This window comes from Vanacampus margaritifer, chromosome 12 (assembly GCF_051991255.1).
Source record: "Vanacampus margaritifer isolate UIUO_Vmar chromosome 12, RoL_Vmar_1.0, whole genome shotgun sequence".
Lineage (NCBI taxonomy): Eukaryota > Metazoa > Chordata > Actinopteri > Syngnathiformes > Syngnathidae > Vanacampus > Vanacampus margaritifer.
The window spans coordinates 9,878,011-9,991,997 of NC_135443.1; the positions used below are offsets into that span (position 1 = coordinate 9,878,011).

At 38.4% G+C, this 113,987-nt stretch overlaps 5 protein-coding genes and 2 long non-coding RNA genes across 9 annotated transcripts; 3 read left to right on the forward strand and 4 right to left on the reverse strand.

Annotated features, from left to right (window-relative positions):
* Window positions 1-4,066: 4,066 nt before the first annotated feature.
* On the reverse strand, window positions 4,067-6,689 carry mxtx1 (mix-type homeobox gene 1). Its single transcript, XM_077582457.1, has 3 exons — window positions 6,668-6,689; window positions 6,148-6,332; window positions 4,067-4,947 (listed from the first exon to the last, which is right to left on the reverse strand). Exons 1-3 carry the CDS (start codon window positions 6,687-6,689, stop codon window positions 4,240-4,242), a joined length of 915 nt encoding a protein of 304 aa, XP_077438583.1. The 3' UTR covers window positions 4,067-4,239.
* A 3,477-nt stretch (window positions 6,690-10,166) lies between these two features.
* On the forward strand, window positions 10,167-13,915 carry tmem254 (transmembrane protein 254). The gene is made up of 4 exons (XM_077582069.1): window positions 10,167-10,347; window positions 11,877-11,980; window positions 13,272-13,331; window positions 13,428-13,915. The coding sequence occupies exons 1-4, from the start codon at window positions 10,261-10,263 to the stop codon at window positions 13,543-13,545; spliced, it is 369 nt and encodes a 122-aa protein (XP_077438195.1). The 5' UTR covers window positions 10,167-10,260; the 3' UTR covers window positions 13,546-13,915.
* Window positions 13,916-14,521: 606 nt separating this feature from the next.
* On the reverse strand, window positions 14,522-39,175 carry LOC144061294 (L-threonine ammonia-lyase). 2 transcript variants are annotated; one of them, XM_077581619.1, is made up of 12 exons: window positions 39,034-39,175; window positions 36,108-36,280; window positions 25,520-25,850; window positions 24,637-24,753; window positions 24,193-24,434; window positions 22,198-22,363; window positions 21,488-21,587; window positions 21,305-21,380; window positions 19,452-19,577; window positions 17,752-17,919; window positions 16,423-16,480; window positions 14,522-15,634 (listed from the first exon to the last, which is right to left on the reverse strand). In XM_077581619.1, exons 3-12 carry the CDS (start codon window positions 25,661-25,663, stop codon window positions 15,536-15,538), a joined length of 1,296 nt encoding a protein of 431 aa, XP_077437745.1. In that variant the 5' UTR covers window positions 25,664-25,850; window positions 36,108-36,280; window positions 39,034-39,175; the 3' UTR covers window positions 14,522-15,535. The 2 variants fall into 2 exon arrangements, with proteins under 2 accessions (XP_077437745.1, XP_077437744.1); XM_077581618.1 differs by lacking the exons at window positions 36,108-36,280; window positions 39,034-39,175 and adding an exon at window positions 30,965-31,242.
* Window positions 34,399-41,136, forward strand: LOC144061296 (uncharacterized). Its single transcript, XR_013296152.1, has 3 exons — window positions 34,399-34,563; window positions 38,593-38,684; window positions 39,049-41,136. It is a non-coding gene; the product is annotated as an uncharacterized LOC144061296 (long non-coding RNA).
* Window positions 41,137-41,923: 787 nt separating this feature from the next.
* Window positions 41,924-94,234, reverse strand: stk32c (serine/threonine kinase 32C). 2 transcript variants are annotated; one of them, XM_077581622.1, is made up of 13 exons: window positions 93,799-94,234; window positions 76,794-76,849; window positions 63,504-63,655; window positions 57,479-57,652; window positions 55,214-55,251; window positions 54,145-54,234; window positions 53,077-53,180; window positions 52,646-52,762; window positions 51,052-51,177; window positions 50,657-50,785; window positions 49,350-49,417; window positions 46,995-47,196; window positions 41,924-46,924 (listed from the first exon to the last, which is right to left on the reverse strand). In XM_077581622.1, exons 1-12 carry the CDS (start codon window positions 93,878-93,880, stop codon window positions 47,013-47,015), a joined length of 1,320 nt encoding a protein of 439 aa, XP_077437748.1. In that variant the 5' UTR covers window positions 93,881-94,234; the 3' UTR covers window positions 41,924-46,924; window positions 46,995-47,012. The 2 variants fall into 2 exon arrangements, with proteins under 2 accessions (XP_077437748.1, XP_077437746.1); XM_077581620.1 differs by having other exon boundaries at window positions 41,924-47,196.
* Window positions 94,235-97,609: 3,375 nt separating this feature from the next.
* Window positions 97,610-101,374, reverse strand: LOC144061626 (uncharacterized). The gene is made up of 3 exons (XR_013296225.1): window positions 101,274-101,374; window positions 100,114-100,201; window positions 97,610-99,164 (listed from the first exon to the last, which is right to left on the reverse strand). It is a non-coding gene; the product is annotated as an uncharacterized LOC144061626 (long non-coding RNA).
* Window positions 101,375-102,779: 1,405 nt separating this feature from the next.
* On the forward strand, window positions 102,780-113,344 carry pwwp2b (PWWP domain containing 2B). Its single transcript, XM_077582574.1, has 3 exons — window positions 102,780-103,332; window positions 105,796-107,524; window positions 111,784-113,344. Exons 1-3 carry the CDS (start codon window positions 103,193-103,195, stop codon window positions 111,796-111,798), a joined length of 1,884 nt encoding a protein of 627 aa, XP_077438700.1. The 5' UTR covers window positions 102,780-103,192; the 3' UTR covers window positions 111,799-113,344.
* The last annotated feature ends 643 nt before the right edge of the window (window positions 113,345-113,987 follow it).

The window sequence follows — 113,987 nt, forward strand, 5'->3', positions numbered from 1 at the left end:
GTAATTACGGTTTTCCTCCCACATTCCTAAAATATACAAATAATCGAAAAAAAGGTCCATAGATGTGAATGGTTGTTTGTCATATGTGCTTTTGCAATTGCACATTGTCAGCTGAAATCCAGATCACTGATAAACTGTAGAAAACTGTTGGATGGATGAATGATTAACCAATACAGTAGCGTATCTCCTTGTTGCAACTCCAAACGTGTCCCTGAGTGTTCATATGTTGGATAAAATCCTGCTTGACAGTCCCTAGACTGCTGTGAACTGTCCTATCAGCTGTAGGGGGGGCGGGGCCAAGGATTCTCCTGCTATCATTACATTTGACAGCTGCTGCAGCAGGTCATGTGACCAAACATGAACAATTACCTCATACATGTAGTACTCCGGCTGAAGGTGTTGCATTGGACACGCTGCTCTCTCGGTGCTGATGTTGAGGCATCAAAGGAAGGCCGCCACCCAAGTCACCATTCTGGGATTGATGTGAAAAAAAATGGACCACTAACATCAGTTACTGCTTTATGACTGCAGTGGTTATTATTCCCTGAAGTTTCTGCAATTCATACACATTTGTGAATTTTAGCAAGGGATGTAGTGTTATTTTACATTTATAAAAATGTGCAGAATTTCACAAGTTACTTCATTTTAAAGATTAGATAGCTCTTAATATGATAAGAAAAATGCACTGAGCTGTCACCAACGTCTTACAAATGCAGTTATGCCATCTAGTGGCAGAAAAAATGACCTCAATACAAATCACATTAGTTTTTTACAGTACAGTACATCTTTTGAATTTTAACTCAATTTTATGAATTATTATGAAATTACTGTATCAATGAGAGTATGAAACTTAGAAAAAAAATCTCATTGTACATTTCATTGAAAATTTAGAAAAGATATAACATTTGTGATTAATCATGAGTTAAGAATTGAAGTCATGTGATTAATTACGATTTAAAAATGTAATCACTTGACACCCCTAGTTTTGTAAAGTCTTCTGTAAACAGTAGATTGTGATATTTATTGTTGATTCGGAACAATCCAAATGGTTGTAATTATGGCCAATGTTTGTTGTATGACTGATTTATTTTTCATCTTCTCCCAGCTTCAAATTTACTTCTTTTTTTTTTTTACACGTAGGCAACTCTCTTGTTTTTACAACAGTTACACCTTTAACTTGTACAACTATAGTTTTCACAGGCAAAACCCAATCTGAATCTGAGTTTGGACATTCAACACTATTCAGTGTTTGAATCAGAGGACTAGATCACACATGCGTAAACCGCCAGTACTTTTCTTAGGGTTAAAAAAAAAAAAGTTAGATTTTCTATTATAATAAGTGTCTAAGGTGGACCAGGACCCCAAAAGATTTTTGTTTGACCTTAGAAAGTCCACAGTAAATGTTTTATTTTGACACCAGCTGCACACATTCTATTCCCATCAAATTTTCACAGATATTTACTTAATGAAGTTACAATGTGTGCTACTGCTGTCATGAGTTGACAGCTACAATGTTGACTATCGATGCAGAGCAGGTGGTTTGTATAATGTACAGCAGCTTGGAACCGGCATGGACCTGCTGCCCGGGATCTCATTAGTAAGCTGCTGTTCTTCCCATTTTGCATTTGAATGACATTTAAATATCAACAATTTGTGTATGAGGATGAGGCTGTGGGTTTATTGGAGTAATCTCAGCAAATACTAAATATTTTCATATTACAGGCAGAACATGTACAGTACATAGCGTAGGTATCATTTTATAATTGCAATGAAATGATTTTGGTTTATTTTATCCACACTGCATGCATTGATCAAATAAAATACATAATTGACACTGATGAATAACATTAGTTTATGTGAGCTGTCTGCTCTGCAAGAGGTTTAGCTTTCTATTTTAGGAAAGGCAAACAAGTGTATTTCTCTCACTACCCCCCTATCCAGTTTCAGGTATTGCTGCACAGTATATATATATACATACATAGCCTGACAGACAGCATGAAATAAATAAATGTGGGGGCAGAGCGCTTTTATCTATTGATTGATATGTAATTATATTTTTATATTTATTTTTTGAAACTCCTTTATATATATATATATATATATATATATATATATGCTGTACCATATAAATGACATGCGGGCGGAACATGCATGCATGTTGACACAAACTTCCTTCCCGTCCGTGAGCAACATTAATCACAGTCTGGAGACAGACAGTAGATAAGCGAGAGTGGAGCAGTGCAATCACAAAGAACCCAGATGAGCTCTTAAATTAGAGCGTGCGGCCAGCGTCAACTCCCTGGGAGGGTTTGGTTAAATTACAGGCTTTATTTTTAGTGATCCTAACCTTCATTGCCTTGAACTGCAAACAGCTGAGGACCATCACTCATTATGCCCGTCTGACCCTTTTTCTCGTAAATAAAATGTCTAGGTGCATGTATTTGATGATCTTATAGTGACCATTAGACATTTTTTCTTGAGAGTTTGCTGCAATTTTGTTTCTTGTTTGTTGTCGTTTGATGCGGCCGGTCCAATTTTTTTGACTGTATTAAAAGACAAACACAAGCTAAATTTTGGTAATCAACTTTGGCAAATACTAAAACTTTTGAAAAACAATGAAACATTGCTTGAACGTTACGTAAAATCCAGATCAATTATTGTGTGGATGAAAGAATCTCTCTTAATTATAATAACTTAACAGCTAAATCTGAACATGGAACAGCAAACATAAATGAAAATGTAAAGCAATGCCAAAGCAATGTAATGTAATGTAATGATAATACCAAATAATCCCTCCCCTGGTTGATTGGCCTTATGCTAACTCACTATAAAGGGAGGGGCAAATTTATCGATGTGACCAGAGACAACTTTGTTAACATGTCACAATGACCGAAATAAAACAAAAATTGGGGGGGAGAACACATATGCACGGATGGAAAAAGGAGAAAGCAAAATGGGATAGAAAAGTCAAGTTATGCCTCGTTTTGGTTTGTCTCTCAAGGATTAAGGAAGATAGGTTATTTATTTATTTATTCATGTATTTGTTTACTTATTTATTTATTTGTTTACTTATTTTAACAAAAACTGATAGTTGGTTCATAAAATAGATGGATAAACGCTTTTTAATTGTCATACAAGTATACTGTTCATAGTTAATTAAAAATAATGGACTAAAACTACTTTGGAGAACTGGTTGTTGACCACTCGAGAAGGAGAACACCTGCCCGGCTGCGTTATTTCCTGTACTGAGCTATCTTTAGTTAGGAGCACGCTGAGGAGTCACGTTCCCATTGTGAGTGATTTTCTCGCTCAAGGAACCTACACAAGAGGCCAACAAAAGGACAACACTCCCTTCCGCTCATCATGTGGATGAAGGCATGAGGCCAACATCAAGGGGGGGGGGGGGGGGGGAGATCAAGCACACTCTCTAAAGTCTAAAGCTTCACATCCTAAGACGTTGGGATTCCTTTAAAGGTTTGAAAGAAATATGTACCATGTCAACAAAACACAGGCAAAAGAAATAAATCAAGTACTTTCATAGCTGTGAATTGCATACGTTCAATTATAAAATGACCTCCTTATGTGAATGGGCTAATGCTGCATTCGAGCATCTTGAACTCGGAAATCCCACTTGCGAAGTCGACGGTTTATAATGTGACGTCACTCTACAATGGCGACCCCTTTGGAAGCCCAGACCGTGAATGACACAAAAATGTCCCCACAATTTCAAGTTGGTCCCCTCAATGGTAGTTAAACCTGGAAAAACACGCGTGTATGGGCCTCACAATGTAGCAAAGACAAAAAAGCACACACACGCGCGATGAAAGAAAAATCAGCCATTGAAATGTGTGCCCTACTCACTGGCGCTATCTAGTGGTTGTTTATGGCCAACTTTTCATACTTTCATGAAAAGAGAACAAATCATTTGTTTTCTTTCTGTCATCGTCATTAACAGACGTACTGTGCTATATATCCATAAAAACATACAAACGTGACGTTATTTTAAATGATTTATTTATATAAAAGTGCAGAAAAACATAAATACAGGTAATAAATAGAGGCCAAATCAATAAATACATTAAAGAGTGTTACCATGCAGTGTGAAAATGGCTTTTGATCATGTTGAATGATCCCATTTGTAACACTTTTGCATTTGAGTTTTTTCGATGTTCACGCCTCTGAGAAAAATCAAAGGTTACATATGATTTCCGATTCTTTTAAAATGTCCGTAGAGACTCATCAGCACAGAGCCATTTTCTCGCGAGTGCCGTGGTTGTCCAGTCCTTCCCCACCGAGCCAGTCCTCATCCAGCTCCCCGAGGATCTCCTGCAGGGACAGCTCGGGCAAGGGGGCATGCTGGACCACCGACCCCCTGCAACCTTCCAGAACACTCCACGAATCATCCAGTTGTGAGTAGTGACTCTCCGTTGGGGGACTGTTGTTGCGACTGGCGTCCCAGTATCCCGAGTCGGGGGTGTCAGGGCTGGTGGCGTGCAAGCTGGCGCGGGCTGTGTACTTTTGATGCTCTGGGCACACGAAGGCGAGGGTGTTTGAGCTGTAACCGTGTCCCTCGGCGGGAGACCATAACGGGGTCATGGGTTCCGTTAGGGGGCTTGGCTGGGACCAGTAGCCTCTCAGGCGCGGGCTGGAGTTGTTGCCCAGCGGTGTGCTCTGATGAAGACCGTACATTGAGCCATAGTGTCGATATTCCTCAATAGCGGGGTACATTGGAGGACACGGTCCATAAAAGCAGGATTCCTCCATTTCTTCCTTCACACGGGTGGGGTAGGATGGCGGGGGCCCCTCCCCCCCCATAGAGACTTGAGGGCCTCTGGTCACAGTGTGATGCGGAGATGGAGCATTTTGAATTGGACTGTCAGCCTGCCACAGCGCTTTCTTGGCCCCTTTGCACTTTAGTGTTCGAGCTCTCCTGTTCTGAAACCACACCTGGACAAGAAGGAACCGAAAAACTGGAGGTTAGATCTGAAAATGCAACAGAGAACCTAAGGTATTCTGTTTCGTTAATCATTTTCTGGAACCAGAGAGGGACTGTCGTCTCGAACCTCAAACAAAATCCTGATAAAAAAAATGCCTGCGTCATCTTGAAAAAAATAAAGTGATAGCAGTATCAACTCGATGCCATTTAAAAACAGACCTTGCAATGATAAGGTTATACATTACAACCAGGTTTATTACAGTTTTGGAATTTCCATTGTAGTTAGTTTTTATTTTGTTTTGAGTTTTGTTAGTTTTGAGGGCAGGTATTTATTTATTTTAATTATTTTTAGTTATTTTAAAAATGCTTAGTTTTAGTTTAGTTTTAGTCAGTTTAAGTATTCGTTTACCGCCACCCCCCCCCCCCCCCAATGTATTACTTGTGTGCAAGATTTAGTAAATACCATGGTAAAATGAAAAAGTAACACACTTCTTACCTAGCGTTGCGTTTTGGCTGAATTAAATGAAAAAGCAGGCAAGGGAAGCCATTGTAGAAAAAACAATTTTGTTTTTGTTATCCGTACGCAAAATTGTCAGCTAAGAGTGACGTCATCTGAAGGTGCTTTTCTATTGGCTGGTGCTAGATGGCGTCACTTCCGTGAGACACACTTTGAAACGTCCTTATTCCGGTTAATATCAAAATAAATATATTTAATCACATTTAAAATCAACCCCAAAGGCTATTGTATTAAATTAATTACCAAAGACGAAATCTATGACATTTTCACTATAATAATAGTTAGTTTTGTAAATGTAAAACGTAGTTTCAGTTAGTTTTATTTCTTTAGAAAGCATTTTCGTTTTTATTTTATTTCATTAATGAAAATGTTGTTTGAATTATAGTTATTTAAAACATTGATTACAACATATGCTATACGTCATCTGTAGGCTACATTATATAAATCTGCCTTCCCAAACTTTGAATCGTGACACTTTTATGGTTTTTATGAGGTTGCTGATTGTCACAGTAAAAAGCTGGAAGCTACTCTATTTATCAACAAGCAGGCAACTGTGTAATGACAATGGTGCCTGCGGAGGAATCACAGTTGTCATTTGAAAATAAAACTTTAGAAAAACCTGCATTTCAGGGACAATCTGTAAATTCCTAATAAAAATGTTTATTGCCGAAAACAATGAGAGCTCATTCCCTACCTGGATGCGGGACTCAGGAAGGCCTGTGGTCTGCGACAGGCTCTCTCTGAGGCTGATGCCAGGGTACGGGTCGGTCTCGAAAGTGACCCGCAGGAGCTCCACGTGCTCTTTGGAGAAGCTGGTCCTCTTTCTGCGGCTGGCGCTGCGAGAGGAGGCGCCGCTGGAGGCCGTGGGTTTGGCATCATCTGAGCAGAGGGGGAGAGAAAAACATACCTTCATGTGTTTCACATTTATGGACCATTGCTAGTTAAAGAAAACAAAAAAAAACATACAGTATTGTAAAAAAAATTTTTTTTTTAATAAATCAAGTGGGGCAGACCAACAATTGTAAACACCCAAATATAAAAATTTAAGTGTATCACATATTGTCTACCTGCCCCACATCCTTATTGAACATCATCACCTGCACTGTAGTAAGACTAAAAGTCTAAAAGACTTGTTCTACACTGCGTGTGCAAACTGTTTGTAGATGAAGAAAAAGAAAAGGCTGAAAAACTAAGCACACTTTAAGTGTTCTTACCATTACTAGAGTCCTTCCACATGGCAGCACTGAAGTGGATGACGGTCTGAACGTGAATGGATTTCTACCGCAGGTCTGATGTGACAGAGGTCAGTGTGGTTGTGTGTGCCTTCACTGTGTGTCCACCGCTTGTGTCAGGATACCTTATATATTGATCAGCTCAGGACTTGGTAAAGCAGCAACACAGTGTTGGGGTGGGGTTTATTCTTTGATGAGAGTTGGTCAGCAGAAGAAGTGTGACCCACCAAATCCCCCTCAATCCCCCCCTCGTTATCACTACATCTTTATCAAAGTGTTTTCCAAGGTCAATAGCAAATGTGACATAAAAGAACTTTGAAGGATAGCCTCATCGATACCACTAAACAAAAAGCACTCATTGCAGCTGTTGGCTTGTTGTAGTGACTTTTTGATGCTCTGCATATATCAGAAAATCACTGCAAATTTAACCTAAGTTTGTGAATTATTACTAATAAATGATGAGTATTTTATTCCATTTCTTTTTCTGTAAACTTCACTCTAAAAAAGGTTGGGTCAAAAGTAACGCAATTATGGATCAAAAATTTTATGGGTCAATTTGACCCAGTTTTTTGGATTGTTTTATACAAAATGACCTAATTTTTTTGACCCAAGTAAAGGATGTGACCAATATTTATGAGTTGATTTACGCTGAAAAACCCATTTATTGACTCAACGTAGAGGATCGGTCCATTTTTGACCCATAGTTGGGTTATTTTTGACCCAACTGTTTTTAGAGTGTCGTCTACTCATTTAGCAAGCAAAGTTGTGTTTACTACACAGGAAAAAAATTAATGCAGCAAGCTGCAAATTGTCCCAGAAATTTATAATGGCATGTCAGGCTAGTAAAAAAAAAAAAAAAAAAAGTATTCAAATACATCAATATGTAAAATATGAATTATTATTATTATTATTATTATTATTATTATTATTATTATTATTATTATTATTATTGTTATTATTATTATTATTATTATTATTATTATTATTAGTAGTAGTAGTAGTAGTAGTAGTAGTAGTAGTAGAATTGTTTATCTCTCATTTGTTTATTCATGCGTGATAATTCACAATTTTACATTTGTTATATAGCTGCAATATAGTAAATCTTCCATATGTCATTCATTCATTCATATATCATTGCTTTAATCGTAACTGTGCTACTTCTCACTACTGATTTGAATATTATATTATGATAATTTTCGGTACAAGTAGTATCAGTGATAAATATTTTACCTTTATCCTATCATAAAATATATGATCTATTTTCAGCATATCAATTCATATAAAAGCATATTGCAACATCTTAGTTGTTCAGAGATGACGCAGCAAGAAAACCAATGTATGTGTGCATCAAAGCCGTCCCCTAATTCCCAATATGGCTACTGACAGTCATGTGACAAACATTGGAAGATTTGCACACTGCTGCACGTTAATCAGCCACAATAGTTTTCAAGAAAAACATAGCAAAACGTGCATTGTGATGTGAAGCCTATCAGTGGCTACTCTTTTCTTTTCATATGCAAAGCAGCTGTTTGCTATCACGAGAGGAAAGACAAAGGTGGCCCATTATTCAATGATTAACTGGATGCTCGCCTGGCCCTCCGCGCAGCCTCATTACACTGAAGAGCCACATCCCATTGAGTGGCAAGCTTGTCAAGTGGTTTAACATGTCCAGGCCTTAGCCAGGTTGTGTGCAAATGCTTTGACCTTTGACCCCCCCATGTTTGAATGCGCTGAGCGGCCAGAAAGTGATTAGACTCATTCAGATTTGATGTTTCATGCGTTATGTTGTCAACATATTATTGAGCCGGAAGAATGAAGAAGAGCATTGCAACTTGAAGGGCATACATTGGAACACACTGAAAAAGCCACACAATGATAAAGGTCAAAGTTGTATTTGCACATGTATTAGAAAACAGTGCAGTGTGAAGGTGACCCAACAACACCTAAACAAACCAAGACAATCTTTAATCTTTATCTGGGTAACCAGCGGAATCAATATCTCCAAGTGGAGATGGCTCCTCAAAGTCCCACCGACTCGCTGCAGAGTCCATCCAAATCCTATCAGAGATCACAAGCCACATTTTGCTCCGTTTAGTGTCTTCACAAGACACTTAAAAAGGAACTGCTGTTTCGTGACATGTCCTCATATTGTCATCTTTCTGAAATAATGGCCTGAATCATTTTAGACAAAATTATTATTTTTTCCTGATTCCTGGGACCTTTGCTAAAATGGCCAAAAGACCCCCTCTTGAACAGATCATGCAATTCTACCCTTGGAATAAAATTATTAATAGATAGAATCATTAAACACAGGATATGATGGTAAATATCCTGTGTTTAATGGGATATTTACCATCATATCTTGTGTTAAATTATTCTATCTATTAATGCATATTCGGTATTTTGTTCCGTTGTTTTGTCCCCCCAAAAAAATAAAATAAAATATATATATATAGTAAGACGGGGTGAGAAGGGGGGACATGGCCCATTATTTTAAGAAGGTTATTGCCATGATTTTCAGATTGTTTTCATGATTGTTGTCTAATGAGCATCGGAAAGAGACTTAGCAAAGATTAAATACTTGCAATGGCTAATTTTACATACAATGATCAAGTTATTAAATATAATGCGACACCCTCCAAGCATTTAAGAAATGCTAAATGACAGTTGTTGTTTTTTTTAAATGTTATATAGCACGTTTAAGCCATACTTTTGTTTTTGCAAAGAGCATTTTTTCATTATATTTGGACATTTGCACCCATGTAACAAGAAACATGCGACAAATAATATCACACACATGTATCACCATTGATATTTCAGCCATGTTTTTTATCTAAAACCTCAAGAGCCTCTTATTTTAAGTCCACTGATTCTGTATCCATTTTAATCAAATTTTATTTATGTGCTAAAACATAATAGAACCTGATTTTAGTTAGGAAAACGACATGAAAAGTAGCTTTGCAGGAAAGCTTTATATTGCATGTAACATTATTGTAACTCAACCCTGTATTCACATGGCCTTATGTTAACTTTTCGAGACAAAAACAAAACAAAACAAAATCCAAGTACAAAATAGTGTCCACATAAATTAAATTAACATACTGGACATGTAGCCTTAATGTCATTCTGTTTAAGAAGCTACAAAAAATGTGAGCATGCCGTAGCTCATGGTAAATTCCAAATGAAATGAATTATTCAATTAGAGATTTATCAAACATTAAACAATTCATTATTTTGTAACGTTCGAAATGTACGTCTTGTAAACCTAGGACCACTGTATCAGTGCATGTGATATTTTCACAACCACGAGCGGGCACTATTATAGTGGATGACTTTTATACAACTTCCTGCTCGATAAAACTAATATTATGCAATAAGAAAACAAAATACTTTTAAGTAAGCAGTTAAATGAATCGATGTTACAGTTCTAATCGTATATTCCACGGTATGCGTATGCATAGTAATTATAAGCGTGTCCAAATAAATGCATCCAGCCAGAAGTTTCAGTGTCGTGGACAGACGGTAAACACGGACACATTTGACGGCTGGACCAGGAATCAACAGCAGCAGCAGAAATGGCTAAAAGTGATGGACGTGATTATTTTAAAAGAACCAGCCTCTTTTGGATCGTCTCCATTATATTTGGGTTGGGGTATTTTGCTGTAAGTAAAACTAGTAAAATGTATTCAAATTTGAAATGAGTATGAAAACGTGTTTGCTGTTTTTGCGAACTACATGCCGACTTCGTCTTTTTGTGTTGCGTTAACTGTAACCAGGATACCATACTACTCCATTTAAAGCCACTTACATTATTAAAATTGGAGAGGCTTTTGTTTCTCGTATATATTCTCTCGAATGTCCATTTACTGCTTCTTATTTTGTGACAGTTTTAAGTCTGCATAAAAGTGGCTTCCGAGGCCATTGTCATTGTTTGTTTGTCGTTAGCTTGCTTTATCTTATCGGATTCACTGTGGCGTCCAAAAGAAAAGGGATTTTGAGTTTTGCGCAAGGTCCAAACTGCAAGTGAACACGTCTTGACGAACTGCAGTTTACAAGTCAGCCAGGAGCCTTTCGTTTACATTTGGACACACTTGTTTGAGAACTTTACACATTTTAAATATTGACCGGTTGGCTCTTATGCGTACTCGTTGAAAATATGACGCGAGTCTTTAATCCGAACGCTCAATGCCGCGCGGTACACTTTTGTCCCCTTGTTGCCACGTTGCACTTTGGTTGCGTTGAAGTATGTGCTTGCACTGAATCAACTGTTTTTTTTTTTTTTTGGGGGGGGGGGGTGATCTTGGCAAATCTTCACTGCCATTTAGCTGAAAAAAAAGAGAGATTACATTTTAGATGAGTGTTTAAATAGAAACGAGATGTGGATAAATAACAGTTGTGGGCACAGGAGTCGTAAATCACAAATGTTCTGGATTTAAATTGCAGCTGCTATTGTCCACTGCCCCATTCACATCTTGTCGTCATTCATGGAGGTTTAAAAACAGTTACAAGCCTATTTTGACAAAATAGAGGAGAAAGTACAGGTGTCCGATCTCAGAAAGTAGTCAATCGAATAATCAGGCATTTTGGAATAAAGTATGGAAATTAAAGCATGTTTTTAAAAATGTGAATAATTGACGTAATTGCTATATTTTGCTACAAACATTTCATGTCCAAATGTGTATCTGAAAACACGTTTATCATTATGCTCTTTAAAAATAGTCTCTTAGAATGGTGTAGATAGTTCAAATTTCAAAATTCCCAGGATTCTTTAGTTATATTAGCATCTCAACAACCTCTTTTAGTCATTTCCAGCATAACTAAATGCGTAGTTTACAGCCTGTCATGAGTTGATTTCCCTCCCAAAGTGCATCAAATTCCATTTTCAGTGGCTTCTCTCAAACAAAGTTGAAACTTTGTTCTCCATTCAATCGGAAGCCGTCATGCTCTTCATCGCATACCGAATCACAACAAACAAGACTAGTGTGCTTGGCCGTAACCTTTAGATTGAAGAAAAAAAAAATGGTGGTCATATGTTCTGTGGGTTTTCCAGTTCTTAAAAAAAGAACATGACTTATGTTGAGCAGACAAGTGTGTCTGTCCACAAATTTGGCAGTTAGTCACGTAGGAATGATTTTATGTTATCATTTGCTGAGTGAAAAAACAACAACTAACTTTTTTTTTGTTGTTGCAGTGCATTGTGTTTGCGCCTCAATTAATACCATACCATCTGCTGGGCCCGTTTGGTACCTTCTGCCGATATCTGGTGGACAACCATGCTAGCGGCTTGTACAAAGGGTAAGAGCTAATCTCACATTTGGCGCCATTGGAAAGATTTCTCTAGTGTAGGCAAATAAGCATCGCGTGATGATGCATCGTCAATGAGCAAACACCTTGCGAATGTATTAGCCCCCCTTGAACTTTTGACCTTTCCGCACATTTCAGACTTCAACCCTAAAAGATAGGCAATTTGATTTTTTTTTAGAACAGAATTTATATCATATCTTCAATTTAAAAGAAAAGTAGGGTGTGTAAATAGTAAAATTATTCACCTCCTTTTCTCTCAGTGCAGCTCACTGACTCCAGAACTTATTTTTTTGGAAATGTGGCAAAAGGTCAAAGGTTAAATATATGTGATAATACCTTTAGTTGGTATTGTAAATGTATGACGCTTCTTCTGTTTCAAAAGATAATCTTCCATAATCATATACTGTTTGATCAATGATGCCGGGTCGTTATGACCGCGCCCACGGGCACAATATGTTGTCACGTGATCACAGAGTGTGGCAATCATCACAACAATGGATTTGTTGGGGGATTATAGTTTCATGTTGGCTCAATCACATGATTTACAAGATGGCAGTTTTTGCCAGGTAAATTGTCCTCACGTGACTCCTGATGCAGCTTTTCACACCACACCTCCTTGTCAATGGATAGTGTAAATACAGTGAGATGATGGTGTATCTGTAAACAGATTTGAAAGTCTACACACCCCTGTTTGAATTTATTGTGATTTAAAAAAAAAAAAAAAAAAAAACGAGACAAAGAAAAATACATTTTAAACTATTTCCAGTTCCACCATTGTTACCTATAGTATGCAAAGGAGAAGACAACTCAGATAATGTAGTTGCACAATTGTGCACACCCTCTTTCCTGCAGCGGCACGTTTGTTCAGAAATTACCATCCACATTCAAACTCGTGTCAAACGGAGTCGACTCGCACCCGCCACCTTTTAAAAGTGCTTCTTAATCGCCCCCAAATAAATTTCAGCTGTTCAGTCGCATCATCATCATTATTTAGTTAGGACACAGGTAGAAACATAAACATACATATATATCATTATTTACTTTTATTTATTTATATTATAAATATTTATTTTTTATAATTTTTTATTTTATTATTTATTTTATTGTTTTAAATTTTTTTGTAATGAATTTTTTAAATTATATAACGGTGTATAAATGTATAAATATATATTCATTGACACAAAATAAAACATTAACTCTTAAATATTAGAAAATATAGCTCATGTTTTTACAAATTAAGTATATTCTGCTTTTCTGAATTTGATCCGACATGTTTTTGCAGATGGTGGGCCACCTGCGCGATCCATGTTGTTGAGGCCTTGGTCACCTTGAAAGTCTGTGGGTAAGAAAGAGAAGACTGTCCACTAGATGGTGCTGTTGTGTAAAAAGTGTCAACGTTAAATGAACTTGTTAACGTTGTGTGTATTTCCTGCTTCAGCGACAAAGGCATCACCGCACCCACCAGCTACTTGTGGTGCTTGCAGAGCTTCGTGTTTGGCTTCGCCTCTCTCGGCCTGCTCATCAGATACAAGCCTCAGCGGCCCAAAAAGCACTGATGTGTCGTCAGAAAGCGAGCCGAGAACATTTTGTAACCTAGGAACGTGACACTAGTGCCTTTTCTTCTTGAAGTGTTCTTTCTGTGAAATGGATCACCGAATCTTTTTAACTTGAATTCTGCATTACTGTGATGATTACTTTTTTCTTCTTCTGAACAAATAGTCATTAATACAGAAAAAGTATTTTGGGAGATAAATAGGAAGCTGGAAATGTGATGCAATTTCTCGAGACATTTTCATGAATTCATGATGTTTACATTCCAGAGATAATGATAATTTTCCAGCTGCTGTGTTCTACTTAAAAAATGTTGCACTTGGCGTTCTTAATGCTAACAATTGAAATAAAATTCCTCTAAACGGCATCAAATTGTTTCTGTCTACAAATACTCTTCCTCTTATATGCAAGTTTTTAAGCAAAAGCACACAGGAACTTCAATGTTTATTTTGTGGTCAGACTTCTTTGCTAGCTGCTGCTAAATACAAATGTGTTTATTCTGAACATTATTCAAACAAATAGCACTGGTTCTGATGTGTTTTTGTTTTGTTTGTAAGCTGGTGAGTTGTATTTTGTATTGTATTTTTACCTAAAATTCTTCAAAGTTTGCAAAAGAACTACACACAACTGCTAGCATGGATGCTCCTGCTAACAGAACACAAGACGTGTACAGTACTCCAATATCGGCCCACCACATTGGTAAAACTCGCAAATCAGTCATTTTAACGTTCGGAGAAGCACTTTCTGTATATAAGTGTTCTTCCTGAAGTACGCTGAAATGCCACAAGGTGGCGCCAAAACCCTAACAATGGAAAAGTCGTGTTTTGTTGCCGACGTGTGGAATCTTGGTTCCAAGGCAAGAAACTGTTGAGGTGAAGGAATGAGCCAAGTTTAGCCTTTACATTTGAACCCTTTTTGTGTGTGCAAGGTTTCAAGGTTATAAACTCCGTGCTAGTTTGTGTAGGCGGCAAGACAACACCATCAGGTTGGGTATACCTTTATTATATATTTTTGAGAACGTTCCTGCTTCGAGTGACTATACCACCTAGTACAACAATATAAATAATACTGAAACATATTTACAACAGTTCAAAAATAATAATTCCAAAAAGAGGCATCATCTTAATATAGTTATGTATTAATAAACTCATGAATATACTTTATATATACACAAATGCAAACCCTCACCAGACACTCATTGGTTGCACTCGCACAATCCAACAAAATCCAAGAGCCGCATCATTAACTCCATCCTTAATTCATTCACTGCCATTGACGGTTATAGACGTAAAAAAAATCATTTGAACTATTTCTATTAGTTAAAAAAAAATAATCTACTTTTGTTAACAAGAGTATGAAAACCTAGATTTTTTTGTTGTACATTTAGAATATATATCAAATTTGTGACTAATCGTGAGTTAACTATATAAGTCATGCGCTTAATTACGAGTAATAATTGTAATCGCCTGACGCCCCGAATTTTTTAAATAATTATCTCGTCAGGCAATAATTTTTTGGAATTAGTCCCTGACTTCACTAGTTAACTCACAATTAATCACACATTTTCTAAATGTTACATTTTCATACTCTTTTTAACAAAAGTGAGGAAAAAAAATGTTAAACTAATAGAAATAGTTCAAATGAATTTTTGACGTTTATAGCCATCAATGGCAGTGAATGAGTTAATAACGACTTGTATGGAAATCCAGTGGATTGTGGCTAATATTATGCACAAAATGCTTCCATGCGCGTCTATTGGCGAGCTTACACCAGCACTGCATCAGTCGTGCTCCTCAATAAAGAGGAAACTACACAACCCTCCAATGTATGAATCAACAATAATGCAGTAGATAACATTTTCTCTATAAATGTGTTGTTTTTTGGAACACACACAGATCGCCTGAGTGCGATTTGAGTCCTCTGCCCTCCCACATTTGTCACACACGTGTCATGTCATCATCAGATTTCACGTTATTTCGAGGGCTTTTGTGGCGATCATCGCTCCAGCCAGCAGAGAGACGGATAGCGCTCGCTCAGCGTCTTCCGCAGCTGAGCGCTTTGTGTCTTGTCCCTCGTTTCCACCACACACTCCACCTGGCAACACAAATGGCACGTCTTATATGAATACATAAATGAATTAAAAGTGAAAATAGAAATGGATATAAAAAAAATATAACTCAAAAATTAAATACAAAAAAATAAATTTAAACGGAAATAAAAACAACCTAATATATATACATATCCCAAAATAAAAAAATAAAAGTAAAAATGGATACAAAAATAAAGGACGAGATTCAAAAAATTAATGTCGAAATAAATATAAAAATAAATATATAAATAGAATTAAATATCAACCAATAAATATAAACACCCTACTCTCACATTTATTTACTTCATGCTGCAAACACTCTCTCAAGTGTTTTGTTATTCAAATGAGGGGGCGGTCCCAAGCGTGTCGTAGGTTGCAGCCTGACAGACAGCATGAAATAAATAAATGTGAGAGCAGAGTGTTTTTATCTATTGATTGATATTTAATTCTATTTATAAATATTTTTTTTGTATTTATTTTGACATTTATTTTTATTTTTTGAAACTAATTTTTAAATTTTATTTAGGGATATATATATATATATATATATATATATATATATATGTGTGTTTTATCAATTTCCATTGCACTAGCCTTTATGTTTAAACCAATGGCACCATCTAGAGGAGTAAAAAAAATATTGCAAGTGCTTCATGAAGCTTCATTTTCCCCATCACTACTTTCCAGTTTCATGTCATTTTTTGAGATTTTTTTTCTTCTTCTTACAAATGCTATCTTCTTCCATAGTGGTGAAAACCAAGATGCATATTGTAGCAATGGTTTGACAACTCACCTTTGCCCTGAAGAGGTCCGACCTGTCACTATGCCTCCGATGGCTGACGTCCAACAACCTGAGGAAGGACACCATGACATGAATTGTTTATGATTGTTATTTTGTTTTCTCGTATTGCTCTAATATGGCCACCCTCAACTCTCTAAGATCGCTCTCAACTCTATTATTATTATTATTATTTCAAGGCCTTTCTCTAGATGCTCCTGCATTAAAAGTGTAGCCAACTACTCCAACACCATTACAGCTGATGCTAATGTAATTAGCATGGTAATATATTAATAGCGATGTTGAAAATGAACCGACATCCTTACTGCTTATAACCACAGCAATATTATGGCTGATACAGTAATTGTTTTTTTGATCCCTCTCCATCCTGTCTTCTTGCTCTCTTTCTCTTACGTTATTTATACACTATTAGATTGTTTTATAATCACAAATAAAAATCTTGTCTCTACAGGACCCACACTTAGCAAATAGCATTAGGCACTGATATATATTATACATTAAAATACTTTTTAATATAATAATTACGGATGTTCAATACAATTTTTCCCCCCAATACTGACCGATACCGCGAGTACTTTTGATACATAAAACTTGATTAAACACAATGACAAAGAATTATGAATATGATTATGAATACTGCAAAGGAGGACTTACTCAATGTCCGATTATGTTTTTTTTCGACTTAAATATCTGTGGCTGGTACCGGCAGCCTCCACGAGTATGCGATACCTTAAAATAAGACCCATAGCGACACCTTGTATCGGTTCCTGCCCATCAATAATAATAATAATAATAATAATGATAATAATAATGATAATAATAATAATAATAATAATAATGATAATAATGATGATGATGATAATAATAATAATAATAATAATAATAATAATAATAACAATAATAATAATAATAATAATCCCTTGGAGCTAGAATGCTTCAGTTATCCAACTTTAAATTCACCCGAAAATGTCAACTCCATTTAGATTACTTATGCGAAACATCAATTAGAAATACAAAAAAAGTGAAGACAGAATAGCCCAGCAACTGATTTACAATGCACATGGATCAAAAATGTTCTTTACCCAAAAAAAGACTTTTACTTTGACCATAATTCATCCACCCATTTTCTTTAGTGCTTGTCCTCAATAGACTAATCAGCAACCTAATTAAATTGGATGATTGACACCAAACGTATGTTTGTTCAAAGCGGCACAGTTTATCACACTAAAAAGAGCTAAACGTGCCCCGTGTGAAATTCATTGGCGGGATTTTTACTCTCTCCGAATCTTCTGATCTGAATGGAGAAGGTTGCAGTTGACTGACCTGACGTCCTCTCTGGACAGGACATCCAGCAACTTGGCCATGTCTCCCGGCCATTCTCCCAGCTGCACCGAGAACTTGCTGACGCGATCTTCCAGCACCAGGGCTCGGTCCACGCACTGCCTCACCAAATCCAGATCCATGTTTGCGCTGCTCACCACCACCGCCACCCTACAGAGACGCATTAAGATGTAGGACAAAGCAGACAAGAAGCCGTACCAGAAAACCTTTGTGAACTGCACAGAGACTAAAATAGCTGTTAGTGACATCAACAACAACAACCACCAGAGTACAGGGGTCAAGGGTCAAGGGTCAGCATTCTGTTGTCTCAACAAGATTGTACAAACGTATTGAGGCCAGGGGCGTTTCCGTCATCTCTCATTCAACTTCTCCTCTCCATCGTGTCCAAAAAAAACACAAAAAACCAAAGTGAAAGGTTAGGACCCAAACCTACGACAGCGTATAAGGGCCACGTATTATTTTTTATTAAATTTTTTATTTATTTTATTTTAGGGGGGGGGGGGGGTAATATCCGAGAAAAAAACTCACAAGTTTACCAGAAAAAAAAAGTGAATATTTGTGACATAAAGAGAAATAAATTAGCAGATGTGCCAGAAAAAAAACCTCACAAATTTATGAGACAAACTCGCAGATTTGTGACACTAGAAAGCAGCAAATTTGCGAGAAAAAAAACCCCGCACAAATTTACGAGAAATAAATATGCAGATTTGTGATATGATAAAGTGGCAAGAAAAAAAACTTCTGATTTCAGCCCGTCAAATTTGATTACTTCTATCTTTTTTCCTCTACAAAAAATTATCTTTGTTTTTTAAGGAAATCAATGCATTCATGGACATTGACATAGAACAACATTTTCTTGACATCATTCATGTGAAACACTCACCCAGCCATTCCTCATAAAGAGCTGAAATATGAAATCTCTCAGTTTCAGTTTAGGTGAACGGTATGGGATTTTTAATAGGTTTTAAGTTTGAGTACACACTCACGCACACATACATACACACGCACATACTCACGCACATACAAAATAAAAAATAAAAAAACAAAACAAAAGAGAGCAATGATGATGACATGTCGAATCGGTAAAATTACCGAATGAACAATACTGAGCTCTCAATAAAAAAATAAAGAAATATGAAATCTCTGAAGTACCCTGACTTGAACCCTGTTAAACACTAACAACGAAGATGATGGCAAATACTGCCACAGTCACTCTCCAGACACTTGTAGAACCTCTTACGAGACATAAAAAACATATTTTCTTCCATTTTCAATGTGTCATCCGAGTCATCACATCACTTGGAAAACTCAGCATTATTAACATGCATTTTGGAGGACACGTTCACAAACCCAAATGGCCAAATAACTCAAATGATGCTCCCAGACTTTCAAAGCAACGGCAGGTTAGCACAATCCAATCTGTGAGGACTGCGAGTCAGAAGAGTTTGTTGTTTACAATTCATCATGCAGCCTGACAGAATAATAGCGGTTGAAGCCATCTGATCATTTGAGAAGCTGCTCCTGGGAAAGTGTGGCAGCGCTACACAATATTGCTAAACTATGATTGTGTCTGCATGCAAATGAGGACTATACCTCGTCTAACAGCGAGGGAAGCAGCTGGCAGAAACACTCCAGCAGTCCCCATGCGATCAAATCTGAATGTCAGAACAAATCAAACGTACCTTTTGCCTTTCAGCTCCGTCAGTTGTCCGGCCAAGATGGCAGCCAACCCCATGGCTCCCTCCGTGTCCACAGTGGAACGCTCAAACTCTTGAAACCTCAACATTGCCACCAAAGAATCCTCCTCACTGCGAGGGGTCAAAACAACAATTATTAGTAGTTCAGAGTTAAATAATAATTGAATCAATAAATCAATAAATAAAATACATAAAAGTTCATATTTAACTCATTCACTGCCATTGACGGCTATAGACGTAAAAAATTCATTTGAACTATTTCTATTAGTTTAACCTTTTTTCCCCATTTTTCTTAACAAGAGTATGAAACCCTAGAAAATATTTTTTTTACTGTACATTTAGAACAGATATAAAATTTAAACTAGTGAAGTCAAGCGATTAATTATAATTAAAAAATGTAATCGCCTGACGTCCCAAATTTTTAATAATCTTTTCTTTTTTGCTTTTAAAAAAAATACAAATAAAAGAAATCTAGTGAAATCATGCGATTAACTACGAAAAAAAATTACGGCCATAATTTTTAATAATCTTTTCTTTAAAAAAAAAAACAAAACTTAAGATTATTTAAAAATATATATATATTTTCTTTAATAAAAAAAAAAAGCAAAGAAAAATTAGGGGCATCATTTCCCCACCGTAATTAATCGCATGATTTCACTAGTTAACTAAAAATTAATCACAAATTTTATATATCTGTTCTAAATGTACAATATTTTTTTCTAGGTTTTCATACTCTTGTTAACAAAAGTGGGAAAAAATGCTAAACTAATAGAAATAATTCAAATGAATTTTTGACATCCATAGCCGTCAATGGCAGTGAATGAGTTAATAGATTTTAACCAGTTTCAAAAGACTGTTAAAAAAAAGGGATATTAACATGAAAAAAACACTTGCAAAACGTAATGGTTCAAAATTCCTCTAGAGTGTGCTGTGTGGTATTAGTTTAAGTAAACAGCGTGTGTATTGTGCCTTAGATAATCATATTTTAGGATGAAGAAATCCTGGTAATTCTAAAGGGTTCACACAATGCTGTTAATGCTTGGGTGAAATTTATTTACAGTTAATGACTGTGGGCACCACCAAATTGTGAATTTCCTCTCAAGAGATTCTTCGTCAGGCCTTGACTGTAGCCACTTTCCAAGTCTGCATTACATCACTATTTTATTTTAATCCATTGTGATGGTGTTTAACATTTTCACTGAAGCAACCCCCTTTGCTCCCGGCTGTTTTACTGTATTTTGACTGACCTTGTAAGGCCCACAAAATATTGTGTTCTATTGCTATAAAAACATGGAACATACCAAAAAGAAAGATTAGAGTCTCTTCTTTCATCAAAAAGTACATTTGTATCTGTTTTCGTTTGGCAGGAATCAGCATGGGAAAATAACTAGGTTTCATCATTATTCACAAACCTGTTGAAAACACTGGGGAAATCAGCTTGTTTTCAACATGTCCCTGGTTGATCTCTTATACTCTGCTGCCACCTGCTGGCCGTTTTTTAGTAATAACTGCCATTGCTTTGTCCCTGGTTGATCTCTTATACTCTGCTGCCACCTGCTGGCCGTTTTTAGTAATAACTGCCATTGCTTTAAGTGACCGTTACAGGTAGGAGGCTGCTTCAAATCCTTCTGTGTGCTCTAGCATAAAAAAACAAAACTTATAAAAAAATAGAATGTTTTTATGCATTTTGTGGCGCAAATGAGTTGAAGACCAAATCATTAGAAGAAGAAAAAAAAAACACTATCACGATCAAAATACCTTTGCTTGAATACATACATTACATTTACATTTACTAATAAATGACGAACTCCCAACTTTGCGTTTGTTGTGTGGACTACCTGACAGCGATGACTTTATCTACGAGTTTCTTTGCCAGCTGGAAGGTGTTGATACCGAGTGAGCACCCCATGAGATCTGACAACAGACAGAGGACCAAACAGGAAAGGTGAATGTTTATCCAACCTGGCTCTGATAGAGTTCAACTACGCATCTAATTAATGTCTTCAACATGGCGTGTTTACCTCCATAGAGTTTGCTATTCGGGTTGCAGTGCATGTCTTTGGTCGGGCCATCTGTCTTCAGAGATTGCAGCAGCAAAGGGAAACCTTCAGGTTCTATTCCCTGTTGAAGAGAGTCCACGCGCAGAATTATGATGTGCACTGCAGCACTTTTTGGACCGCACAAACGCATCAAATAAATATAAATATGAAATATTCTTTCAGCCCGCCCTCATACGCACACGGCCCCCTCACAGACGCTGAGCGGGGTACTACAATGTGCTGCACAAAGATTTATTCGTGCGTCTTTAATTCTTTGATCACAGTCAATTAGCAAGAGCATCCATGCATGTTCACCTCCACCAGCCTCCATGCATTATAATGCAAGGCACTTAGTGAAGCCAGAAGACCGTATTATGCATTTGAGACGAAAAATAAGAAGCTCATCCTTTCCCTCCAGTGTAAACAGACCTAAAGCTGTCAGACAGATAATGGCAGCAAGCAAAACAGGGAGTCACATCAAATACATTTATCTTGTTAAGAAAAGCCAGGCTGAGTGAAAAACATCCTTGGATCCGCACCAGAGCAATGTAGGAGGAGAGCAACAACTTGTCTTTGCGATAGGAAGCAACGGCTTTATGAGGAACGGCGTGACCTGATTTTCAGGCGCACGATCGAAGCTGTGAATGAAGTCATTCATCACAATTTGGGAGGATTCTCCAGCATCAACTTACTATGACCAGAATGTGCGAGTTGAGATGCTTGATGGCCGCCGCCGTGCCCGCCAGGAGGCCGTACTGTCCGGCTGCAGGCACCACCACTGCATCAAGCTTGGGCACTTGTTCGTAGATCTCCATGCCCACTGTGCCCAGTCCTGCCAGGTAGGTCGCACTTTCATCTCTGAACACAACCATAATGTTGTCTTAATACAAACCCCAAGGTCAATAAAGTTGATCATTTGTGTAAAATGTAAATAAAAACAGAATACAATGATGTGATAATGTTTTTTTTTTAAACCTATATTCAAATGAATACACTACAAAGAAAAGATATTTAATGCTAAACTGATAAATGTTATTGTTTTGTGTGTGTGTGTGCAAATATTATTTCAATTTGAACTTGATGCCAGCTAAGGTAGCGGCAACAATCCAATCCACTTTATTTCAATAGCGCATTTTATAAACAAGCAAGTGCTGCACATTGAGATAAACACACTATCATACAAATAAAATCTAGTAAAACAAACTATTTAAAAAAAAAGGTCAAAAAATGCAATAAGAAATGGATACATTAAAAATTAACTAATAAATAAATATAAAAAGAACACACACAAAAAGATACAGAAAACCACACAATTAATGCTGAACTATAAAAGCCAGGGAATAAAAGACTGGAAAAGGTCAAGGAATGCACAAAAAAAAAATCACCTGTTTAGTCACTACATCTACAAGTTAAAACTCTATCATACAAAGTGAAAGCCAGCATTCAGAAATGCCGCCAGATTGCCCAAGCTCATGTAGGAAGGACGGACACAATGTAAAAGTGTGCTGTGGTCTGACGAGTACACATTTTAAATTGTTTTTGAAAATCGAGGATATAGTGTCCTCCGGGCCACGACAAAAAGGAACAGAATATTATCAGTGCAAAGTTCAAAAGCCAGCATCTTTGATGTCATGGGTGGGGGAGTGCGGCGTTTTGTGGGCAATCTGAATTTTTGTGAATCCCAAAGACGGGATTTATATGTTTTTTTATGCTGGAGCATACATAAGGCTTTGATGCAGCCTCTCAACTGCAAAGAATGGTTGAACAAATGGTAGTTATTACACAAACGGCCAGCAGGTGGCAGCAGAGGAAAAGAGATCAACCAGGGCCATGTTGAAAAAAGCTAATTTACCCACAATTCTAAATAGTTTTGTGGATAATGATGAAATGTAGCTATATTCTAATGCTAATTGCTGCGAAACAGAAACAGATACAAATATACTTTTTTTTCCTGATGAAAGAAGAGACTTTAATCTTTCTTCGTGTTTCTATAGCAATAGAACACATTATTCTGTGGGCCTTGCAAAATCGGTTAAACAGCCGGGAATGAAGGGAATTGCTTCAGAGAAAATGGCTGGGAGTGAATGAGTTAATGCTGAAAGGTACATTCCGATTTTGGAGCTCCTTCTTCTCCTGTTTATTCTGGCAACACAATGCCAAGCCACATTCTGCATGTGTTACAGCAGCATGGCTTCGGGGTAAAAGAGTGCAAGTACTAGACTGGCCTGCCAGCAGTCCAGGCCTGTCCCCCATTGAAAAAGTGGGGCACATTATGAAGCGCAAAATACAACAGTGTAAATTCCGGACTATTGAGCAACTTAATACTCAACCCAGTAAAGTTTGAAAATTAAATATCTTGTCTTTGTAGTGTATTCAGTTGAATAAGTTTTGAAAATGGTTGTATTCTGTTTTTATTGATAGTTTATACAATAGCCCAACTTGATTGGAATTAGGTTGTACATACATGTACTATACTCCTAGAAAATGGTTCACTCCAAAAACATACACAATGGCACTGCCCATCTATGAACCACCTAGTAGCCTGCTAGCTAACAAACAAAATACCTCCAAAAATAATAAAATACATTATTGGCATGTTTCTATATCACTCAGATTCAAATCCTCACACTTATGAAATTCTAAACACTAAAATGTTATGTGAGGTAAAATCAGGAAAAATGACTCACTCTTCCAGGTAGAGGTATCCATTGTCATTGGCCAGTTGGCGGGCGTGTTTCTGAGAGTCGTGACCGGTGCTGCCATAGGAGATGACCATGGCGCCGTAGTCTCTGTAGATCCTGAGTCGAGGCGAGGAACAACATGACGGCATGATGGCAAACACGGGAATCTTCAGCTCCACTGCATGGTGAGCCACAGCCATGGAGAAGTTACAATCCGTGGCAACGATCACTCCCTTCCTCTGCTGCTCCTGAAAACATGGACGCGAAGTGGTCAAGATGTTGGGGGCCGGTGCCGGGTCTGGTCGGCTTAGATGTTTTGGCTCTTATTTTAGCAGGCTTCGTCAGTCCAACTATACATCACACTCAACTAGTTTCCCACCACAACAGACTGACAAGGCCGATTCTTACGTCACAGAAAAACTCAGACAGGAAGGGATGATCCTGTCTTACCTGTGCGAGGGAGGAGAGCAGGTACAACACTCCTCTCTCCTTCACTGAGCCCGTGTAGTGCAGGTGCTCCTTCTTCAGATAAATATCCATGCCATACTGTTTGGACAGCCGCGAGTACTGAGAAACACAAGACGACTTGTAGCATTTTATTCATCACAAAGGAAAATTCCTACTAAAATGTTGTAGTACGGTTATCAGATCTTGTCTTAAGGTTCAAACTTCAATTTTTAATCGCAAGACTTCAATAGTTAACTCACAATTATTAGCAAATTTTATATCTGTTCTAAATGTACAATGAAATCTACAATAAAAAAAATCTCAATGTTTTCATACTCTTGTTAATAAAAAGTGGAAAAAAATGTTTAACTAATAGAAATATGGCTGCATCTTTTAGTCATTGATACAGTAATTTCATAATAATTCATTAAATTGAGCTAAAATTCAAAAGATTTACTGTACTGTAAAAAAACGAGTAAGATATTGATTTGTGTTGGTCATGTTTCTGCCACTAGATGGCATAATTGCACATTTTTAAGACGGGAAAGGCTCAGTGCATTTTCTTTTCATATTAAGAGCTATCTAATCTTTAACAGTAAGTAACTTGTGAAATTGTGCACATTTAAAAAAAATTGTAGAATACAACTTGACAATCTCCACAAATATATGCATTATTATTAAATTTATCACTGCTAAATTTTGACTTGGACGTGTCAGCTGCGTTGCGACTGGAATTCCCTAAATACAGGCTTTCCAAGTAAGGTAGCGGTCATTAATAGTGCGCTAAAAAAAAATTGTGGGGTTAAAGGAACTTTAAATTAACTAAAAATGAACACACTCATTTTGACACCCCTAGTTTAAAATTTTTGTGATTGTGTTTGTTTACTGTGCAGGGCGTCTTCTGTATCTCCGATTGGATAGTGAAGGCGGCGGCGCTGATGTCCTCAAAGCGGAGGAATTGAACAGCCGGCCTCGGGACGATCCTGAACTCGCTGAGTCGTCTGGTTTTTGGCGGCTCCTTTAGTGTCATTACAGGTGCTTCGACCACCACTCTGGTGTCACGGACCTTCACGTCCCCGTTGAGGAGTTCCTCCTCACCAAAGTCCTTCAGCCTCTCCGGTTCGATGAGGGTCGGTCTGCGGCCCACAGCGCCATTACTGAGATGCAGTACTTTGGACGAGTCATCTGGTTCCGCAGGGCCCAGACGCAGCTCCTCTCTAGAATGTAGAAGTCCTTAAATCTTTAGAAAAGTGCACACTTTTTTTCTGGAATATGATATGAAGATGAATGACTATAAAATAACATATTGGCCCACTTGATGGGGATGTGTGAGTTAAAAAAAAAGAAGTGAGAATTCATTAAAAAATCTTCATAAATGAATTTTCATTTCATTATGACTAAAAGATGATAATCTGGATGTTCCTTTTCGTGGCTGCATCCATAATTTTCAAAAACTGTTTGAAAGGTGGACTCGTCAGACCACATCACACTTTTCCACTTTGTGTCAGGGCTACAAGAAGAAAAATCATGTCTTGTCACATACAGTGTCATTGACATCTGGACACCACATGTATGAACACATTTTCATGTCAAAATTTCATAATGTATTACTGTCAAACAGATGTATAAGAAGTCTTTGTTTTTGTCCTTGATATGCTGGGACAGTGTAAATGACTGCATTTTTAAAGATAATGCTAATTTTCAGAAACTTTAGACGTCAGTGACCTAACGAGTCATATAAAACTCGAGACACTGTAATTACGACATAAAACCACAGCCAATTAAATGTTTGAAGGTGAATGTCAGCATGTTCTTGAACTAGCAGTTTTAGAAAGTTACCATTTTAAAAGTTTTAAACTTACTTAATTGAAATATGACCCATTTCCTGACAACTATAAGAAAAAGAACATCATCTTCTTCTAAGAGGAATGGATTCACCTTTCATGTCATCAGTTTCCATTCACTGTGACAGATTGCATCTATAAGCTAACTTATGATTCATTAGTTGATCACTTTTTTCTTTTCATGGCTCACACGGACGATTAAAGTGGCAATTACAGGCCAAAGGCAGAGTAGTTTGATTTATAGCAGCTTGTTAAATTGGGTTCACATTAAATGAAATGGTCCTTAAGCAGTCAAGTTTCATTTCATATTATTTGACTATAATGTAAAAAACTTTCCGAACAAAACATCAAACTGGTGGAACTTCTTCAGCCACCACTTGGTTAGTTAGGAGACCTTTCACACAGTATAAACATAATAATAGGCTTATAGCCTTTGGAGATTAACCCCGGCACCTAGACGCTAAACAAGATCACATTTGGTTAATGGCAAGGTTTGAAACTCTTGGTTAGTGTGTGCAGTGGACTGTTAATTAGATCTACACTGCAGCAAAGGGTGTGGGTTGTCAGGAAGTGTGATAAGTATGAATTAATATAAAATCATTTCTGAACTATAAGCCATGACTTTTTCCACTTGCATTCGACCCTGCGGCTAATACAAAGGTGCGGCTTATCCATCAGATCACAATGGGGCGCACTACAAAGGACGCGCAAGAGCATCAGGCAGAGCAAAACAAACCAAGTGAGCCCAAATACAGTAAGAGAGACAGGCCGAGAGCGAGACAATTTGTGCCCTCATTATGGAAAAGAAAGTAGCGGGAACCCGGTGCGGTAACATTAAAACACCTGCGGGTTATAGTCGAGTGCGGCTTATACAGTATGTGTAACCAACTTGAGTATTCCCCAAATTTAGCTAGCGTAGCTTATAGTCAGGTGTGCCTTGTAGTCCAGAAATTACTGCACACTTGAGCTTTGCTGTGCTTTTGCTGTGTCATTAATGTCATTTATGTTAAGGACGACATGGGAGTGTCAGTTTTTCAAATAGCCTGAATGCATCTCATTCAGCGCTGCTTCTATTTTAACCACAACTCTTTGACCTTTCACTCTTGTCATTTGGCTCCATTATTGCCCTGTGCCTCACTTATCTGAGGCTCGCAGTCCATTATTCAGCCACACAGTGTACTCATAAACAACACCGTGAATGGAAAAGCCCAAGGCTGCAGCTCTGTTTACACAGTGTTCTCAGCTAACATGTGTGTTTATGTTTTAAATTTCTAGCGGCGTGCCCTCCCTCAAAAGTTACAATGAAGCGGCTATGGTGAATGGCAGCGGCAAATATATGGATTAATGGTACATTTTTACAAATTCAAATAATATTACTGTACGTGAAAAAGTGCAAGGTGAGGCAGACAGTGCTCAGCCTCGCCTCAAGGAATGGAGTACAAGAACACACAAGTTCAAGTTCCAACCCTTCTTTTACACTGAGACGTAGTTAGCTGCAGCTGCAGTCCCTTTAGAATAAAACATTGCTCCAAATGAAAGCCAGAAATGGAAGATATATCAAACCTTTTACGTTTCTAAAAACTAGATTACCAATCTAAACAGTATGCAATTATGGCTCATAATTTTGTCAATCTGATTGTAATGACAGTCCGTCACGAGCCATGAGCCACACCGTATGTCACTGCTAATAAAAACAATTTAATAGTAGGAAGTCGAGAGAGGGCATATGCTATGTTTTCCCTAATTACAACAGTATTAAAACCCTAAACAAAAAGAACTGCATTCACGCAAATACTGTACAATTGTAAGGTGCAATTTTTCCTCTTTATTTTATTTCTTAAACACAGAGGGTCCTATTTTTGTGCCCAGCCAAGTCTAGTAAATTGGTGGAATTTTCTTTCTTTTGGTCTTTTGCTAGACTAGTGCAGAGAGAAAAGGGTATTTGTGCCGTCGTGGTAGGGAACCCAGCCAACTCATGGCCAAATGAAGCGGCTCCCAGTTCAATCCTTTCAAATTCAGTGAATCCCCTGTAAAAGGAAGTGCAAGATCTACACTTGCGGATAATTTGAAGTTGGCCGCTGTGGATGGGCACTAGAGGCTGACATTTTTTGGGGAATCCTGCGGGTCACGGGATTCTCGCGGGATCCCCACAGGATGGGAGTGGATTTTACCTTTAATCACGGGATTGGGACGGGACAGGATAAAAAAGCAGACGTGAGCGGAATTTAATCAACATCCGTTCGTGACAGATACATACTTGCGCAGCCATTTGGAGGAGAAAGGGGGCAATAAACTACTCAATAAATGAGTAAAATGCAACTTAAATTGTTGTTGTTTTATTATTAAATGATGCAGTTGAACTCACTAATGGGAGTGGTGCGGCAGTGGGAGTAATTCTGAATGGGAGTCATTTTTACCAGGAGTGGGACTGGACAGGATTTTTTTTTTTTTAATAATAATAATATTACTATTGTCCAGGACCCGGATGGGATTATTGCTGTGGGAGTGGGATGGGACGGAAAATCCAATCCCGTGTCACCGTCTGATGGGCACTTGGAGACCACCTTCTACCCCTGATCATGCAGCCATGTGTGGTGTACCCTAATAGTTGTGCCAAACAGTCAGGGCAGTCCTATTGATTAAACATTTTTAAGATAATACTGATTATAAATCATTCAATTCATTAATTTCTACAATAATTTACCCTTGTCAAATTTATGAATAAAATACGATGACACGTCCACGGAAGTCTGCCTGCGCCTCGATCAAACCCACCAAAATGTACAGTTACACCACCTGTGCCACAAGTTAGACCTGCTTTTAGCTAGTCTATAATCTACTCTACATTCGGTCACCAAATTGCCAGATGTGCCGAGAGTGTGCAATGGAATACGCTGGGGGCTACCAAATTCACAAACACGCTAAACTAGACCTGCCCCGGCATAAAAATGAAGATTGATAGATATTGTAACATTTTTAATACTTCATTTTATTTTATTAACCATTGTTACACATTATTAACATTTTAATTCTTTATATTAACCTTGTCGAAATGTTTTGTGTCCTGTGCAGAGCAGATGGTGTTGACTTCGTATAGGCTGACCTTAAGCTGGGACATACTATTTAGTCTAAAAAAGTTCCTTCTCAGAGCTTTGTGCGAAAACACATTTGGTCCTTGAGAACAGAATCTGTTTTGAACACCCACACTTGACTCTGTTTTCGCCATCGCTCACGGAAAAGTACCAGAGAGTATGTTTTGTCTACAAATGAAAGAGAGGAGGTCTTTTTAACTATAAGAAACCGTTGTGAACGCGGAAGAGCTACATTTGACGCTCTGAATCCCACGATGTTTAAGTGATGATTAGAGGCAGTTATTTGTCCAGAGATTCTCTGTTTTTTATTAAATCATTTTTGCAAAGGTGTATTTTTCTTACATTAAATCTATCTTCATTTTTGTAACACGCAAAGAGGACAAAATTCTAGATTCCTCTTCAAGATGCACCCATTTTTAGCCAGAGTGCAGTCTAATTTCAGTCTCGAAGCTATCAGGTGCATCGAAGATGTGCCCATTTTTACGCCAAGCGTACGGGCTTCTGTTTACCAAAATAGGGCCCTGGACACACTTAAGGAAAAAAACATGTCTGCAATAACGAATAGATAAATGAAGTTATTGTTCAGTCATATAATGTTACCTTGTTTGGGTTAATATAATTTTGATTTCCATAACAACCAACACTAGCTTCAATGTAGGACAAAAGCACATGTACAGATATGTAGTGCAACACACATGCACCAGGCATGAAGCCTACCTGGCGACAAAGAGAAGAACAACATAAAGTACCAAACGAAGGAGAATCTCTACTAGGGCATCCAGGGAAGGAAGCAATTTCTCTTGATGTGAAGGCTTAGACGATAGGCAGACACAAGAGGTTGGCAGGGACTTGGATGAATCGGGACAAGATTTGGGGATAGACTTCTGTGGAGGAAGAGACTTGCTGGAAGGAAGCTTGGATTTTGTTAATTTGGAGATCACAGCAGTCAAATCGTGATTTGGAAGAGCAGTTGACTGTTTAGTCAATTCTCTTTTGGCATGAGGGGTATCTGTTAGCGAGAGTGGAGTACAACCAGGAGCAGCGACTGAGGCAGGAACTGAGTTTACACTTGAAGTCTTGTCTTTGTTTAGGACTGGAGGTTCAGTTTTGTCACAAAGACTTGACATTACTACTGGATTGATGAGGGTTGAGGAGAGCTCTGAAGGGCCTGGGTCAAACAAGACTTGTTTGGTATGAAGGGGATTTGTTAGAGGACGCTGAAAAAATGGAGTACAAACAGGAAGAAGGACTGAGGTAGGAACTGCGCTTAGACCGGAAGTCTTGTCTTTGCTCTGAGCTGGAGGTTGTTTTTTGCCACAAAGACAGCGCATCACTACTGGATTTATCTGGGTAGAGGAAAGTTCTGTTGGGTCTGGGTGACTACGTGTTTCCCACCTGTGCCAAAAGGGGTCATTTTCCTCGACGCCTTTAAGTGCAGGCTTTGGTGAAAACAATCGTTCCAGTCGCTCACTCAAGTAGCTTGAATAGAATAACTGGGCAGCAAAGTTCATCCTGGTTGAAGCAGAGTCCTCTTAGAATCCAAACAGTTCTGTATCTGTGTGTGAATCGTCCTCAGCTGTTCAGGTGTGGGTTACTGCCCAGTACAGCTCCCACAGTCTAAGCCGTTAGAGTTCCCAAACTCTTACCCTGCTCAGAAGCGGTTTAAGAAGGGATTATCTAGGGACACATGCACAGTGACTTGGGAGCGACTCTCTCCGGTGACTTGGCCCCTCCCAACATTCTATTCTTGGCCCAGACCAGGATTACGCTCCCTTTCTGTGACGTAGACCAAATCAGACGGTCTAAGGGGATAGATGGAGACTTAGGGTTTATCTAAGGAGCGGTGATCCAGAGGCTCAACCACACAAGGGGAGACGACTGGGAGTAGGGGTGAATCAGAAAGGAATAACTGCACCTCCATTTTTCAAGCCAAGAATGAAGATATCTGCAAGTTGCTTTTAGGATACCCGTGGACAACTTCAGATCCATGATTTGAAATTTTGGTTCTGGTTGGCTTGGTTAAAAATCTGGTGCTGCTTCTCTGTACACAGTGTAGCAGCTAGGCTCAGTGGTAAAGTGGTCATCAGCGCTAGTTAATTCATTCACTCCCAACCATTTTCACTGAAGCAACCCCCTTCGCTCCCGGCTGTTTTACTGGATTTCGACGGATTTTGCGAGGCCCACAGAATATTGTGTTCTATTGTTATAAAAACATGGAACCTACCAAAAGAAAGATTTGAGTCTCTTCTTTTAGCTGTTTCCATTTTGCAGCAATTAGCATTAGAATATAGCTAAGTTTCATTATTATTCACATTCCTGTTGAAAACAGTGTGAAAAAGAGCTTGTTGCACCATGGCCCTGGCTGATCTCTTATACTCTGCTGCCACCTGCTGGCGTTTTTGTGTGTGTGATAACTACCATTGCTTTAAGCAACATCTTCATGTCCGAAGTCTTCTGTAAACATAAAAAAAAAGTTTTTGGGCATGAAGGACAAAGCTTTAAAAAACGTATTTACACGTTTTTGGGTTTGCATTAGATAAGTAGTAGTCCAGTCCAGTACCATATTTCAGCCTGGATGTATTCCAGCTTCTCAGTCACCCTGAACAGACTTAACAATAGAGAAAATGGATGGATGGTTGTGGTTCTGACACTTTTTATTTTGGCCTACCCAACATTTGAAGGAGTGGAATGCTTAGATAACATGGTTTTACTGTGACGGTCTATTCTTACGTGGTAGATCCCCAAAGACAACCAACCAAGTGGGAACTGAACCCAAGTTGCCTACATGGAAGTCAGGCTGTGAATCAATTTAGTGTCAATGACACAGATTTGAGAGCACAAAGTTTGAAAACAACAGCTTACAGAAAGCAGACTGACATTCTCACAGTCCTCATGCTGGGTTACGTTATCCTTCCTTAAACCCTAACTTAACTTGAACCAACCTCTAGTATGACCTACACTTCCAGGTAATCCTTCTCTTAATCTTCCCCCCAAACTGTCTGTAACACTATGTCCTTTCCAGTGGTTGAGATATTTTGCCATGATGACCGAGGAGGCAAAGTGGAAAAGTGCACAGAAATAGACGGAGGTGACCCCGCCTCTAGAAGTTTGTCACATGACACATGAGCGCAACAAGGTGCCGTCACCTTCTCGCTCTCCATTGGTGGTCACCTGTCACTTCCACTAATGGACACGGACATCACAGCCTGTCTTATGTCTTCCCTCTCACTTTTCCTCCATTTCTGCTGCTTAACCTGTCGATCTGCTTAAGAGGGCAGACAAAGTGAGCAAGAACATGAGGCCGAAGACAGTCTGGCTTAAAGAAGATAACCATGCTTACTACAACCAGGATGTGTGCGCTTGCACGTGTGTGTGACTCAAGACGGATGAAAGACAATTCAGAGAGACTAAAAGGAAGCAATCAATACAACTACAGAAGACATTCTTTGCTGCCGAATTGATTTGATTTCACGGATCTCCTGCTGGAAAGAGAGAACTTCTCAGAAAAAAGAGCAGCAGGGTAAAGCCTTTTTTTCTCTAAAAATGAAACAAAAAGGAGTCGAGTAAATCTCAATTTGTTTTAAGATGCTTTTTTTCCCCCTACAGAAAGCAAAGCAAAACAGACAGTGTGAACAAAAACATTGCTACAGTGTCAATAAAAACTAAGTACTCTGCTTCGTCTGTCCTTCCTTCCTTTCCTCAGTCTCTCCTTTGGTCTCTTGAGGTCTCCCTGATTTGTTGGAATTTAGATGTCTCTGGGGTTGGTGAAGGACTCTGGTTGGTGGTGTCTGGTCGGTGCTGGATTTCACTTTCCTTTCTTTTCTTTGGTCCTTCCTCGGGTCTCCTGACGGCCTCACGACTCTGGCTGGAAGTGTTCGGTTTAGGTGAACGGTATGGGATTTTTTTTAATAGGTTTTAGGTGAACTAATGAATACACACACACACACACACACACACACACACACACACACACACACACACACACACACACACACACACACACACACACACACACACACATAATCACCCACATACAAAAAGGTTACAAATAGGTTACTATTCCTCGCTCATACCTGTTAGGACCCAGGGAGCGTGCTAGAATATTAGTGAGTTTAATTATATATATATTTTTTATAAATAAATAAATAAATAAAATAGAAAAATAAACATCTCATCGATGTTTTAAAATGACCATTAGCCTATCTACTGTATAGCATTTCCAGTTGTGTGTTAGCATTAAGATAGCTGACCCATTTTAGGCTAGCGCTAATGTGATGCAGAATACATACAAACATGACAATTTCTTCTTCTTTTTTTTTTTACAGTAAATACAAGTACAGTACCGTGCTTCTTTTTTTTCTTTTCTTTTTTTTTTCTGGAGAGCTCAGTATTGTTCATTCGGTAATTTTACCGATTTGACATGTCATCATCATTGCTCTTTTTTTTTCTTCTTCTTTTTTAAATAAATGAAATAAAATAAAAAATAAAATAAAAAAGAAAGCAATGATGATGACATGTCAAATCGGTAAAATTACCGAATGAACATACTGAGCTCTCCAGAAAAAAAAGAAAAACTAAGTACTTTATATTCAGCATTCTCAATAAAATGTATAACACAGTTGGCACACGGTAACCACAAATGCACATAAGCAACTCTGCAAGATGGATAAACTAAAAGTTGAGTTGGCGTTTAATCTTTTGAAGTTTATTCATGTTTAGTTAAGCTGAGATGGATGTCAGTCCCCTCCCCAGTACAAACTTCCCACCCCCTTCCCAGATACCGAGCTTTCTGCTCTGCATTCCATGTTTTCATTAGGAAACTGGGCGCAACCACCCCCGGAGGAAACATTGTAGAGTGGGAAACGTTGCTTCAAGGAAGTATTGCACTCCAAAAGTCATTGTTTACGCTCCTCTTTTTTTTAAACACACCATGATCTGCCCCTCTTCCCCCACAATTGGACTCATCATCCTCTTGATTGGCTGCACCGCGGCAGGTAAGAAAAGGAGCTGGGCAGACGGGAGGTGCGAGATTTCTTTAGGCAGTATTAGTGTGATAGTTGTGACGAAAAGGGATTTTTACAGTCGTGCGTGTGGTCTGTATGTGTTGAGGCACATATGGTTGTAATTCATTGCAGCTGCTTCGTTGAATCAAATTTACTGTGAGCAGAAAAACGAAATCTCTTGTATTTCACGTCTTAGGTTCTTCATAGATTTAGTTTTCGTCAAGCACAATGGGAAAGCACTGCATGTGATTAGAGTGTGCATTACGATGACTTCATACCGCAAGAATGGTCGGCTGTAAGCCAGCATGCAGCGTGTATTCTGCTTCGCTGGGCAGAAAGTGAGTAGCGGAAGGTTCATAAACAGGAAGACAGTTTAATTGGCCTCCTTTATTATGACCACTTGATGCTATCCAATATAAGTGCCATTGCAAAGGCAGTAATACTCAGTTTAAAAGCTTCCTGGCTATTGTTGAGGTGCCTATGAGCATGGCACCACTACCACTCCCCCCCAGCTAAAAAGGTGCATGTTTGCATACCCTTTTCACATCTCATATCTCTCCATGCATGTGTGTTGTGTGCAGCAGAGTGTAAACTGACATTTTCCTTGATAAATTCTTAGTATATTTATTAATATTAGGATGACAATTTTTTTTCTCTCCAGACCTATAACCGTATGAGTACTCAACTCTTGCGTAGTCACAGATACCACTAGTACTTTTAATTAATAAAATAAAAATTAAAAAAAACTCAACAAAAATATTTATTGTTTCTTCTTATTATTATTATTATTATTTACAATTGCATTATTTTTTAAAATTTAGGACATACATCTACAATGGTCACACCAGATGATGGTTGGTCGCACCACATATTATTTTCAACTTAAAGTTATGAGGCTAACAATTAGCTATCAAAACAAAACAAAATAGCTAGCCACACAAATAAAATTATAATGAAAATATATTTGTTGGGGGAATTATTTTTTATTTTTTCCACCTTTCACCTTTTTAGGCTGGGTATCGGTGCTTTCTCATTCCTAATAAAAGCGTAATATAATAATAATCATTACAATAATAATTTAATATTTACTGGCTAACTGGCTTAGTCTTTTCATATAAATACCTGCAGGACAAAGATATAGTGATATTGGATAATATTCATTTGCTATGATTGATTTTTGTGCTTTCTTAAATAGATCTAAATACTAACTCACCAAAATATAAGTCAACTATATAAAAATGTGTTTTGAATGAAATCAAAGTTTTAAGTTTCTAAATGTGTGATTTTTGCTATTCTAAGCATAAAATCTGAATGTGATCTGGTGACTACATTGACTACAGGGAGAGAACTTATTTCTAATTTGTGTCCTGAGCTTTTATTAATGAGTCAAGAAGTAAGCCAATCTGCAGTCTTTCAGCCCCCCCCCCCACCCCCGCACAAATTGCTTTTTTTTTTTTTTTTGTTGTTGCAGCGACTTCTCAATTTTGCAGTTGACTGCAGGGAGGAACGTGACATACACACTCAAGCTCATTCACCTTTGTCCCCTGGCGCAGTCGCTACGTTACATCACCGGTTGCTTTTCCTGTCGCTTGTTTCCTCTGACAGTGTGTGTGTGGGTATCTTGGAACCGTCACTGTCAGATGCGGTGGGAGCAGTCTTCATTCAGGTGAACAAGATCAACAAATCCCACAGCATCAAGGTCACGTAGCTGGAGAGAGAACACGTTTACTTTTCTCTGCCTGCTTGATAGCACTGTAAACTTTTTAAGCGTTTGTAAATTGTTTATAGATTGATGCTGGTTTGCTTGTGTGAATTCGCACTAGGAAAAGTATAAACAGAAATTTAGTTGTAGTGAATAGCCTCTAGCGGCATACTGGCGGGTGGTTCCAAGGTTGGGGGTTCCAATCCGGGCTCTAGCCTTCCTGTGGCGCTTGCAAGATGAGATCAGAGTTGAAAATAATGACCCAGAAAATAATAAATGTTCGGCTTGTGTTTCAGAAAAGGCTTGTTTTTACTCTTGCAATTGGAAAGCGATCTCAACATGTTGGCCTCTTTTCTCTCGCTCCATTGCCAGTTGGATGTTATGAGGAAGTCAATTTTCAACGTCTCAGTCCATTTTTCCAGGAGAGAACAGCCTCGTCTGGTGGTCCACAGCAGGCAAGCTGCCCGGTATGAGCGAAATGATGGAGGCGAAAAGTAATTCGCAGTGTCTCAGCGTTCAATAAAAAGAAAAAGGCGGTTCAGTGGCAGCGGGGCATTTAAGTTTCATCTTCAACAGCATCCAATGAGACAAAATGAATAAGAAACTGCTATTTTCAACGTGATTGTTGTCACTAGGAGAGGCTTCTTGTTATTTATTCTATTGAGAAACAGCAAATGAGACCTGTTCTCTTTTTCTCCATGTTGCTTTTCCATCTGTTTAATATTCATAATAAAAATGTTATTGCTTGATCTCGTACCTTTTTTAGTATATTTTATGTGAGTATATTGTGACTGTTTCCAGCAAAATTAGGATGACTATTATGTCATTAGGAATAATTTTGTTAGGTTTGACAATTTCAAGGTAAAATGCCATTTTATGTCTGTAACAAATGCAATCCCTTAACAAAAACGGATGAATGGCTTCACCAGACGAAAATGAAGGTTTTGGAGTGGCCCAGCCAGAGCCCACATTTAAACAAGGAACATCTTTGCATCCTATCTGACAGATTTGGAGCATTTTTTTGCAAGGAAGAACTTGGGCAAATATTGTCAAGAAAATGTCATGCTGAGAGACAACTACCTAAAACGCGTGCTAGGTTCTGATATTGATTTGGGGCTTTTCCAAGGTACATGGAATGTTTTTCATACCGGCCCAAAAAATATCCTCATTAAATTGGTCCTTTTCTCAAATTCTTGTTTTTTTTCCTGCATGTTTTCTATTTCTTCATTCTTTATTATATTTTGCATTCTCCCCACTTAAATGTTTAAATTAATCAAACAAATCTAAGCATCAAAGGATAACCAAAGTAAACATGAAATTGTTGTAAAATTATTTTATTTATTCTGAAAAATAAAACTATTCAAAGCTACCTGGCCCTGTATGAAAAAGTAAAGTCGCCACCCTATAAGCACTTTTTTTTTTTGTAAAGCAGCTGTTATATTATTCACAGACCATACTAAAGAAATCAGTCAAAAATCACCTGACAAAATTTTTTTCCCCCAAAAAGCTGCACCAGAATCTCACATAGGAAAGACATTCAAGAAAAGATGGTAATGTTTATATAATTCCAAGGCGAGTGCCATGCTGACCAAAAAGAACATTAAGACTCATCTTACTTTTGCAAAAAAAATAAATGGTTCTGGTGCTGCGTTGCTTCTTCAGGACCTGCATGACTTGTTACGACTGATAGAACCATGAATTCTGTTATTTAGAGAAAATCCTGAACATTCTATCTGGCCATCAGTTTGAGACCTCATGCTGAAGCACGCTTGGGTTCTGCAGCAGGACAACGACCGAAAATACAGCACCAAGTCGACATCTAATGGCTTGTTTTGGAGTGGCCTTGTCCTAAAGCCTGGACTTGGACTTGAATCCATTTGAAATGCAATGGCATGACCTTAAAAATAGTGTTCATGCTCAACCCCCACGTGTCACTGAATTAAAGCAATTCTGTAAGGAAGAGTGAACCAAAATAGCTCCGATGAGACTCATTGCCATAGAAACGCTCAATTTCAGTTGTAAATATTTTTCTTTAATAAATAAAATCGCCACTTAATTACTGAATATTATGTTTACTTTGGTTATGTTTCTCTGACATTTACATTTTTTTTTTACTGTTAATTAGGAAGTCATCAAATTTCAGGGTAAAAGAATGACATTTAGGCTGTTTTTATTGCTGTTGAATGTCAAAATAGGTAAAAATTCCACAAAGCAGTATGAAGGGGTGCATTCATTTTCTTTATCCACTGTAGACATTAGAGAGGATTGTGTCTGATTCACAGTCTACATTCACTCACGTGTGCTGATTGCACTTTCAGAGGTGGATACTGAGCGGTCGACTCGAGCCGTGCTTTCAAGTGCATGTCAAGAACACACAAGTTTTCATAACCGCTTGGATGTAGTGGAGAAGGTGAGTTTAAAAAAAAAAATTTTTTTTTTAAATCCCTTCCCAAATAGTCATATTCAATAGTGATTTGAAAAGAACAGGATAGAGGATGTTATGTTTACCCTCTCTGTGGCAAAACAGCCTCCGCAACTTCCAGTTTCTAATTCTTAAGTCATTTATTGCTGACATTGTAAGTCTCATAAAACTCATCAAGAACTCTTATACTTCATCTGACCTTCCCTCACTAACTGCTTTGGGCAACTGGATTATTCATATGAATCAAGGCGGTTGTATAATTCATGACTGATGATTCCATTATTCATACTATAGCTTATTAAAATGTATTATTGAGTCTCCAAGCACACAAACATACCTTTGTATTTTGCAGAAAGTGGAGGACACCGTTGGAAAGTTGGAAGTTGAGCTGGCGGCTCTTCTGGAGGCCATTGAAGACCCAAAGTGGCGCCCTCAATTGGACAATGCAGGAACACCTGTGGACATCTTGGAGGACCCGGTGAACATTCAATCCTGAATCAGATATCCATGGAGGGATCTTAGAAGATTTAGAATTTTAAAACTGAAACTAAAAAGGAGTCTTGCATTATTTCAAGTTTTTATACTATTAAAGGCAGGACACACCACTACTACCATTTACTCACCTAGACAGACCTAAAAACAGTTGGGTCAAAAATAACCCAATTTGGGTCAAAATGAGACCGACCCGCTACTTGGGTCAATTGGACTCAACTGTCTGGGTCATATTGTACAAAACAACCCCCCCAAAATTGGGTCATTTCGTTTAAAGCAAACCAGAAAGTTGGTTCAAATTGACCCAAATAGCCGAATTAAAAATCCAAAAAGCTGGGTCGGTCCCCTTTTGACCCATACTGGGTTATTTTAGACCCAACTGTTAGAGTGTAGACTCTGATCAATTTGACCCAACTTTCTGGGTCGTTATGTACAAAACAACCCCCCGAAAATTGGGTCATTTTGTAGAAAGCAAACCAGAAAGTCGAGTCAAATTGACCCAAGTAGGTTAGTCTCATTATCACCCCCCAAAAATAACAACATTTTTTAGTGCGGAATGAAAAATCCAAAGAGTTGGGTCGGCCCCTTTTTAATCCATGCTGGGTTATTTTAGACCCAACTGTTTTCATAGTGTAGACTCTGATAAATTTGACCCAACTTTTGGGTCGTAATGTACAAAGTAACTCAGACTGTTGGGTCAAATTGATCCAAATAGTGGGTCGGTCCCGTTAAGAAACAACAAAATAAAAAATGTTCATGCTAAATGAAAAACCCCAAAACTTTTGTCGGTCACTTTTTGACCCAACTTGTTTTTTTACCCAATTTTTTTTTAAGAGTGTACACAGTAGATGGGTGAATTTGACCCAACTCTCTGGGTCATTTTGTACCCCCCCCCCCAAACAAAAACAACAACAACAGGCATTTCACCCACCCCAAAAGGGTAATTTTGTACAAAGTAACCCAGAAAGTTGGGTCAAATTGATCCAAATAGTGGGTCGGTCCCGTTAAGAAACAACAAAATAAAAAATGTTCATGCTAAATGAAAAACCCAAAAACTTGTGTCTGTCACTTTTTGACCCAACTTGTTTGTTGTTTTTTTACCCAATTTTTTTTTTAAGAGTGTACACAGTAGATGGGTGAATTTGACCCAACTTTCTGGGTCATTTTGTACCCCCCCCCCCCCAAACAAAAACAACAACAACAGGCATTTCACCCACCCCAAAAGGGTAATTTTGTACAAAGTAACCCAGAAAGTTGGGTCAAATCGACCCAAGTGTTGGGTCGGTCTCATTATGACCCAAATTGGGCAAGTTTTTACCAATTGACTTTTTTTTTTTTTTTTTGAGCCGGCACTTCAACTAGGCTGTATGGATGGACATTGTGGGCCAGACGTAAGCACAAATTTATCAGCTAACAAGGACTGAGAAATCACTTTTACATGTTTCGGGACAGATTTTAAAATAAAAGTATTAGTCAAAGTTTTGTAGTGTTATATCAATTTGTCTTTTAATACAGTCCAGAAACACAAGAAGTATGTTTACAGCATCACTATGATTATGACAATGATTTATCCATTATAAATCCATCTTTGTTCATCAATTTATGCCAGTGATGGATACTGACACATTGACATGCTGAAGGGAAAAAAAGCGCTTCCATTCAATAGCAGAAGGTACAATAAGCTTGTATATCCACCTGATGCCATATATACAACACGAGAAGTCATGGCTTCCTGCTTAGTGTTCGATTAAACAGGTCTACATATTACACCAAGTACATTTATTAGTCAATTGAGGCAAGATCATCATCTGTATTTCATACGGTTTGGTGGTTTGTCGTAAGAATTTTCTGATGTAAATTGGATGCCGTGGCTCAATAAAGGTTGAGAAACTTCTCTAATCACTACTGTTCCACAGAAAAGCTCAAGTTAAATATGTCTTATATGATGCACATTGACTGAAATGTTTCATATTCCATTTTCAACAGGGTGGATGCTTTACTAATCAATTATGAGTGCCAGCCTATTATTATGCACTGATGATAATCATACATGAATGAGCTTAACTCATGCATAAACGTCATTCTAAAAACCTCTTTATTTTTATGTAAACCGGGGCCCTCACAATGCATTTCAGACTTTAGCAAACAGGGGAACGTTCTGCTGGAGCTAACGGCACCCTCAGTCTGCAATCTCCCCACTTTACTTTGTAATATTTAATGAGTCAGGTGAGGTTGTCAAGAGAGGCATGTGGGAATTGATGTGCATTTAAAATGACTTCTAGGTCTTATGATGTTTTATATACAGTATATAGATGCACTGTGATGTGTAAGATGGTTGTGTAAAGAAAACAAAACAAAACAAAACAGATATTGAATATTGTTGAAACTTGAAATTGCACTTTGTTGAGAAAGATTTGCAACAAAATCATCGATAAAGTGAAAATTCTCAAAATTTATGTCAGATGAATTTGTATTTATTTGCACCCCAAATTTTTTATTTTTTTATTTTTTTTAATTGATGTGCTTATTAGGCTACGGATCCAATTTGAGACTAAACTGGGGCGTAGTATCCAATTATTGATTTTTTTCAGAGGGTGGGGGGTTGAGGGGAGGGGCTTAAGAATAAATTCAAAGGGGCCCTTGAAATAAGCCTCACGACGGCACTGACTGACCTGTAGTCATCTCTTTTACCGAGGTTTCATTCCTTCACAAGACAAACACACCTAAGCGACACCTTCCGGGAAGGAGTTTTATTTATTTATGAAAGCATTTGAAGCAGCATGTTTTGAACACAAAAGCAGTTTCAGTAAGTTTACAGTACAAGGCTTTTTTTTTTTTTTTTACCAAATCCCTCATTAAAATCCCATTGCACAAAATGATGCACTGTAGGATCACATGGAAGAAAGGAGAAACATAAATTGCATCGTCTTAATTTCATGGTAACAGGGCACCAACTTTCAAACTGTAATCGACAGGGTTAAAACCTCTACAGTTTTGCATACCTTGAGGGGCATCGAATGGACCACGGCTGATTAGGAGACATGCTTTCAAATACGAGCACAGAGCGCTTTGAAAACACCAAAGAGCATCCAAACACTTAAAAGGAACATGTCTGGAGGGTAAGCAAGCAATACCCATCTGGGAATGATCGTTGCTATTACAAAAAAAAAAAGAAAAAAAAATTTGCATTGAAAGCTACACCTAATCGTCAAAATGTGTTATCCATTTACAAATAATTGGCAATCAGCATAATGCGCACAGGCTTGTATTGAATGATATTTAGATGTGTGTAGATTGTTTTAATAATTTCCCCCAACTATTAATGTTTTTTTTAACGTGTGAAAGCAAGTGAAAGGAACCCCTCATTCCACTCATCCAGCAAGCGTATGAGCCTTGATACTGGATTATGAAAGCAAAAATACAGGCATGTAGTAATTGAACACTAGAATAACAGCTTTTGATGGTAAATTTGATCAGACTATTGTCTCAATAATCGCCATGGCAACGTCTGCTCACCATTAGAGCTCTACGATATTAGTGGACTAGAGCTAGACAAGTGACATCTTATGCTATTAGCATTAGCATGTTGTTAAACGTGAACATGAGCGGCAAAGTTAATCCTACTGTTTGGCGTTGTGTGTACAAGTTTAGGCTGCAGGGTTATACAGATTTTTCCATTGCGATAAATACTGTACAGTATTGAAAACATGAAAATACTGACTAAAACTCTGGAGAACCCAAGGGGACAAATTTGGCCCCTATAAATTCTGCTACTCAAATAACAAAGACCTTCTTTTTTTTTTATTTACAAATTTAACTTCAAAAGTCCAGAGTGCCACTTCTGACCCCTGCATGGGGCCATCTAGTGGATGAATATTGCACTTACATGAGCCAGAGTGGTGGTGACAAGATGGCTGGCAACATGCTGTTTTGTTGAGCTGGAAATCAATCCAAACAAAACCATCTTCTCAGCAAACCATCAGATGGTAAAATTGTGTTTTTTTTTGTTAATCTATTTCATATCATGTTGCAGAATGCCTAGGAGTATGTTTTTTATATATATTTTTGATAAATTAGCAACTCTGAGCTAGTTCAAAAAACAAGGGTTAAAATTGAAAAAACATATTTTGGTGTTCAGTGAACTTATAGCAGTCATTTAATGTATAATTCATAATTTTCCAAAGAAGGGGTTCTGGGTTCTCCAGGGGGTTCCTGGGTTCTCCAGGGTTAAAATGCAATCAAACATCAATATGTACTGCATTTCAAATAAAGAAGCAATATCCCTGGATTTTCACTGTATTTGGCTGCTGGTAACATGAACTCATTCTCGAATAAAATACTTTTTAGCACTTTCTGAGCCTAAGCACCGGAGAAAGATCCTGAGCATTCATCAGAAGATAAAACTACTGGACAGGGTTCATAAAGGACAAAATTACTTAGCGGTTGTATTGAGAACTCAAGGTTCAGTAGTGAATCTCAACGTAACTGGTTATGGAACTCCATTCCTCAGGCCAGACTAGTGTCCAAACTTTGGCCCGGGGGGCATTTGTGGCCCGGCATCCCTTTTGAAGCAGCCTGCGGCGTATACTAAAAATTAGTTCTACAACGAATACATTTCTTTAAAAAAATAAAAATTCAGAGGTTGAGGTTGACATGAGGAGAGATGTGTGTGTGAATTCTGGTGACGATTCATAGCATGTTTGTGTCAATAAGTGAGGTTTAGCTTTTTGTACATTTGCAGTTGTGTTCATTCTTCGATTTTCTGTATGTGGCCCTAAGAGGACATCCCTGCTTTAGGCATTACTGCCAGCAAGGCATATTAACAGCACTTTTTAATACTGTACAGTATTTTCCATACTATTGATGATTTGTGTTCAAACCCATTTATAATGTGTTTTATATATGTATATTAATAAATTTAAATTTGTTGAAAGCGTGTGGCAGTGGTAAAACATTTTTATATGATCTTACTATAAATCAGAGATTTTGACTTATTGCAGGTAGGTCTTGTTAAGCACATGGCGTGGTTTCTTTAATTTTAGACAGCTTTGGAACAAATGCTGCTGTAAAACTCTAAGTCACAAGTAATGAAGCGTAGGGGGGCAGAGAAAAAAAATATCTCACTGCTATATGAAAATGACAAATATCAAGACAACAGGATCCCAGAAGGTAATTCATACCAAACAACAATACCATGCCGTCTATATAACACCAGATTTAAGCGCCTCAGTACAATTAAACATCCAGAAACAGTTACACAGGCCAGTTGCACTCAGAGTCAACAATGGTGTGAGCATTGAGGTATGCTGTCATCACTAGCTTATGCATGCACAAATCAGCCATTAAAGCTCAAGCTCCAGGCTTTGGCAAAATCAGGCTTATACTGTACTGTACATGCAACAAAAAGAAAGAAACAAAATAAACATACAGTATGACAGAAAGTTTTGGATGATGCTACGTTTTATGTCTCATAAATTAATTTTGATAATCCAGTCACTTTAATTAAACATTAAGGGAAACACGTTCACTATTTTAAAGAGACAAATACCACAGTGGAACCTCGATATTCAAACACCCCAAAGGTGTACCTTTTTGAAATGACAACATAGGACAAGCTCTGATCCTAGGTTGGCGTAACCTTTGACCCAGGAAAATATTTTTGACAACGTACATACACCGAATCCTATTCATCGACTGTGCTGATAACGGACATGTGCCAAATCTTATCCGGTGGATGGTGGCCAACATCCAGCAATTAGTATTTGTCATCCGTCGATATTTTTCGAGCGGGAGAGAGTTTTGGGGGACGTTCAGGTAATTCCCTTTGTTACGGTAAATATTTGTTTGAAAACAATCCGAGGCCATAAAATAACCAAAGAAAAAAACTACAGCTCTAACTGACCATCTCGATCTTACGCAACACAAATGACTTCATTGTGCGCATTTACCGTAAATATTTACTCGAGAAAAGCTGCTATCCTACAGATAAAAAATAAATAAAATCGCAACAAAAACAGTAAGTGCGGTAGTTACTGAGCTGTGCTGCATGACAACGTATTGTTATGCCACATGCCGTTTATTCATCGACGACATGAATTTATTGAATTTTTTTTTTTTTTAAATTACAACTAACTTATTTTCACACTTGTATGGCTGATAAGAATGAATTTACTTACAAAATCCAAAACGAGGTTGTCCGACACTGTGATGAATTGTTTTCAATCTTAGAGGTTCCACTGTAAGATATCCTGTAAAATGAACATTGATTAGCCTATTTTAGCAGAGCCATGAGAATTTGGAAAGCCTTCTTTTTGTTCAAACTAATAAATGCACCAGCCTACTTCTACTGTTAGAAATAGTGAAGAGTCTTAAATTATGACCTTAATATAAACCAATTCTAATGTCTTACGTCAACCTTGTGACACAAGTGCCTGCGGATGACGTATAAAAGCAAAAGTCGGGTTTGACAGCTGATGGCAAGCTTTTGGGTCATTTCTTTACTCAAACTAAGCAAACCAACCTCATAGGCCAGAAGATTCTTTCAACTCTTTTGCATGTTATTTAATTCCCTTATTACCTGAATTCTGACAGTTTCTACATATTGGCAATATGAATGTACACTGGACTGTTAAATCCACGTTATACAGAAAGAAGAAAGACACAAACATTCACATACTTCCTTAGAAATGGTTATGCAAATGGTAGAAAAGCTTTGGCCTATGTTGCCTACAAGATGTGCCTGCACACTTGGAGCGACGAGCAGAATGAAGCAATGCGGAGGGTTGACCCCGCAAGCTTCTTCCTTTAGTTGGCGTTAAATGTCGAGTTTGCAGGCCCACATAAAACTGTGGTGAAGTTATTTACCTACAAATGTATGCTATTTACATGTTTTTTCGTTTCACGACGGGCTTTAAGGTGGATCATTGCTACACGTTCCCACGTTTAAACAGAAAATAACGGCCCCACCTTAAATATTTCACTATGGCATTACTGGGCTTGATCGTGAAAACAATTTGAAATACTGACAACTAGTCAGTTTAATCCCCAGGATGAGCACTGCAGGAAGCTGATCTTCACTGTCTACAACCAGAGTGTGCACTTACAGAGGAAAAACAGAATGATTTGAGAAGCAAACACCATTTTTAACATTTCCTCCCAAAAGCGACATAACCTTAAGTCAGAGCATATACAACATCTGAGCATCTTTTCAATTCATGGTTTAAATATGAATAATGCTAATCATATTTCGTTTGCCACTGTGGCAAGGTGTGGCAAAAGAAGTACGCCAGGACATAAAAACAAAACAATTGCTCTGAATTAGGGCATTCGTGACATAAGAGAGGCTGAGGGGAGGAGTGAAGCAGAGACAAGCTAAAACTGTAAAACTGCCTGTGCATGTTGAATTATTCAGTCGTCCTAGGCTCATTTTGAAGAGGAGAAGCAACTCTGCTAAAACCACCAAAGCCACCAAAATATCATGAACGGCTATTGGCTCAGGATGTCATCATCTTTGCCGTGCATTCTGCTTCACCTCCCAGTGTGTGATACTGTTTGTCATGCTGTGAATGAAGTGTAACATTGCATAGAAGTTGGAGCATTGTGAAGGGCGGACACAGAGGTGGAGAATCTGCTTCATTCTTGCCTTACCGGGGAAGGGAGAGCTACAGAAAAAACTAATTGGGTCCTGCAGTGCGTCAGTCCCCCCCCCTGCTGTGTGTTTCCTCCCCTCCTGGCTACTGCAAAGGAGAGAGGAGAGAATATATCGATGGGCATGGCACTGAGAGACCTTCATCCTGTATTGTGCACCGTGAGTTGATGTGGCAACTAGCAGCTGCCAGGGGAGGAGCACACGGAGCCACACATGCTCAGTTTGGAAGGCGGCTCGGGTTCCGCTTCCGGTTCAGGCTCGGCCGCGTCGTCGTCAGTGCCGGCAGCCTCCGCGTCGGCGTCTCCGCTGGCGTCGTCTCCCGCAGCTTCACTATGACCCTCTTCTTGACGCTTTTTCAACCTTAGAGCAGGAAAAAAAAAAAGTCAGTCCACAAAGTTAAAATAATCAATTTGCATTCATATTTATCATATACAGTAATATTTTTAGGTCCCAGAAAGTAATGGATTTTGTATTATGCTAAAAATTTTATGAGATCACTTCTGCTGCGATATTATGCACCACACTATAAATAGAACTCATCAATAATCACCGAATTAGGACAAAATGAGTTATTACTAATAAAGAAGGATTTCAGTAATGCTGCGGTGTCAGAACTGGGTTGCTAATAAATCAGGCAATAATTTAAAGAACCAAAAGCGGAGGAGACAGCCAATAATTTATGGAACTGTATTAACTATGATTTACCACAGTATATTGTACAGATATGAATATAATTTTTAAAAGAGTTTAATATCATGTTATACTATGACGGGTCAACTAAAAAATTGTTTTTTTCTTGCTTTTTTTCAAACTGTTTAATTCACTGTAAATGCAACTTACATCTTAAGATGAATTATTCTTTTATCCTAAGGCAAAATGTGATTGTCTAGTTTGTCCCCATTTTACAAGTAGTAGCTTTTATTTATTTATTTTAGGAGTGTGAGGCGATTAATTTTTTTAAATCATAATTAATCGCATGAGTTCTATAGTTAACTCACGATAAATAGCAAATTATATATACTTTCTAAATGTACAACAAAAGGTACAATAAAAATGTTTTCCTAAGTTTTCATACTCTTGTTAAAATAAAAGTGCAAACAAAAATAAACTAATAGAAATATGCCTGCATCTTTTAGTCATTGATACAGTAATTTCATAATATTTCATAAAATTGAGTTCAAATTAAAGATATACAGTACTGTAAAAAACGAGTGTGATATTGATTTGTGTTGGTCATTTTTCTGCTACTAGATGGCATAATTGCATTTTTAAGACAATGACAGCTCAGTGCATTTTTGCTTTTCATATTAAGAGCTCTCTAATCTTTAACATGAAGTAACTTTTACTTTTAACATTTTTAAAATTTGTAAAATACAACTTGACCACAGTCTCCACAAATACATGCGTTATTATTACATTTATTACTGCTAAACTTTGATGTGGACGTGTCTGCTGCGTTGCGACTGGAATCTCCCCAGTGCAGGCTTTCCAAGGGGCGGTCAATCACGCCTAAAAAAAAATAGTACTTTAAATAACTCAAAATTAACGCACTCATTTTGATTCCCCTAATTTGCTTATTTTTTTTAATTTGCTGAATGCAACAGCACAACACAACTTGCATGGCTAAAGAATCATTTGGACTACTCGGGCAGCAGCCTAAATTACAATTGTCTTAACAATTCTGTCACTCAGTAGAGTGAAGACTTTGGTGTGAAGGAAAAACTGCTAACAACTGGTTCATAATGGATGATGAACAGACGGGTGGCGCCCATTACAATTCTGGGGCGCACGCTTGCATTGCTACAGTGACTCAAATGGTGAGAATAAATGACTCTTCTCACGCCTTTATCCAGTTACTCATCCACTTAATGGGTTCACTTAACCCTAACGTGCGTGCGGAACAATGCGCTACCTCCAACCGCTGCGAAGCAGAAGAGCTAATTATATTTTAGTGCCAATATCCAATGTGCAGTACTTTCCATTGACCCGTATCACTGTGTTGACATACAGTATGAAACAACCTGCAATAACAAATTCCCCAAATGTGCGCAAACAACTACACAAGTAACAAAATAGAAATAATACATACCGTTAAATTGGCTTGGCTGCCCTTAAATGGAAAAAGTAACCTTGACTTTTCTACACTGGCTGCAGTTTGCTATCTTTTTTGTTTGTTTCATTTGTTTTATTTGTCTGTGCTTTTTGATTTAACACGTGGGAGGAGGGGGGTTTAGTTGCATGTCGTTTTGTCATTTTGTGCATGTACCCAGTAGATCTGATCTATATGCAGTCACATCGGCAGATATACTGCACATATTGACACATAGATTGTATCCACATTTGAAAGAGGCTGATTGCAATCTGAGGCTGATTTCAAGTGTTTCTTTTTTCCTTTTTAAGCATCCATGACCTATATCCAAATTGTGCCACTTGGCAGCAAATCAGAATTCTGTCACTTGCACCACATAGTGTCAAGCCAGCCTCAGTTTGTTGTTTGTGCGGCTTTGCCTTACTTCTCTCGGTTGAAAATCATGAACTCTTGCTGCACCGCTTCAAGGCACTCCTGTAGATAGTCGTTCTCCTGCACAAAAACAGTCCAACATATCAAGTGCATCCATCTTCATCATCTCACGCATCAACACCTTCGTCCTCATTAGAGATGTCAATGTCAATTTGTATCAGATGTCGTAACCTCTGAGATCAGGTTAGTTTTCAGTATCCCCGCCCCACGACATATCATGAATCGTCTTCCACAAATTGGATGTTTTGCCCACGACAAAAATAGAAGCTCGAATTTCTGAAAGCTCTCGAGGCCATGACAACAGCTCTGAAGGCTACATAATTTAATAACCTTGGTAATAACCCAGCATGAGAAAACACAGGCTATAACCCATACACATGACCAAGTTTCACAACTCTGCTTGCTGCGTGTACACTTGCTGAGGATGTTAGAGAGTACATAAAGAGGGGAAATCTGTGATGAATTATAGGTTGACAAAATGCAAAAAGAGCTAAAAAGATTAAGTAGATCAAGGAAAAATAAAGAATTGCCCTGGTTTGATACTGTATTCATTCCATCATTTTAAATGCGCTAATTAATGTATAAATTATGTATGGAGATGAAAATGATATGTAAGGATAAAGGAAGGAGCATAAAGTGAATAAAAAATATAGTCATGAATATAGCGATTAGATAGAATGGAGGCACTTCTGTGCTGACTTTATACATCCTGATATAGCTTTTAGACATAGAGTTCATTGAATCTCATTAGATTTTTGCCAATGGGTGTATGGGTGTTTGTTTTTTTGCTAGAGGAGGAAGTCGGAGTAGCCAGAGAGAACCCACGCATGTAAACAAAGGCCACATACTCGAGGCCACTCTCTCTCACCAACTCTCAAGAAATATTTAAAGTCGAACATGTTGCTTCATTAAAAAGCTCAAATAACGGAATAACCTAAAACACAATATGAGGCACTGCAATGCTAGAAAAATGAGGGCTTCATTTGCACAGGATCATTGTAAAGTAGTTGCATAAGACTTTGTGATTCCAGAGGAAGCTGTGTGAGACCTTATAAATAATCCAAAACTCTATAAGGGTAAAAAGTATAGTTTATGGCAGACTTAAAAAAAGACAAAAAAAAACTCAACCTCTTGAAACTAAACTGAACTGAAATCAGTTTATTCCCCTCCCCACGATTTACTTTAATATACCTATAGACTCTGAGAAATTGAATTTACACAAAGTTTTGCTGTTTTTTTAAAGTTTTTTTTTTTTTTGGTATTCAATAAGTTGACATTAAACATAATGGTGGTACTCACAGACTGCGAATCTTTGCTGTTGTCCCTAGACCGGTTCTTTGCCAGTCTTTTCTTCTTCTTGTGAAGAGGACGCGATTCCAAGATCATCTCCTCCAGCTCAAAGGTGGGGTCGCAGTGGAGGCGACCTTTCTGCATCACCGGAGGAGCAATCCAAAAGAGAGAGAAATCAAAGTGATTTTGAGCTCCACAGGACCTAAACTTAATATAACGTGAAAACACAATATTAACAAATAGGAAGCGACAATCCATCAGTTTTGATTTTCATTATTAAGTAGCTGCACTTGCAAAGTATTGTATGAAATATTGTAAGTAAGTATTGTGTGTGTGTGTGTGTGTGTGTGTGTGTGTGTGTGTGTGTGTGTGTGTGTGTGTGTGTGTGTGTGCATGTTACTAACATTTGGAACAAATCCAGCGTCCATCTTCTTTTCGTAAATGGCGTCCCAGTTGATGTGAGCGAGGTAGGGAGAAGTCTGCATGTCAGACAGGCTGGAGAAACGATGCTCAGGGTTCACTGTAAGTAGCTGATGGAAACATATAGACCATTTTTGCTACATCCACAGGAGTTTCAAAGTAATCAGCTCATATTGTCATTTCAACAGTGTAGACTATACTTCATGATTGAACTGCCTCCCTCCATTTTTAAAAACAGTCCATATACAAAATAAATTAATTACAAGTGACGTTTAGCAAACGTGGAGGCAAGAACCAAAAGGGGGCAGTGTTAATCTAATCTGTCATTCGTTTATACCTGAAATTGTAGCTTCAATTCTTAACTACACTGGACAACATCTTTGAGAGAGGAAAAATTAGCTGATCGTGTTCACGGTGTTTCATTTTATAGAAAATATTTGGGGGGGAGGGGAAGAATTGGTCTGTGGCTTTGGCTATCACAATAACACTCTTGTGCTTTTTCGCCCCTTGTTTATTTCAGTATTGTGCAGTTTTTTCCTGCAGGGCAAGATAGATCTGTCTCACTGGAGACCAGACAGAGTAATCGATTAGCAGCAGAGTGGAAATGACCAACACTCCATCCAGAACATTCACCCAGACACAGTGCATGTGCACTCTAGTAGTGCCAAAAATAATATCCATCTCTTGACCTCACTAAAAAAAAATACAAATAACTCTTTCCGAAGAAAAAGAAAAACGCAAAACAAGTACTTTGGATTCAGTATGCATTGAATAGACTAAATTCAATTTGAGGCGGAGGGAATATGGCAGATGTTAACTTCTATGTGCATTTGCAGCGTCATTAAGAAGTAAAAAGGTTGTTTTTGATACTGCAATGCACAAAGTTCAGTATCTCTGCCTTCATATCAGATTTCCAGCCTACCGTCTCCCCTCGCTACTCCTGAGGGTCTCCACTCATCCTTCCTCTTGCTGTTGCCTACCCTTTTCCTATCGACCTCCCACCCGACCACAACACGACCTCTGATGTAACCCTTTTATCAGCCTGTTTTGCTCTCCTCTTCCGTTTAGCCTTCCCTTGAATTGATTTTGATTTCATTATGCTTCGATTCTACAAAGCTTAATGCCTTACATTTACCTCATTTATGACAGTATGCACAGAACAAATGCATGTCTGTACAAAATAAATCAAACATAAAATGCATATTGAATAAAAAAGGAGAGCAAGCCAGATAAAACACTCGAAATATTGTTTGTAGGTGCAGTATGATTGTGATTTTCAAATGAGTATTTATACATATATCCGCTGGGGGATGACTTGATGTGAGGTGCTGCAATTCTGCATACAAAGTACTGTACATGGAATAAAAATCAGTCATGCAGTAAAGACTGGTAGAACAAAATAACACAAAATAATTAAATAAATATAAGTAGGTAAATAAATAAGAAAACAAAATGAATACTAAATTAATAACACAAGAAGACCACTTCTACACTGTCAGGACTTAAATGTCGCAAAATTATGTGCGCAAGTCAATCTCCATAATAACTCACAGAGAACATCTGACATCGCCCACTCACCTTCCTCAAGAGAGAGACGAGGTCTTTGGGCCAGGCCGGGCTGTACTGGACACTGACTGTGCTGAAGAGCTGGATTAGAGACTCCAGTGAGTTACTCGCATGGATGTCATAGGGCCTCTGGAAGGATATCACAATGGAAAGAAGGAAATGTGAAAGAAGCAAGCATAACGAGGACATAGTAGGGAATTGCATTTTTAATGTCTTGTATACAAAATAGTTGGGTCTCTGGAGAGACTACTCATCAATTAAGTGTGAAATTTAACAATCCAATAAATCTTGTTTATGCCAGTATTCTTGATCATTGAGATATTTTGGCACAAGCATGTCATAGTCATTTAATTAAAACACACGGGAGCCGTTTTAAATAGTGAACAATTGATGTATGTCTCCTTCAAGGAGGACAAGTTGAGAGTTAGAATTTTTCACCTTACCCATCCCCGTAGAACTTCGAAGACTGTCACCCCTAATGACCACCAGTCTACATCAAAGGCATAGCCCATCCCTCCATTCATAAAGGACTGAAAGATCTCTGGAGCTGAGAGGGAACACAGTGTATACAGACAGTTTAGCCTTTCACAAATACACACAAGACACATACTGGAAGTGTTTCTGAAGGGATGATGAAATCAGCAGACATCCGATTTTGGCACCTTTTGCTGCAGCCTCAGACTGACTGACTACAGTATCTTTGTCACTCATGGAATTCTGCTTATATTTGAGTGTAGTGTTTTATGTTGGGAATCCAATAGTTTGTATTCTGCCAATCAGAATGCTTGCATTGTCAGAAGATCTCCATAATAACTTACATTGATGTTTCTGCATTTGGCAATTTATTATTATATTATATTATTAGTATGGGATTTTTTTTTAATGGGCTTTAGGTGAACTGATGAATACAAACACGCTCGCACGCACGCACGCACGCACATACACATACTCACCCACATACAAAATATATATATATATATATATATATATATATATGTGTGTATATGTATATATATATATATATATATATATATATATATATATATATATATATATATATATATATATATATATATATATATATATATATATATATATAAAAAATAAACATTTATTAAATTTTTTTAATTTATTTGTTTTTTAAAAAAAAGGAGAGCAATGATGATGTCAAATCGAATGAACAATACTGAGCTCTCCTGGAAAAGAAAAAAAAAAGAAAAGAAAAAAAGAAGATCTCCATAATGAAGAATATCTAAGGTCTGATGTCAGAGCTCTTAAGTGCTTCCACGACCATATCAAACCATGTATTATGGACCTTTTGTAAAAACAACAACAATGATGCAAGAACAGAAAATGAGCCTCCCCTCAACTGTCTCATTGAGTTGAAAGTGCAGAAGTGTCCAACATGTATTTGAAAGCTGAACAATAAACCCAAACCCAAATCCTGATCACTGTTGACGTTTCTCAAGACATAAAAATATGCAGATTATATAATACAGCTGGACTGTTACCCATGTACGGCTTGGTTCCAGCTAAAGCCGTTGCTCGCTCTCCATCCTTTATTATTGTCGCAATGTTGAAATCTGTCAGATGAGCATGACCTGAGAGGAGACAATCCGACAATACTTGTTAATTTAGAATATTTAATGATTTATTTTGATATGCAAACTAACCAAATGAGAACAAACAAACACAAAATATGCATACAATGACTTCCTTTTATACTGGAATTTGGATTTGCGGATATATGATGTTAATATGGATGTATACACCTTGTATGTTTTTTTTAAATTTAATTTTATATTACCTGATAAAGAATTAAGAGTGTTTTGTTTGGCCATAGATGGGAAGAATTAAGGTTTTACTTAACTGTACACGGTAAAAAAATAAAATAAAGATATTGTTTTAAAAAAACGTCCTTTTTAGTCCCATATATATCGCAATATAACATTTTTCCTTAAAATCATATAAAATAAATGGCAATTTTTTCCCATTTGTTGGCAAAACACACATTTTGTATAGAGCACACAATAACATGTATTTAAAACCCAATACAGTCAACCCATTGAGTCGGACTAGCTATAAACACCACCAGGGCTAACTACGTTTGCGAAATTGGCCTTTGGGTATCCGTAGCAGGAATATGACGGCCAAACATGTCTGTTTCCTGGAAGGACCTATGTAATATAAATAATGATTACTAGACCTATGATTATATAAAAAATGTAGAACGTATTTTTTGTGTGCATATTATGGAAATCAATAGTAGGTTTTTAAACTGAATTATTATTTCACCACTAGATGGTACTAAAGATGACACACTGTCCCTTTACAAAATATCGTGTAAAGTTTCCTTTAATTCTTGACGTTGGGCTTTTTATGAAATTGTGGGGCGAAAAAAATATAATATCCCTCCTTTAAATGATGGTAACATCCACATTACTTCACTTGCTGCCAAAAGCAATTACCGGTATTTTACTTGTTTAATGATTAACATAAATCTAATGTAGCGTAATGCATGTAGACCACAAATCAGGTAATCAAGCTAACTTGCTTTACAAAACCAGATGACATCCTTACCTTGCTCATCCAAAAGAATGTTGTCTGGTTTGACATCTCTAAAGGAAAACCAACACAAATACAACACAATAACTTTATTCAGTACATAAAGTCAATGCTATACTTGAAATGTATACAGTAATACAGTTATCAATCCGGTCTGGTAAGTAGGAAACACTGAGTTTTCATGTGTATAGAAATTACTGTATATGTTGTATATGTGAAAACCTGTGGGAGGTGTTTGAAAGCCGATCGTAAGTGTCAGCTACATGTTGTTGCAACACGTTAAGTGTGTGTGTGTGTGTGTGTGTGTGTAATGAGCATGACCATGAGACGATAACGGGGAGGAAATTCTCATTTCTAATTGAAACTCTCCCAGAATGCATCAGAAGACTCCACAGAGGCTCGTGCTGGATTGTCAGCACATGCTCAATATTAGTCAGCCAGGTTATTGACACATCATATTTTAGCAGTTCCCAGCACACCCTAGCCTGCCACATGATTAACACGGTGTGGGATGCCAAATTAATGATACTACACACACTAGTATGCAGAACATAAGCATTTGTGGACCCATTACTCCCAATGTTCTAAGAACCAAAATGCTAAAATTGTGTGCCAAAGGGGGTGGGGGGTAAGAGTGTGGGGGGGGGGGGGCGTTATAGTGTAGCAGGCTGAAGGAGCATACATGCATATTCATAGGAGGACTTCTAAAGAAAAGCTACACTAATAACGCGCTTTATTTAATGAATAAAATTCCCTTAACAGTTATGGTATTTTGTAGCAAGTGGGAAACCACTGGATTTCTTCTTTGTTAACCATGAATACCCTGAGTGAGGAAATCAAATGAGACAAGATGTTGGTGCACTAAAATCCTGATGGAGACTACACGGGAGGGACTCATCCCTTTTCCTCTCTGACTAAAAGAACCAATTTTGCCTCCTTGGGCATAGCAGCAGCAGCAGCTGACTGTTGCTAGGAGACCGGAGACTTTCTTCCTTCAGCTGGTGCAACAAAATAATTGTACGGTGGTATTCTCCTGTCAAAAACTTGCAGGGTGGAACAAAACTGAGGAGCTTGGGGTGGCCATGGTTTGGATTATGGCTGTGAGAGAACACTGTGACAAAAACAGAAAAGTGGATGCCAACGGAAGGGATGAAATAAAGTAAAATGACTTTTCATATACTGTTTCGACTGGCACGGCGTACAGAGTTTACGCTAAAGAGCTGCCTGTCATGTAGCAAAAGAAAAAAATCACAACAGTAAATATAAACGTCTATCAGGGATAATGTATAGTCAATACTTTCCTTGCAGATACTCATACTGTAGACGGTAGGTACGCTGTAGCCCAAATGAGGGTTTTGAATAAGGTTCAAACTCTTTTTCTGCCTCCCATGGTTCTAAATCTGGGTCTGCGGGGAACTTGCTCTTTCACTGGCTTACAATTAATGATGTGCTCAGCACATTTGAACAATGGCTGCAGACTGAATGCCCACCATGGCTGCAGATGACAAATTGTTAGCTGCTAATCTAACACATATGAAACCTTTTAATGAGAATATTGAAAAATGAAGGATATAATTGTACACAGTGCTTGGAAGTTATTAGTGAATAGTAACCGTCTTTCAGTTTGTACGGTTCATAATTAGACAGACGTCATTCCCACCAAAAACTGTTGATTTGTCTTATAATTACTGGTAAACATGATTTTAAGAAAAGACAAACATAAAAGCATAACAATGATTCCGTATTGACAAGGTCAGGTGTGAAGAACTGAGTTTTATTTTTTAATATGTATATTTCATACCGTCTCATACAGATAATGATAGGGAGTGTACACAAAAAAACTATTTGTGCGGCTGTCGTTACGTTATCACTTGACAGTTCCCATAGAAAAATCCCCGGCTCAGGTTACTGAGATAGCACACGTTCACCTCTATTGGTCGCTTAAAGCTGGGATTAGTTTAACTCCACGCCTGCCCACCTCAGTTTGCCAGCAGTTATTTTGAGTGTTATCGCTCTTTTCATTCCACTGACACTCCTGTCAACACATTGTTCCTGGCTGCCATCTGTGAGGCTGCAGATTTAGCTTAAAGCTAGCAAAATCAACAAAGGAAGCGATGATTACAGTGAATATCAATCTTATAGCATGTTCTGATCTCAGAAAGGTCAAACATCTGGCTCTTGCAAACGTAGTTAAAATAAAACTTAATTTATGTTCACACTATGTGGTGCAGAAAATGCACGATGACAAGTACATGAAAATAAAATAGATTAACGCTGTACCTGTGGATGATGTGCTGGCTTTGTAGGTAGTCGAGTGCAAGTGTCATCTCACAGAGGTAAAGTTTAACAGCATCCTCGCCGAACGGCACACTCTGCTGCAGGTGGTAACGAAGATCCCCTCCAAGCAGGAGATCCACCACCATGAACATGTCCTCCTCATCCTGGAATGAGTACCTGACGTGGGATATGTGGTTGTTAAGTGAGAAGGACACAGCACTAAGTCCCCGCTGGATTTTTAAAAGAAACACAAGCTGCACAAACAAAAAAGACGCACACCATGCAATTACATTACAACAAAGCATGCATCACTTGTGCAAAGCTTAAACTGGATTTGTTTAAAAAGCCATATTACATTTTTAAAAACCCAACATGACAAAATGAGAGATGTGCATTGAAATGTGAGTGTATGTTGGTTTTTGTGGACGAAATGCACCTTAGGTTGCAGGCAGTTTGAGTGAGATAAATTAACAAGTGCCACTTTTTTGGGTTAAATTTAAGCTCGAATGCAGCCCATCTTTGCTTGATGTGACTTAATTGAAAGCTGCTTTTGCTCCACAGTTGACACGTTAGTTCATCAGGCTTACCTAACCATGCACATCAAATTAAAACACAGGCTCTCAGTGAGAGGGTGGGGATTTGAAATGCTTCACACCATGATTTCTGCTCCATAAACTGACCAATCCTTTAAGCACGTGGGTGAACAAACTATACACAGCAAAATTCAATATATCATCTTTGAAAAGAAAGCAGATTCATTTTTTCTTGATTTGCAGACAAGTGGGTATTACAGTATATATTTTTAATGTGTCCATTTGCTTTGCTTTTCAACCCTCATGGTAAATTGCATTCCTGTTGTAACCCTCAGCATATGTCTGGTATTCACATTCTGATCATACCTCTTCAGATGCAATGCCTTGCATCTATAAACTGAGAAATGTGCGCTGTTTTTTTCTTAAGAGTGAAAATTAATACAAGGACAAACACAAACCTTCTTCAAAGGGAAAAAAAAACATTTGAAGCACAGTTTGGTGCCTCTTCTGAAAGCCTTTGACTTGTCCCTGACATTCATGTGATAGGACAGATAATGGGAGGTTCTGCTTTGTATTGCTATTAAATAATTCAAAATTACATTTCCCCCTGCATACAAATGGATGGCCAGTCTTTGTATGATACATGAAGGATAGCAGGAGCAAAGATGCAAAAATCATCTTCACTGTACCAGAGGCTCAGCAGATGGCTGGCCGCAGGATGCAGCATTCCTCACTGTCACCTTTTTATCACCTCATGGGCACTATCTGACTCACAGGAGACACTTGACAAGACAGCTTCTTCTGCCGTGGCACTCATAATCTCATTGCCCCATATTGAATTGAAATTGTGCTTCCACATCTAGCACATAGAATTTGTTAGGAATTAGGAATTGCATAGAAAGTGAGCTGTTACAACGAACCTGTGTCACCTAATCACTACTGTAATTCTGTGTGCACGGTTGCATGTGGTTTAAAATGAGCATCATTTATGCAATGATGCATAATCCAAAACTGGGACCAGTTAAAATCTTAGTGAAGAAGTGAATGCCAAGCAGCAATATGAGGTTTACGGAGATTTGTACAAAAGTAAGGAAAAAAAAGGGGGGGGGGGGCACTTACAAAGGTCAGAACAGGATTGGCCTGCTACAGTCGCAGCGACGAAAAAAGGAAGGTTATTTGGCTGGAAGGAGAACAAGGAAAGGGTTGAAATAATCAGGCCACAGTGACAAATGAGCACGGGAAAGCAGGGAAGAGGGAGCTAGAAGATGAGAGCAAGAGAAGGAAAGGAAAAACAAAAATTTCTGATCCTGTTGGCTGTGTTTGGTCTGCACAGTTACAGTGGCCTAGATGGAAGTGACTGCTTCACTCCATCACAAGAGACCTGCAGGTAGTCCAGAGGATTTCTCCAATGGTGTGACCGAGCACTGTCCCTGCGCTCAGTGCCTGAAAACATAGCACCAACTGTACACCTTCAGGTGTCCTGCTTTGACAAATGACTCACCCACTTGTATCATGTCCCCAAAAGTAGCTGCACCGTGTCATGTAAAACAAGTCATGTAAGTAATAACAGTATGTGGGGCGCGCCAATTTGAAGGCAAATGATTTCGATTGAAATGTCAGCTTGTTTCGAATTCTGACTGAGGGTATATAAAGGGTTACTTTGCTCCACAATTGCCAAAAGGCCTTGTTACACCCAAGCCTGAAATCAATATTCCTAATGGCGTCTAAGCAGGACGCAGCACATCTATCCTCTCCACTCCTCTTGCTCAATTGGATTCTGATGAGGGGATGAATAAACAGGAGGAAAAACACCATCCTGACATATCTAACAACCTTCACGTTACCAGCTTCAGTAAAAAAAAAGGTATGTGTATATATATATATATATATATATATATATATATATATATATATATATATATATATATATATATATATGGGCACGTGTTACCCTTGCTGCCCTATCAATAGTTCAACAAAGCAAAGGCAACATCCTTGGCCGATGATTCTGTGGGGGAAACTAATAATGCTGACTGAGGGATTTGCTGTTGTGCTTAAGGCAACATTTCTCATACCGAACAAAACTCTTCAACCACAGAATGGTGAAAGGTGACCTCTAAACTGTAGGTTTGAAACACGTGAGTGAAAAAGTCAGTCTTCCCATGTCCCAATCCTCTGAAAGATTTGACACGTGTAATACATAATACCCAATCCTTAACCCTCCAAGGTAATCCATTCAACATTACCTCGACTCCTACACATACTTATGGAGTGAGGGACCGGGCCGCAGCAATTACAGTGGGTTGTAAAGTCAACATCAGCTCTGCTTAAGGCAGCCTTTACCCAACTCATGTGATTCACAAGCTAGCCGCTTAATGATTTTGCTCTGCAACAGCAGATAGGAGAACAAAAGCCCAACAGATTTCAGGATATCTCAGTGAAAGTCAGAGTTAACTGTGTGCGCGTGTGTTAAGGATGGAGGAAACCCTTACAAATCCTTTTTCAGTCCCAATATATCCCACATCCAAAATACTACCCCAGCACTAGTTTCAACAACTCTCCTGTTTGCGTTCATCACTACAGTACTAGAGAAATCATTATTTCCTGTGACAGCTGTTTGGTGTGTTCCTGCCTTCCTAGTGACTACAGATGTGTATGTGGCTCCTTCCTGGCATGGCCTCAAGAAAAGCGCTTCTAAAACGATATCAAAACTGGTGTTTCTCACATGTTTGCTTGAGAATAGACATCCCCAATTCCCCAGCGGCTCTACTGCACACTCCTTAACAATTACTGGCTTGCCCAATTGCTAAGCAACTGAAATCGCAACACGAAAGGGGTAAGCCCATGAACATCTGAATCGGTTAGATGTGCTGTATAGGGTTTTCACGTTCACACTTGGTGAATTCATTTATATTTCTACCGGTTATAAAATAAAGGAGCAAGATGAAGCAGAGGATTCCTTAGTCTTGTCTCATTACCTGTCCAGCAGAGAGGCTGTCAAAGCAGCAACTAACTCAAGCAGATTCAATGCAACGCAGACTAAACGTCATACGTTGAACATCTTAAAAAGTTCTTTATTAAAACTGGGCAGAAATAAATTAAATTGCTGAGCTCTGAGTGAAGTGAGTTTTTTGTGACTTCTGCTTGTTTTTGGGCATGTAATTTTGTTCATAATTTAAAATGATTACTAGGCATCCTAATACTCATGTTAACATTTTAAAGCACATTTCTTGCCAAGGTGTAAATGGCTTGTTTTAGGGGCAGATCTGTGTCGGGTCTGCTGTCTCAACACCTTGAGTCCCACTATGTATGTGTGTGCGTGATAGTATGTGTGTTTCACGTGTGCTGGAGTTGCTCAACAGGTGTTTCCCATCTCATTGAGCTGCCTTTCTTAAAACAGACTTGGACACCACCACACCACCAGATCGTGAACACTCGACAAGTCTACGATGAGTTTGCATATTCAGCCACTCATTTTTTGGCTGAGACATTTTGGAATACCATTCCTGACTTGTGGTGTTTCTTATTCCCACCCTTGCTACCTCGCCAACACTCTCGAAACCTTCTCGCTTCCGACGCCGTTTACCCAAACTCAGCTCTTGGCTCTCTTTCGCCAACCAGCAACTGCCCACCTATGGTGAGCAACTCTACCGCCATCTTTGGTGAAATAAATATTACATCATCTCAATCTGCTTATTCCCTCACATTTCTGCACTTGGGTCCCCCCCGGCACCGGAATCCTGACAGCCTGTCTAATGCAGTGTGCCAGACTGCCAGCACCTCATCCTGCTCCACAAACTGCTGGGCAAATGGCTAGTCCATCTTTGGTGTGAGAATTGTAACCAGTGGGCTGGATCTCGCCAAAAACTTCTTGTCAAAGTATGGCCGTCTCACTCAGTGGCCGAATTCTTGATTCTACTAGATGAAAAAGAACCCAATGTGTGAAAAACAAGCCACGAGTCCCCAGACATTGAACACCTTTTTTGTAGCGCATTGATGCATCACTAAACGCAAATAAGCTCAATCAGGTAGGTATCATTTAGAAGAAGCTAACGCCGTTGCCCACATCATTCTACCTCGGGCCTAGTGAAACCAGCATTTCATCAACAAGCCATCCAAATAAACTTTTACATCAATTTATGTAGCGGTGTGGCACCTGACATAGCTAAGTCAAACACTACCCCTTTTCCATGTAGACAACTTAGTCAAACGTGAACATAACATTAATACGAGAAGCTAATGCTGGTTACACTGTTAGCGAACACTAATCTGTGCGAGCACTGCAGCTCTGCTTACCTTATGGCTTTGACATGAAAGTATTTCAACTGCTACGTCAGAGGGTATTTCACTTTGGAACTTTGGCTAGCATAGCCATTGGTGGAGAAACTCAGTATAAAGGTGGCTATGTTAATGAAGTGCAAAGCAGGTAATTAGTAACTCAATACAATCACTAAGATGTCAATTTTCCCTAATATGTCCCGTTTATAGACCGTATAACATCCTGACTATATTACATCCTGACAATATTGCTCAAACATTGGCAGTGATGGATGGACTTTGTACATGCTTGCAAATCCCAGTCACCTGGGCAATCTGACGAGTCCTGACATACCAAAGGCTGGGGAATTCCAAATTACGGAAAAATTAGGAAGTGTTTGTTTCTAATTTGTGAGTTGCTAAATATATTCTGTAGGTATTCAAACTAATTCTGTATAAACAGCAGTAAGCAGAGCACCACGGCGCATGGGAAACTAGATCACGGACGACTTTGGCAGAGAAACGCTCGAGATGGGAATTGAACTATAAAAAAATATACAAGCTCAGTACTGTACACTGGTTAAAATACCCTCAGTTTGATCTAGTGCTGTGGGTTCTCAAGATGGCTAGCTACAACCTCTCACAATTAGACTAAATGCTTTGTGAACACACTTCTAGTTACTAACTGCATATTATGAGACCATCATGTATGATGTGTGAGAGACAAAATATTTTTCCTGTGAGTGTCTGGAGAAGATGGATGCACGCAATATCATGCTACCAATTACAGGAGAGTTAAGTGCTTTGTGCAATATGCCATGAATGGCGTGCCAGGTCCCCAATTACATTTAGAAATGTGTCCCACTCTGAGATGAGCGTTGAATAATGAAAGCAGCCGCCACTCACTGATTTATCCAACTCGAGGGAGAACTGAGGTCAACTCAAAGCATAATAATTGCCAAATGTGTATGCGCACTCCCTGAATGCAAAATATATTGTGCAAATTATCAAAGCTAATACTTCTCCGTAAATCATTTGTAAAAGTTTTCTTCCTCTCTGTGCCAAATCATGTGTTTGCAATACCAGGTGCATTATATCCACAAAGAATGTACTGTCTCTATTTCAGTTTTCAACTAAACATGCATCCCTTGCGAGTTTCTTTTGGCTGTGCATACATGCTGACAACAGACAAAGCATTGCATTCCACATTGAAAGTGTAAAAAACATAAGATAGTCACCAGAGATTTACTAAAAAAACATGTTCAATTTCCTGTAGAATCTCAAGCTCTCTAAAGACGTTTCGGACCTCATCTCTTTCTATACATTGTTGTTTGTTCATGTACTTCATGGCATACATCTTCTCCGTGTCCCGCTTTTGCACGATGCATACCTGTAATGTAAGTGATAGAATGCAGTGATGGAAGAGAGAATGGAAAGAAAAATGGAGAAGAATTGGTCAGTAATATATTTAGAGCACAATAACACAACGTACAGTATCTGATCCAAAAGAGGAAAGCATTAGCTTCATGCCTGCTGAGATATTAAAGACTAATTTTAATGCTCACAAGAACAGGCTGAACAGCAACGTCAGAGACACCACAATCAGACTTACAAAATTAATGTTGAATTCTAGATTGAGGGGAAGGAGGTAAGTTCCCATTTTGAGTTCTCAAGTCAAAAGTTTAATTAAAAAAAAACTCAACCTTGATAACCTCAATATGGGTTTCATTTAGCAATTTATGAACATAATATTTCCATGTAAAACAGTTTGTGAAAAATGGTGATATCTACCATAAGCAGTAAATACAGACAATCTTACAGTGAACCCAAATTTATCACAGACCTACACACAATACTGAAGGTTTAAAAAATAAATACAAATAAATATAATAATAAAAGACCTCAACTCATCTACGGTTTCACTGAACTTTTTATGTCGCTTTTTTTCCTGCCAAAAACCCCCCACAAACTCTTGCCATTGCCTCCTCTTCACTTCCATATTTGTTTACTCTGAAATCACATTTCATCTCAAGAACTGCTGTGGGACTTTCCGTCTGACAGTTAGTACAAAATGCTGCAGTTAAGACTTCTGACAAGGACGAGAAAGTTCAACCATATTAACCCCAATACACGGTACGATACGGTCAACTTAAAACCTTCGTTCACACCACGCTGGTCTTTTGGTGAAAAACTGACGAACTAAGCATTGCCGGAAGGGTGTTTTCGTCGGTCAATGTAATTTTCATTACGTGAATAAATATAACAACCTGTCGATGACGGATGTCCCATTTTGCTGACGGATTGGCAAATGACGGATGCCCATTTCGCCGAATGACAGACGCTCAAACTTCATTGAGGTCCCCACCTCCGCAAATTTTGAAATTAAGTTCAGTTCATAGATCATATTTGAACTAAGTTCATCGGTCCAAAAATGAACTAGTTCATAGTACTTGGTTTTATCTTATTTTCATAAGTCTTTGGATTTGGCTAACCTGGTACCTCAGTGATTGTATTTTGTGCCATGTCATGTGTTAGTACTACAATAAACATACCTTGAAAAAATGCAACTTTAAGTATATCTTAAAATTACATTGATAAATAAAATTGTGTGAAGAAAAGTGAGAAGAATGTAAATGTAAACGTTGCTTACTCGTATTTAAAAATCAAACAATCGCCACTGGACTTGGAAACCTCTTAATCAGTTTATTGGCATCTGTCGTTTTCTTTCGAGTTGAGTCACTTGACAACCCTCAGCATTACAACACACAGCTCCAGGCCATCCCTTATAGCAAAATGATCATTGCACTCCTCGCAGACCCAGTTTCACTTTGCTCTAAGCAAGGCCATCTGCACTGCACCGTGCTGGATGGGAGTCTAAATGACAAACAAAATACTCAAGGTCCTTCCTCCTTTCTGGTTACAAAAAAAAATACAACCTCTTACCAAGACACACACAATAACCCGTTACTGTAAAAATAAAAAAATAAAAATCATGCTAGTGCCAAAAGTGTCATGTACTTGGTTGAACAGCATACCATTTTTTAGAGGCACTCTGGCATTTTTAACTGGCTCAGGACCTATTTTAGACATCTTCGTCATAGCACTGTGAGCTAAAGCCTAGCATTCAAGTCAAGGATTATGTAAATATTGTGACAGCTACCCCTTACCTTCACTCAGAGTACATGCAATATGAACAGCACATTTATTTCACAATACAGGTACAGATGATAAATTCCACATATTCTGACCCACTAGCACAAACCAAATCGCTTGGGTCAATCTTAAGAAATGACATACATACATTTTCTGAAAGGACATCAAAATGCTTTCCAATTATGGCTAGATTAGAGAAGTTGGGTAAAATTTGGTGAATATATTGTATGTCAATTTAAAGATCACAAATTATGTCGCTAATCTTTTTTTACAGAAAAATGAGAAAACCACGATCAAAGCTGTTGAAATGTACTCCTTAGGAACACATTCTAGCACTGACATGGGCAAACCCCGGCCCGCGGGCCAAATACGGCCCGTTATGCGTTTCAATCCGGCCCGCCGAATTTATCCAATAAGGCTAGAAAAAAATTCTATTTATTTTTATTTTTATTCTATTATTTTTTATTTATTTATTTTTTTGTTGTTGTTCAGCTCAGTGGACGAGTGGTTAGAGTGTCCACCCTGAGACTGGGAGGTCGTGGGTTCAATTCCCGGCCGGGTCATACCAAAGACTATAAAAATGGGACCGATTGCCACTCTGCTTGACACTCAGCATTAAGGGTTGGAATTGGGAGGTTAGATCACCACATGATTCCCGAGCGCGGCGCTGTTGCTGCTCACCGCTCCCTCAGGGGATGGGTCAAATGCGGAGAACAAATTTCGCCCCACTTAGATGGGTGTGACAATCAGTGGATCTTATCTTATTAATTTTATTTTGTCCCTGCAATGCCCGAGTTTCAACAATAGGTGGCGCCTTTTTATTGTGGGTGGGCCTGAGGAAAAATGGGTGGGCCAGAGAAAATATGCAAAAAAAAAAATTCCCTTCACGTCCCTAATAGTGCTTTACCGCGGGTACCAAGGACAGCGATTAAGTTGCCGCTCTTAACACACACTTTTTATGGCGTTATTTCGCTTCTTTAATAACGAGGCCGCAGAAAATAAAATCGCTGGCGCGGTCTCACATAAAGGGAAGGACTGCTGTGAGTGACGGGTGCAGCTGGAGAACCCGCTCTCCAGCTGCAGCAGTACGAGCAGTGGATGACTGGTGTTGGGATCCACTTCCCTCAGACTCCTGTGCAGATTATGTTTTACACCAGAGTCACTGCTGTGTAACTTCTACACACCCGGAAAATATGATCACTGGGTCGGGGTCTCACTGATAAGCTCGTTTACGCACAGAAAGGGGACAGAAAGATACGCAGGGCACATTCATAACAACGTTTGCAATTTATTAAAATAAACGGGAGAATGGCAGTAAGCTTAACTCAAGGTAACTGATTCATAAAATACAATTCTTCCTGGATTTGGACATTTACAGCAGAAGACAGCAGGGTTTTGTGTTGAACACAGCAATAATGTCCTGATAGTCCAGAGAATCGTCAATTCTTTTTTGAAAAAAAGCAGGGACAAAGAGTTCAGTCTATCAGTCAACATTGTGTCACTGTTGCGTGTTTTGATCCTTTTGACAGCTGAAGATAGTCTTTCTACATGTTATCATGGGTGAGGTGAGGAGCGCGCATGCAGGAGACTGTTGATATTGGTGAATACATCCCCGGGGCGTGCGTCGAGCACTTCTATGAGCGTTTCCTCGTTGGCTTTTGGCTTCTTTTTGAGCTGCTGCACAAACACCGTGTGCTATGCGTCCCCCACGGAGATGGAAAAGTGGTCAGAGACGGATTGGATGTACGCGCTTTGTCCTCAGCGCGTGACAGGCAGCAGCGGCTATCATGCAGCCGCATGTGTCACACGTACTGTGGGCCCGGGTTAAAAACGGGTGGGCCAATGGAAAAAAATTCTTTAACTTTACGCCTTGAATTGAAATCTATTAATAATAGATGCAGTCGCCAGGTTTGACAGATCACAGTGTATGTGCTATTATAATCTATTTACATTTCTCCTCCCACTTTGCCAAATAGTGTGTAAATGCCGCATCTTGCATATTCATTGAGGCAAACGTACTACCTGGATTAGGGCTATTTTATAATAATCATAATAATAATAATAATAATACATTTCATTTAAAAACAGCACCTTTCAGAACACCCAAGGTCACTTTACAAAGCATAAAAACACAGCAAAAGTTGAGCTAAAACAATAAAAATGAAGCTATTGGAAAAGCTGTTTTAAATATGTGGCTTTTGCACATTTGAAAAACGCAGTCCTAAGTGCACACTATAAGTAAATTGGGTTGTACATTTATCTGTTTGTTTTTACTGTGCTATGAGGTCCAAATGCTCCTGGTCCGGCCCATCTGTCAAAATTTCAAACCCATTGTGGCCCGCAAGTCAAAAAGTTTGCCCACCCCTGTTCTAGCACTTACCAAATGTAAATTAAATTAACACCACATATTCCACATAACATGACATTTACAATCCCAAATGATCATACAGATAGTCCAACAGAAAATTCATTTGTGGAATTAAATAAATAAATAAATAAATAGATAAATCATTGGTCTGTCTGTCTGTGTTGTGGCCCAGTACCAAATGGCTCACGGACCAGCACTGGGCCATGGACCAGGTTGGTGATCATTGGTTGGGAACTGTCGCACTTGTTAACATAAAAGTGGATAAATACTTTATGTAAATATTGTTGTATCTTTTAATTAATTAATAAAATAATTCATTAAGTTATTGGAAGCTTAAAATATATTAGTATTCTACTTAGATTGTAAAACATTGAGCCATTGATTTGATGCTCTTTTTCATAGTTTTTTTTTTTGTCTGCAGCATTTAGTATTACATGTAAATTTAATTCTGCCATTAGGTGGCATTATTCTTTCATGTTGGGCATTGATGTTCAAGTAAAATTGCCACCCCGATCATGTCTTGTGTGTCATATGTATGGCTGACCATGTTCTCCGTATCTTGTTAGACCTGTCTTATTAAACATGATAATACGGTCAAGGGTTGTGTATTATGTAAGCCCAACCGTCACTGTCAAACATGTAGTGATAGCTCTTTCTTGCCAGGAATCCTTAAGATCTCTGGTCAGCCCAGCGAAATTATAAAAGTTCAAAAGGATTTATTCATATATTCATAGAAACTATCAGCAATCCAGTGCATTAAACTAGCTTAGTCTGGAGAAGGAGAAACCAATATTTTAGGGTCCACAAATGTGAGGCAGATTTTTTCCAGTGTTTTCAAAGCTATTTGCATATAAATTGAGACATTTCACCTAAATTGGAAACAGTACAGAGTAAAGATTGAAGCAAATCTCTGTGAAGTGTTGGTTTGGGACAGAGACAACAAGAGAGACCACCGCTCCTATTCATTCAGGAATAGCATACCCTCAAGTTAACACAAGCCAAACAAGCCATTATACTTAAAAATAAATAAATAAAAATAAAAATAAAAATAAAAATAAAAATAAAAATAAAAATAAAAATAAAAATAAAAATAAAAATAAAAATATATTTTTATTTATTTATTTATTTTTTTGGAGAAGATGCATTTTAGGCAGGTTATCCAGGCAGATCTATTTGGCAGAGCTCAAGGTTGTGCTGTCTTTGAGGGGGGGTACAGGTCGTTTTAAACCCATTGGCTACATGCTGCCACCTGCTCCAAAAACCAGGCCATACATTTGTGAACCTGAAATTAAAGTTTAATTTATCCCAATGGAACATGATAAGGATGTGCTTTTTAGATATTTTCAACAAGCACGTACATTAACAACAAATACGTGTTGTTATTGCACTGGTCAACAACGGTTAGTTAAACTGCTGTTTATTTGTTTTTCACCTTCATTTACGTAGGGAAGGGGACATGGTGGAGGGGGGGGGGGGGCGCTGAAAATCTGTTTTGAGCAGCTGTGTTTGCATATTGCATCTTATTACTGGGAGTTACGGTCCAGGTGACAAAATATTCAGTACCGCTGCTGATGCATGCTGCATGAGGCGCAGTGAAAAGAAAATTTGTTTCTGTCAAGGACAAAGTACAATTGAAGTTAAAACAAATATATATGTATGCTTTATGGGCTACGGCAAAGGTCCCTGATGTGTGTTGAGCACAGTGCTGGCTTGGAGTGAGATGCTGTCACAATGTTGGCTGTAATCTTTGACCACCAGCTGCGCATAGCACCTGTTTAGCTCTCCCAAATAGCTTTTCAGAGGTGGTGAGACAGGCATGTGCGCACACACAAAAACAAATTGATTTCTCTCCAGACGGAAGAGTGGTGTCTATCTCATCAGTATCCTCAAAGACAGCTGCCCAAATATATTACATTTTACACCACAATAGCTTCATTGCTCACTTTTAATGCTTTTGATCTCTGAGGCATGTCTGTAACTTTTTCTTTGTCTCAATACATTCATTATTGAATCAGCATGAAGGGGAATAATACTAAGAACTCGACGTGCAGTTTCTGTAGAAATTGTGTGTGAATGCATGCGGAATGCTTATGAAGGATACTGAAAGATAAATTAAGTGAAAATGACAAATGATAAATTTTTAGATGAATGATAAATAAAACACAACTCTAACTGCAAGCAGTCTAAGATGGAATTTGAACACTTCTCTTCTGTTTACTGGTTAAATGCTCAACCTGAGCCACAGTGAATTTGGTGTCAACCTTGAAAAGTGAAATGGTGGTGAAGGATGTCCTGCTAAATGCCATAGTGAATGTGTCATTGACAATGACTGATCTTAATTTCATTTTGTCATTGAAAATATGGAGGGATGTAGAAAAAAATAATGTGAAATCACAAATATAATGGGTGTTAAATAATTAGACAATGATTATTATATGAAATAATCTATGAACTGAGACTAAAATGTGCTCCAAGCGGGATTTGAACACAGATCTTCCAGGCAGTAGTCATGTGCTTACCACAGCACTATTGTAGATTTGGAAGTGTCTCTGACATTGCAGTGCAATACTGAAAGCTGCCATTGCATTTTTTTCTAAACTGATCAACTCATTTAATCCCAGCTATTTTCAATGGCGTAACCCCTTCAATAACAGCCGTTTTACTGGATTTTGACTGATCTTGCAAGGCCCACAGAATATCGTGTTCTATTGCTATAGAAACATGGAACCTACTAAAAGAAAGATTAGACTCTCTTCCTTTGTTTATATGCAGTAGCGAACGACGCTTGTATGTCCAAATTGACATGAAAACATATGATCCTTCGGATTACGTCATCACGTCAAATTCGCCCCAAAAAAAATAAAACGGAAATATCTAATGAACTTTTAAAAATTATTTCATATAAAATAATTTCAATTACTTAATTTTTCAAATATAACTTTTCTAGAAAAGTTGTTAAAGCTTTGTTTGCCACGTTAACTTTGACGTCTATAAATGGACGTCAAAGTTAGGATTGGTAGCACATTTACATAATAGTCATCATAAATCGCTTCTGACAGATTTATCTGCAATAACATTCAATTCAATACCATGAAGTAAAATATACGTATAGGAAGGATTGTGAAATAGCAAAAACATTTTGCATTACCCGTCAGCAGGTCTGTATATCTAGAGAGCATCAATAACTGTTGTTGTTTTTTTAATCCACAGATAGTGAATTGACACTATGAAACCTTCATGCGGGTGCAGTACATTCAGTAAAGCAGCCAAACCTTATCACAACTGTGTGCATAGCTGCATAACTGTATGCAAGATATTACATAATTCCATTATTTTGCCTATCTACTGACAGTAACAGACATTTTCAATATCTTCACAAAATAGCTTGAGTCAACGTGGCACATAATACATCTTGAATTCGTTATGAAAGATAAAGGCCTAATAAGTGAGTTTTATAATAGGAGTTATAAATAAATCAATGGCGGTAAACATATTAACAATATTCATCCATTCCAGCCATTCATTTAGCAAGCAGGTGATAGGTCACCTAGTTCAAGGAAAAAAACAATGACAGAAAAGTTACTTTGTTGTGCAAAATATCAGGAGCTCATGACTCTAAAGCACTAGTATAAATTCTACTTTTTAGCTTTAAATATTTAACCACCTAGGTCTGAGTCATAAAGTACTACTTTTGTGTCTTCTGTATATAGTAAGAATGGAGAAATGATTTAAGGGCTTCTCTCTAAGGCATGACCGGCATTGTTTGTTTAGTGTTTCTTCTTATTGCTTACCCAATTCTCTACGCTACAACACAGTGTGAAATATACTGCGCCATGACAGATGACATCCATCATTCTACAATTAAGTTTGAGATTGATGTTGGGACAATTGGTTTAACACACATTGCCAGTGAGCAGTAATTGGCAAAGAATCGTGTAGGCAGAGGTTGGCTTGTTGAAACGTAATTGTGCAAGCTTACACACACACACACACACGCACACACACACACACACACACACACACACACACACGCAATCAAAATGATGTCGAATTTGGGAGGACTCAGAGAGACAGGCAAGGCAAACAGACTTTCAAGGTCTGACGAATATGTCATCCAGAGAGTGGAGGGAATAATTTGCTCTCATAAGCGAAGGCTGATTCATGACATTACAAAATGCCACCCATGTCATGAATCAGACTTCTGAGTCATTCAAAAGGATTTTAGATCTGGGGGGGAGATGTGTTTAAAAAAATGATGTTTTTTTTAGAGAACTAATAAAAGGCGTTAAAACATTATTTAATGCCTCACACTATTTAATTAAAGAATCCCGATTAAAAGCAACGATAGCGCGTGGCACAAGTACTGTCCATTCATCCATTTCCGCTAATCCTCACAAGGGTAGCGGCTGAGCTGGAGCATATCCCAGCTAACTTTGTGCAAGAGACTATATATTATATATATTATATAGTACTCTAGTGTTGGTGTCTAAAATAGAGCTGTAATTAGCTGTGTGTGACTGTTCTGTTTTTACACCGCATAACACACAAAGCACATATCAAATAATTATCTCCATGTAATACAAAATCTTCCAACATATATATTTTTTTAGCATTTGAAAGGGGTTTTACAAAAGTAAGAATAACAATTAATTAAGGCTGCATCCCTCATAAATGGTGTTTTGCATGTAACAAAGAATAGAGCCATAAATCCAATAACCCTTTGGGAAAAATACAAATAGCAGAAAACTGCTTTCAAAGCAATTGTAACTAATTTGCCTCGTGACTGTGCTCAACTCTAATTTGAGCGAAGTGGTACTTTGAAGTAACTATGTAAGTAAGGCAGGAGGGAACATATAAAGAGGATATAATGGGATTACATCAATGGCAGAGTGTAAGAGGCACGAGATGTGGAAACGAAACAAAAAAAAACAGAAGGCTTATCATGGATATTTGTTCAAGATTTCTCAAAGGTGCTTAGCAAATTTACTGGCCATACATTCCCAGATAAACCCAGTGAATCAAATCAAATTTGGTTATTAAAAGGTGGAATTCTGTGCAAAACTAATCATTCCACATTGAACATTGAAAGCTCATATATTGACTCGCTCCCGTCATCTGCTGCCTAAGGTGAAAAAAGCCTGTTGTAACTAAAGGTTGGTGAGAGTATAAACTGCCACACTCTTCAAAATACCTTTTTTTTTTTTCATAATATTCGTAAAAAAAAATATGCTTGCATTTATGACTTTTTTTTGTGTTTCCTTTTTAAAGGCATAAACTGGCGAAGACCTGCCTGGAGCTCTGGAGAGCAAAAAGGGAGGGGGAAAAAAAACCAACAAACGCTTAATCATCTTCTGACCTTTCCAAAGGAGCTGGTGTCTTCCGGCATGACGAGGTGTTACAGCCATCCTCTCTGTCCTTTGCTCACCAGGATCTCATCTCCTCTTTCCTCCACCCACACATATTATACATCTACTGTATTTCACACTGGGTCCTAATGAGCACTTACTACTACTGGGAAGCAATTGTGTGTACGGTTGAAATCTCCACGAGCTGAGCTCCTGCGCTACTTCTGACCTTCCTTAACATTGTCCCTCAACCTCCCTCTGTGTTTATTTTTTCATCTGACTCTTGGTATCAAAGAGCTGTCACTAAACTCCTGTCAGTGTCAATGACTGTCATATCTCTGACTTTTTACTGTCCTTGAGCTCGCCATCTGAAGGCCTTAATGAGCCCTGTGGAGGAGAAAGCTGTCTCCTTCACCTCCAAGAATCCAAGTACTGAGGGGGCTGACACACAGGGAAAGGTAAGATGGTGGGGGCAGGTAATTATCTTTTCCGGGGCACTGCATGGCCGTCGAGCCCTATAGAAGGCGTGTTATAAATGAGCTGCCATATACCCTCCACTGCTGTGGATATAATTACACCAACCTAACCATCATTTCTTGCCCAACTGAATAAAGAAAGGATGATCCAAAACAGAGGGAGGATAGGAAGGTTGAGATTTCAAACTAACAATCTCAACTCAACTTTGTCAACTTTGCACATTAGTACCCATAAAGAACACTTAAAAAGAAAATATTAGTCTTACATATGAAATAAATGTAGGAATGACTCGTCATAAGACTGGACTTGGGATATATCAATCAATGTAAAAAACAAAACATTACACTACTTGTGAAAACGTTCCATAAGAACATAATGGCATCAATACAATTGTAGAACAATTGTAGTTTTTGGTTTGTGTAAAACTAGGGCTGGGCAATATGACTGAAAAGTATATCGCATTATAAGTATTTCATTTCATCAGTTGATAACGATTATTATAGAATTTTTATTTTTTATTTTTTTTAAATTAACTTTTAAAAAAAAAAAGACCTGGAGAAAAAGGTGGTGAATTTAGGCAAATGTAAAGAGGTGAATTTAACCAAATATATTTTAACATGTAATATTTAATCTTTAATAAGAGGTCAATGCAACTACGAAAAAGTCGTCTGGTCATTTATTTCAACGACGTTAAGCCGCACTTTCTTCGGATGACAGTAAACCAGACTCAAGAACAGTTCTTTGTGCTCAAAACACAAAGTGTGCTCAAAATGTCCTCTTACGTGCTTGTAATTGTAGCACAAATCTCACGCCACACTGTAGCCTCTGCCTACAACACGCATAATGCCAGGGTCAGAATTTCCTTCCTGATTTTTTTCTAATGACCATTTTATTGAACACATTTTGCATTGGTATTGATCATGTGTCTATTGCTATATGTACTGACATTGAATTATCGCCCAGTGATACCACCAACTTTTTTGTCATACCATGAGTATTCCATGAGCAGAAGGTAACATACAGTAACTGATTATAAAATGAAAATCATTTTATTTCGTGTCCTTAATTCGAACGTCACTTGACGAGAACAATATTCACACCCACTGTAGCAGTTTTACTTTCTTTTCATCAGTCATCTGAGCTTGAATGAGATACTTGAGTTGACACGCGGCTGTTGTGATTCTGGCGCAGCTGTGTGATCCTGGAAATAAATTATTAAATGTTTCCAAGTACCCCCTGCAATGTGCTATTGCTAACGTACCCCTAGGGGTAAGCGTACCCCTGATTGGGGAAACGCTGGTGTAGAACATAGGTGTAAAACTCCGGTCCTGGAGGGCCGAAGTCCTGCAGGTTTTGTATGTTTCCGTTCTCCAGCACAGCTGATATATGATCAGCTCATCAGCAAGCTCTGCATAAGCCTGATAACGATCCTGCTGACTGGAATCAGCTTGTGTTGGAAGAGGAAAAACCTCCAAAACCTGCAGGACCGCAGCCCTCGAGGATCGGAGTTTGACACCTATGGTGTAGAGTCAGATTTTAGTTTGCTATTATGCCACCGTTATGTCAAGCAATACTTAAGGGCTGGCGCTTTTATTACTACAAATGAAGTAAGCTGACAAAGGTCAAAGAGGATCTGAAATAAATAAATTTTAAAAACATGAAAGATCTAATCCCCCCCCCCCCTCACACACACACACACACAAAAAAAAGTCTAGGTCATTAAGTGTAACAGAAGCCTAAGGACAAATTGCATAATATAGTTTCACAAACTATCAAATTAAAAGAAGATTCTGGGAGCTGTATAGCCTGCAGAGGCTTTTGGTAAGTGGACGTTAAGCTGAATCGTGACAATAAAGAGATTGGAAGAAAGAGTTGGGTGTAAAAAGGAGGGGCCTAAAAGGCAAGACTAAAACAGGGGTGAAGAACAGAGAAAATAGAATGTCAGCAATGCATGAGCATGGCTTTGGAAGAGGACAGATCTCCTCTCAGCTCTAACAGAATACAACACAATGGGCATTCATTCAACTATTAAGTAGAAAAGTTTTTAAGCAAAGTCACTACAGATGTCCCCAAAATGTTCATGACTTTCTTAATCTTTATTCTATTATCAAAAGGTTCGTATTAGTGGTGCTCCGATTGATCGCAATCGACCGATTTCCATGGACTGATCACTAGTCAATCACAATGATATCCATCCAACCTCACATTCACACTAACGGTTCTTTCAAGAGTCTTCACTTAACCAAACCAATTGATTTTAGACTCTGGGAGGAGCACGCTTATCTTCTGCTGGTGATGCAGCATTTAACTAAACCACTGGACCACCATAACACGCGAGTCATATATCATGTTTTATACATGTTTGGAAGACCCCACTTGGGTCTTGGTCCGCACACAGCATATTCCCTTCAGTGTCAGAAAAGTGACAGCAGTTTGGTGGAACAAAGGAATACATCACATTAACATAATTTTGCATGGTAATGTATTCAGCATTGGGAACGACTTTCCACAACAGAGAGACATATTTGTTGGGGGGGGGTTGTGTTAAGAGGAGCAAAATGGAATGAATTTGCAAAAACATGCAGAGACGAAAGGCTTAACAAATATTTGCCACCATATTTAGGATTCAAAATGAAGATAAACTACTATAATCTCTTGAGCCCAATTGTGTTGACACACACAGCAGCACATCTCACCCCGGTGTTACTTCTTAACTCTAATTTAAAAAAGAAAAAGAAAAATACATACATTCATCCTAAAAGATCTGTTCATCACCAATCTGATATGAGACCAGCAAAATAGACGGCGTTTAAAAGTACTGCTGTCATTTGTTTTTTACATTGTAGTTCTCACACACACACACGGGAAACAAGTTGCTTTATTCAGCACAACCAGACTCCGCTCTGTAATTAAACGTAGATATGGGTCAAAACTCCCAGCAGGTTTGCTGGCATGGGCTGAAAAGCAAATCGACTATTCTCTAAGTGACTTTTATTAATTAGTCTTTCGAAGTCAGAAAATAATATATCTTGTAAGCTTTAAGCTTAATGTAATGGGAAGTTCTCTCACTCCTTGGCAGAGATTTGGACTGTGCTCGCCAAATGATGGGTACACAACAAACAGCTATTGTAAATCAAGGGTGTACAATATCCAAAGTACTACTAAAAAGCTTGAGGATACATTACCTTTCCAAAGCTGCCCTTCCCAATAGCCCGCAATATCTGAAAGTGGTCAAAGTTCACTGCAAAGAAAAAGAAAAAAACATTTCATTATTATAAAAACTGTCACAATATAGGACAATAAACATAGATTACCAATAATGTCAAAGTCCCAGTTAAAGTTGTTAGTTTTAGTTGAGTGACTAGCTTACATCTTACCTACCATATAAGGGTTTGGTTTGGTTTGATTTCATTTTCATGTAGTTTTGAGGGACCCTTTTATAGCACAAATTCCTAAATCGAAAACTGTTGGAGATGATAGTGTGTAGTCCTCTAAAGCCAAAATAAGTAATGTTTATTGAAAAAGAATGACAAAAAAAGAAAATATGGTCTCTGGCCGCAGATTATTGTAATCATCTTGGACTTCTTTAGAGTCAGTAGTCAAGAAAAACATTTCTTAAATGTTACCTGCTGGTAGCAATGTTGAAAGGGAAAACAAGCTAGTTGAATCTTTTGTTGGATCTCAATAAGAATGAGTATGGTGCTTCCTTAGGATTGCTTATGAAACAAGGGGATCCTATGTTTACCAAAACAGTAGGAATTCAGAGAAACGTCATTATTTTTCCGAGGTTTTAGTGGACGCTTTATATGACAAGACAAAGCAGCATGCAGCATAATAGGATATCATCTATCAAAAAGAAGGTGAAGGAACAACATCTTCCCCTGTTGGGTTACGAAGCTGCTGACACACCAGGATGATATGCTGAGTGGGCTCCGCTGTCATCCGCAGTGGGAGATTGGCTCCTGTGGAGGAGCTTCTACTGGCAAGAAGCCCATGTCATGGCAAACGTGCGGTTCTGAAATGGTTAGGGTGGACCTTTAAGTACTTGAAAAAAAAAAAGTCTAAATTAAAGAGTCCGTATCACGCTATTTTAAGCTCTCACATAATTAACTATAGGCATATGTATACGTTTTAATGATAGCTTACATTTGGCATAACGGCGATGTCATTTCAGATGAAATAAATAAAATAAATAAATAAATTGAGTGGGTATTTTTCTAACCCGGAAGAAAGACGCCTGGTTCACTAAAACTAGTGTTGTTCCGATACCGGTTTTTGACCCCTGATACCGTACCGATACCAAGTTTTTTTTCCAACATGAAAAGGCTGCCCTGCCATTGGTTCAGACCATTCAAGGGCCAATAGGATATCTTGGCTAATTTTTAACTGATAGTTGTCTGCAATCTCGAGTTTTTTGAAAATAACAGTTTTCATTGCATCAGTTAGTGGATATTGTATGCGCATTGGCTGAACAATCCACATTACAATGTTGTAGAAGGCAATTTCCAAATCACGAAGGCTAACTGCACACCTGGATATAAGCAATAGTTAAGGCAGTGGAACAAAAGGTAGGGACATGTATGATGTGAAGAGATACAGAAAAAGACCCAAATAGAGGTAATTCTAGTCTTTTACGGGTTTATGTTCATCTTAATAGGATGTGTCTTTGTATATTCTGACAAAGCAAGCTTTGGTTTGCTTTGAGAACATGGCATTTAGAAAGCAGAAGTACCGGTGCACATTTTGTAAATTTAATTTCTACCCACAACATCACATTGTCCATTATGTGGTCTCCAGTTTCACCCTAAGGGGGCTAGTGGTAAAAGAGAATCCCTAACATGATCAATAAACCGAACGAGGTATACTGTTCCCGTCAGCTGGAATTGATGCACCGAGTCGAACTCCAATGCAACCAAGAAATGTGAAGAAGGCAAATTGCCATCTAATGGGGGCAACCTGATATCTTTGATGTCATTATGTGTCAGCAATCCCATTTTTAGGATTAAGAGTACCATTGTACCACCTCCTATTCACTTCTGTGTATTAGAGAGCCAATTTAAGTACAATATAATGAGTGTTTCTGCAAGTGCTGTTTTATTTATTACCGTATTTCCTTGAGTAACACATCAAACGTGGTTTGCACATCTGCCACACTGTCAAAGGTTCTGGGTGTTATTTCGGCTCAGACCTTTCTGTGTGGAGTTTGCTCATGTCGAGTGGATATAAAAAGTCTTCAGTGGACCCCCACAAATAGGGACCAGGTATAACCGGTGTAAATACCAATTGATAAGCACTGGAATTTTGTGTACATGGGAAAAAAAAAAGTTGGCCAGTATAATAAAGGAATAGTAGTCAGGTTCTACCCAAATTTGACATTTGACACTTGAGGCTCACAATCCGCATTCCCTTTGTATTGATGGATGGAATTTTCTCTTGTCGCTCTGATGTTGTCAAGCATTTAATTATCTGAAAGCGGGATTCCATCTCGGCTGCGTCCAAGCACGCATTTTCATGGCAATAAGCCCCTTCAGTGGGTCCTCTCTTAAAGGGACAGGCGAATAAATCTTATCTTGGCTGTTGTGTCTCCGATGTGCCAATTTGCCAGGAATGCCTCGTAAAAGCATTCTTAAGTCAGCTCTCTAGTAGATTGTGAGCCAGCCGTTATACTTGTATTGTATGACTGGAATGCAAACTGTATAGATAAATCCTGTGGATTATGAACAAAGCCCCTCCTGTAATCAATACCTTCCTGCTGTGCTTTTTGAGAATGTGCCTTTTAAACAAATGCAATGCACTACCTTACCAGCTCACGCATGAGAGACATGCATTGCATACACTGACTGCATAAAACCGATGCAGAAACGCATGGCCTTGTAAGAATGAAGCCACATTACAGAGGGAAGTTTTCAAGGCATTAGTTTCATTTTTTTTTTTAGCAGACACCCACACTGGAATGTGTGTGTCATGAGTATCAACAAGGATCATAACACCAACAAGACAAAGCAAAGTTGCAGCCATTTCCTGTGTGCGATCACTTAATATTTTATTGCGCCGCCATTTAATAGGCTGCTGTACTCAATCCACACCTCAGACCTCAGGTCTGAGATGGATGTACTACTAACTATATGACAAAAATGTTTACCTTTTTTTGTAGGGATTTTCCTGCCACTTTATAGATGCCATTAAAGGGCTAAAAATAAATGAGCACTGTGACCTTCCACTGATCTTTGATCTTCAGTGCATCCTGAATCCCCGGAATAATTAGCGGCACATGCTCTGGATGCTAATGAAGGATATAGTGGCTTGAAATATTTTACATTACGAGCAGCCTTCATTGATAGGCAAATCCCGCTCCGTTTCTGAATTGCTTCTTATACAAGGCAGAATTTTAACAGAGGGGAGATCTTAACATGCTGGAAAATCTTAACACACTCAGTGGCACTATGGGTTCATTAAAGATGATAGTGTTGTCCTCATAGACCAAAGACATTCTTACATCTAAGATTTTCTCTACCAAAAACAACCCCATCAATTCAAGTAAAAAAGTGCCTGTGCAGATGTTGAAAGCAACCTTTGATTATTATGTTGACTTAAATCAATATAATCACTGAGCAGCAATCTTTTTTTTTTCTTCTTTGAACACTACTCTAGCGTAGGCTCTCTAAACAGCGCTAATAAATATTCATCAGCACTACATAGCTTATTATCATTGGGGTGCGACAGTTTCTGCAATGGATTGCAAGTGATAATTGGACAAAAATGGCATAGATCCACATGAGGGGTCTGTCAGAGTAACACTTCCCAAATCTTCAAGGGTGAGTCAAACTCAGAGTAGAGTGTCACAAGTGGCATTTTATGATCATTGTGTATGCATTTATAATCCCTTTTTATGTTTCATACCTTTTACTGGACAGATGTTATGATGAAACACACACACACACATCACATCACATGATCTGAAGTTAACCAGCTGTTTCATATCACAACAGTTTTGAAGCCTATGTAACCAGAACATACATTCCTGATGACTTTTGCATATAATATTTCCCTGCCATGTGCATTTATTTCTGAACAACAAACTTACAGTGGACTCCAGTGGATTTCCATTCAAGGGAATAAGGACCGAGACCATCAAAAGGCTACAGAGATGCCAGATAAAAGCTAAATAAATGCTTGCTCAACATGTCAAGACATAGGTGTTTCTCACACATTGGAAATCTACTTGGGTGGGTGGACTCGGGCGAGGAGGGGTGGGGGTTTGGTTCTCAGTCGTGTTAGTTGCGTCTCCTCTAGCCTCAAGATCAACGTTACATGCGGTGTATCTGGTTGATTTATTTATTTTTAACTTCTTGGGTGGTGGCCGGTTTACTTGGGTGACCCGCCCAAGTATTAACATGTTGTGGGAAACACTGACTTGAACTCGCACACATGTACACAGAACAGCTGGGAATGTTGATATTGTTTGAGACTATAATATAACCACTCACTGAACATGAACAGTTTTCATTTTGCAATGACAGATACACTAGTGCTCATTTTAAAGGTACATTGTGGAGTTTGTCACATTTTTACTCATGACTGCTATCTCTGGCCAAAAGCATAACTGCAGCTTGTCAAGCATGTCAAGGTCGTTACATGGTGCGTGTGTGAGTACGTGTGGGTACGTGCGCTCAAATAAATTTTTCATTTTTTCAGTTTTCTAGCAGTCTGAGCTGGAGTTTGGGGCTGTGCTCAAAGCTGGCCTCTTCTTGCTTTTTTTCAGTTTCCATCCCAATTGTGCCGTACGCTTGCAAACACAACACTATAAGCCTGCGGGGTCAAGCATAACGTCTCCCTCTACCACTCCAGGCCTCCCCAGCCCCAACAAACTGTCACGCCACACTGAAGGGAAGATACAAGCTGATAGGCGCAGTCACAGTTAAAAACTCAGGGCTCTTTGTACTCATCTGGGCATTGACGGACCATGCATGATGTAGAAAAAGCTTTAATATTAACATTTTGAACTCCACATTCACCTTTAAATAACATACAGATTGTAAGTGTCACTATGTGTTGAGGAACGGCAAACGTGTGACCAAAGCAGTTGCTGTGGCTTTAGCCGCCTTCTGATAGGCCAAATTAAACTTGATCAGCAGCAAATGAGTTTTCCCATGATGAACATCATGTTTTTGTTACAAAGCAGTGTGTGTCAAATCGGTAAAATTACCGAAAGAACAATACTGAGCTCTCCAGAAAAAAAAAGAAGAAAAAAAAACCAGTGTGTGGCAACTTCTTTTTCCCTGTATTAGGGAAGATACTTGTCACAATCTCAAAGTCCAAAGCCATAACCATTATTGCTTCATCTTCGTTTTTTTTTTCAAAAATCACCAGGGTCCATTTATTACTAAAACAGGTATTGATCCATTGTTAAAATGCCATAATCTAAAGTCTGTTTACAGATGGATACATTAAGGATCTATTTAGAGAGTGGTGGGAGGTGGTGGGAGGAAATGCAGCACAATAGGATGACGAGGAGGAGCAGCCACAGGGATTCTCAAAGAGGAAAGCAAAAGACTGTTACTGTAATAATACAGTGAGATAATGCCAACATGAGTTATGCTTCATTAAGGATGAGAGGTTCTGAATTTGGAGGAAGAGCCGCGATAAAAAAAAATTAAGACTTTACTTTTGAAAAGTTAAATACTTCCAGCATAGTTCAAGATGAACTGAGTGTAGATACCCGATTACTTATTGCCGGTCTCCATCAATTTTCATGTACCCAGAATTGGTCGCAGGGAAACTGTCCACACGCTCAAATTTGCATTTTCACCAAACAGAAACTGAACCTACCCTACCTGCACCAAAGTAAGGTGAATGTACCAAGCAGACATTGGTTAATGGAGTCCTTACCGGAGGGAACCAATGTATCAGAATAAACACAGGTGTACATGTGTAAATTATTTACAAACTATTATAGCAAGTACAGCTGCACCAGGCTACAGGATGGTGAAACTGAGCTATGTATGACTGCAACCAGGGGGATAGTTCTGTCCTCACAAAGTCTCTCTGTAACAAAGCAGATGTGTGCTAGGCTGCTAGCCCAGATACATGTAAATTGTGTTTGACTCGCAGGTATTGAGTATGAGCATCAGAAAGAATCCCAAACTCTCAATTAGGAGGAAGCTTAAATTCCAAAATTCTCATGGTTTGTGCAATGCTTGGTTTAAGTCTAAGGGTGCAATGGGTAGCTCAAAGGACTGATATTCCAATTATTACATCAGGTTCTAGCAGCGTGTGCGAGCCTGATTTACTGGAGAGGAAGTGAGGCTGTGTACTTGAAATGGTAGAGGAAAAAAAAAAAAAGAGAGCAATGATGATGACATATCAAATCGTTAAAATTACCGAATGAACAATACTGAGCTCTCCAGAATTTTTTTTTTAAAAAATGAAATGGTAGAGGGAGCCCCGCGAACGAAGGAAAAAGAAGCAGATCAACGTGAAGAGGACGTTAGACTTGAGCTTTTCATAGGCAACATCGTCAAATAAAAGATTATTCGTTGTGCTTGTGCATCCCTGCCTCTAAAATAATCAGATTTGAAGCCTGGGGTTAGCAAAATATGGTTAGAGTGGGAGGCAAATGTGATTACTGACTTTGAGCATGTAAACATGGGTCTTGCAGCAACCTAGTTATTGAATTTTGTGTAGAGGTGCACGCTAATTGACTTTCTTAACCTGATATTATTAAATCATCTTTTCTTTTTTCTTTTTCCCCACACATGACTTTTTGTTTTGGACAAAAACAAACCCCTGGCTGTAGGTGTTTCTTGTCCTCGATCACTGATGTGAAGACCTCAGTCACATTCTCCAACACTTCTCATTTCAAACGAACAGCCACTATAAAAAAATCAGCAATGCTTCTATTTAAGTGAAACAATACCCATAATTCCATAATGCCTAATTCTCACTAATTTTTTTTACATTAAAATGTAATTCCCTCAAAAAGATTCAAACTAAATGCTAAGTTGAAGTATTGTAATGTTTTATGCCCCAATGTACTGGAAGCAAACTACTTTGGCATTCCTGAACTACTGTACTGAAAAATGTTAACTGAAAGCATTATCTAATACTTAACTATGGGGTGTGTGTGTTAGAAGCAAACACATGAGTTCCTCCTTTATCGCTGTCAAAAACTCCGGCCCACTTGGGACAAATCAGGTTGGCTTCTTATGTAATTTTCTGTGCCAGTCTTCTAAATTCAGCTTCCAAGTCTGCAACAAAGCCTGAACAAGTAAAATGAACACACTGTGTGACCAACAAACTGCACATTACATCAGGTACAATATGCAAGTACTTAATATTTGGTGGAGAGGGTAGATTTGTCTTTTGAAAATTAATTGTAAAGATGGGTACGACATGGCTTAGCAAGTAAGTTTGCTGTCTTGCAAATATAGCAAGGCTCGAAATAAGCGGCCTCGCATCGCAGCTTTTGCGCCAAAATGTGGGTTTTGCGAGCCAAATGGACAAACTGACTAGCAAAACTCACGATTTTTTTTTACACAAGAACCACAATAGCTGATTAACAGAGCAAATTCAAGAGTGTAGCCACTTCAGTGACAATATATCACCCCCAACAATAAGCTGGAACACCAACGGGAACGCTGTGTTGCCATCTTTAACACTTTTTGAAAACAACATTAATTGAGATGAAAGAAGACTTTTAATGTGGGTACTGTATTTGCATGTTTGTCGCATAATCGTTATATATTTACGTCGCAGGATATTTAAAAAAAAATGTAATGACTACTTTTCACATGATTCTAAGTTGCCATTCGAGAAAAAATAAATAAAAAGACAATAGGGCATACAAGTGGTTTTCTTTTTTATGTAATCAACTGTTTTTATTCCTTAAATTCACATTGTGTAACACAGCAAACTGCATTTTCTTGTCAAGAAGCAAAGCTAATGTAATTTTGCGAATATTTTATTGCGCAGATCTCAAAAGTCAAAATCAGTATTCAGGGCTCTATTGTGAAAACAAACAAATAACATAATTTCTATTATAATTATTTTATGCTAGTATACTGTAGTGAATTGGGTTGCGTGTATTGTTTTATACACGTTATGTTCCGTTTTGCTAAGCGATGCTATTTCCGAACGTCTTTGAATGCATCATGCGACTCGACTCGCTCACGGGACGGATGAGTTCAAAGTGCGCACGTGAGAGAGGACATTCGGTCCCACTCTGTCTCAGAGTCGTAATTTATATTTACGGGCAAGGCTGACGGAATGTCTGGCTGGGATTTATTGCTTGAAGTTAGGAAAACTTCCAATCGCACTCCCCAAATGTTCCATGTCCAAAATTATTGATACCTTTTTGTCAATAAAACATATAATGTTCTAAAAAAAATCAATGTGATTATGTTGGATTATTTACTCATAATCCGGGTAGAGAAAAATCTGAATATAAATAAAAATTTAAGTTAATTATCTTGATCTCTTCAATATTCCTTCATTGTTCAAATTAAACTGTATATAACATTATTTTCGGTCAGTGGACCGATAGGACATGAATATTATATTATTATATAGGAAGAGTCATATACTGTACTTAGCTAACTGTGTTAACTATAACATGAAACCAATGCAGAAGGGGGAAAAATATAGTATAATTGGTTTCTCAGGGCAATCCTGTTTAATCTTTGCAAGAGAGTTCTACACACATAAAAGACCTGAACATCTACAAATACACACACATTTGCAGACGTACAAAACACCGCACCTAATGAACGGGATTACAGTATTCGATTTGTCACTCTTGTTTATTAATTGCTCTCTATTTGCATCCAGGTTGCAGCCAAAAATATACCTAGAGTTCAATTCAGGTCCCCCTTCAGGAATTAGCACCTACTGCTGCTTCTCTTCTGTTTTTTGTTTTTTTCCCCATGAATCTACAGTAGTACTGTAATTGCAGCAGTGGGAATGGCTGTGGGATAGCCTGAAAGAAGCGATATATTTCTCTGTAAAGTCAAACTGCCCCTAGCAGCCTGATAGCAGAGTGGACTTCAATTTACTGTGCATTGCAATGGGCAAGTGAAAAAGTCTAGATTGAATGTGATTAAAAAGAATCCATATGAAAATTTCGCTGACCAAGTCTCAATTGACCGTCACTTGTCCTAATCCTATTCTCGCTGCAGAAGCACACATTAACCATGGAGAACCTACGGGGTCAAATTTGGCCCCTATAGATTCTGCTATTCAAATAACAAAGTTTTTTTTTTTTTTTTTACAAATTGAACTTCAAAAGTCCAGAGTGTCACTTCTGACCCCTGCATGGGGCCATCTAGTGGATGAATATTGCACTTACATGAGCCACAGTGGTGGTGACAAGATGGCTGGCAACATGCATGTTTTGTTGAGCTGGAAATCAATCCAAACATTACTTCTACAAACATTACTACATCTTCTCAGCAAACCATCACATGGTAAAATTATGTTTTTTTTGTTAATCTATTTCATATCATGTTGCAGAATGCCTAGGAGTATGTTTTATATATATATATATATATTTTGATAAATTAGCAACTCTGAGCTAGTTCAAAAAACAAGGGTTAAAATTGAAAAAACATATATTTTGGTGTTCAGTGAACTTATAGCAGTCATTTAATGTATAATTCAGAATTTTCCAAAGAAGAAAAGGGTCTTGGGTTCTCCAGGGTTAAGGTGGGGGGGGGGGGGGGGGCACTGTCAATTTGGCATCAGGATAATCTCCTGTCTTTGAAAGACTTAGTAGCATCTTTGACTATCATCACCAGGAGCAATATTGTGACTTTGGATTGTGGAGACGCAGTAAAAGCACGCATAAGACATTCTTAACGACCCATCTGAAGGATTTATGCACAGTTACCGCCGAGGTTATCTTTTGTAGTTAAATTGAGGGGGGGGGGGGGGGGGTTCAAACCCTTGTAATTTACTGTAACTACAGTATCACATCTTTTGCGGGATTTACGGCAGTTTTAGGGCGCACTAACACTAGGTCATTTGAAAACAGTGCCTGCACAATTCCTCCTCTCCTGCTGGGCTGAGCTCACACTGCTACACACACATACAAGCATTTGGGCTTACGTACAGTCCAGCAGACCCTGACATACAGCACATGGCAAATGTATATGTGCCTGTGCGGGACATGGAGTGCTGTCGACTTTTTTGACATTGTGCGTTGTTGCCAGTCTATCTGTATTATTCGTGGTGCCAGTTAACATGACTAACCGGCAAGGTATTAGTGCAATTGCATGGCATAGCAAACATTGTGCGTTTATTAGAATCCAGACGGCTCTCTGCGACAGAGATGTGTTAATGTTGCTGCCATCGGCTATTTCTGACATGGACAGTAATGCATGTCTTTATTGTGGCTAATAGGAAGGCATTTGCCTTTGGTAACGTGTCTGCTGAATGTGTCACATGCACCGATCCACACACTAATGAGGGAAAATATAGTAAGTGATGCTTTTACTGTATGTATCTGAGCTAGCTTTTTGCTTTTTCTTTTCAGATTCAGGGCTGTCACTTGAACATAAATAGCCACTAGGAATCCCCTAGCTTAGCTTTGTCCCTTTGTCTTCATGGTTTTGGGCACGCTACACACTCAAGGATTTTTCAAATATTAAGAGATGTATTTTTTTTTTAATCTGTGACAGATCCCACGTATAACGATAGAAAAAAATCATCATTATGTGTGTGGTCTGTTCTGAAAATCTCAAGAACAGCACACATAAAGATTGTCCTCCACCGCCGGTCTACAATCAAGTCCTAAGAGGCAAAGCTCTCACAACATCTCACAAACAAAGAAAATCTGACATTTCCGGGTATGTGCTGGTAGTTGCCGAGTGTTTCCTAAGAGGACCGAAGGCAGGAGCGTTGTAAGATGGTGACGTGCTTTGGAAAATACTTCCTTCCATCTGGGGAACCAATTTTTATACAGAAAACCAAATTTGGGTAGGGACATATTTGTTTTATTTACCACCCTCTACTTGTTAGTCAGTCAGGCCCCTTCTTTGATTGGCTACCTTCCACTCGCGTCCAGAGTTTTAAGCAGCTCAAGACTAGTGAGTTTTCACCTGAAAATGTTGTCATAAATATTGAGCATGTTTAACATTAAAGATTATTGACACCGACTTGTTTGGGACACTATTAGTGGGACACATCCGGTCTTAACACACCACAATCTTAGAAGACATAAGATACAAGTCGGGTATTTGACATCCTTGGTCGGGGCAAAATCGGGACTACAACAGCCCGATTGTCTTTTCATGTGTACCCGGTTCATCATTTGCAAACAAAAAGACCACCCGCTAAAAAACGCTTTATTTATTTCAACGAGGCTTGAAAGTGGTTAAAGAATATACTGTAATTATTGATCCCTGGACAGTGGACATGTCATAAAAACCCTTCTGAACTGTTTTAGTCTGTGGAAAAATTACCAAATATTTCTCATTTAAATGGTGTTCCTCTGTGCAGTGTGCCCTCTGAGGCAGTCAATGGCTAATAGTCAAGCAAGGCTGCTTTTAATTTATTAGAATATGATTGTGATAGTGTGTGTGTTCAACCTTTAAATTGCAATTCTACGCTATGAACATACAATGGAGATAAATTATGAAAAAGCCCTCATTTCCCTCCTTTGTTGTTGCTTGCTCGCATGCCTTTGCCAAACTAATGTATGTACTATGTAATGTATATAATAACACTCATTGACTACCGACATGTGACGTTGACATTTTTTTTAACTTTTTGGGTCAACTCAATTTGCACCGTCTTCTCCATTAAGAGCCTTGTATTCTGATTAAATTGCTTGAATTGGATTTATTAAGAAGTGAATGCATCCTTCCTTCCTTTCCTCAGTCTTTCCTTTGGTCTCTTGAGGTCTCCCTAATTTGTTAGAATTTAGATGTTTCTGGGGTTGGTGAAAGATTCTGGTTTGTAACCCTGTGGGTAGTAGGTGATGTCTGGTCGGTGCTATATTTCACATTTCTTTGTTTTCTTTGATCCTTCCTCGGGTCTCCTGACAACTTCACGACTCTAGCTGGATTCTGAAATATTTGGTTTAGGTGAACGGTATAGGAATTTTAATAGGTTTTAGGTGAATTAATGAGCACACATGCACATACTCCCACACATATAAAAAAAAATAATAATAAATAAAAGAGAGAGAGCAATGATGATGACATGTTGAATCGGTAAGATTACCGAATGAAAAATACTGAGCTCTCTCAGAAGAAGAAAAAAAAAAAAGAAAAAAAAGAAGTGACTGCAAAAACACACGCTCCTTCGACGTAACCTGCAGATGAGTCACGCACACATAATTTGTGATAACTTCTGGATCCACAAAGCAACTTTATTTCACAATCAAAGTGTGACTTTTTTTCAAACTGTTCCAATTCGGGCCACCTTCAGAATTCACCAATTATGCCTTATTGGTGGTTGTGCCCATATTTTCAGGGTACGCATGGTAGGAGTGTCAGAAGCATAGACGGGAAAATCGCCACTTAAAGTGCGTAAGAAAAGCGCCTAAGGAATTGACTTAACAGCAGGAGTCCACTTTGATAGTGAAAGATGATATTTTTTTCTGATCATTTGTTCAAAGGACTTTTGTCATTTTCTATTCTTAGTAATATTTTACATTTTTACAAGTCAAGTATAAATCTTCCACAGACACAAGGTTATTGCCTTTAGGTCCATATCATTTCTAAAGTCTGTGAGCATGCATTGAACATTTTAGTTAAAAAATATATATATCAAATTCACCATTTCTTGAACTCATATTGTCCTGACTAAACACCACAAAAAAAAAAAACAAATTTTCAGCTTCAACTCTTCAATTTTACCTTATACAGACGCTCCCCTACTTACGAACATTCGAGTTACGAACAACGGTACATACGAACATGTCTGCGCGCATGTCAAAAAATGTTCGGAAAGAGATGCTGTAAGTTAGATTTTTTATTGCGCACCTTTTTCCGAGTACTGTAGTGCTTCTTTCCGCCGCTAATACCGACGCTTGGCGCTGTGAGAGCTCACCCAGCATTGGAGGCTCAGCAACGTGTCGAGGAGGAGGAAGAAGAAGAAACGCCTGTCGCTCATAGATAAAGCCATCGCACTCTTCGAGCAGCAAGACCCAAATATTGAACGTTGCACAAAGGTTGCAAATCAATTGAATGATGCCATACAGTGCTACCGCATCATTTATGATGAAAAAAAGAAGAAAACTGTGCAATCGACGTTAGATCGCTTCTTTCGGCCAGTTTCTAGTAAATCCTCCAAGGAAGATACTCATCAACCCTCATCTTCTTCTCCGCGACCCTCAACTTCTTCCTACATTGAAGTTACGGAGGAGGAAGTAACTTTTGAAGCCCATTCCAGCGACGACGAAGAACCTCTCATGATATAAAATCCTCCTCTTCCTCCTCCTCCTCCTCCATCAAATCCTTAAGCATCGAGTACATCTTCCAAAAGTAAGTTAAACTTCATTTTATTTATCTTATTACGTACATGTACATACTGTGTGTGTCTCTCGCTCTCTCTCTCTAACATACGTAGTACAGTACTGTACGTATTCTCTTTCTTTAAACATAAATTATAATACAAAATATAGCACTGAAGCAACTTACGAACAAATTCACCTTACGAACGATCGCTCGGAACGTAACTCGTTCGTAAGGTGGGGAGCGTCTGTATTTGAACTTTTGCGGTTTTGTAAACATCGTACAACTATTTTGACTTCGGGGTTTGTTTGTTGATGTTGTTTACAAACTAATCATACTATACTGTGCTAGTAATAATACTGCCTTAAGATTGTGACGGCACTCCTCACATATTGCGCTACATGGCTATGGCCAATTATGGTGGTCTCTGTAAGAGGCCAGTAGCTGCAGGCAGCCACGGAGTAGAGTCCAATAAAAGCCCTGAAACCGGGAGTTTGTAACAGAGATGAAAGCAAGTGGGTGTCTCAGCATTCAGTGCAAGTAATCAGCCATCTCTCTGCAGCTATCTTTATCCTCAACAAAATCTGCTTTCATTGCCTCATACACTTATCCTTGACGGGAAGAGCAGTCACGCACACTCAGACATTCAGGCAGACACACGCACGAGTGCACAAACCAAAAATGGAAGCTTATTGTCCACATAAGTGGAAATTTGCCTTTGGCTTTAACAAGGAACATCAAAAATACATACCTAAATAATGATACAACGGCACGCTCATCGCATGCACATTTTAACAATTCACTGTTCGCCGTTCAAGGAATATTAATCCAAAAGATAAAAGTGAACTTTATTAGCCTAATAAGGAAATGAAACAAATGTCTGTTGAAACATCTTCAAGAGTAAATAAATGCCAAACAAGAAAAATGTGCTCTCTTGCTCTGACCAATACAACATAAAAGTGAATTATGCAAGAAAACATGTTACTCCCATTTAACTAGCATACGCTAAGTGCTCATTGTTGCAGAAACCACAACCAATTACAGTATTTGTATATGAAAAGTTACAAAATAATCTGTTCCAGGGGCAAAGTGTTGACATCATAAAACCTTTGTTATCTGGACTGGCAATATTTGAAGTGACATTTTAAAGTTCTTAACCTGCTCTAATCATTTATGCGACCCATGACATAAGTATCACACTTCCTGTTACAGCTTCGATACTACTTCTCAGTCAATGTAATTCTTAGAATAGAATTAAAATGTATTCTTTTAACACTAGAGGAATTTTGGAACAATTTGACCTTCAACTTCATTATGTTTGCTGTATGTGCCAGTATTTTTATTTTTTTAATAATAATCTTAAACCCTTAAGGGGAAATTAAATTCACACTCTGTTGTATATATTTGTTGCACACCACTGCGTACCAGACCACACACATGCAGGCAAGCAACAAGCGATGTCAGAGTGATGTAGGGGAGGTTCGGTGCATTGCTTAAGGGTACCTCGAAAACAGTCAGGATGAAGACTAGCTTTTCTCCAACAAAAAGTCGCAATTCATTTTTTTTCTGCAGTGAGATTCAAACCAAGACCCTCCGGTTCCAAAACTCGGCTAAGCTACTGCCAACCCAGTTTTTAGTTTTACCAAATGTAGACCCACATACTTTTCTCAAAGAGATTTCCAATAGATCTAAAAAGGCAGCCACAGAAGGTAGCAGCATCAGCAGCACTTTGCACCTTCGTTTCTTATCAGTGCACAGGATGAAACGGGATGAAAGAGAATCCACTTCTTCACAAAGGAGACAAACTACAGGATCCTTACTTCTAAAGTTTTCAAGGAGAGCAGACTGCCATTAACGGTAAATAACTTTCAATGCTGATATACCCCATCTTAATTAAAGCAAATGAATAAGCAAGAGCACTCAAGAGACACAGAACTCTGCCAAGGCCAAATTGTTGGCCAGGAACCTGCAGTGCACACAAACAAAGAGATAACCCTAGACCAATCCAAAAACGGCATAAAAAATGTTAGCCCTTGCAGAGGTAAAATGTTCAGTTGTGCATTAGCATTGTATTCATTTAACAAAATTTTCATTACTGTGTTTTTTGCTTGCAGTGGTGTATAAGATTGTACTGCATATTTAAGAGAGCTTTCAAATATTTAGTTTTGCTCAATTAGTTGCGTAAAGCAGGCAAAAATTTTTTTTTTAAAACTGCTCTGAAACAATTACATTTGGGTACAGATTTGGATACAGATGCCATTACTCTTTTTTCAGTATTGTGGAACCCAAGTCTCCATGAGACAGGAATTGAGAAAAAAACAATAATCTGCATACCACTGCCACATACAGCTGCGGTTCTACAATCAATAAAGGGTCAAAACAAAAAAAGCACATATCAGGTTTGCCCTAACATTTAGATCTCACATATTGTTGGGAATAAAACGTATTTCAAATAAAACTGTGCTCCTTGTTGTGCACACACAAACATGGTTGTGGATGTGACACAGAGAAAAAAAAAGTACAATGTTTTTGCAACAGATGACTTTGGTTACATGGCAACACAGCTTTACACAGAGGCTGCAGTTATGCTTTAGGCCAGAAGCAGCAGTCACGCGTAAAAAGGTGACAGCCTCTGCAATGCACCTTTAACGAATATTAATTTTAAAATTGTAATAAAAAATAAAATATCTGCACAATAACTTATTTGTGCACACAAAGTATAAAAGTAAAAAAATATATATTTAAACGGCATCCGCATGCTAAATGGGGGGGGGGGTAAATATATATATATATATATATAGTTGTTTTTATTTCCATTTATATTTATTTTTTGTATTTAATGTTGTTTTATTTTCACTTTTAGTCATTTATTTATTTTTATTTTATTATTCAGTTTTGGTCCCGCATAACTACCTAGGCAGCGGACAAATCCGTCCTTCTACTTTGCATTCTGTGTCACTGCACAAATCGCATGCAGCCAGGGCAAAAATCTGAGAATTCCTGGCTTCAATAGGATATGTTAAGAGTGACATTGTTATCGTTTAACAGTTAAAAATGCAACTAATTTCTTGCACATCAATAACCATTACGAATGTTTTTTTTTTTGGGGGGGTTATTGTTTTATAGTTAAAGGTGACTAGCAAAAAAATAAGCTTATTTGGGTTATTCCTTGTTGCAGTTATGAAAGCTGTGGAGGCAATATGATGACCATATCCCTGTGGTGAAATGACCTAATTTACTCAAGTTGTCTCTTTAACTCCCTTGAACACTGAAGCTCTGTATTTTATCATCAAGATTCAGCAGTGGACTTCAGAGAGGCTTATTTCCCTCACTGACAAGCCATCATGAATTAACATTACTTCCATGCATGACACTAATCTTGACTTAATTATGCAATTAACTCTCTGTCTTCCACTAGTTCCTGTCTCAAAGGGTTCATTCAAGCATGGACATATTTCCCAGTGACTGACTGGGTAGTGGGTGCTATGCTACACTTTTTATACAGACAAGAAAACAGAACGTTGTTATTGTAAGACAAAACAATGGCTGAGCACAGTGAGCAGTTTCTCTTCATTCAAAAGAAACTTGGACAACTCCGTGTTGGCAGCAACAACCTCTCGAGCTAATGCTAATTACCTGCAGATCGATGACAGCTGACGTACATGAAATATTCACAAACATGCACAATCAGCAAAAACTCCGAAAGGAGTGTTATTAGCACTTTGTCATGACTTACCATCTTCCTTTTCGTCAAAAACGGGTCTCTTTGAAGAACTATTGGCTCCCATCCTCTTCTTCCACTTTCCCCAGTGAAACATTGATGCTCAGATAGCATTCCTCGCCTCTTGAAGAGAAAACTACACCTCAGAGTGGGAGACTGTAAACGCTAAACAGGAACAATTGAGCACACATTTCACGCCAACCGAATCCGTTGTTTATTTATTTTTTTTTGTATACCGCTCGTGACTGTTACTATTATTTGGTCTGGCGGATGTAAGGGAAGAGCGAGTTGAAGTCCTTTTTTGGAGGGGGTCTAGAGAGAAAGGAGCAGCGGCGGTGGCGAAAAAATGTGTTTAAGCAAGTTCCACGGGCACATAACGGTAAGCTTTGTCTATCGGTGACGCTTGCGTTCGGTTGGCTTCCGTAGTGTGTGAGAGGAAACCACACGGACTTTACTCGAGCCTCTCCGGCTCCGAGCGAGAGCGAGTTAAGGTAAACCTCGTTACCACACCGGAAGTTCAATTCCTTTTATGAATAATATCTTCTTTCAGATGTTGGATTATATTAAATTCTTATATTAATAAGATTTAATAATACAGGAATTAAGTATATTAACGTTTATATCTTAATCTCCCCGTTTTAACAACAATGTAACACGGGTAACATTAGAGTGGCGTAATTAAAATGCATGTTTTGTACATTAAATGAAGTTATTACAGGATAATGATAATTATAACCATGTGGCGTATTGGCGTTGTTACAGAGTGACGGTTCCAATGTTGTTTTATTTTGAAATGTAAAACCGGAATTTATAGTTGTTCAACTAGCTTGACAGCTGATGGAGTCGACGTTAGTCATGTATGACTACATAGAAGAAAGAGCCCAGATGAATTCTTTGTATATACCCCCCCTTAAAAAAATACATAGCTCTCCAACCACCTTACTGGCCAACATTAAAATAAGATTTAAGGTTTTATTCGCATTTAATATTATTGTAAGATACTATAACAGTATGCACAGTCTGAACATTAACGCTATGTTTAAATATTTGGAAAATTGAAGAAATATTCAATAATGATGCTAATTTAAAAAAAAAAATTGTATTACAAACAACAGTTAAACAGATACTGTACCTAAGCATTTTTTTTTCTCCCAAAAATCATACTGTTCTTGAACATTACATTTATACTCACAATTTAAACACAACTTAACTTCCTTAAAAACGTCCTTAAAAATGTCCTGTACTGGTACTAAAACAAGATTGAGATCATACTTGTCCAATAGCTTCCTGTGCATAAACTATGAATTGGTCTACGACAGAACTGAATGGTGGACTTTGATTGAATCCGTTCATCATTTTTTCGTGTTAGGTTGGGGATGAAATGGGCTCATGCAGTTATTGCTAAGAACTATGCTGCATGGTGCACACAGTGGCTTGGGCTCTTCCTCGCTCAAAGTCGCTCCCACTCCAAATAAAATATAATTTGGTGCAGTTGGGGGTCATATTGGTTTCTGCTGCCGCTGCTGTTGCTGGCGGGGGATTCACTGCTCGCAGTAGCCATGGTACCACCTGATCTTATGCTATTCAGTTTTCAAGCTTAAATCACTCTCCATTTTATTCATTTATTGTAGATTTACATACAGAATTCATTTAATTAAATGATTGTCATTTATTACACATATTTTAACAATAGAGGGACCCTTCATACAGTTTTAGAATGGCTGGAAAGTTGCCAGACTTGATTATGCTATACTAAAAACACTTAAAATTAACTTCTTCTTATTTTTGTCTCACAGTTGTGAGGCCTGGAGAGGTTCAAAATTTTTATTAAAGCAAGATAGAGATTGAATTTTGTCGGGATAAGCAACAAAATGAAATTAAATAATAATAAAAATACAGGTCTTCTTCAGAGTATTTGAACAGAGCTGGCAAAGCACAAAAGCAACACAACATTCTTTGTGAGGATGCTGAGCACATGGACTGTTGCACATGACAAACACTATGCTGGAGCGGAACTCAACTGGAACATGTGGCAGTAAAAATCCTGAAAAGTAGCCAAGTAAAGGTTGGTACGAAAATCTGCTGCACTGCGCAACCTGTTTACAAAAAGCTGTGTCTCATGTAACTGCTTCCGCGAAAGGTATTTTTAGCTTTCGGTGATTGATTCTGACTTTTCCTCCTATTTTTTTTTTCATACCTTGAAGGAAATAGATCTACTGTATACTCTCACGAATTCCATGTTCAACCCCTCAGACCTCAGAAATCACAGTTGCATGCTTAAACTGGCCTGCACAAGAAAGATAACTCTTGTTTTTCAGTTCTGTGCTGACCAACTGTTGACATTTCCCTTTTCAATTAATATCCTTTTAAATATCACATGATACCAAAATAACTATAGTAATATAGTAAATATCTGTGATTTGACATCCTTAGCACACACCCTTTTTTTTGTCAATTTGAAAATGTACTAATAATGTATCGTATATATCTTTCTCTCACTTTTTTTTCACATGGTTAAGTCAATAAGGCTCTAATCTGTTTGTCTCGAATATTATACTAGTAGCTAATTAAGCATACATGTTAAAGGTTTTGCTTTCTTCATGTAGTTCTCTACAAACATTATGACTATTAAAACAAAATCTGATTTCAGAGCTTTTATTAGCATGAAGCTATTGTGGCTTGAGAACTGTTTCTGCTGTTTTATTTACTGACTGATTTTTTCATGATTTAGCATCACCGCTGAATATGCAGATTTGGATCACATCCACACATCCACTAACAACTGCATTTTACTTATTTTTTTAAAACACACACGTTAAACAATTTTAATGTACTTTTGCTATCATGTAATTGAGTGCCAGTAATCCACCACTTCAACACAGGTACCTTTGTTTGTTTGTTTGTTTTTCTTTTCTTTCTTTTGTTGTAGAAAAGGAAAATAAAAGTTTGTTTTTGTTGTTCTGGGGAAGTTTTGCATATGTTATTTTTACTGTCTGTCTATTTAGATTACTCATATTAGAATTAATAGTTTCCCAGATTATTCTAAATAATAATAATAATAATTTTTTACGTGCTACTGTGGATGCCCATATAGAGGATTGATCGATCAATCAATCAATCAATCAATCAATCTATCTATCTATCTATCTATCTATCTATCTATCTATCTATCTATCTATCTATCTATCTATCTATCTATCTATCTATCTATCTATCTATCTATCTAGGTCCATAAAATGAGGTTACATTGTTCTGCACAAAGACAAGAAAGACAAGTGCAGAAGAGAATCAGAGACCTTCATCTATGGGACCTGCAGATTCCTGTCATTTGGATTTTGTATAGCAGTACCACAGGGGGGCAGTATAGAGTGGTGTACAATCGGAGTTGAACAAATCTCTTTTCCCTTTTTCGGCACACATTCCAAATTTTCGTGAAGAGCAAATATTAGCTTGTGCATATAGACGATGAACAATGTCTATGTATCCTTTGCAACAAGAGAAGCGCTTTATAGTTCTCAACATTATTGACTGTTCAGTTCCTGCGGATTTAACAGGATACATTTTCCTGGTCGGTTCACATCATTCCCTAACCTCAACCTTATTGATAACCTGTGGAACATCTGGAATATATTTAACAGTGAATGGCAGTATACAGTACTTCCAAGCAGAATCTCTCTTACAACCTCAAAAGATTTATGTGTGGAGGAAATAAATGCACATTGTAAAAATGCATTAAATGCAATTAACTATTTTTGGAAATGAACAAAAACAGCCTCTACGTAATAATTTGGCAGACATGTTTTTATTCCTTCATTTGTTTTGCAAAAGTGTCCTTCAAATGTTTCTTTTTGTGTGTGTCCAATTTCCAAGGAAACATGGTAAGCTTCAAAGCACTGAACTTGAGTACTCTAGTGCTCCACCATTTTCCCTTCATCTGACATTGTGTATGAGGGGCACCAGTGCATCCTCCATTACCCGCTGAGCGCTATGCTGAGCGACAAGTGAGTAGGTCCCCTCCAGATGAATCAAAGGCACCTTAACTTTGAGCAGAGATTGGTTCACCATGCACGTGCATCCTTGCCATCTGCTCCCTCTTCAATGAGACACACTGGCCGTCCACTAAAATAGCTCCCCGGCCTGCTTTTCCGGTGTCACCTCTGTTCCCTTGGAGACGTCATGTGCCACACAGTTGAATCCTTCTAGTTCCAAGCCTGTAATATTTTTAGCCAGATGAGAAAAGATCGATAACCTGCGGCTTCAAAACGGAAGCACTCTCGCCAAGCGCCGTCTGTGGCTAATCACTGTGAGCAAGACCAAGACAGCCCTCCACAGGAGAGGTTGCTGCTGCACAATGAGCAGAGTCACTCTGCTCATCACACTACCGACAAGGTTATTAGAGAAGACAGGCCTGCAGTCTCCAGGGGGAAATCTGCTGGCTTGTGATAATTGGCTTAGGCTTTAACTTGAAGATTTTAATGTACAGTACACTTTAATTATAATGATGCATTGCTATCACAATTTTTGTACACAGACCAAAACCTTTCATAACGCCAACGACTTATACAAATTGCCCACAACAACATATTATCACTTGTGCTTTCTGAGGCAGCAGTTCCAAACCATTTTTAAGACTAGTACCGGTACAAAATTGTTAAAATCATCATCATCATCATAATGTGGGATGAACAGCATAACTGTGCTTTAGAACATTTCGGCATATCTTACCTTCCTATGCAAAACTGCCAAGTCTGCTGTTGCTACTGAGTCTTATTTTGACGTTATAGTAATCCTAGTCAATTGTTGGCAATGCCAGCACTGGATCCTGAAAAAGTGGAGAATGTCGTGTTCAGCGATGAGTCCAGAGTCTGCATAAGCATGGTGAGAGTGTATAGAAAGTGATGCTGATCGAGTAACACTTTTTGGTGGAGGCAGTGTGATGCTATATGACGGTAGGCTGTTGTGGTTACAGTCTACTGGGGCTTTTGATTGATAAAAAAGTAAATTGTATAATTGGTCAAATGAGATGTTTCTTCCTTCTTACTCCAATCCAGAAAGAAAACATCAAACAAGACTTCAGTGTGACAACAGATTAAGCAGTTTTTGTCTTGGCAGTAATGAACTGGAATTTTTTTTATGTGAGCATAAGGTTTATTCTCAGTTGTGCTGTTCAGCTTCCTAGTCTTATAAAATATATTGCTATTAATAAGCATTGTGATTAATATGATTACGCCAGGGCGGCATGGTGGTTGACTGGTTAGCACGTCCGCCTCCCAGTGCAGAGGACGTGAGATCGAGTCCGTGCTTCGGCCTTCCTGGGTGGAGTTTGCATGTTCTACCCGTGCTTGCGTGGGTTTTCTCCGGGTACCCTGGTTTCCTCCCGCCTTCCAAAGACATGCATGTCAGGTTATTTGAGCACTCCAAGTTGTCCATAGGTGTGATTGTGAGTTTGGATGGTTGTTCGTCTCTGTGTGCCCTGCGATTGGCTGGCAACCAGTTCAGAGTGTACCCCGCCTACTACCTGAAGCCAGCTGGGATAGGCTCCAGCACCCCCCGTGACCCTTCTGAGGACAAGCGGTTAAGAAAATGGATGGATGATTATTGCAAAATTGTAAATTAAACTGACTACTGTCGTATTTGTTGGATGCCTGGATGGGATTGGAATCTCACAGGAACAGGGCCTTAAGTAGTTGTGTTCATCAGAAATTATTCGGGGGGGTTCCTATCCCAGTTAAGATCATTAAAAAAAAAGAAGCTCTAGTTTCTGTGCAAATAAATAATAATGATATTTTTTATTTATTTTATTTTATTTATAGGCATTATAAACATAATTAAAGGAAAACAAGGAGTGCCATTAAATTAACAAAGAACAACAAAAAATAATAATAAAATGGCAAATGGTATGGACAACATTAAAGTGAATAAGCAGACAGAAGTGCCATCAACGTGAGCTCTCGTTAAGATGCTAGAGAATCAGCACTGGAAACAATCAAAACTAAAGGAGAACACTGGATGACAAACAAGCTATTCTCAAACTAAGGAATACATGCTTAAAGAGCTTCATCTCTTTTAATCCCGCTGCGACAATATTCTGGTTAGGTAACGCCATTACTCTGTCCTAATACAAAGAACGCTATACATTCACGAGGTCACATTCACAAGAAGTTTTTCTTTCATCATAATGCACTACAACGTGCTTTGTTTGGATTGCCCATAGACACGGTTGGGCCTTTTAAGGCGCATTCAAAACCAAAGAGTGTAAAGAAAAGACAGTCTGAGCACTTTCACGGGAAAAAAGAAAAGAAAAAAGTAATGTAGCTTTAAAGTACGTACCTTAGGCATTCAGCCATCCATTTTCTGGGTCCAACTGACATCTGTGCACCACAAGGGGGCAGACAAGCCCTACATCTGACGGATAGGCCTAATAACAGTCACCATAAACCATCACAACATGATGTTACTGTACTGCTAAAAATAGAGGTGTAAGTATCCTAACGTTTATATTTTGACATCAATTACCTTATGGCTGATACTGGAATATAAAAAAAACTTATAAAAACTTATTACAGCCAACTTCAACGAGCAAAACACATATCTAGCAATCTGCAAACATTAATACATTTAGTAATCAGCATCTCTGGTGATTATGATTTATTTTATGTAAAAATGTTATGATTTCGTAATTTTATTAGATAAATATTGATTCTGAACTGTTCCAGATTAAGTATGTGGCACAGTTAGGTGTATACTGGTATATTGTGTTTTTGTATAGTATTTATGTTTTGTTTTGTTCTAGTTGCAACATAAAAGTGGTGGTATTAAGAGTTGGATTAAGTTGAGTAAGTCCACACTGAAGCATAGGTTAGTGATGGACTACAGCAGTATTTCTCAACCCTGGTCCTCTGTTTTCCATGTCCAATAGAGCATAATTATATTTGAAAGCAGAGACTTTATGATACTGTTCTTATATTGGATTTTATTGGATTGTGCAAGTGGCCATAATATTGGTTCCATTCCGTGTACATGACAGCTGTCTAATGCAGCTCGAAAGTAGTCGTAGACTAGTATGTATGCATTAGCGCATGCACAGGAGCACAATAAAAACTTTATGGTGAGGCTGTCAAAAACATTTTACTATATATTTTTTTTATGTACATAGGTTTAAAAAAAATATATATATATATATATATATATATATATATATATATATATATATATATATATATATATATATACAGTATCTTCTTAAAAGAGAGGGATGCACACATTTTTCTATTCTAGGAGCTTATCCCAGTGTAGATAACAACATCAGTTCACTTCTGATAACATCTGACTCATCCATCACGTGGTATCTGTCACCAAAATATTACATGATAAATTGCACACAGAATTGTGTAATGTCTTCTCGCAACAATGTACAAGCATAAACACAAAGACAATCAAACAAAAGATGAAAGTATTTCTTGGTCTTTCGTGTCACTGTATGTACTTACTAGGTTAATATGTCAATTTCCATCTTGACAGTTTTTCAGTATTTTATATAGGAAACCAGTTTATCACAAAACACTACAAAGTCAAACTGCATACATTATGTAATCTTTTGTTTTGGATATTTGATGGGTGTTTTTCCACTGCCTGCGGGAAACTAGAGACACCTAGTGGACATTTTAATACCTGCACAAGAGAATCAGCACTCTTCTTTGTTCCACTTAGTCATGTCTTTAAGAGTCGGTGGGAAAACGTAGACTTGTCCATCCTCGTTTCATTGATAGACAATATGTTAGCTGTGGTCAAATTAGTTACATGTAAATCTTCAGTGTTTCCCAACCGTTACAGAGCCATGGCATCCATTTTATATAAGAAAACAGAAATGTCTTCTTTTTTTTTTTAAATGAATAGTGAAATAATAATAATAATAATCGTGTGTCAGTTTACTCACAAACTGATTTGGTCACATGATTGAACACAAAGCTGATTCTCAAAGGAAACCATAACTTATTCTGTTGAAGGCAACAGGTGGATACATCTTCTGCCATTGAATGGGTGAGCACTTAAGTGTTCTGCCTTTCACTACATATCACTGTCAAAGCTCGATGAACACAGAGAGCCAATACAGGGTGTCCATAAAGTCTGGCTACATAGAAAACAAACAAACACATACTTCTTAACACAAAACAATTATATTCAATGTTTATAAATAATATTTTCAACATGATTTCAGCATTTCCAAGGCATAATTTGATGTGCTTTGCAAAATGCAGGTGAACTCGATGGAATAGGTCTGCCTTGCAGCACATTGCCTACTGGTAATGCATTCTCTCATGTGGTTTAAATCTGTCTGGATCATGTTGAAAATATTATTTAAAAACATTACAATTGAATAAAATTGTTTTGTTTTAAGAAGTATGTGTGTTGTAATATGTAGACAAACTTCATATTTTATTTGTAAAAGAAATGTTGTATGATGGTCAATTTTGGCCCTCCAAATCTGCTGAGGAAGCTAAGCAGCCATGATATCTCAAAACTAAATAAAATACAAATATATATATATATTTTAAATGCAGAAAAGATTCATAGACCTGAGAGGGACAGCTGCTGTGCACATGAAGTTGTGGAAGTAGTCTGACCTACTTCATTACCATGTTAATTAATGTCATTTGATTGTTTATCAAAGCTGCCCCCCTTCCGGAGATGAAAAACTTATAGAATCAGGGTGAACATAATGAAAATTATTTTGTGATCGTCACGGGAGACATATTATACGGTACAGATAATTGATCATGGTACATCACATTTCTATTCACATGGCTATACAATTACAAATCACTTTAAGAGTGATTGGCACTGAATGATATAATGTTCATGTGCGTATTCACTCACATTTTCAAATAAATAAGCCTAGTAAGTTTGAATACTTAATATATATAAGTAAGAGCAAGAGTTTAGCGCAAATGCCTAACTAGTAACTCGCATTGCAAAATATAGCTTATGCCGTTTTTTTTGTTGTTGTAGTGTGTAGTTTGTTAGCTGTGCTATTCAAATTAACGTGCATAAATTTTGCCCGAAACATAGTGCATAAAAATCCCGTGGTGCTCGTCAAGGTGCTGACAAAGTCGAAGTCATTTCCGAGGCAAAAGGTTGCCAATAATGACTGCGATCAAGTCAAAGTGAGGCAGAGAAAGGGAAGGCCTAGTCTTGAGAGATTTTCGCTTCTCTTGCTTGCACAGGCAGTGTGATGTCAGCGGTAGCAGTATTGGTGTAATTGACTTGGTAGGGGTGATGGCGTCATTTTATGCCCTGCTGTAGCCTCCTGCTTCAATAGCGAAGGGGAGACGGAGCTTTAGCCGACGCGACCGTGGCTCCCTTGGCCCGGATCGAGCACCGCCGAGCCGGACACCTCACCACGGGAAACATGGAGGCTGCGGCCGAGGAGCTGCTGGCCGGCTCTCGGCTACCTGTCACTATCGATCAAATAGTTAACGATACGCTGTTGGTGACGCTGACCTATCGAGAGAGGAGCTACACGGGGATATTACTTGACTGCAACAAAAAGTGAGTGTCATATTTTTTTTTATGTCAACCTTGATCATTTGTGGCTCAAATTAATTTGACTTAGCTCGCGGCTAATGGACCGTGGATGCTAACTACTAACGCATGCTAGTTAGCCGCCTGGGCCTCAATACGAAAAGCATATGAGTTAATGTAGCTGACAATGTAGCTATCGTGTTAGCTTTCTACCTAATAGCTCTATTTTTGTAATAGCTGACAATGATATTGTCAAATGCGTCGTTTCACCACCGCTGTGTCAAGGATGTCAAAATATTAGCCCCATTTACTAAGATTGAAATTGGCTTTATAAGAACAATAGGTAAAGTCAGTGGGTTCATCTATAGCTTATTGTTAGCACTAATCATACAGATCAGCTCTTTCGTAGTCAGTAAAAATAAAGAATTATCTGTACGGCATTCAGTAAATATGTAATGTTTCAAAACATCGTTTTGTCCAGTTTACTGATTTTCCTTCGAGATGACTCTAAACTGAGGTGTTGTAACTAGGCTGATTAAAAAAAAAACACATATTTTAGTTCTATCTTTAGACAGTATACTATTATGATTGAATGTGATCACGCAGTGTTGACAGTTGACATTTAATTTGAGTCTCCAATTAACATAGTGGGCTCTCTTTGACACACTGGATCTTCTGACAATTAAAAGTCATCCTTTTTTTTGACATATAAAGGCCATAAAGGCATACATTGTTGGCAAGTACCAATGTGTAGTGTCTTCTCTGCTCCTCTGTGTGTGTGTGTGTCACATGTAAGCCTTTTTGTAAGTGTTGTGCACCTTTGAAAAGCTACTGGCGTTTTACTATAAATAGATGAGCAGAATCAGATTGGGACAGAGTCACTCCAAAGTATGTGTAGATTGCTTTTCATATGACCCCTCAGTAATTTGAAATAGGCCTCAATTTAAGGTCACAAAGTGTGGACTTAGCCCAATAACATACCCTGTTGTTAATTCCACAATACATAGACCATTTAATGTCATCTTATTTTAGACCTTTATTACACTGCATACGTGAAATGTCATCCTATTGGGCTTATACACTGTGTCCTTGTAGTATGATTGACCCGCCTTGCCTGTTCCCTGTCACAGGCAGCTGCACTGTGTGTGCGCGCTGTGAAGTCATGTAAAGGTGAGTTTTGTGGTTCCTTAGTGCCACATCAGTGGGGAAGGGGAAGCATCAGGAGACTTTTATTCAGCAGTGACTGCCTCTTCTCCAGGGGATGGCCTGCTCCCTAATTGTGCACTAATGAATTATCTCACCACACATAGCCCAAAAGTAGCCAGGAATGTGTAAATAAGTAAATAAAAAGTACATAAATACAATTCTCCTGACTCCTCATCAAGAGTATACCCAAGTGATTCATGGGTTTATTTTTTTTTTGCAGTCAAGAGGTTTGGGGATTAGGAGAGTGGGGGGACCTGGGCATCCCTTAGTTTCTTTGTGTTCTAATGAAAGCAACCCAAATGTAGCATTATTGCAGGCCAACCATCAGAAATGGTCTGTTTGGTCATTTTAAGACAACTTGGCATAAAAATAAGCACGCAAGAATGACATTACATCTTTTGTTCGGTGCAAAATAGCTCAATATTACATGTTCGTCCCCAACCCCCGCATGTCAAGAATTTTGAAAATACAGGTGAAAAGAGTTTGCTTAGTCAATGTAAAACAAATAGTAAAAATAAATACATCTCCGTACATCAAGTCTGCTTTAATTCACGGGTGGGGGTGTCATAATCTTAAACAAATACATTATACATTTTAACAAGTAAATGTCAGAAATAAATATAAAAGTCTTTGTTTGAAATCTGTACAAACAACAGTTATTGACCTGAAAACGCCGCTGCTCAAAATGAGCTCATTGTGCGCTGTCTATAACTTTGAAATAATAATTAATAGTAAATGTTTTTATGAAAAACACTTCTCGGGCATGAATATTAAAACAGGTAAATGCAAAATGGTGAGTATGGTAGAAACGTCCTTCTTGTGCCGTATATGTGATGACATATTCTCACATGACGTAGTTTATTTGTCTTTGGCAACCTTGGAACTGCTTAACTGTACCGTCATAAACTGATGACTTGCTGTATTTATAATAGTGTTGATGCCGGAAACATTGACTATTGACAGATATTACTTTTTGACAACTTCCTCATTGTTAAATTACGACTTCAGCTCTTACATTCTTTTCAGTCTATTCCTACTACTATTTTGTGCTTTGTGCTGTTTCTATTTTAGTTGAGATCAAACCCCAATGTATTTATTTACACTTCTTCACTTGCATCTGATGTGGTGAATCAAAAGCACGGACTAAACTTAAGCTATGAATGGACTTGCTCTGTGAAACTCATAAAGTGGTTTGAATTTTGAATTAACTGTACTCTTGAAATATCGCTAGATTCTTGATTGATTTATTCTTTTTTTTTCCCCCTCCCCTCTTCATCATTTCAGGACCGGGCTCTTCTGTTTGCCAGATTTCGCAACAAAACCAGTCGACTTCCCCGTATGTAAAGCAACTTGTGAAATACCCGAAGTTCTGGGTGAGGAGCAAGATTCCAAATCTCCCAGCCAGGAATCACAAAGACCAAAGGATGAAAATACTCTCCCCGAAAGCAGCATAGCTACCGCGCCTCCACTTTGCCCAGTTCCCACGCCAGTGCCAGCTGGGCAGACGCCATACCCTCCTTATTTTGATGGAGCCCCCTTCCCCCAGCCGTTATGGGTACGCCACAGCTACTGCCAATGGGTACCACAGCCCCCTCCCCGACCCATAAAGAGGAAGAAGAGGCGGACGCGAGAACCAGGCCGCATGACGATGAGCACCATTCGTCTGCGGCCGCGGCAGGTACTTTGTGAAAAGTGCAAAAACACCTTGAATAGTGATGAGGACAGCAAAGATGGCTTAAACAATACAAAGAACTCCAGAAAAGAAAATACACTACAAAGTGACGATGATGGAGATGACAAAGATACAACTAATAAGCTCTCGAAGAAAAATGATGTTGTTGCAGCCAAGGACAATAAAAGACGGGAAAATGGCACTAGCATTGACAGCAAACGCCTCAGGAAGGACAAAAGGAGTGAAGCTGAAGGGGAGAAGTTCCCTGGAGGTGACGTTATTCCCCACAGTCCAGTCATAAAGATTTCATACAGCACTCCACAGGGCAAGGGAGAGGTCATGAAGATCCCTTCGCGAGTCCACGGTTCCGTGAAACCGTTCTGTCCCAAGCAGCTAGCGCAAAACGGCTTGGGAGAGAACGGCAAGTTAGCTTCGAATCCAACCAAGGAGCAAAGACACATTTTAGACGCTCGGCGGTCTGGTCTCACCGTATCCATTCCCAAACTCAAACTGACCAGGCCGTTCACTACCGTGTGTCAGGATTTACCATCTCCAAATATCCGCCTGAGACACCAACAGAGGAAACACGACGAGAGCGTGGTCGAGTACGAGGCTGAACTTGTAGGAGATGCCAGAAGACGAAGTCCAAGGGCACCGGGCCCCTGCCTTGCCCACTCTGAGGACTCAAGGGAAGGCAAGAACTCTCTGGAATTGTGGTCAGGGAGCTCTGGAGAAGAAGCAGAGCGCGGCCACAATGACCTAACACTTCTCATTAATTTCCGTAAACGAAAAGCCGATTCCTCAAGCTTGTCCGTTTGCAGCAGCGACAGCCTAGACGAGTCCAAGTCTTTCAGCTCGGATGGCACGTCACCAGAACTCTGCGATTTGGCACCTGGTGAAGATCTCTCCGTAACCTCATCTTCATTACCTTCACGGGACGATTGCAAGACAGTGCCCCCGCTCACTGTGCGCCTACACACTCGCAGCATGACCAAATGTGTGACAGAAGAAGGTCACGCTGTGGCGGTGGGAGACATTGTGTGGGGGAAAATCCATGGTTTCCCCTGGTGGCCCGCACGTGTCCTCAGCATCAGCGGAACCCGCAAAGAGGAGACCGCCACGTGCGAGGCCCAGTGGCCCCAGGCAAAGGTGGCATGGTTCGGTTCCCCTACCACATCCCAGCTCTCTGTTGCCAAACTTTCACCCTTCCGAGAGCTCTTCAGGTCCCGTTTCAACCGCAAAAAGAAAGGGATGTACCGGAGAGCCATCTTGGAGGCAGCCAAGGCTGTTGGACACATGAGCCCAGAGATTACGTCGCTACTTTCTCACTGCGACACACAGGTTAGTTGACAACAAGTTGATGTTATGTGCATGTGTTTCAGTGCATTTTCCATACTAAACCGTTTAAGGTCATGTCAACCATTGAATATGTACTTATTTCAAGATCTGTAAAACTGGCGTTTTCCATGAAAATCCATGTCACACTTCAAATTTTGAAGCATATGAGCACAAATCTTTCAAAAGCAAATCACTGGTCATTGCTATACAGACATCGTCGTGTGTTATTATGCCAAAGTCAAATCAATTTACTAAAAGTGTGTACATATAGAGCAGGGATGTCCTGATCACATTTTGTACTTGATTTTGAGTATCAGACGATACTCCTAATCAGATACCTTGTCAATGCATTAAGATGAACAAAAAGGGTGTATCCAAATAGAATACCAGTGATACAGGACAAAATAATGATGCAAACAAGTTACATTTAAATATCCCGTCATAAAGAAATGAACTAAATCTGAATTAAATGTATCAGAAATTATAGTTGGTGCAAAATCAGGTTGGGACAGGGACTCATTCCCAGCCTTAGAGTTTCACGGCTCAGACTGACCAACTTAAGTTCGCGTTTAAATGAACAAACACAATTTTTCACTTATTAGTGTATCAATGTGGATTACAATACCCTCCAATGATATTCATATTGGGTTTGATCACAAACAAATTTACAATTGTTTGATTTTGTTAAGGGCAGTCCCTTAACAAAATCACGATCAGTGTTTATTTGAACAAGTATGTGAACCTAAAATAGGGCCAAAGGGACCAATGGGCATTAAATAGGGTAATACATTTGACACTTAATAAGGCAAACATGGTCAAAACGAGCAAGATTAAAGCAGCTAACACTTTCTGTTGGTGGTCTTATTTCGAAACCTTTTCTTGCCACTTCTGGTGCACTAATTGGCTGACTGACGCTAACTCGGAGTATTGAAACGGTAATTGAAGGAGGCTTTCCCATCATGCGTTGTTGCTGTTACTAGTAAACTTGTGACTGGGTTATGCCTTTTTAATTCATTCACTGCCATTGATGGCTATAGACGTCAAAAATTTATTTTAACTATTTCTATTAGTTGAACTTTTTTTTTTCCCACTTGTTAACAAGAGTATGAAAACCTAGAATTATTATTTTTTTTTTTTTGTACATTTAGAACAGATATAAATTGTGATTAATCGTGAGTTAACTAGTGAAGTCATGCGATTAATTACGCTTAAAAAATTTAATTGCCTGATGCCCCAAATTTTTAATAATATATTAACATTTTTTGGGTGAAATAAAAAAAAATTAAGAAAAGATTATTAAAAATTAGGAGCGTCAGGCTATTCCAATTTTTAATTGTAATAGCCTCACTCTATTGTGGATTTTCATTTGGGACCAGAACGCATACATTGCGGGGTTTACCTCTGCTTGTACCTCGATTTTGCCCCTCCCCCCCCACACACACACGCACTCGCACACCATTTTTGCCAATGAGTACCCCATACAATTCTTTATTTGTGCTGCTATTTTGTCCTCTTTCGTAATATTGGAATACATTCAACACAATCTGTTACATTTGTAAACGAAATATAGAATATTTGGTGAATTAAGAATTAAGTACTTCATAGCAAGTCAGCGTCCCATCACTGGTGAGCTATTTTTAGAACAGAGTCCGGTTAGTCGTAAACGTTGGCTCCTACACAGTAAGGCAAATGCGGATGTTTCATTCTTATGTCCCCAAGTAGATTGTTTGTGATTGTGAGGAAAGATTGTAACAGTGGTGTGAGTCTTAAAAAATAAATAAAAATAAAAATCCCTTCAGCTTGCTCTGAAGTCTATTGATGTCTTTGGAACCATTAGCACATTAGCAACAAAATGTTTCAAACAGAGACTCTTAACCCCCCTTGCCGCCTCGACAAATATATACCGACTATTGATGCCTTTCAACTGGCAAATTGCAGGCGCTATTTCTAGTATTTGGTCGGTTATAGAGTTCCAAGCATGCTGAGTCAACAACCATATAAGGACTATATGGTTGTTGACTCGGCATGCTTGGAACTCTAACCGACCAAATGCTTATATTACAGGCGATGTAAACCACTGCCGGTCACTCATTGGTTTAGAAGATTTGTCATTGCGTGTCACTGTAATATTTAAGGATACACTGCAAGGAATGACTAAAAACGTACTGTCTACCTTAGAGCTCGGTTTGAGCTGAATTGTTTATTAGCATGTCTTATTCAGACTGATGCGTTAAATATGGTATGGTTTTCACAGAGGAGGTGATCTCTGAGACACCCCTAAATCAGGGATTTGAAGTTTCAACCTTGCCTAACCTATTGTCTTGTGCAGTTAAAAGGATTGTCCCACATTTGCATCGTAAACACATTTTCATGTTCTCATAACAATGACACTGAATTAAGTAGCTCTGGAGCATTTTGAATGATTAGATTAGCTTGACCTGCAATTGGAGAGTCAACCCTTAATTAAGGCTGTCAAATGCTACTGATTTTGCTGGTTAGCTTTTTGATAACATTTCTCAAAAGTTGATGAGTGCATTTCTTCTACACCAGCTAAGTTATTATCACAGATTTGCAAGGTTGTCTTCCATGTTGTCACATTATGAAAACTTTACAGCACAATAACTAATAATCGTGATATTACTAAAAGAAATGTAGGGGCGAACAAAGACACACACTGAAGAAATGCAGCATGTTTTATTTTGTAGACAAGAAGTGGCTACTCCATAAAACTAACTGATTATTGCTAATTTTTATCCAAATGGACTGATAGTATATGATATTAGTGTGAATTTTGAGTTGAATATTTTCAAAAGACTCTATCCATAAATTATACGGTATAGGGACTTCTAAGCAGGACATGATATGATTGGCATCTTGCACAGTTGGGTTCACTTTTTTTTTTCTCTTGGTGAGCAAGAAAACTTTTTATCCACTCGCGCTTGTGCAACCTATAAATTTGCCATTTTTTAAATTAGTATTAAATGTTTGGTGTTTTTTTTTTTTTTTGCTGACAAGCTAGTTTGCCACTTTTAACACTGATGTCGTGGTAAACAGAGTTGCTAGTTTACTACAGACACTGAAAACAGTCCGCTGCAAAGTATACTTAGAGGCTTTTGAAACCAAAGTGAGTAGCGTGATAAAATTGTTTTAGTATGCAAAAAAAATTATAAAAAAATTGAATAGACGAGCAGTGGCTATTTTTTTTACGTAGACGTTAGGGCTGTGCACGAATTGGTGATTTGAATTGAGTAGTATATTGGCCATTGAAAATGAATGCTAAATCAGGCTGTCATAGCATATTGTTATCAGAGAGGACTGGTTTGGTTGGCCGTTATGTCTCAGTACGTGTGACTTACAGTATCTATCTGCGTGAAAGCTACGTTAACGTTTCATGTATGCGTGGATGCGCAGAAGAAGTTATGGGAATATTTGGCTGGCTAACTCCTCACTGTTGACGAGCAACAGGAATATTTGGCTGGCTAGCAACAAATGAAATGGGCCTGAGAGATGAAGTACTGTAGCTTAGCGCTAGCTAGTAGCTGGCTACTAGCATTGTAGATTGATTGAAAATAGAAACAAAACATCCTTGCGTGAAAGCTACGTTTACGTTTCATGTTTGCGTGGATGCGCAGAAGAAGTTATGGGAATATTTGGCTGGCTAACTCCTTACTGTTGACTAGCAACAGGAATATTTGGCTGGCTAGCAACAAATGAAATGGGCCTGAGAGATGAAGTAGCTTAGCGCTAGCTAGTAGCTGGCTACTAGCATTGTAGATTGTTTGAAAATGGAACCAAAACATCCTTTGCCATTGGCCACGGTACAGGGAGGGATTCTCGAGGTTAAAGTTAAGTTATTTTAAACTAAAAACCTTTACATGTGATGATGTGCCGTTTACCACACATGTGAACAGAGGTCATAGGCCACCACCGGAAGTAAATAAAACTGCATTAACTGAGGTTTTCTTTGTTTCTTTCTTTGTAATGCCTTAAAGCCTACCCAACCAAAACATTTCTTTCATTAAGTACTATGAAAAACAAAGCAGAGTAAACTTTGCATTTGTGAGTGGAGGATAGTTGTTCTTCCTGTTACACTCAACAAGCATTTCAATTGTGTGCTTATTCCGTTGCGCCAAAAGGCGAAAGTGTCGATGCCTTATCGGGTCGAGGTTTCTTTCACATCTGTGTTGAAACTTCCAACGTAAGAAAGAATATTAGCTTGCTTGTTTGCTCATTGTCTTTACTTTATCCTCTGTCTTGTGCAGGAAGCTGGGCGCTGAAGGGAGGTCTCCGTGGGTTATTTTGTGAATTCTCAGAGGCTGTCATCAAGACCCAGGAGGGAGTATGTGCGGTTGCCTCGGCGACTATTTATATGCTGTTCCCCCCCGCCCCACTTCTTCCGTTTTTTTCTTCTTCACAAGGCTGTTGTAAAATGGCTGCCAAGGTGGAGGGATGTTCAGTATGTGGGAGCAAAAAAAAAAAAAAAGGCCATGCACCTTTGGTCTGCTGGGACTATTCCTTTTCTTTTTTTTTCTACAATCATATTTCGATAGAACAGAACAAGGAGCGACATAACAAGAACCAGAATGTATTTATTATATTTTCAGAATCCATCTTTGTATCTGGAAAAACATCCCAGTGTGCTGCTGACATAACTCATTGCGAGCACCACCCGCCCACCGTTTGTACAAGGACATTTGACGGAAGGGTTTGAAAAGTCTTATTACTTTTTTTTTTTTTTTTAACAACCTAACATCTACAAAATGTGAACAGCTCCATCCAGTGACAGTAATAACTGTTCCTACTTTCGAGTGACCAGTGTTCCATCCGACATTACTTGGATTAGTGCATGTTTATACGGATCGTCATCCTTTGTATGTCACCCTTACATTTCATTTTGAACTTTAGATGTGTCAACCCCTTCCTTTTCCGTAAAGACGTTTTTCATCACTTGTAATTATTTAAAGCATTAAGAAAAAAAAGCACTTTATCTGTACCTTGGTGGCCTGCTGTACGCTCACTATCTGAAACACTATTCTGAGATACAGCCCTGAATGGCAGCAGGGGCGTTATAAAATATTTGTGGTTGACTATCCATGGCCTTGGAAATAGGAAAAAAAAACAAAAAACTTTTTATTTTAGTCTTGTCTACATTTTTTTCCTGTTTTGGATGGTTGTGTACACTGTATTGTCCGCTCATCTATCACACACACTACAACAATCCCACGTGACATTTTCACTGGACAGACATGGGTAAAATATGTCAACACTCCCTATGCAGTATCAGTTAAAGCTTTATGATTGACTTTGGGAAGAGTGAAATAACATGCTGTAAGAATACTGTGAATTCAACTGCTCGTAGTGTTGAAAGCAGCACTGTTTGAATAAGGGAGTTGGCAGAGTAAAGCAGAAACGGCTGCTGTTTAAGCACAGTCCCAAAAAAAAAAAAAGTGCACACAGTCCTTGTAATTTCCGCCTGCTCCAAAAGCTTAGCTGTGATCAAGGCGGAAAAACGGCTCATTGATTGCCAACGAGGGAAGTCGGTTTTTTTTTTCTTCTTCTTTTCTTCAAGGGGCGCAGATGAGATGACCACCATTGTGACGCTCTGTGCGTTGACTGCCATCAAGCCTGGCTAGTTTTCCTGGCAGCCTTACACAAGATTCTAAATGTATGTATGCCTGAGAGGGGATATGTGTCCCATGTATGTGCAACATGGCTATCAACTGTTGCCCATATTGGTCAATGTTTTTGGCTACTTTTTTTGTTTTTTTTTGTTTTGTTTTTTTACATGTACAGTGCATAAAATAAAATATACAAGCAATATCAGTGCTGTTGTGAATTGGTGTTGCTGTCTTAGCGCCAGCTTTTTGTATTTTTTGTTTTAACACACACACACACGCACACAATAATTTTCGTGTTAAACTGCATGCTAATGTTTAAGCAACATAACTTGGTAAAAATCATTGATTTATTCTTATGATTGAATACACAGATTTGTCCAAATTCCGGCTTGAATGTCCGAGGTGTTAAAGGGGAAGCCAAGCCTTTTTTTTTTTTTTCACAAAATGTTTTATGCCTTCCAACCACACACACATACACACACTAGCCTATTCAAATTACTATTGTATTTTTCAGGGGATGGTCGTTTTGTCACTTTCTGTCGCCAGAAAATGACATCACAGCTGTTTTCTGAGTTTGGTCATATGACATTTGCAAGCAGAGCCGTGATTGGTCGCTCCTGAGCAACTGTGATGTCATTTTTAGTTGACAGCAAGTGGCAAGATAGCCACCCTATGAGATGGATAAACACTTTGCTGTTTAATTCATGTTTCACAAGCGCAATATTAATTAGAATACCATGTTTAGACTGGTGGGGCTTCATAGAACATATTGTAATGAAAATGTTTGGGTTGACTTCCCTATTGAAGTTGAAGTCAACTTTAAACATTTCTTGACAATAAGATGTTAT

Excerpts from the sequence above, each read along its gene's own strand:
- mxtx1 (XM_077582457.1), bottom strand. The coding sequence starts at position 6,689 with ATGTGGAAGGACTCTAGTAATG. Across the intron at positions 6,333-6,667 it reads GTGGAAGGACTCTAGTAATG|ATGATGCCAAACCCACGGCC; the intron begins GTAAGAACACTT and ends CCCTCTGCTCAG. Across the intron at positions 4,948-6,147 it reads TTCCTGAGTCCCGCATCCAG|GTGTGGTTTCAGAACAGGAG; the intron begins GTAGGGAATGAG and ends CTTCTTGTCCAG.
- tmem254 (XM_077582069.1), top strand. The coding sequence starts at position 10,261 with ATGGCTAAAAGTGATGGACGTGATTATTTTAAAAGAACCAGCCTCTTT. Across the intron at positions 11,981-13,271 it reads GCTAGCGGCTTGTACAAAGG|ATGGTGGGCCACCTGCGCGA; the intron begins GTAAGAGCTAAT and ends ATGTTTTTGCAG. Across the intron at positions 13,332-13,427 it reads GTCACCTTGAAAGTCTGTGG|CGACAAAGGCATCACCGCAC; the intron begins GTAAGAAAGAGA and ends TTCCTGCTTCAG.
- LOC144061294 (XM_077581618.1), bottom strand. The coding sequence starts at position 31,080 with ATGAACTTTGCTGCCCAGTTATTCTATTCAAGCTACTTGAGTGAGCGA. Across the intron at positions 21,381-21,487 it reads GAATAGCAAACTCTATGGAG|ATCTCATGGGGTGCTCACTC; the intron begins GTAAACACGCCA and ends GTCTGTTGTCAG. Across the intron at positions 16,481-17,751 it reads CTGTCCAGAGAGGACGTCAG|GTTGTTGGACGTCAGCCATC; the intron begins GTCAGTCAACTG and ends GTCCTTCCTCAG.
- stk32c (XM_077581622.1), bottom strand. The coding sequence starts at position 93,880 with ATGTTTCACTGGGGAAAGTGGAAGAAGAGGATGGGAGCCAATAGTTCT. Across the intron at positions 57,653-63,503 it reads GTTTTTTTAGTAAATCTCTG|GTACTCATTCCAGGATGAGG; the intron begins GTGACTATCTTA and ends ATCCCACGTCAG. Across the intron at positions 55,252-57,478 it reads AGCCAGCACATCATCCACAG|AGATGTCAAACCAGACAACA; the intron begins GTACAGCGTTAA and ends GTTTTCCTTTAG.
- pwwp2b (XM_077582574.1), top strand. The coding sequence starts at position 103,193 with ATGGAGGCTGCGGCCGAGGAGCTGCTGGCCGGCTCTCGGCTACCTGTC. Across the intron at positions 103,333-105,795 it reads TTACTTGACTGCAACAAAAA|GACCGGGCTCTTCTGTTTGC; the intron begins GTGAGTGTCATA and ends TCATCATTTCAG.